At 52.0% G+C, this 121896-nt stretch overlaps 3 protein-coding genes across 3 annotated transcripts; 2 read left to right on the forward strand and 1 right to left on the reverse strand.

Annotated features, from left to right (window-relative positions):
• The first annotated feature begins 11442 nt into the window (after positions 1–11442).
• LTBP2 (latent transforming growth factor beta binding protein 2) lies at positions 11443–91366 on the forward strand. Its single transcript, XM_062577424.1, has 35 exons — positions 11443–12310; positions 22067–22137; positions 28423–28666; positions 47453–47634; positions 49162–49332; positions 50926–51126; positions 51847–52112; positions 53807–53909; positions 63575–63649; positions 69752–69874; positions 70386–70550; positions 71487–71717; positions 72287–72309; positions 72792–72831; positions 73276–73371; positions 74527–74652; positions 75098–75226; positions 75970–76089; positions 77013–77132; positions 77359–77481; positions 77699–77824; positions 79799–79921; positions 80222–80347; positions 80443–80565; positions 80810–80941; positions 82135–82260; positions 83151–83399; positions 83556–83747; positions 83882–83962; positions 84595–84723; positions 84958–85098; positions 85346–85513; positions 86085–86360; positions 86601–86750; positions 90401–91366. The coding sequence occupies exons 1-35, from the start codon at positions 11835–11837 to the stop codon at positions 90565–90567; spliced, it is 5394 nt and encodes a 1797-aa protein (XP_062433408.1). The 5' UTR covers positions 11443–11834; the 3' UTR covers positions 90568–91366.
• A 494-nt stretch (positions 91367–91860) lies between these two features.
• Positions 91861–94233, reverse strand: NPC2 (NPC intracellular cholesterol transporter 2). Its single transcript, XM_062577426.1, has 4 exons — positions 94107–94233; positions 93781–93888; positions 93315–93487; positions 91861–92670 (listed from the first exon to the last, which is right to left on the reverse strand). Exons 1-4 carry the CDS (start codon positions 94183–94185, stop codon positions 92584–92586), a joined length of 447 nt encoding a protein of 148 aa, XP_062433410.1. The 5' UTR covers positions 94186–94233; the 3' UTR covers positions 91861–92583.
• A 4367-nt stretch (positions 94234–98600) lies between these two features.
• On the forward strand, positions 98601–101362 carry ISCA2 (iron-sulfur cluster assembly 2). Its single transcript, XM_062576170.1, has 5 exons — positions 98601–98679; positions 99075–99192; positions 100046–100193; positions 100281–100396; positions 100481–101362. Exons 1-5 carry the CDS (start codon positions 98601–98603, stop codon positions 100653–100655), a joined length of 636 nt encoding a protein of 211 aa, XP_062432154.1. The 3' UTR covers positions 100656–101362.
• The last annotated feature ends 20534 nt before the right edge of the window (positions 101363–121896 follow it).

Raw genomic sequence — 121896 nt, forward strand, 5'->3', positions numbered from 1 at the left:
GCCCAGTGAGGGTATGGACAAACACAGCGCGGGTGTGTGGGGTGGTGGTTTTTTCCACTTTGTGCCTGAGGGCTGCAGCTGGATGGTTTATCTGAGATCACAGAAGCAGCCTGTCTCCGGACTGGGGTTGAACACTGGTCCCCAGTGTCTGCAGTGTGGGGCAGTGCCCCCAGCCCTGTTGTTGTGGACTGTTTAGAATTTGTCAGGGGTCTCCATGCCGATAGTTTCATGTGTTTCCCTCCATTGGGCTGTTCTTATTTCTCAGCTTCTTCGGAAGCTCTGTGCAGGCTGTTTGTGTATATGTAGATATGTAGGTAGTGGTCCCTGAGGAGTTTCTGGTGGAGAAGATGCTCATGGTTATTTTCATTACCTTCTCCTAGATCCATTGCTGTCTTTCTGTCAGCTGAGGTGCTGACAGTGGGTTTCCACACGGGGTTTCCACAAAGGAAAGATTGGCTTAGAGTTTTTCCCTCGTTTGTGGAGTAGGAAGACCTACATCAAGAGGTGACTCCTGCACAGGGCCCTGAAATCAGACCAGCTGGTCAGCACTGCTGCAGTGTCACTCATTCCTAGTTCCTCGGAGTGGTTCGTTGCTTCGTTCCACAGGTGCTGGGGCTCCTAGCACCAGGCTCTTAATGCAGATACATAGGGGTGGATAATTTGGACTGAGCACAAGGCATTATAGAAATGCATCTGCATCTCCATCGCTGCACATATAGTGTCTGACTGTTTGGTGTTACTGCTGAGCCCCACAAACCCATCCCTCTGCGGCTTCCTCCATTAAAGAAATATGAGCTTAGAACCACTTTGAATTAAGCCTGGAAAGTGATAGTTCAGGATTACTGGGAGCACGTGGGATAGAGGGGAAGAGATTTAGTCAGGTGGAGCTGATGAAAACAGCCAGGTCTGCCCAGGTGTCTGAAGGACTGTCAAAGAGAGGAGTTATAAATACATCCATAGCCAATGGTATTGCAGGAAAGTGAAGTGACATTTCCAGCTTGAAAAATGTGAAAAGTGCCTCCTTTTGTGCTATCTTTGACCGTTCTTGTTGATATTCATACAGTGCTTAGCCCCTGGGGAAGTGGAGTGCCCTTCTTGAGGGGTGATAGGAGTGTAGCATGGCAGTCAGTATTGCAGGATGGGAACATTACCTGCAGGTGGACTAGAAAAATGGAAGGAGATGAGAAGAGACCTCCAGTAGCCAGCCAGGCTGATCTGCAGACTGAAAGGAGGGGAGGAGCAGTTTGGGAGAGTGCATCTTTATCTACATCACTTTGCTTTACTATCAGGAGAAGGAACTGGTCCTCAGCCACTGTGCACTCACACCTTGGATGTCTGAAGATCTGGTGGAAAGTGGCAATCACTATGTTACCAGAGCTCTTCTGCATCCTGGGGGCAGAGCTACCTCCTCCTGTGTCAACTACGCTTTTTCTGCACTCCTGCACGTGTGTCAGTCATACCCCAAAGTACCAGCTGTGTTTCTGTTGGCAGAGGATGGCTGAGAAGAGACCAAATTAGAGTATTTTACTGAATATTTGCATGAGAGATTGTTTCTTAATTTGGATGTGAGTGCTGCACAGCCCCTTTCATTATATTAGCTTCTCATAAGTTCAGGTGAAACAACTCAGGGCAGCAGGCCTCGTTCCTTCTTTACATCTCTTCGGATGCTGACAAATCCAGTGACAGCTTAGGACTTTGCTAAGAGCAAAAGCTCTGGAGGCTGATGGAGACAGGAATAACCTGATGGACTGTTCTTACTCAGTGCATATGGTGCAGATTCATAACTGATTTTCTGAACACACGTTGTTTCTGGGAGTTGTTTGGCTACAGTCTAAGATCAGCACAGCTGAGTCAACTGGTTCTGGGGTGGGAAGGGCACTGGATTTCATTTCCCCATTTCCTTCTTGGAGCCTTGCTGACATGGCTTCCTGGACCAGTAATGTCAGGAAGAGGCAGTTTGGTTTCTGGGGAGCGTGCGTGTGCATGGCTCAGCCCAGCCTGCAAGGGGCGTGAGAAGGGCACTAAACCATCCTCCCAGCCCAGCTGCTTCCTCCACTAAAGCCCCGAGACAGAGTCTTTGCCATACTCAGACTGTTTGGAAACATGTTGATAAACTTCCAAATGTCTATTTTACAATCCAGATGTGCTAGCCTTGGCTGTAAACCCTCATGTGAAGAACAGGTGTGCTATAATGTTTCTAGCAGTGGCCCCAAAGCCAGCTGGAGGCTTGAGCTGAGCAGGGGCCAAGGGGCTGGTGCCATATAGGATATGGATACTGGGGCAGGGACAGGTGAGGCGGAGAGCTGTAGGTCAGCAGTAGTTCATAGCAACCCAGCGTCAGATTCTGAGGAAAGAAATAGGGTATGCCAGAATATCCTGTGGTCCCAGTCTCCACTCCACTGGACCAGAGCAGTCACAGGAGGTGGTTGCCCTGGTTGCATTGGACAACCTGGCTACATCCCTGGGGTGCACAGGCCCTTGGTGTTGGAATCTTCCTGGGGAGAAAGAACAAGGCTAGAGCTGGCTGCCAGCCTCTGTGGTATTTTCTGTGGTTTGCCTCAACCTCTTGAGAGGCTTTGTGGTTTGAGAGGTACCACAGATCACAGCAGTTCCCTGCTGCTTTTGCTGCAGAAACCAGAAAGAGGAGAAAGGCCTGAGGCTATCTCTTGCTGCTGGGCCTGATCCCATTCCCAAGAGCTCTGCTGTGCTGGGGAGAAGTGGGTCCTAGTGGGAGGGTGAGCTGCAGTGTGTGGGCTGGCAGGCAGGAGCACCAGGCCTCTGGTATGCGGAGGGACAGACTGCTTTCAGAACAGGCAGATGGGAAGCCGTGGGGATGTCAGGGAGGAGATAGACCACAACCCGCTGCGACCACAGAGCCTGAGCTGTGAGTGGTGACTGCAGGCTGGCAGGTGAGAGCCAGACTCTTGGTCTCTCTCTCTCTTCACCCCTCAAACCTGTTCTCATGTGGGATCTTAGCTCTAGTGGTATTGCTGGGTGATTTGTGCAGCATATGGCATTGTCCGTGATACTCAGACCCTCCACACATACCCCGGAGCCCTTACAGAGAGGACACACTTGCGGGGAGCCTGACTGAGAGCAGCAAGGTAGGTGGGCGGATGTGCCAGAGGGGCAGCCGGCTTTGCTGGAGGTGAGGAGCAGGCAGCGGTGACTCAGGCCGTGGGGAGCATGGAGGAAAGCGAAGGTCCATGTCAGTCCCATCCCCTCACAGAGGAAGAGGCCAAAGTAGCACTGAACTGGGCTGCACAAGAGCTGGGCTGCCCTCCTGCCTCTAGGGTAGTCCTGGCTGTGATCTGTGGGAGTCTCTGACATCCCGTTGTCCCTTTTGATTAGCGTAAGGCAAGCTGGAGCCGTTGCTTCATTTTCATCTGCTCTTGGGTCGCACTCGTGGCTTGTGCGAGCACCTTCCCTGCTCTCCAGCTGTGCGTGCCTGCTTTCCTCCGGCTCTTTAAGGCACAAACTCACTCAAATATGCAAGAGCTGGGATCAGCCTAGCCTGGGTAGCCTTGGAGCAGCCAGTCCTGGCTTTAGGCTGCTGCAAGGACGTTCCCAGGGGCGGTGGGAGCTTCCCCTCCTCCCTCGGCCCTGCCACCTGTGGACTCTCCCCGGTCCCTGGAGCTGGAGGGAGAACGTGCTCCCCTCGGCTCTGGGATGCACGGGGCTAGGCGGTTGGGGAGAGTCTCTCTCCCACCAACGTGGTGCGAGCTGCCCTCTCAGCTACTGCCCTGCTGTCTGGGCTTGTTGGCCTCGAGGGAACGCAGGTGGGCTACTTGTGCCGCGTCCGCACGTTGCGCTGCGCCAGGCTGCCTGCTCGGGGGGCTCAGGGAGGGGAAGGGGGAAGCAGAGAGAAAGCAGAGGGGTGGGCTGAAAGCCAGTGTTAGAGCTCAGCGTGGGAGCAGAGGTGGCAATCAGAAGAGGGGGCATTTTCATACTATATCTGCTTCTGCCTTGAGCTCCAAGCCCACTTCTGAGGAGAGACAAGCAGTCACGACTGCCATCCATATAACCCTGTTCTGAGCATTTCCTATTCTTCTGAGCCTGGATTCGCTCCTGTCTCGTTGGAAAATGGATACTTCCCCATGTGAAGCTCCTCACTCTCCTCAGGTGATGATAGGATGTGATGCAGCGTGAAAGGCAGCTTTGTTCTTCTCTGCATTTGCCCTACGTTTCCTTGTTTGACTCTCATTCCTAGATGCTCTTGTGTCCTGGGAGAGCCCAGGCGCTTTCGTCGGCTCTGCGAGGGTGCGCCCCACGTGTGCGTGCAGCGGGTGACGGCAGAATCCGCGCGGCAGCCGATGAGGGGGCTTCTAGGGCCGTGATGTCACGGCAGAGCTGGATTCCCAGCCTGTGAACTCATAGCGGGGAAGTTGAGCACTGAGCCTGAATCCCGGTAATTACCCAACGGGACTGTAATGTGTAAATGACCTAGTCTGCTGCCTGATGGCGGACTGCTTGAGCTCTACCGCGCGCCACCTAATAATTGCCGCTTCTTGCAGTTCCCTAAGATTCACTTATTAATAGTCCATTTAACGTTCACTTGAAATCACTGCATTGCAGTCAGCTGAGATCACTTCTCGCGCAGCCTCTGCAGCTCCCAAATCGGCAGGAGAACATCTGTAATTCTGTAGTGGGGAGCGGCCCAGCAGTTTACGGATGGCAGCGCACCCAACTAAACCACAGGTGTACTGTCAGCCCCGCTGTTCGTTTCCTTCTCGGATTCTGTGTGGCCCTCATCAGTTCTCCTCTGAAGCACAAAGCTGAAGAACTTCCAGTCTGAGTTCCCAGTGCCCCAGGGCTCAAAGAAGGAATAAAAATGTGAAGGAAAAAAGAACTTGAAAGAAACACAAGTGGTAATTGGCTTTTAAGAAACTTGCTTTGAAATTAGAAGCAGGAATGAAACAACTTTAAGCTAAAACCACAGAAGAATTCAGAGCTTGATTAGGGTTGGTTTTTTTTTTTCCTGACATTTTTGTTGTTGAATTCAATGCTTTTTAAGTTGAATACGGTAGGAATTGCTCAGGAAGAGATCCCTCAGCACAGTTTTTGGACCTTCTTTCTTCTGTCCCTGTTGTTGGGTCATCTTGCTTGGATCTCTATCACTTCTCCAGGTTCTGGACTCCTTGGGGAGTGCTGCCTATGAAGTGATACCAGAAATCAGGAATGGAGACCTTCTACTGAGGAGAGCACCCCTGGGTCTCTACATATCCTGAAGCTGTTTTTCCTGTTTCCATGTTCCCCTGCAGTCTGTAACAGAAGTTGATGTTCAACAGCTGCCTTAAGATTAGCCTCTCAGAGCTAACACCCTGGTGACAAGGGGAAGAGAGGGTTACAGAAGTTCCTAGTGTCGTGGTTCTTTCCACACTCCTCTCCGGTGTCCTGACTGTGGGTCAGAGCCCTTAAAGATGCCAAGATGCTCTGCTTCCTTCTCCTACTCAGCCTTGTTTTCTACTTTCCTTTCTTCTGTTGCTGGAAATAGCTGGTTAATGAGTCCTCTGCTTGAAGCCCTTTTGTCACATTGATGTCCTGAACAGGCTTGTTTGGGCAGGAAAAACATGATGGAATGGTTTTCCTGGTTAGGGCAGCCTCCTTAGTCAGCAGGGCTGCCATGCTCCTAGGAGACTGTCAGGGTTTCCTGGTTTCCAGGCCCCTCTCCCTGCCACATGCCAGTCCATCTGCAGGTATCGAAGCAGCAGAGAAGACAGACTAGCCTCCTGGGGAGAGTGGAGATTGCCGTCGGATCACTGCAGGCAGGACTTCATTAATTATAAACGGACAAGTTCCCCTGAGGTGCTGTAGCGCTTTGCATGAGTCGCATTCTAGCTCTGTTTTTTTAAGAGTTGCTGAAGGGTCTTGAAATAATGTGATGGTTAAACAAGGAACCAGCTGTGCTGTACAGCCAGCCTCACCAGAGCCTTTCTGCCGAAGTAGCCCACAGCTAACTCTTCTCTGCCTCACTGTTCACTCCTGTCCCCTGGGTTCTGCCATCTGTTCCTGCTCCCCAGATTAATTCTACTTTGCAGCAGCATGTTTTTATCTCATGTTTGTAACCTTCTTTCTAGCACGTGGTCTCAGCCATTGGTAATGCATGGACATATGTTTAGACCAAAGCAGGACCAAGGAATCCAGTCAAGGGACACCCACTTGGCTGGTCTGTACCACCTCCTCTGTCTCAGAGGCAGTCCTGGTTAAAGGAACGCAGAAGCTGTAATAAAACTAGAAAACCTTGGCTTTCAACTAGGAATTGCTGGACAGTTTCTCATGTTCTGCCTTCTGACAAACAAACTTCTCAGCTGCCTGCTGGCCTCCTCCTCATGGAGGAGGCTGGGACGTACCTGGGGCCCAGACACACACTGACAGTGGGTGGGTGGCTGGAGGGCCTGCTTGTGTCTGTCTGGAGTTGTTCCCAAAAGCTCTTGCAGATTATCTGTTCAGTGGGAATGTCTACTGTGTCCAGTAACTGTAAGTGTGCTGAGCTGTGTGTATCTTGTGGCAAGGGCAAGGGGATGGAATGGTATTTGTGAAGACTCAGCTGGCTGCCTCCTTAAATTCAGAAGCTGCTTTTCCAGCCTGTCTGATGCCCTTTGTTACAGAGGTCTCTTGTACTGCTGCCTGGAAGGTGTTTTTTCATCCAGCTCCCCAGGGTTGCAGTGGGATGGCTCTTCCCTCTGCGAGGAGGGAAGGGAGGTTGTGTTCTGTGAGTTGTGCCTCTAAAAGGCTGGTTCAACACCCTGATTTTTGAACCAGTGGGGCTGGCCAGCAAATGCAGGGAGGTATTCCTTCTTCCCTCTGGGAGCAGTCTTGAATCCCTGGAATGTGTCCCATCTGCAGCAGGTTAGGGATCTGCTCACAGTGGGGCAGTAAGCACATGTGGGTTGTGAATCCTTCTGAGGAGGAAGAAAAGGGGCTAATTAATCTAAGGGATACAGTGCCAGGAGCCACATCTGGGGGCCAACTGGCCATGGAAGCATGAGTCCCAGGTGCTACTACTCCAAGAGGGTATTGCAGATGCAGTACTGACACAAAGGGTAGGGAACTGGGTGTGCGAGGGGTCCAGACACAGCAGGACCACCTGAATATCAATGCAATCAACCCTGGCTTTTGTCCTCTGGAGGGCTACAGCAAGCTCATTCCTCCCTGTGTTGGCTCCAAGATGCATCTCATTCACCTCAGTGTACAACCTTAGCCTTGGAAAGTGTGGACTTTTGAGAGGTGCTGACTTGCTTCTGCTTCTGCAGTTGGCCTTTTCTTGGTGCTGTCTCTGTGCCACGTAGAAGCTTGCACAGTGAACTAAGTGAAGGAAGTGCAGGGCTGCTCTGCTTTGCCTCAAGGACTTTGAGCCGCCCCCACCCCGCCGCTGGCACAAGCCCTGCATTCCCCGTTGCTGCAGGCCAGGCTGCCCAGCCACCAGGAATGGGCTGTCAAGTCCTAGTTACTGGCTTGCTCCCTGGTCGTCGCTCTGCGGCTCATCTCTCTTCTTGGGCAAGGAGTTTGATCTCCTTGGTGAACAGCCTGGTTGTCCGCGTGCTGCAGTCTGTGTGAGTTCCTGAGAAATGAGGTATTTCGTGTTTGTCTGCTGAACCCCTGCTGAGCAGCACGCTGAAGCCCAACTTGCGTTACAATTCCCCATGGACCCCGTGCTTCCCAATTTCCAACAGAGTCGTTTTCAGGGAAGGCTGAATGTGAAATGAGTCACTGCGCTGGCAGGGAGCGAGCTGGTGCCAGAGTACCCCGCTCCTCATCCTCGCTGCAGACCTGTGCCAGGCATGGAAATTGCTCCCCTCCAGAGGCATGCAGGCCTTTCCAGGGGACGCTTGTGCCGTCTCCTCTTTTGCCAGGCTGCTGGGGCAGCCTTTGGGCTGGTGACCTCGGGGAGGAAGCCCCAGCCCGTAACCCAGCCCGCACCTGCCTGCTGCTCGCGCCAGCTCCCCGCGGCCAGCAGCCCTGGCGCAGCAGAGCCGGGGCACGGCTCTGCGCCCTCGGCAGGCCCCCGCTTCTCCGCAGAGGCTACGGAGGATCAAACAGCTCCGACGCATCCCTGAGAAAGCGAGCGAGTGCTTGCACGCGTGAGGCTGGAAAGGGTTCAGTGCCCAGCTCGTGGGGGTCACTGAACGTGGAGTGGAAACGATCTGCAGAGGGATGCCAGCTCCCCGGGCCTGGCTCCGCGAGCGCTGGAGGCAGCGGTGGCTGCGACCCGTGTAAGGTACTGCAGGACTGTCAGTGACTTCGTTTGGTTTACGGTGCTCGTTCCTCGGCTCCGGCAGGGAGGCTCTGGCACGCTCCCTGGGGAAGCCGCGAGGCTGCTAGTTCCAAAGGGCGACGCAGCGCCTCCGGGGAGGAGGCATTTGCTTGCACCCCGAGCAAGCCTGCCTCGGGGTTGCCTGCTCTAGTGCTCAGCAGTGCCTGGGCTTCTGGCTTCTTTGTTTATGGCTTTGTTTATGGTGTTGATAATTTTCTTGTGTCAGGTTTAGGCACCAAGCATTCTTTCCACTTCTGCATAAGAAAATAATTAGGTGAGGATGGAAAGGACGATCCTTTTCCTTAGAACAGAGAAACAGGCCGGGGCTTTTATCGGGTGCTGCTTGCTAGATTCAACACCTGCAGACTCACCACTGCAAACTCATGCCCAAGTGGTGGCTCTGCTGTGGCAGTGCAGGTGGGAGAGCTGATCGCACTCCAGGAAGTGCCAAAGCCACCCCTGGTATTTCCTCCAAAGCTGCTGCCCAATTGCAATCACCAAGGTCAAAACCTGAGCCCATGCAGCCCCCCTTGCTCCTATCATGCTTGCTCACATCTGAGTGGGAGCTGCCAATTACCTCTTCCCTCTGTCACTTTTCACGCTTGCCAGGAGAACGCTGCTGCGTGGGCTTCTGCTTGTGTTGCCGTGCTGCTGGTGAGAGCGCCTGCAGGGACACCAGTGCTGTGGGCCGTGGTCCCCGCTCTGCTCCAGAGCCAGCTACTCCCAGGGGAGTGCCTCTGCACCTCTGCTCCTCCTCTGCTGGCTCCTCCACACCCCAACATGCAGATGGCAATATTCCCAGCGCAGGGAGGGTACAGCTGTGCTCTGAGGGGACCTGAAAGGCCAGAGGCCAGAGCAGGGCCTTGTAAGTAGCTCTTGGAGATGCCATCTGACCCTGGTGTCTATACTACCACCTCCTCAACCCTGCAGTGACCAGGACCCTTCCTGGCTCTCTAGTTTTGAGCTGGGCTTTGGAGAGGAGCTGTGACTCCATGGCCTGGCAGGGTGTAGGAAGGCGGGTATCAGCCCAGGGTGGCAGTGCAGACAAGTAAAGGATTTTGCTCCCCTCTTTGCTGCCCCTATTTCCCAGCACCCCAACCATGGGGAGCAGCAGAGAAGGGGTGCTGAGCCTGGGAGTGGGCAGGGGAACAGGTGGCTTGGTTGTGATTTGGAGAGGACCTTGGAAAACCAGGAGCAGGGTTTTAGCAGTGGCTGGGAACAGGATGGGCAATGTGGCCTTAGGAGGGTCTGCTCAGGCCTCACTTCCCAGCCAGAGACAGCCATCTGGCTGCAGATGACTCTCGGGACGCTGAGTGTTTGCTGGAAAGGTGGACAGCGTGTGTCCAGTCTGGAGACTTTGGGGATGGGCCTGAGGACTTAACTCTGCTGGGAGAGAGGTGCTCCCAAGATGCTGGGGGGATCTCAGGCACCTGGCAGGGACTCTCCAGAGAAGCAGATTTCGCTGGTGTAGGAAGGCACAGATGTTTCATGGAATAGGACAGTTGGCAGCTTTGTCTGCTGGTGTGTAGCGCAGGAATGGAGATGGCTTGTTGATGGTGAGGCGAAGTGTGGGCATTCGTTCACCCTAGGCACTCCAAAGGCACCATGAGACTAAGCAGAGCAGGACTCCCTGGCAGGAAAGTGATGTGTGAGGGGACAGGGGAGCTAGAATGGTTGTACACAGGGGACTAGGACGCAGTCCCTTCCTACTTAAAACAGCAAAACCACCAGAGAGACCATCAGGTGCAAGATTAAAACAAGCAAAGTACGCAGTGCATATTCAAACACTGGAAGTTACTGGGGATGTTGTAGACCCCCCGCATATCAGTGAATTTAGAAAGGGATTAGATAAATTAATGGGTGAATATGACAATTTGCCTCTTAAACCCGATAGTCTAGCTGCTGCATCTGGCTCAGGAAGCCCTGCACCACTGACTGCTGGAAGACATAAGGGTGGACCAGAAGGATTGCTGTGTACCTACTCTGTTTCTCGTATTTTTCCATGAGCATCCACTAGCTGCTGTCAGAGGCAGGATGGCGAGTGAGATGCACCTTTCGCCTGACTGGTGCCCGGATGAGCCTGGTGTAGTGAGGCTGGGTTGGTGAGTATTACTGGCCAATGCCAGTAGCACCTGCTGCAGGGATGTGCACCAGCAGATATCTCCTCCTCTTGAGCACCTACTGTGCCCTCCTCTGCCCTCCTTGCACCTAGAAGTGTGATGAGAGTCCTCCAGTCACCTGCCAAGCTCACGGTCACCGCTGTGGGCAGAGCAAGCCCACTGCTAATACAGCCTGTTGTTAGGTTGGGGCTCAGCCTGCACTCCTCTGGGAGAATTTGCTCCCTGCCCAAGGTGGCCAAGGGGAGCAAGAGCAGCAGCGATGTGGCAGAGGACAAGGCCAAACTGATGTGTGTAGATGAAAGGGGGCTCTTGGTCCCCTGCTCCCTCCTCCCACTCTTCCCTCTGTCTTTCTCAAGGCATTTAAACAGTCTTTTCAAGTCATGCCTCCATCTCCAGGTGCCCATAAAGGTCAAGGGAGAGAGGGACATACACTCTTCTTTAAGCTGCTGGGACATGTATCCTGGAAGGCATCTCTTAGCTGAAGGACCAAGAACTTTGGATGGTCCCCTTTCTGCCTGGACCCCAGGTATGTAAGCATATAAAGCACTGAGCTGGGTTTCGGGGATCTGAGAGCTCCAAAGCCAGGGTGAGATAGCAAATAAGGCTCCTCCCTTCGCTTTGCTTCTGCACCCTCCTGGGGAACAGGGCCAAAAGCAGCAAGAGGGCTAGCGGTGCTGGTGCAGCTCCAGAAGGTCCCAAGTGCTGGGGGTGCTGGGTTTCCGTGGCATCCATGTCCCCTGCCGCCCGTGCCCCACACGTGTGCCTGATCCGCCTTCCCTGAGTGCTTCCAGCTGTGCTGAAGGGCGAATGCTTGCTGGGAGCGGAGCTGTCGGCTTGCCCCGCGAGGCTGCGCGCCAGCTGCCGGGCGGGCGCTGGAAGGGCCTCCTGGTCGCGCACGGGTTAACGCCTCTGTTGTAGTCTGTTTCCCTTTGCCAAAGTGGGTGTTGCTGGAATGTCTCCTCTCTTCAGGAGGGGGGCTGAGCGTGTCCTCCGGAGAGGGGAGATGTCAGCATCAAAAAGACACAAAAGGGGGAGGTTTCCAAAAATAAAACCCTCCATCCCCTCCAGACTCTGCCAGTGCCAGAGGCAGGCGAGAAGGTGCTTGGAGCTGTCTGCAGAGCACACGAGCTCCCTGACAGCCAGGCGAGAGGGGACGGAGAGGAGGGACTGGCCGTCCTCCTTCTGCAGGGCAGGAGGGACAGCTGCAGCCGCGCTCGGCAGCCCCGCCGGTGGGCTCGCCGGGCATCTTCACCCCGGGATCTTGTAGGCGGCGGGTACTGGCCGAGCCCCCGCGACATGGGGAAGTGACTCGCTGCTCCAGCAGGCTCGTCCGAGGAGATCGGCTGCTCCCGTCTCCCTGGGCGCCCGCCTCGGACGGGACGGCGGGCTGCAGGAGGATGGCAGCCCCGCGCTGAGCGCTGCGCCCTGCGCCCTCGCCACTCCGCCCGGGGGCAGACACCATGCGGTGCCCCGCCGCGAGCGTCCTGCCTCTCGCGTTCGTCATTTTCTGGGGACTCGGCGATTCGCAGCGGGACTTTGCTGCGAGGTTTGAACCGAGCGCCTCTTACCGAGCTGAAGCCGGGAGCAGGGAGGCGCCGCGTCCGAGGCTGCGGAGCCAGGGCGCTCCCGTGCGACCCGCGGGCACGGCGCTCGCCCCGTCCCAGGCGCGGAGCCCCCCCGCGGAGCCGGGGCCCCTCACCGTGGACCGCGGCTCCGCCGCCGCCGCGGGGAGCCCGAGCAGAGGGCACGGCCGGAGGCAGCGTCCCCATCGCGGACCGTCCGCCGCCCGGGGCCAAGCCAGCGACGGCGGGGGGGCTGCCGGCTCCCCCGGCCAGAGGCGGAGCGGGGACTCGTCCCGGCAGCGGCCCAGGAGCGCGCTCACGCCTCGAGTCGTGCCCCGGGCAAAGGAGCCGAGCGGCAGAGGGAGGCCGACGGGGTAAGTGTTGCGGCCAGAGGGACCGGGCGTGCAGCGCGGCGCCGGGTCGCGCCGCTCTCGGGGGAGGCTGCCGCGGAGGTGCCACCTCCTGCCGCCTCCGGAGCGCGTCTCCGAGCTGTCTCCGGAGGCGCGGGGCGGCGAGCCCCGGCTGGCGCGGGCCGGCAGCCGGCTCCGTTGCTCGCTCCCGTGCCGCCCGCCCGGCCGTCCGGCCGTCCCACGTGCACAGGGGGCGCTTGCAGCACCGTCGCGTCCAGGCGCGCTTGTGCGGGCGCCGTGGGCATCCGCAGCCTCGCGCCGGGGCCGGGCGGGCGCTTCCCGAGCGCGCCGGGCTCGACGCGCCAGGGCCGGGCGGGCGCTTCCCGAGCGCGCCGGGCTCGACGCGCCGGGGCCGGGCGGGCGCTTCCCGAGCGTGCCGGGCTCGACGCGCCGGGGCCGGGCAGGCGCTTCCCGAGCGCGCCGGGCTCGACGCGCCGGGGCCGGGCGGGCACTTCTCAGCGTGCCGGGCTCGACGTGCCGGGGCCGGGCGGGCGCTTCCCGAGCGTGCCGGGCTCGACGCGCCGGGGCCGGGCGGGCGCTTCTCAGCGTGCCGGGCTCGACGTGCCGGGGCCGGGCGGGCGCTTCCCGAGCGCGCCGGGCTCGACGTGCCGGGGCCGGGCGGGCGCTTCTCAGCGTGCCGGGCTCGACGTGCCGGGGCCGGGCGGGCCCTTCCCGAGCGCGCCGGGCTCGACGTGCCGGGGCCGGGCGGGCGCTTCCGAGCGCTCCGGGTTCGACGTGCCGGGGCCGGGCGGCTGGGCGGCGCAGCAGGAGCAGGTGCCTGGCCACTGTGGCGGCCCCGCAGCGGGGCAGCGAGCCCGGAGGGGCCCCCACGGCTCGGTGGGCGCAGTCAGGCCACCGCGGCTCTTGCTGCAGGTACTTGCTCTCTTGGCTCCTTCCTCCCGTAACGGGCCCCTTGCAAGCAGCGAGCGCCGCAGCTTCCCATGGCTTCAGCTGGCTCCGCCGGGGGAGGCTCCGAACGACTTGCCTGGCAGAGCTGTTCCAGCTCCAGGCCCTGGCTACCACCCCGCGGAGGTGGAGTGGAGATCATATGGCGAGGCCAGCTGCTGCGCTGCGGAGGGGAGCTCGCAGACGGGGCGGCTGCTGCGGCGCTGACGTACGCTTCAGCCCCCTCCGCAGTTCCCCTCTCTGCTCCCCCGCGGGCGATGCCCCCGCCACAAGCTTCGCTGCCGAAGCCGTCGCGCGTGGCTGCTGCCCGCGCGAGCCCTGCCGGGGGGCACGCAAGCGGGCCGAGGGCTCGCTGCCCGCCGCCGCCGCCGCGCTGGGGACCGCAGAGGGGTTCGCGCTGCCCCCAGGCAGGGAGCGCCGCTGGAATAGGAAGGGCGGTTTGACCCCTACGGTTTCTCTCTCTGCCTCCCTACAACGTGCAAAGGCGGAGGCGTCCCTTGCTCCGTTCCCTGCCGTTCTCTCCGGCAGCCCTACACAAGCAGCAACCGCAGCCGGCCTCTTCTTCCCGTTACGTTCGGTACGCAGAGTATTCATCGTTAACGGAAGTCAACAGCAGGCAGTCCTGAGCAGTTTCTGCCTTAGCTCCTCCATCAGCCTTGTTTTGTGGGCAGCCTGGAGGGAGTCCGTTGAAAGGATCCCTTGGGAAGCTCCGATCCTGCTTGGGCACCTTTGGGCACTCGGAAGCGAGCTCCAAAGGTTTTTGTCCTTTCCAGAGTCCAAGCACGGTCAGCGTTGCTTCAGGATCACGTGGCAGTTAACTGGATTTGAGTCACCTGAGATGTAGCCCGTTTCTGTTGCAATGACTGCCCCAATAGCCTGCACCAGGCTTGCAGGCCCCGCTGCTACCCGGAGCAGGTGGGCGGCTCGGAGGTTCAGGCTGTGCTCGGAAGAGTTGTGAACCTCTTTGAAAGTAACCTTCATCCTTTAATCAAAGGCATAAATGAGGACCAGCATTTCTGCTCTGGTCACCTGTTATTAGCTAAATTAGCCTTCCAGGGGTGTGTGAGACTGCTACTGCCTCCCGGCTTAGAGGGATGAAGGTCCTGAGTCTTCCAGCTGTTCTTCCCTAGCAATCTGCAGCGCTCGCTCTACCTCCTGTTTGCTCTGGAAGATGAGGGCTGGGAATAATGTGCTTACTGTGGTCCTCAAGAACTTGCACTCTGGAACATGCATATAATGGCTTGTCATCGATAGCTTTCCATCTCTTCTGGAGTCCAAATCAGCACTTCTTGAACTTCCCTGTGACTGACTCTCTTTGGAGTTTGTGAGAAAGTGTAGCTAAAATAATAGTCAGTGAGTAACCACATGGCACTACTCCTCATGGAAACCTAGTTGCTGCTGTTCTCCAAGCCATTCTGTAAAACTCCTGTGATTCCACCTCATCCATCTTCTTATATCCTTTGCTGCATTGGACATATTTCCATCCAGGAAACTCAGGGCCTCCAGAAAGCTTCATTTCATGATGTTTCATTTTTTTGCCAGGTGGGATATTTTCTGTTCTGCTGTTTACACTGTACTCCTGCTACTTTCTAGCATAACAACCTTAATTTTCCCTCATTTTCCCTCATTCAGGTAGCTTTGCCAGCTTTACTGAGTCCTAGTGCTATTTAGTTATTTTGACTTAAAATCTCAACTGCCAGGTTGACCTGTCCTGATTCCCAAGTCACAGTTCTCTGCTTGTACCTCTAGGAGCCTCACACAGGCCACCACTCCTACTGTGAGATTGTATTCTGTGGATGAAAATCCTGGTTGTTAGTACTGTATCCTTTCTGGATAATTATCTTCCTAATTTGTTTTACAAGAGCAGACTTAAGATTGAGTTTCTTGCTCAGGGACTGTTCTGATGTGTCTGCCACCCTGCTCATATCTGGCTTTGCTGCAGGTGGGGCCTGCTTATACCCTTCCTGGAGTGTGTCCAACTGAAAGTCTTGGAAGAGCTTAATTTTAGAATTTCTTCCTGTTGCCTCTCACCCTTTAAAAGTCTTGTTCTGTGAAAATAAATCCTCAAATGATATATACATCATCTTAGATGATCCACCTTAGAGGAAGGTGGGTAACTGGGGAGTAATCTGAGGAAGCCTCGACTTCTGTTACCTGCATGGTCAATTTGGTGGTGCGGGGAAGGTTTTGAAGCTTTTTGACAGATAATTGCTGAGTATTTGGCTGGGAACCCTGAATTCTCTCCTATGTTCTCCCTCTCATTTTCTTTTTGTGCATTTTGCTCTTGAATTCTTGTTTAATCCCTGCTGTAGACACCATGGTTATATAGTTCTGCTTTACTTAGGCTTTGTGGGTTATATGTTCTCTGCAGTGCGTGTACAGGACTGCTCAGGAGCTGAGGCAGTTAATGCTGATGTGGTCTTGGCAGAGCATTTTCAGTGCCTCATTGATGCCAGCAGCTTTTGCTAATGTTCTTCCTTGAGTCTGACTGCAAAGGTTTCATATGCAGTTGGATGAAGTTTGCTGTCCTGCAATATAAAGGCAGACCTGATGATCTAATGGTCCCCCTGGCCTTCAGCGTAGGATACTGTAAATGACCTGAATGCAGTCAATGTATCTGGCAGCACAAAGTGCTGCATAAAGTTGAAAGATGTTGCATAGATTGCTGTTAAATAAATAGTAAAAGAATAGTTCTGCCGAATGTTTCAGTAAGTGATCACCACTGAGGCTGTGCACATGCTTAAACTATGTGAATCCATGCTCTTGCTATTTCCTTGTTTCTTTCCCCTACTGTTTCTTATATTTGCTTGCCTCTGGTCTCAGATAACACTGCAAAATCTTGCAAGCTTTCACATCCTGGATGTTTGTCTACCGCCTTGCACGATGGGGACCTGACCCTGATGGTGGCTTCTGGTTGCTACAGCAATGCAGATCATGAAGGATTGCCTCGCTGCAGCTCCTTTGCCCAGGTTCCAGGTTATGCTTGTGTATTCAGTCAGGGCCATGAATGGTATTTCTTGGTGTAGAGGAGGCTTCGTGGCACTGGCCTAATGCTGCGTGAAGGCGTTTCTGGGAAGAATCTGTCACAGAAAAGAAGTAGGCCAGTGACAAATACTGCATACCTCCTGTGCTCTAAGCTACCTGCTCTAGGTGCATGTTATCTATAAGCCAGGGACAAGCTTGTCTTGCAATTTCTTACTGCTTTTTGCAGTGTTTAGAGTAGGGTGGGTGTAGGTGTACCTGGGACTTCAGGCAGGAGCTGAGCTGTGGTTTGTTCTCTAATCCCTCACCCTGCATTTTGTTGGAAATGCAAACCCGAAGGCCCCCATCTAGGGCATATTTTACTAGCAGAGAGCATCTTCTGGTACTGCTGTTATTCAGCAGTCTAAATTATCCAATTCCCTTTCTCTACGAAGGAAAAAGGAAAAAGAAGGAAAAAAAGAAGGAAATGGGCTACTGGGAGCACTCTCTGTCCTCTGCTCTGTTCTGAGCTGTGCTGGGAACTGTTTTGGAGGATGCTAAATGGCCAGTGCTACAGGCAATCAAGTCCCAGTGCCTGGGAATGTCCCCAGTGACATCTTGTTTCCTAGTAAAGGTGTATCCTAGCAGATCCAGCCCTTCAGAAGGTAAATGCCCAGGTGCTGATTAACCTTTTCCATTAGACAGGAAAGAGAGATGATTTGCCCGAGGCACCTTTTGGCATCAGTGGCAGAGCTGGGATTAGGGCACCCCTCGTTGCTCCCTGTGTAGTGTGACCAAGTGTGGGTGCTCAGTGGGACTTTGGCTGAGACACCTGCGTGAGGAAATCTTTTCTGTCTGCTATGATAAGGGGTTGTGCTGAGCTCCTTTTGACATGGGAGAGTTGCTGACCTCTCCATATGCCCTTCCACCCTCCTGTCCCTTCTGCACCCTGGGCTGCCCAGGGCAGAGGGCGAGAGACTGCTGCTGCCTGCTGCCTGCTCTCCTCTGCCTGCTGTCTTACTTCTTGCTTCAAGGGGTTGGTTAGCATCAGACAGTTTGGGTGCTCGACCTCATGTGGCAGCTGGGTGCCTCAGAGGTTATGAATCTGGTCTTGACTTATGCTATTCTTAGGTACGCCAGTGGCCTAGTGCATCTCAGAGCCCAGCAGGTCGCCCTCAGAGGTGGCCCTGCCAGCTGCCTTTGCCTCTGTTTGGAAGCCCCTGCCCCTTGTGTGATGATGGGTGATCAGGGACAGCTCAGCATGTACAGGACAGCCCCTGAGTCCCCCACAGCAGCCTCGGTTCCCCCCAGGGATTGTGATGCCAGACCTGGTGGGAACCAGTTACTTTGCTTTCATCACGGCAGTGCTGGAGAGGCCCAGGACTGGAAGTGCCAGCAGAGGTGGCTCACGTCTGAGCTGCGTGTTTGCTGCAAGTGTTGGTGACAAAGCATGCACAACAGGCCAAAGGCAGCTGAGGACACCGGGAGCCCACCTCTCTCGAGCACTGTCCCTTCCTGCTATAAACTACTGTCTGCACATTCTGGGCTGTCCTTTGGAGAACGTAACTCCAGTGATAGCATCTCCCTTCTCCTGAGGTTAGCAGCTGCTGTCTGCACTCAGCTGGAGAATGACTGAGACAGGATGGATCACTTTGAGAACAAACTCTGCTTCGCAGTCTGTATGTCTAGAGTCTGAAGGACCCTTCACACTGGCATTAGCTATTTGAGCTTCACCATGCACAACAGCGAGCCAGTGAGCTGTGAGACTTTGTCAGCTGTGTCACAAACTTGCAGAAGAATCCTTGGCAAAGTATTTCGCTCTCTGTCTCACGCTAAGTCTACTCAACACATGGTGAGTGGGTGGGAGCCCGGCTAAAAGGCAGTATGTATTAGCTTGGCACTAGGCTAACAGGTTTGTGGCTTTCAGATGGGAAGCAAGACCGCGTCCTGCAAGCTTGAAACACAGGCAAAACAGATGTGGATCTGCTGGTAACATCTTGAGTGGACATAACTCAGCCTCTTTCCATCCATAACTTGGAGATTATGACACTGACTTGTCTCCCTGGGGTTTGGAAGATGAGTGATTCAGTCTTGCCTGTGCCACAGGAATCATGAGGAGACTCCCACGGTTACAAAATTGTTTCCTCTTCAGTATGCTTTCTATCTGTTGCTGATTTCATGTGTGGAGCACTCAGCCTGGCAGGGCTGTGTTGTCTCTTGTGGTGTTTACTTTTCCCAAGTAACTGAGAGAGAGATGATTTTGGTCTTCCCTTCTGCAGCTTTCACCCTCTATTTTTCTGGCCCCTGCAGTAATTAGTCCTATCTGACAATGAGTCTCACACCCCTCTACTCTATTTGCTCTGTCTTTTGGGTGTTTCTTCTGCTTTCCTAGGGGTTCTCCGCAGTCCACTGAGACCAGGGTAGGACTCTCTTCTTCCTACCTCATCTCCCAGACTCAGTGCTGTGAGGCTAGGAAGGAGGCTCCAGGAGAGCTGCTGGGATGTTGGGGACTGATGTTGGTTCTTCATGGGAGAGTGAGCTCCCTTGCTGCCGTGCCCCAAGAAGGAGAGTGCAGTGGTCAACGGCTGATCCAAGAATTTGTCCCATCCTTCTTCTTCTCTCCTTCCCACCATGCTGGCTGTGTCGGACTGAGTTTGGTTTAGTGTCTGTTGTGTCATGGCAGATGATGAGGCTTGGTGGCCCTGAGGATGTCTGTGTGGGAGCAGAGGCCTGGAGGATTCACCATAGTGGTGCCAGTCTCTCTGCAATGACCTCAAACAGTGGAAAGGTGCTTGTAGAAGGATCACAGGGCTTCTTGGGGCAAGAGCAGGCAAGAGCATTGCACCCATGGGTATAGGCATGAGGATGCCGCTAGTGGGAGCCTAGCTAGCTAGAGGTGAGGATTGCCAGAAAGCACCTGATGAATGTGCCTGTCCTCTCATGCTGCCTACCATGTCCCTTTTGGAGATGTTCTGTTGCCAAACTCACCACACTTGGAGTCTCAGCCCTAACCTTTGCTTTGCTCTGTGCTTGTTCTTTGGGTTTCTGCTTTGCCAACACAGGCTGTGGCTGCTCCTTTGGACCTGCTGGCCTTTGCCTTCGAAGCCCATGCTGCAGGACACGTAAAGTGGGTGCAGCCTGCTAGCAGCCATAAGGGACCAAGCATGGTATGGAGATGGGGCTTACCTAGCAAGTGGAAGATCTCAGAGGGAGCTACTAGGCAGGCTGCAACAGAAAGTGCTTAGCTATGGCATAAGATGGTGCCCATCTGTGGCACGGAAGGCTTGCTCTTGCTTTTGCCACAATTTGCAAAATCTGGCAGCATCTCTCAGGGAGCCCAGGTGGATCCCAGAGCTCCTTGTGGTCAGAACGTGAAACATGTGAGAGCTTAGAGTATCCGGATTACTAAGGTAGGGGCATAACACTGGGATCCAACAAGGCAAGAACGTCTCAGATTAGTTCCCTTTGTAAAGACCCCTGGGAAAAGCCCTGCTAGGAGCCTGTGGTGCTGTCTTCATCCCCTCTGACAGGTACAGCGCTCTGCCTGGGTCTGTTGTTTCAGGCTATTCTAATCCAATCCCATTCTGTTTATGGGGACATGATTTAACTCTCCTATTGACACACTTGTGCCTGATCCTACAGGGTTTTGATGCCTTCAAAGAATGATCCTATCTGCTAGGGTTTGCATCCCTATCTGTCTGGTCTCAAACGTTTTTTTCTATAAACTCTCAATTGCTGTTGGCATTGAGAGCTGTTATCAGTATGCTTCCTCTAGAGCACGTGTGAGAGAGATGTAGATAGACTTTGAACTTTAATTTCATGGAGACCTGATAGTGTGCTTCAAGGCCAAACAGCTTCTCTGAAAAAGGTACTTACTTGCCTACAAGAAGCTTCCTCTGATTACGTCAGTAAATTAAAGTGAGAATGGGAAAGGGCTTTGCTCTTTGCCAGATCTGCTGAATATGTTTTGCAAAGTGTGTTTCAGCTCTGCTGATGGAAGGAGGGGAGCTGTGACAGTCTAAGCCAAGTGGGCCTTGCTGATGCTTAGAGTGGAGTTCTTCAGCAGCCCTTAATTATCTAAAGACATGCTCCAGCTAAGTCATTTTCAACCTTTACTGATTTGCACATCTTTAAAATGTGCAAGGCCTCTTGTGGGCTCTTATATAGTAAGTAATTCGAAGTTTGCTGACAACAGATTTGCTTTCCTTGGATCCTTTCTACAGTTGTCTTAAAGAAGAGCCCCATAGATAGCCTAGGTGTCCCTAGGGACTGGAAAAACAGTACTCTAGCCAAATCAGAACAGAAGTGTATTGATGCAATAATTATTTCTTTGGCTTGTGCTGTTGCAGGAAGTCACACCACAGGAATGTACGTTTTTTCTCCCTGTAAAGTCCGCCTAGGTTAATAAAAGGTTGATCCTGAGGGGTTGGATAGTGCTTTGCAAATTATGGGGCGCCTCAGACCACTTCCCCTTCCCATGTGCAGTAATCGCATATATACAAGCAACTTCCTTCCTGAACACCAGACCATCCCTTGACGTGCCTGTTACCCACTGTCTTTGGCACTCTTAAAATGCGAGTCCCACAGTTTGAGCTCCAGCACCTCTGCAGTTTCCATCGCATGCCAGGTGGATGCAGGAATCACTAGGATGCCAGTGCTGAGCTACAGCATCCTCTGACCTTGCTGTATTCTTGTGAAAGTTGTTCCAGAAAATAAATGTATATGTTTCTGGGATTCTTGTAAATTCTGTCAGCTGTTCTAACTGCCTTGTCTGGAGTTAGAGATAAACCATACTCCCAACTTGATTTCCAGAGCTTTCAGGCTGCCTACTTCTAATTCTACATCTTCTGATGACTGTATTCTCCCACCTACCCGGACATGCAAAGATTACATATTCCCCCAAATCTCCCTCCATGGTGGGTAAATAGTTTCAGGAAACAACCAGCCACTTGTTATTCCTTCTCTTAGTAGCCATGTAAGTGTGAGGGGTCACCAGAGCAAGCAGAATTAGCTGCCTGCTTAGGCTCTGCAGAGCACCTGTTGGATGCACAACGGCCTGTTGCGAGTGATCACTGCAGAAGATAGCCTGAAAAGACGTAACGAAGGCTAGGTGGGAAGGATGTTGTTCATGGAAAGGCAGTCCAAAACTCCTTGCAGCAATGTGCTGGACTTAACAACCATGGAAAAGATGTGAGCATCCTGGAATTGTATAATGCCGTGCATGTCAAGCAGGCACAGAATGTGGTGCCCGGGGCAGTGGCTGGGCGAGGAATGTGGGTCTCGCAAAGAGGAGAAGCCGGGGAGCGGCCGGCAGAGCTGCCGGCGTGCAGGTCCTCTCCGGGTGGGGCTGGAGCACGGCACAGCAGCAGACAGCAGCAGCCTGGAGCAGGAGACGGAGCAAAGTGTTGTCTTCAGCTGAAACGCCTTGGGGCATTTATGGAGGCAAAAATGCAACGGCCAAGGTTGGAATTAGGCCCAATTTATACCCCAATACTGTGAACAAAATACAGAGTGCTGTGAGACCTTTAATGATCACAGGTCATTGGTCTCCAATTACTCTCGTGAGGAAAATGATTGCTCTCAGCGCTGTGCCAGGAACAACAGTTCGGAAGGGAGACACTCCCCACGGAATCGCTCATGCTGCAGCGTTCACAGAGTCCTTGGGGGTTTCGTTTCCAAGCACTTAAACAACTCAGCCCTTGTCCGGTTGGTTTTGATCTCAGCCGCTGGTCCATCTGGAAGGAAATATCAGATGCTGCAGGAAATAATTTTATGGGTGACTCAGAGGTGCTGGCTGCAGAGAGACCTCCGCTTCCCCTTTTCCTAATCCTGCCGTTTTGTCCTTTTGCTTAGGCCGAATGTCTGCGGGAAACAGTGTTGCTCGGGGTGGACCACGGCTCCAGGCACAAACCGGTGCATCAAACGTGAGTATGAACGTCTCGGCCGGCACGAGTCCCAAAACGCGTTCAGGCGCTGCTGTGACCCCGTCCGCGTGTGCTCCCTGGCCTGGGCGCGCTCCCCAGGGCTGCGGCAGAGAACAGCCTCGGCCGCGTTGCGCCGCAGCACGGCGGCCTTCCCCCGCGCGCGCTCGCCCCACGTCAGCTTTCTGCACCTGCTCGCAAATTCTGCTCAGACCGAACAATTGTGTCTTTATTTTATTATCGTCGTTCGTTTCAGGCGAGAGCGGGATCCTGCTGGGGCAGGGCATTGCAGCGGCACGTTTAAAGGCCAGTTTCTAGCCCTGCGACCTTACTGTCCTCTCTGGAGTAAGACTCGAGTCTGTGAAAAACACAGCAGATGGGAACTGGCAGAGCACGGTCGTGCTTACACAGGCAAACGTTACTTACGCTGAGGGGAAAATCAGGGCTTCAAATGATCTGAATGTTATTAAAAGTAAAGCAGTTAATAAAATTGGCACCATGGCTGGGCTGGGTGGGGCTGGGGCGCGAGGCAACGCGTGGCATGGCGGCGCTGAAGTTCCTGCAGCACTGAACTGCCCAGCACGGGGCGGCGGCGGCCGGGAGGCCGAGTCCCTTCGCGCCCTCCCCGAGGGGCAGTTGCTGGGGCTGGGGTGGTGCGAAGAGCCGCGTCCTTGTCCCCTGCCGGCGGGCGTGTGGCCCCACGCTGTCCTCCGCGTGAGGAACTCCAGAGCCCGAAAATGCTGGGGCCCCTCCCGGGGGGCGGTTTAGCTCCGGCGCGTTCGTGGGACGGGAGCAGCGCGGAGTGGTTGACACGGAAGTCATCCGGCGCAAGGGACGTCGTCAGCCGCGCGCGCTGGGAGTTCCCGAGCCCGTCAGTCCCGCTCCTCCTGCTAGCGCCCGGGGGTTGTCACCTCCTCCGGAGTGGGACTCCCTGAGGTGGCGGCTGAGGGGTGGCTGGCAGGGCTAAGGGTGGCGGGACGGGGCGTTAATTAGTTGTACGGGACAGGAGAGTCGCCCGAAGCCTTCTGAGTGTCGGCGCGCTGGGACAGGAGCCCAGGGAGGTCGTGGAGCCTCCTCCTCCGGGGGCACCCAAAACCCGCCGGGCTGGCCCCGCTCCTCCGGCCGGCCCCGTGCCCCTCCCTGCTGCGGGCGCAGGAAAGCCGGGGCTGGGGGTGTCCGGGGCCGCCTCCTCCCTCGCGCGGGTGCCACCACCTCGCTGAGGCGGCGCCGGCCGAGCTGAGCCTCCCGAGCGGCCTCCAGCCCGGCGGCGGCCTCCGCCCGGCACGGACGCGCGCGAGTTTCTCTCGTTAGCATCAAAACGCGGGAGTGCGGGTGCTCCTCCGGCCGTGGCCCGCGTTCGGGGGGGGGGGGGGGGGAGGCTCCGCTCTGCCCGCTGCGGGACCCCGCTGCGGCGGGCCGGGGGCTCGTCCCCCGCCCGCTCCCGCTGGAGGCAGGCGGCGGGGCGCAAACCGAGCGCCGGGCCGGCCGCGCCGCGGCCGCCTCTTTCTCTCGTCAGGGGCTCCCGCAGGAGCGGCACGGAGCCGGGCCCGCAGCCATGAGGGCCGTCTAGCGGCTGCGCGGGCGCTGGGCCGTTGTTCCCGAGCGTTAATTAAAAGGACACGGTCGACGCGGGCAGGCCCGACAGGGACGGGAAGCCCCGGGCCGCCCTTCGATGAAGGCCGGCGGTGGAAGCGCTGGTCAGGTCCCAGCTGCGTCGCTCACAGGGCTTTTCAGCCTGCTGGGGATGCCTGGCGGCTTGGGGAGCCGGACGCCCCATCCTACCGAATTTCTGCACGGTAATCTCGTCTACTTTTGGATCCTGCGGTCTTTGCTGTGGGGCACATCAGGAAAGACAGCGGGGTAGAAGCACAGCCGGAGGGAACGTCTTAGCGTGAGGAAGCCAGGAAGACGTTGGCACTCTGCTCTCATGGTTTTCATGGGTCTGAGCCTGGATGCAGGAGACAGGACAGGCCTAACTTGTCTTAGTCCAGTCCCTGTCACCCAACAGGTGCAGGGATTTCTTCCTTCTCCACCAACACTCTTCCAGGGTTTTTCCTCTTGCAACGTCTTTTAATGACTGAACTCAAGCCCTGGGCAGACTTCCCCAGCCTTTCGGTATGATCCAGCTTCCAGGACTACAGTGCAGCGAGCACCTGGGAGTTCCCTGAGTCAATGACTGGGAAGATAAAAAACAGAAACACTAGATTTTCGGATGTTTTCTGCTGAAGTGAAAGTGAGTTAAGAAGGGAATTGAGGAAGAAATTCTCACCTACTTAGAACGGGCTTGGTTTCTGCCCGAACATTGTCAGATCTACACACTGAACTACAGACAGGGCATCCTGTGGGACATTGGAGATCTTCCCTCGGGAAGGGTAATTAAAGGAAAGAAGCTACATCTGGACTTGGTACCTAGGAGGGCATCCAGGCTCTTGCCCTGTTCTTCATCCAGGGACGAGACTTGGTGTATACCAGCTCTTCCCTCTCTCCCTTTACGTGCTGGTGTCGGTGAAGAAGAAACTTATACACACAGGCTGGCCAGAAACCTTCTTGTGCTGCCCGGATTTCGGGGGAAGCTGCAGTCCACACTTGTGGATAATTTAGCTGCTGCCTGTATTTCTTCATAGCTGGCTGTTTACTTCCCACTCAAACTGACTCTGTCCCTTCTGCTTAACCATCAGAGCAAGGAAATCCTCTTGCTGAGCCTCCCTGTGCCACACACCCAACACTAGTTTCAACTAACTCTGCTTTTATCAACATGATTTACCATGGTTCTCTGCTGATGCCTAAGGTACCAGCCCTGGCTGGCCTGGTAATACAGGATAAGTTTTTTTTATGATAGGGATATTTTAAAATTAAACCTTTTTAATTAGCATGTTGGGAAAAATTCAATAAACTCGTGCACTTTCTGATCTTGTACAGGTGGACTTATGGTTAGGATATTTGATGAAGGTGCTGCGATCCCAGGGTCTGTCTCTAGCTCTGTTTTGGTCTCCTACTGTGTCTTCAGACAGTCATATTAGCACCTGGGCTTTTCCATGTCTGCTCTCTCCTTTTGCCTGTCCTCTGTACAGTGACTGTGGGCTCTTTGAGCACAGACTCTCCACGGAAGTTGTTCTCTCTCTTATTCATGCATTGCTATGATCTCCCTGCCTGTCAAGCCTGCACAGATCTCTCTGTCACGTTAAACTGTCCTTCCCTTCTGGGTTTGCTAATGTAGTCAGAAGTATAAGTTAGAGCCCAGGTTATGTATCGGTGAACATCAATAAGCACCTCACTCTTCCATGAGAACATGGATTAAATTACCACAGTGGTGAGAGTCCTCCACTATCTTCCTACAGTTTTCTGAGGATACCTAGGTGAATGGACAGATTTTTCCATATTTAAATGGGACTGAGCAGGAGGAAAGCTCAGGGAGCTTACAGTGAAGAGCTACAGCACTGTCCTAGACCTGGCATGCATTTAGACCAGCAACGCAGTAATTGAATGTCACCTTGCAGTGTCATGGCTCAAATCTGGGCCAGGTTAGCATAAGGGATTCCATAGCACGGCGTCTGCAAAATGACAGAGCTGGACTCAGCAGCCTTCCCCTCTTACAGCCCTGCTTAGGTTAGAGCCACACGCAGGGTTGCTCTGCGCTGAGAATGCATTTCCTGCACCGAAGACCAGACAACGCAAGACTTGATCTGTGAGGCTATTGCTAGAGGCTCTTAAACGAAATAGGATTGTTACTGAATAATACTTGAGCAGTGCTCCAAATCTCATGCTTTTATTCAGAGTTTTAGAGAACCTGTCGCTGCTTTTCGTAAAGCCCCAGCTCCTGGAGTAGGTGATTACACGAGACTGTAATGAGAAGAAATGAGCAGAGTTCACCTTAACAGAATCTTTTTATAACCCTTGTCACTGGAGAGAAACATCTCAGACTAACCCCTGGGCTCAGAAACCAAAAAGCAAAGAGAAGGATTCCAAATATATTTTAACCTTCTTATCTAACAATTTTACAGTTTGGGGGGCCTGACTCATTACTTTTGCACACGTGGAATTGGCAGTACTTCTGCTGAATGGTCTATTCTCCCTGCATTGCATACCTAGACTCAGACAAAACCTGTGACTTTTAAAAGCTCTTTCAAGATTTTTTCTGAGTCTGCAAAGGAAACAGAGAAGGGATTAATCCTAGAACTGGAATATTTCAGCTAGGGCAGCTCCCCACCCATCCTGCATATAGGAACAAGAAGACTAATCCCATTCCCTTCTTCTTTTCTTTATATCGGCTGCCTTAGGGACTTTTTAGAGAGCCTGGTTGCTTATCACTGTTTTCTTGCTGAAGGGCATAGTCTACATCTAACTTTAACATTAACATTATTTGTGGGAGACATTGTGAGAAATGTTGTGCTTTCAGGTCCTGGGGCCTCTGTTACTGCAGTTCCCTGTTCTGCAGTGTTTCAGCCTGTGAAGTGGTTGTTTGGAATGGCAGGCGTCCTGGTATGATGGCGTTTACTAAATCAGGCATTTACTGGGAGATAATGGTATGGTCTGGGTGCCTATTTAAATCACAGTTGAATTATTGTAAATGACATCAAATCTTGAAGTGCCGGACTTCCCAGAGACAGTTAATTCCTGCCTGACTAGGGCCCTGTCTCTGTTCCAGAGCCTGCAGTGGTGTCTGATTTATTTTACTGAGGGTTTTAATCAAAAGCTCTGGTTTTAACCTATACAACGCTATGCAATCTGGGTTCTCCCTTTTCCTGAGATCTGCCTCCTTCCTGAGCATTAACACAGTAATAAAGGTCAAATGAAGTGTTCTAGCCAACATATTCCTGTTCTAGTTAGGTGATGATAGACCAGTTTTGGGGTGAGGGAAGGGTTGTTGAGGGCGTCTCCCTACACTGCTGTGAGAGGGGCTCAGATCCAGCATGAGACTTCCCTTGCTTGGCAAGAGCAGGATGGTGCATGGAGGGTCTGATGTATGAATGGCTCATGGAGTTAGAACTCTAAATGTGCTTGCTGTCCAGAAGCAGCCTATCTTGCAGAAGTGCCTGGCTTCATGAGATCATGGTGATGGATGTCGTGGGAGAGCATAGTCAGAAAATGAATGATGGGTTCATGAAAATCAAGTAGCTGTTTGTGAAGGTGGTTGGGATGTCAGACTGCTCCTGCTACCTCCCTGGGAGAGTTCTGGTTAATAAGCTCTGAGCAGAAGTGGTCGTTGCACATTTCAAGCCTTCCACAATGTTTCCACGTGGCTGAACCTCAGGTGAAGATTAATGTTTATCTCACATTGGCCAGTGGGGTTTCACTGCTCTTTGGCTAGCTGGCTCTTTCCTTGTTTGAAAGAAGACAGAGTCTTTCAGTGCCCCTTTAATTATGCTTGCTGAGAACAGCTAGCCTGGTACTACCTGGGCAAGCTGTGATTTCCTGGCTTTTGCTGGCTGGATTATAAACCAAATTTGGCACCTGTTAACTTGGGAAGTGTTAGGGTCCAGCGTATAATTAACAGCACTTTCCTCCTGGGGTGCAAACTGAAGCTTATGTGCTGTAATTAGGAACACACACAGGCTTTGGGCATGAAGTTAATGAACTGTAAGTCCTTGTAGCTGCAGAGGAATTTGAGCGTGGTGGCTCCAAAATTAGCTGGTACAGGGAGAGCCAGAATGTTCCTGAGGGGACGTGGCAGGGGCACTGTTCAAATAAATGCAGAAGCATAATAAAACAGTACCATAACTTGTGAATGGCTCCCAAGAGGCTGCATTAGTGCGTTGTTATCTGCCTCATCCATGTCTCCTTGCTTCTCCTTAAACAGTTGCTGCCTCCAGTTTGGATTTGAGTCCCTCTTCCTGCCCTCAGCTCCACAGGGCACACCAGAGACCATATGCTTTCTCGGGCAAACCTTGGTGCCTATTTTTGGTCTTTCTTAACCAAATAGAGCTTGAGAAATGCTTTGCTGAGATCAGTGGGGGAGAAGCAGGAACAGAAAAAAGGCCTCGGTTTTTGTCTTTGATGGCAGCGACCCTGCATTAGGGATTCATGGTAGTAGTAATACGAAGCCTTTTGCTCCTGCGGCCTGGTTCCAGGCCAGGACGGGAAGGAGCATGTGTGCGATGTACAGTCTAATCCTCCTCAGGAGGAGGAGAGATCTACCTGCCTGCAGGAGCAGAAGGCAGAGAGGAGATGGGATCTCCCTGGTTGTGCTACCCCAGGCTGTGTACCACCGTGGCGTAAGAGAGGGCGTGCTGGTTAGTGCTGAGCCCATCTCCCATGGGTCCTGCTGACTGCCTTTCTGTGTCTCCTCAGCTGTCTGCGACCCTCCGTGCCAGAACAAGGGCTCCTGCAATCGGCCCCAAGTCTGTATCTGCCGCTCGGGCTTCCAGGGCTCCAGGTGTGAAGAAGTTGTTCCTGAGCAAGAATACCATCCTCCTGCTGCTGCTGCTGCCTTCCAGCCCCCTGCAAGCTCCTTCTGGAGGAGAACCAGCACTGCGGAGAGGGAAGCTTCCCCAAGAGCGGCTCAGGCACCTGTCCCACAGCGCTCACTGGCTGTGTAAGTTGACACCAGTTCCAATAGGAAGCTCGTACAAATAGACGTGCAGCTAATGATGTGCTCTGTCGGGCAAGCTCAAGCTCCAGGCTTCCATGCCCTTAGTCTCACCACTGCCCAGAGAACACTGCTCTGCTTTGTGAGGCAGGATACCTTGATTCCAGGTGGTGGCTTTTCTCCAGGGCTGACATAATGGTGTCAAGCTCTGCTGTCCTTCCAAGGAACTAGGTTTATCTGCAGCACGTCTCGTGGTGCCCAGGCACAAAATGGAAGGGAACAGGATAATGACAGACCCACAACGAATGAGCACTGTGTAGCTCAGCAGTTTACCCTTGTCCAGTCTTTGAGCAGCCTTGGAGGTAGTAGCAGGGTGGGCTGAGGAGTGGGATTTACTTTCTTTTAGAAGAGGATGTGTTTAGAAAAGCATGTCCAGGTAATACCCATGGGAAGGAACATAGGTCTGGGGTGTGCCAGTATGGGTGAAAGCGATGATACATATACCGTGTCTGAGGTGAGTATCCTCAGAAACCCTAACAATCATTGAGCTAGTTGTTTTGTAACCTTGGGTCACCCTACCGTTGTGTGGGTCATTTTGGTACTCTGTGAGGTGACTGCATATTTGGAACTGAAGCAAAGATGCAGCTGTTGGAGTTCAGGGTGGTCTATAAAGGAAACGCTCTTCTAGAGGACATATTAAGCTTAAGGTGACAACTGTGGCATTGCCTTTGTTTCTTGTATGTCAAAAAGAGCTTGGACTCATTTTGGCTACCTCAAGTCAGCTCTGAGGCGTTCTTATACCTGAGCTCCTTCACGCTTTGTGTTGTCTTGCTAGAACTGTGTTTTTTGTTTAAGGAGGGGGTAACTATGAAAGATGCCCTTCCCAGATTAGTACTTCTGTTCTTCTGGCAGCTGGGAAGGGATGGAGAGGTCAGGAGTGCTGCCTCCTGGAACAGAACAACCTGCACATTTTTCAGAAAACCCCCCACCTCTGCTTTTCCTTAAGAGGCCATGGACATGGGAGCAAAATGTTAGACCCTGCAACACCCACAACCGCCTGTGTATTTCTTGCTGCTACTACAGAAAGATTCATTTTGTTGGGGGCCGCCACACAAGAGAAGTTACACGTGGCTTCCAGTGGAAGCCAGTGCCAATCAGAGCTGCTTGCGGAATGGGCAATTTAGCCTTTGTTCTTCTGTTTATCTACAGGTTACTTTTAAAGTGTCTGTAGCTGCTGCATTTCAGTCTCTTCTGAAGCAGAGGCAATGTATGGTCTGGAGACATCTCTAGACACTTACTCTCAGGCATCTACAGTTTTGGAGGGGCTCAGATGACTGAAAAGGAATTGACTGACATGATTTGGTTCACTGAAGCCAGCCTGTCTTGGTGCCCAATGAAAGACTATCTGGTGGAAACCAAATTCAGGAAAAACAAAGGTGTTTGCCAAGCCCACATCAATGCTGCCCTAAGAGAGGCTTGGCTTACAAGTAGCACAAGCCTTAGCACACACCTGCAATCCTGGTCGTTACTCGCAAGTTTCCCCACAGTAATGACCTCCTCCTACCCCTCCAAACCACTACTCTGTGTGCAAAGACTGGAGAGGAGAGAGAGCAATGCCCTTGGAGATATGCCACCTGTTTAAGGCTTTCCTAGTAAGGAACATGACCTCAGGCTCTGCACAGAGGGCACAGGACTGTGCAGGCATTGACAGAGTATTACTGTCCAGACAGTCAGACACAGCGTCTAGGGGTTGCTGAGCTTGGATTGCTGAATGCCCAGCTGCCTTCTATACCTTAAATCCTTTGGCACTGTCCCAAAGAAATAGGACTCCATTGAGGACCATGTCATGCCTTTCCTTGTTCATACCCCATGGAAGCTATAGGATATTGCCTTATCCCACACTTCAGCGAGAGCACTTGACATTTGTCTCTGGCAGTCACTGCAGGTAGGATCCAAGGCCACAGCCAATACTGACTGCCTTCTACTGCATTCCTCAGGGCTTTGTGTAGGTCATTGCAAACATCTTCAAGAGGGAGCTCTTACTGCTTCTCTGGTAGGCTCTGATGTGTTTCCTTCTCAGGTGATACCAGGGGACCTGTGTAGTGGTGTTCTGCAGGTGGGGAGCTGCCACCATCCAGGCCCCTGTCTGCACTTTGAAAGGCCTCACTTCAGACAGTGCAGATTTCCCTACACAATTCAGCTACCAGGATTTGATCTGTGAACTTGGCACAGACTGGCATGGCTTAGAAGTTTCGCTGCTTTTAGATGAGTTGGTTCCCAAATATTTTGAATCTCTCCTTCAGCCAGCCAACTTCTGGCCTAGCCTACCAGAGAAGCAGTAAGAGCTCCCTCTTGGAGATGTTTGCAAGCTGCAAACCCTGGGTGAGTTGATTCAATTGACTAAATCAGCAAAAAGCAAACAGAAGAAAAAAAGAAGAAAAAGAAATGGATAGCTTTCTGTCACTTAGTGGGCTAAAATGGCGTATTGAAAGGTATCACATGAGGACCAGAGGGACTGGGCAGAATTGCAAGGCTCTGAGCGAGGGAAAGAAAAGGGGTGAACTCTGCTTTTGGGGGCAGCTAGTTATTAGATTGGTCATTCCTCTCATTATACCTTACTCTCAGACTTGTCTGAATTAGGAGCTTGGTTCCTGTAGTCAGAACATCACAAGCACTACACCTGTGTGCTATCACTGAAGTATTTTCTGTGCTTCTGCATCAGACTTTCTCCGTTCTGGAACTGAGCTGCAGCAACACAAGCAGCATACTGGCCTTCCCAGAACTAGGTGGATCTTAACGCAGAATCACAGGTACAAAGATCAGTTCTTAGGCTGTGCATACCTGCGGTCAACTTCACTGGCTTTCTGAGCACGCTAAAGTCTGAGAGGAAAAGCTTAGATGGATTTTCCAGTCCTTGGTCTCCTCCTGAATAAGTTGTGCTTTTGGGACACTGACTCTTTCCAGTAAGCCTGCCCTGAACCTGCAGCAGCTGGCTTGCTTGTCTGATTTGTTGAGAAGGAAATTGTAGAAGAAGCTCTTGGATGGGTCAGGAGAGGGAGGCCACCAGTTGTTCCAGGTCAGAGCTGTTGTGAGATGACTTTGTGATCGAAAACACATGATCAGTCCCCAACCTCCTGTACATTTTCATTGGTAGCAAGGAGGAATTGCGCAAGTATTGGAGCTTGTAGACTTCTAAGCCACATCTTGCTGTGCCAAGAAAGGAAACCAATCCTTACATGAGTGAGATTTGCATTCTCTTTTTATTTATTTGTGTATATATTGGCTTTATTTGTGTTTATTTGTACTGAGGTAGCAATTAGAAGTTCTGAAGTCATGGACTAGAGCAGTGCTGAATTAGATGCCGTACAAACATGCAACAAAAAATATGTATCCTCTCCAGAGACCTGCTCTCTAAGCAGGGATGGGGCTAATTTTAGTTTCAATGTGTTTTGAAGCAAGTATTCAGACAGAGGTAGAAGAGCAGCCTCCTGGTTATTCAGAAACTGTCTGGACCAAAATATTGCCCATTCCTTAAAAGGCGGGGCTGGTTTAAAATGATTTCTTGGCCTTAGCTAGCTGGACTGCTGGTGATTTACCTTTCAGACTGCTACGGAGATGCTTAGAAAAACTGATGAAACTGCCTGCCTAGCAGAGTCTGTGGGGTTCAGTGTGGTGCCTCTTCCTCTCATCTTGTGAGCCCTTAATTTACTGTCCCAGGCACTGGAGCTGGGAGTGCCCAGCTCTGTCCCTGCACTGTGTCTCAGCCAGGGAAGCGTGACTGTAACAGCAGAAAGTAAGTTACTGTCTTCTGTGCTCTACCTCAGTGAGAAATAGCAGCTCTCTGATCATTGGACTTGGACTGGTTATATGTGTCTCACAGTGGGTTTGTATTTGCAACTGGCAGACGAGAGGGTCAGCGAATGGATCTGTGGGTCTTCTCCGTCGTACGTCTGTCTGCAAGCGCACCGGCAGGCCTGCGAAGATGCTGAGCACAGGTGTTAGGGCTGCGGTGTTACACGTAACCAGCTGCATCTCTGGCTGGAGAGCTGCCAGGGAAGAATCACTGTTTCCTTGGCTTCTCCATCCTGTGCGTATTATCTCTTCTTCCTGGGACTGAAGAAGAACACATGCCCAGCCTTCTCCGGCCTCTGCGCTTGCACAGGAGGAGACAAGGCTAGAAGAAGGATAGCTCTGGAATTACTTTGCTGACTGTGGAGCTGGTGATGCTCAGACTTTCATTGCTGAAAAACAGACTGAGAAATAATACCATTTCCCAAGTGCCTTTATTTAGCAGGTCATAGCTCAATGGAGATTTAGAGCTGGCGGTTTGAGGGCGTCTGCGGGGGCGTGTTAGCTGCTGCAGAAGCTGGGAGGCCATGGTGCTGCGCTGCTTGGAACAGGGAGTGCTCTGGAGAGTGAAATCCTAGGGGTGTTAGAGGCCCTCCTAGCACGGACTAGCTGCAAATCCTCCCTGTTCTTGATCTCAGCCTGAATCTCCGCCCAGAGAAGCAAAACCCCGATGGATCACTGTGCGGGTGGAGCTGCACCTCAGCCCAGAAGCCAAGCTAAATGAAAACAGCTTTGTTTTCCTAAGGCTGGAGTATCAGAAGAATTCCTGTTTATTTAGCAGGGGAGTGGGAAGGAGTTGTGCCCCTGCTCCTCGCGGGCAGCGCGGCTGCTCGCTGCTCGGCAGCCACCTGCCTCTGTGCGAGGAGGTCCCTGCTGCTGCCACTGAGAAAGTCACGGCTGTGCAAGCACCGGGCGTTCGTCTGTAACCAGCATCTGCTCGGGCGACTCCAGCTGCCCGGATGGGCGGTGTGCGCTGGACTAGGGCTCTCTGGATTACAAGACACCCTTCCTCCCACAGAGAAGAAGAAAAGATGACCGGGACCAGCAAATCATTTTCCCAGCAACCTGGGCATGGGAAAAGGAAATAGCTGTGGTTTAAGGTGCTGAGACACTGCACAGACAGCTTAATATAACTAAGCTCTGGAGAGCAGGGAGCTTCCTTTGTGAGGGCTCTGTTTAGCCAGGGCAGTTGCTAGGAGGTGCTTGGCGTTTTCAGGATGGAAAAGAAAGAAGACTGAGTTGCGACATGCCCGATCTACTGACTCCTGGTCTCAGAGCCTCCTCTCCAGCACCCAGGAGGAGACACCTCCTCCCTCCTGCCTTCGCAAGTGTTGAGGAGTTGTGGCAAGTACTCCTGGCCTGGAGACACTGGGAACCTTATGCCAGCATGGAGGCTTTGCCAAGATCTCTGTTCTCTCTCCTGGAAGCTGATGATGAGAACAGCAGGGAGCAAACAGAAGGGAGGATCTTGGGTATGCAGTGGAGGTTGCTGAATGGAGAAAATACATTCTCTCCTTTTGAAAATTGGCTGTAATGACTCTAATATCATGACTAGAAATCAGCTCCCATTCTGGTGGCAGTCAAATGTCTAGCATGTTTGTTTGCAGAGGAGACAGGAGCCCGTGGCAGCCACTGTAGTTGCCAAGGATGGATGTAAAGCTGTTCAGAATGTGAAACCGAGGGGTCTGGCTTGGCAAAACCAGCTTGATCAGCTTGTTGTTATGGAGGGCTAGCAGATAAATTGAAAAGTCACTGTGAGATCACCCATGTTTGGAAGATGCTGCTCTGAAGAGAAATAAGATTGTCTTAATTTTCACAGCAGTGTCTGAAGCCTCCTGTGCTGCCAGCCTTTACATGCTTATGAAGGAAAGGGGAGCTTTCTTACAGCTTTACTGGGGACTGTTTGTCTACCTCAACAGTACATACAGTACAAGTCCTGCACTACTACTATATGCACCTACTGAACATGCCTCCCTCTTCTGCTCACTTAGGACTGTCATTCACTTTACATTAATGAGGATTATGATTTATTAATACCCAAATAGCTTCTAAAAATAAAAGCTGACTTTGGTTGAGAAACCTCTCTGTGTAACTGCATTCCCACTGCACGTGCCGTGGATGGTTTCCTGCTTTGCATAGGATGGAACCAGCTCAGGAGGTCCGTCGCAGGTGACTTTGAATTCCTGGGGTAAACCCTGGTGCCACCCTTGACTTCCGCCGCTGCAGCGTGTTTGTGCTCCTTGCTTGAATGTCATGTTTTCCTAATGCAGAGAAGCCCTAATGGCAGCTTTCCTGGGTACTTCTGTTCAGCACTATAGTTTTGACAAGGTGGCCAAGCATTTATATTCCTTGATTCAGAGCCAGCTTTGAGTGGATATCTGAGACCTTGTTAAAAAATTGAAACAAAAAAGCCAGTACCAGTCCATGTGGGAATATATGAAAAAGCAATTCTACTCATGGCAATGAGATCTCCATAAGTTTCAGACCTCAGCCCCTCTCCTGTTTTGATACAGCTGAAAGCCCTGGCAAGCTGGCTGGGAAGGCGAAAGGAAAAACTTGAGCTACCCAAGAGGAAAGTAAATGTCATTTTTCTTATATAAAAATATTTCTATTTTTAAATTACATGATATACCTTCCCTAGCCTGGCACTAGATACTTTCTGCTGTTTTAAAGCTGTCAGCACCATTCTGTTATATGTGTTTTATGTATTTACTTTCTAGGGGGTTACGTGCACTTCAGAGCAGGAAGAGGATAGCTGGCTTTTCAGGCTTCCTTTGAACTCCAGATATGGTCCTCACACTAGGCCTGTTTTTTCTGCACCTCCTTGGGAGTCATTCCTATAGCTTAATTCAGCCTCCAAGCTTTGTGAGAAAACGTTCAAATGCACTCTTCCTTCCTTCTAACAGAAAAATGATGCTCCTGTCAACTTCGTCTGAGACTGCATGCGGAGAGCAGCGTGCAGGCCCGTGGGGGACGCCAAGTCATGCAGGAAATCCAGTTTATAGCCTTGCTGTGGGCAAAACCAGTCTTGACTTGGGGAATTTCAATTAATTTGATTTACTGCCTATTAGTAAACTTTTAATTATTGATTCAGGAATTAAAACCAAAGGCGTAAAGGAACAAACGCTTAGAGAAATGCTTCTCCTCTCCCCTTCCGAGTCTCCACTCCCCTTGATTTTGCCCCGTGTGACACTCGGCTCCTTCAGAGGGACGAGGTTTGCCCTGACGCCCGAATTAGGATTGCCCTCCAGCTTGCTTTCAGCTCTCTTGTGCGTACAGGCTAACACTGAGGTTTCTCATACCTGATCGTATGCTGCCTTTTTTGGACTAGGCTGACACTTAATCAAAGTCAAAGCACTTCTCTTTGGTGTTGAGAGTTTCCATATGTCGTGGGACACGAGGTCTGCATTGCAGCTGGTTCGATGCAAGGTGTGGTGGAGATGGAGATGGAGGAGGCTCCCTATGAAAGGTGCCTTTCGCCAGAAGCCCCCTGGAGAGCGCTGCCCTGAGGGGCTGGTGCTGCGAGGGGCTGGCCCGGAGCTCCCTGCGACAGCCCATTTCTGGCTCGGGGTGCAGGCTTGCGTGCAGAGTCTCTTCATGGAGAGACTGAGCACCCAGGCAGAAAATAAGAAGATATTTGAGCTGAAAAAGTATTGTCCGTTACAGCTGAAGGGAAAAAAAAAGCCTCTGTGGGAGGAAGAAATGTGGGAAGGAGAAGAGGCAGGGATTTTTCAGAGTAGCAGTGAACAGCAAACTGGGCAGAGCAGAGGAGTGCGACGAGACTGCCGTGAAAGGCCACTTAGGACTTCGGAGGCAAAAGGCCGGAGTCGCATGGGTTTTTCCCCTGGGTGCCCTGGGGTCCTGCCCTGAGTCAAGGTACCTTTTATTGCCAGAAGAGATCCTGACAAATTGGAAGGAACTCTGAGAACTAGAAAATGCTGGGCAGGGAGGGAGGTAGGGAGCTGAGGGCATGTTAACAGACCCACATCTGCAAAGCTGGGCCGAACGCTGGCTTTGGAGTATGGGGAGCGTATTCAGGGCCTGAGGATATTGGGAGGCGGCAGACAGCATGCGTTAGATTGCCTGTAGCCTCGGCAGTGGGGCCGTGCTAATTTTTCAGCTACAAGGCTTCCTACAACAGCAGTGTCAAACTTTTCCATGGATGTAATGACAAGCTGATAGCAACCCTGGACCTCTGCCTTCCCTGTCACTTCTGCGCCTGCACAGCTGAGGAATTGGAGCCCAGGTTTTGCCATGCAGACACAGTCTTTCTGCCTGCTCCTGATCCCTTCACACTCGTGACACCACAAAACCTGTTACTGGTGATCATCAGTGGGAATACTGAAGGCCACATAGCAGAGAAGTGAGAGCAGATTCATGGGGGAAGAGCCATTCCCCTAGAAACATTTACCCTGCCATCAGGTATCAGGTAACATGCATATGTGTCCAGATATGTTCTCGGCCTCCAGCTGAGCTCTAATCTTTTGGCTATTGAGCAACTGGAGGGATGGAGCCAATGCTGATAACAGAATAAAATCATTGGGATGCCTGTTCCCTGATTACCGGCAGCTCTGAGACTCAGCAGAGCTCAGAGTGGGCAGCAAAGTGTGATTCCCCAGCACAGCTCTCATGGCTTGAGCACTGTAGATGCTTGTGCATCTGTCCTATGTGTGACAGATGATGGAGAGACATGAGGCAACCCAGCTAAATCAAACTAACAGATCGAAGGGTAGGGATGGTGCTGCTAAGCTGCATACAAACCGTCATTTTAAATTAAAGCACATCTTAGAGCCACAGTTTTCCCAGGATGAGCGGGTGACTTGCAGCACCTGCTGCTGTAGCAAGCTGCTTCTCCAGGTGAGAGGATTAGACCCAGCCCGACGCTCCTGTGCCCTGCGTGCGTGAATAGAGGCAGCTCTTCACCCGAGTTGCCACACGATACAGTGCAGACCTTACTGGACTGTGCTTCCAGAGGAGTGGTTGCCCTCTGCCTCCCTCTCTCACCAGGTCCCTGTTTCAGTCTATGGAGCATGCAAGTTTTGACCCAAACATGGCATTCGTAATGGAGCAGCCTGGCCTGGTTCCTCTGCTGGCTCCATTTGAAGCTGAGAGCAATTACAGGCTGTATTTTGATTTTTGTGGGATTCACTGGCCTGTGCTTCAGCTATGGAAACAGGCAGATTTCAAACAGCTCCGTCATGCTTGGTATTTTGAAATCACCTGGACATTTTATGGATCAATGCTAATAGATCCAAGCAGGAGCACGGGCTGATCTTCTGTTGTGACAGCCTGGTGCCATCTCCTTGTGTAGGGTGTGTTTCTGCACTACCTTTGGGCCAGGCAGGTGATACTATGCTTGGAGAGCTGGATTTCTTCCAGGGCATCAGCTGCTTACTCCCTAATACACGAAACCAGAGCAAAGAAGAGCACTGACAGAGTGGCAGGTGGCATGTGTGGCAAGAGAAGGACATTTAATGTCAGCAGAGAGCTGCACAGAGAAGTATGAACAGCCACTTTGGCTAAGGAGCAAATTAGACCTGCAGAGACTGCTTAAAAGGAACCTGTTAGCTGTGTGTCTGTGTGTTTGTAGGAATTCATTTATGCAGTGTCTGACAGCTCCTGAGCAGTTAAAAATAGAATTCACAGTCCATCACCTTCTCCCTCTATTTTTTCTCCACGTGAAGAAACAGTTGGATTAGTTTCTAGCATTTTTATTTGATTGCTTTTTGTAGTTTTGTGCAAGCAAGTGTATTGCTTGCAGAGAAACTTCTGATGGAGAACTCAGTGAGGAAAAAAGGACAGATGCCTCCAGCCATCTAGATGCATTTCACTGTTGCTGCAGTGAGGTCTGTGCTCCATCTTGTCTCATGTAATGACAAATTCCATGGTATGGGTTCTGCTTCTGAGAGGGCTCTGTCCTCTGCACCTATTAGCTCTGTAAAGTGCTTTTTTTCTCCTTGTTATTTCCACAGAGGTGCTGATTTGGGACAGGCGTGGGCAGATGTGTGAAGCTCTGCTGCAGAGATGTGAACTCCTGTTGTGGAAGTGTAACAGGAAGCCAACTGGCTCTGGCTCTGCAGGCTGGACTGATATGGGGGACAGCATGAGGGAGTGCAACAGAGAGGTGATCCAAAGTTTTGCACTGGTGTTCTGAGTCTACGCTTAGTAAAGAAGAGGGAGGAATGAGTGGAAGGAGGAGAAGAGCACCGCAGCACAGGAAAGGAGCTGCTACACTACATGACAGGTTGAGAGGAAGCTCAAGTGGTCCTAAGCACTGCAGTGCTTTGGAGACCAAAGGGAAGAAGACACCATGTCAGTGGTGGAGGGAATTAACTTGGTGGTGTAGGGCAGATGTATGGTGCCTTTATTGTCCCATGGACTTTCATGTTTGTTACTGTGGTTTCTAGTGAGAGATCCATGAACAGCCAATATCCAGCAGAGGAATCCAGGCCAGCTGCAGGCATATGCCAGATGGAGCATGAAGCTGGACTTACTGCTGCGAGGTGGCACAGGAGAGGTCCTGGAACTGGAGTGCTGCGGGCTCCGTGACGGTCGGCTGATTGCTGTGGTGACTGATGGCAGTGGAGTCTGGGTGCTGCTCTGCTGTGGCTTCTGGGCAGATACCAGCAGCAGTGAGTGTGAGTGTGACTGTGAGTGTGAGGCAGGTAGTCTAACACCCACTTCTGCCAACAGTAACGCTATTTTGGCAGTGTTCTGGGACCTAAGCTAAAGGGTGTTGTCAGTGGCATCTGCCTACAGGAGCCCTCAAAGATGGCAGGGGCTTCAGGTGGGAAGAGGATTTGAATGACTTCCCTCCGGCTTGCCAGAGGACGTGAGCATTTGAGCTCTGACGGTGGGATGCTGGAAACATCTAGGCAGCTTGATGGTGTGGCTGAGATCTGTTACAGTTGGCAGTAGGGTTGTCACTTGCCTGGATATGGCTGTGACAGTCTAGGTGTCTCCATCTGGAGTCCCATTTGGCATGAGATCTGCCTGAAAGTGACTGGGAATTGGGTGTGAAGGCAGTTTGCTGGTCATTCCTGAGGCCTTCAGGGTATGCAAGTCCTGCTCAGTTTGGTCTTTCCCCAGCCAGGAAGGTCTCCTGCCTGGCTGAGGCTGGTGGCAGAGGCACTGCCTGCCTTTCCAGGCCAGAGGATCTTCATCTCACTTTCCCGCCCTCCAGCTTCCCAAGAGGTCAGGGGGCTTTGGGCTTTGGTGTCTCTCTTACTTGCACAAAGCACCTGAAGGTAGCTGCGGGAGGGACAGTTTGAAGCCTGAAGTGGGCAGGTTTCAGAGCTTTCTCGCTGCTCATAGGGATAATAAACTGAGCCAAGATTTATGGGCATAACGTGGGTGGGCTTGAAGTCAGGTGCCTTGTATGGTGTATTCCCCCCTGCTCCCTGAGTCTTAACAGAGCTGTCTTCCCTGTCAGCATGTTTGTGAGCTAATTGATAGTAAACCTCAGTGCTCTCAACGCAGTGCCTCTGTGCTCCCGGGCTCAGACGCTGAGCCATGAATCCCGTCTGCCTGCTTAGGAACCTGTTTAGAGTCCAAGAAAGGGGAAGTCTCTGGTCTGTGGTCAATTTGCTGCTCTCCAAGCCTGGCTGCTTCTCTCCCTCCCTGTAGACACAGACACTGGTGTTGAGGCTGCCCATTCTTCTGCGATGCTTTAGTGGAAAATCAGCAACTGCAGAGCATTACAAAGGGGGAAGTGAATCACTGATTTTGGTCCCTGTGGCCCCAAGCGGAGAGGGCGTCTAGCCAAAGGGACAGGCGGACGGACAAGACAGATACGGAGTATATTGTTCGGTGCTTGAAAAACAGGGGAGAACCCGCCTGTTGTTCTGGCAGGTTATCAGGAGCTGAGCATGACTCAGCCCCCGTCCTGGCTGAGAGCGCTTGTCTTGGAGCAGCTTGCCCAGACTATGGGCTAAGAAGCTGGGGTGGAATCACCAGTGCTGTAGTGGTTCCTGTCTGTGGGGATCCTTGCTCTGCAGCTCTTTGGGGGAATACTTTGCCTCTCTGTGGGTGCTCTGGAGCCAGTGGTTCCTGCTGCACTGGCCAGGCCAAGAAGGCAGCCCTGCTCTTCCCTGCTCCGTGGCGTGGTTCCCCAAACAAGAAGCAGCAGCCACCCAGGGAGGAGCTGGCCAGCAGAAACCAGGCAGCTGTAGGCAGCAGTTACTTCCTAGAGGAAGAGGCAGCAGGCTGACTGTAGTAGGACTGATGGAGGTTGTTGCGCTGGGGCCCTGAGATGGGGGTTTCTGTGCTCTTGGGTGATGGTTCCTTCTCTGAGGGCCTCTTGAATTTTCGGTTGTGTTTCAGCCAGTCCCATCCCACTCTCTACTATTGCCCTCTTTGGAAATGGCCATTGGCTCCTCAGCAACCTGTGGTCTCGTGTGAGCTCGCTGATGCTCAGTAGGGTGCAGATCTGTTTCCAGCTGAAAGAGTGACTCTTCAATCCTTAAATGGCCAGCACTTGCCTTATCTGGCATTAACACCTCCTTCCTGCTGACCGGGCTGTCTAGGATTTACTTTCTCCACAGTTCCTCAGGCTATCCACCCTATTATGGTTGGTTAGACTCTGGGTAGCTGCTAGAGAGGGTGAGGCAGGCTGGATAATAAAAACAGTAATATTCCTGCGGCACTTGGCTCTGCATGTCCCTTACACAAGATGCAAAAAACACCGTTTCCCAGCTTGCTAATAATCTGGCCAAAATCAACAATTGGATGAAGAGCAGCTGATAGAAGCTAAATCCAGGAAAAACTGAGGTGTTGCTGGTGGGGAGAGGGAAGTGCTTTGAAGAGTTTGCCACCTTTGTCTTGAGCTCCAAAGAGGACAGCTGCCCTTAGGTCAGTATGAGAAGCCACAGCTGTATATCCACCCCGATCCCCCATGCCCATCAGAAGTAACCTGAGTTCTGAAAAACGCTTTCTATCTTCAGTGAGTTAGAAAGACCGTATTGTGTCCTGGATCCTGTTGTCTTGCTAATTTAAACTTGGTTGTTGTGTTTCTTTGTACTTCAGCTTGGAATTGCAGGCTTTTGGAGAAGCTGCACTTGATTGAGAGCCCAGCAATCTCCCTGTTTGCCAGTGTGTTTATCAGAAGCCTGCTGGGCTCAGGGGTGACTCCACTCACCTCCTCAGGGCAGGGAACCGTAGTCTTGCAAGTTCATCTGGGACTGGTCGGGAGAGCCGCTATATCCAGGGAATACAGCATTTCTGCATCTTCTATAGCAGTCTGCACAGTGTAGCCAGTAACAAAACCTATCCAAAATAAAGCACTTTTGCCCAGTTATTGTTTTCCTCCCAGGGAGAAAAGGAGACACAGAAGAAAGATGCATGGGGTATGTGTGCAGTTCCCTTGCTGAATGTCATACAGGTGTCACTGGGATCTTGCAGGCAGGAGCATAGCGTGAGACTGTAAGGAAGCAGGTCTGCCTGCTTCTGGCTAACGGCATCAGTCCTGGGGGATTTAAGGGGACTCCAGCTGTCCTGGACCTGCAGCTCAGAAGGGGGCTGTTATAACTGCTTGTTGAGTAGTTTTGAACTGCTGCAGATACGGATCAGTCTGTCTGCACAGCTGCCCGCTGCCTTGCGTCTCTTTTATGTTTGATCAGCAGTTAATAGCTATAGGAGTGGAACGATCTGCGTGCTGGTGACAGGTTTCTCGGTCAGTGACCTTTCAGCCTTCTTCCTGGGAGACACCGGCAGGAATACAGGCATTCATGCTCTCTGACCAAGAATACCACCCCTGCCCCTCCAACCCTTGCCCATTACCCCTGTTTCCCTCAGGACCATGCTGATGTTAGCTGGACACCACGGAAATGGGTGCCCGGCTCAGCACAGAGGAGAGGTGTCCTAGCAGTCTGCATGCTGTTTCTGTCACACAGGCTGTGCCTGACATGGAGAAAGCTGTCAGCAGTTCTGACGGATGAAAAGCAGGGAAACCAGCTGCTTGGCAGGCGGTTGCCTGTAAAGGAAGAGACCACTGCCTCTCTGCAGAGGCTTCGTGCTGCAGGGACCTGTGCTGGCCATGTGCCTGGCTGGAAGTGTGGAAGTGAGTAATGCAGCACTGAGGGAGGCTCTAAGACTGAATGAACGTGAAGCCCTGGGGCTTTAACTATCCCAGGACATATAGTCCTTGAGGTCTCCATCTCCTGAGCCTGAATGCTTCTTCTCTGAGCAGGCACAGCCATGGAGAGCAGTAGCACAAGCTCCTCATTCTCCTGGGAACCCCTACCATGATCTGGAGCCACCCCATTTGTTCTCCATCTTCACTCTTACTTCTAGGACAGCCACACAATGGAGAAAACTTGCAGCAACGTGGATCACTGGGAACTAGCCAGAGACTGCAAACTCTGGTCAGGTATTAAGAGACGCCAAATGGTTAAGGGGTGCGCATGCTTTCTGGCCAGGACTGTGCTGACATGGGTAGTGCAGGCTTTTCCCCAGGACCCTTCAAGTAAGCCATTCCCATTTGTTCAGTGTGCACTGTGTCTGGAGCTTTATATTCCCTGATCTTGGGCCAGCTTCTTGGCATGACTTGGGGATGGACTGGAACTAAGAAACTGAGATGGAAAGACACCCCTTGCCATTGATTTCTGTAGCCCGGGGTGGGAGGGTATTACTCAGCTCAGTGTACAAATGCCAGAGCTCATCTGCCTAGAATAGGACCAGATAAACACGTTAATTCAAAGCAAATCTGCCTCTTTCCCATTGCAACACACACTGAAGTGCTTTGCCAACATGATCCCAGTAAGATGGCTTTTCCTCGGGCATTGCCAGGCACGGAGCAATGTTCCACCTCCATTTTGCCTTTGTGAGGTTGGCACTGCCCCCCTGCAGTGAGCACACATAATCCAATTTTCTTCATAACCAAGAAGCTAATGATTATTTTTTTAAGCCCATTCATGTGCTATTGTTTTCTCTACAAAATCTGATGAGACAGCGAATCACAGGAGTTGTCCATAAAGCCAAGGAGGTGGAATTACTTTATACAGAGAATGGGCAGAGCCTAGCCAAGCCCAGCTGATTGAATGTGGCGTTCTGTCTTCTTCAAGGATAGAGCTGGTGTGAGTATTTTGAAGCACAAGAGCTGCTGTTATTTCCCTGTCTCATGCTATTGGTCTCCCACATTTAGTGACCCTTCAAAACCCAGGGCTGAAGTTACTCTGCACTGATCAATGCCAAGACAGTGAGTGTTGCTGGGCTGGGGAACTCTCCTTTGAGGCCTTCCATCAATACAATAAAAGTTCCTGGAAGACTGGATAATCAGTGTGCCTGAGCTTCCAGGGCTTGGTAGCTCTCATCTAGCCTCCCTAGAGCTCCATATGACTTTTACTTTGTCCCAAACAAAACCAGAGGTAGCAGAGCAGGTAACCAGAAGTTTTCTTGGTGGCAGCAGGGTTGCATTACTTGCTTGGAAGTTTGTGGATAGGTCATACCATGGCCCACTGGAAGTTGGGGTAGATGGTACTTCACAAAATCTCAGGAGAGCTTCTGAAAGACGCTGCTGGGAATGATGAAGTATTGAAATAAAGTTCACTTTTCTACAGTTTTTCTGGTTGTGTCAGAATAAGGGTATCCCTACTCTAGGCTATTAAAAATAAGCAGTTTGCTGTCTTCATCTCAGTTAGGCTTTGTTTTAACAAGTCAATGAATACTATTGTCAGAAGGAAATATTCCTAATGAATCTTGTTGTCCATCTGTGCAAAAGGTACCATTTGCTCTGCCTCCGTACCTGAATGAGCTTTTGCAACGCTCCACTCCAGTGCATAAACCTGCAGTCTGCAAAGCTGGGTGTCTGCCCAGCCGTGTGGCTTACGTGCGCTGCTCTTGTGAGGACTGCTGTTCATGCCTCCTTACAGCAGCTCAGCTGCTTCAGTTTCAAGCTTTTCTTATAGTAGAACTGACTGGGCTATGAGTATCCAGACTAGGGACTTCTGTCCCTGGAATAAATGTTTGCTCCTAGATTCCTGTAGTGCAAGGCCAGAAATGATCAACAGAACAATTGATAATCTAAAATAACCTCTGGGATAGTATAGATTATTAATCTCCACTTATATTTGCACTGTTCTGTGATATCTCGTCTCTCAGAAGCACACTTTCCTCTCCTGAACTGACAGTATCAGAAGTTGGGGAATCCGCTACATCTGATGTTTTTTACAGTAGTAAAACAGCTATACTATGTGTGTGTGATTTCTAATAATTTGGCTTCAGATGGCAGACGTCATTTTATGTTTTGCCTTCCTTTGCTAGATTGCAAAGCTCTTCATGCCTGGTATTCTGTTCCTGGGGAGATATCTGTGCCCTGTAATCAGATCACCTCTTCATCTTCTTTTTGCTAAACTGAAGAAATTGAATACTTTAGGTCTTTCACAGAAAGGCATTTTTGCCATCCCTCAAATTTTTTTTGCCATGTTTTTTTCCTGTATTCTCTCCAATTTTTCAACATCCCTTAGAAAAATCAGAATTAGATGTTCTATTTTTCTATATATGCTCTCTACTGTGATGTAGAGAGGTAAAAATACCTCCCTTTTCCTGGAGAGTTTCACTGCCCTGATGTCAGGGTATTGCATTGACAGTTCATATTTAATTGCTTGTCATTAGCTCTGAAATCTTTTCAGAATTTCTGGTTTCCAGGATATTCTCCCTCAATCTGCAGCTGCTGCCTGCATTCCTTCTTCCTAGAAGTGTAATTTTGCATTTGGCTGTATTAAAATCTCATGTTGCTTGGATGGATTTGCCCTACAAAGTGATCCAAACTGCTCTGTAAGATTGCTTGTTCTCATCACAATACACCACATGGCAAATTTTTGTGTCAGCAGCACACGTTATCAATGTCAATCGTATGTTTATTTCGAAATAAAAATATTTGCTTCCAGATGAAATTGCTGAATCGTGCCAGGCCTCATACTGATCACTCTGGAACCCATCTAATGTGCTCCTCAGGGACAACTACTTCTAGTGTTCTGTCCTAAAGCCAGTTTGTTATTCATTTCACATGTGCCTGATTGACGTTGTACTGCCATGTTTATTTTTTTATCAGAATAGCATGGGCTACAAGCCTGTCATGTGTGTGTATGTAATTCTATCAAATGATGCAAATGGATTCATTTGACAAGAACAGTTCTCCACAGACTTTGTTGACTTGACCTCATTTATATACTCCTTTCCTTTAGGTCCCAATTAATTGACCTGTGCATCAACTTTTCCATTATTTTGTTCAGGGCTGATTTCTGGATCATTGGCAGACAATTACCTTGTGTATCAAGCCTGACCTGTTTGAATATCAGCGCTGCGTTAGCTCCCTTTCCATCTCCCCTGATCTTACCATTATTCCAAGATATCCAAGCCAGGAATGTCAGTGAGCCAGAGCTGCCATCAGCCAACTCTTGTTGGACTATCCAGTCCTAATGATTTTAGAAATCTATGTTCTCAGTAGACACTGTAACACCTCCTTTGTGCGGACTGTGACAGGAAAATAGTAAGAGACATAGAATGGAATGGACCTCTCTGGACACTTCAATGGGAAAGAGATGACTTTCTTGCCCCAGCCGTTGGGTCAGAGGTAGAGGTGTTGGTTTGGAAAGGGTAAGCAGAGGACCAGCTGGTGTTTAAGTTCAATTGCAGTGAAATCCTAGGTTGGGACTTTCAAAGAAACTGAAGAGGTATGTTGGCAGCTAACCTGCTTTGGACCTTTGTGCACTAAAGCCTTTTTCCTTGTGGTGGTACAGACGAGAATGAGGGAGACATTTGCTGATAAGGGCCGAACACCCTGAGAGATTGAATGCTGCCAGCCAGCAAAAGGGAATGGGAGTGAGTGCAGTAGAGCAAAATGTGCTGTTGTGTTGGTTTAATGTGAAGACCTCTGCCTAGGGATCTACTTGCCCTTATCACAGAGTGTAAAAAGTGTGATCTTGTGAGCTGGATGGCTTCTACATGTTTAGTCCCTGGAAAACACCACAAGCCACGACTGCAGTTACTGCAGAAAGTTATAACTGCACTTGCAGGAGTGAGTTCTTGGTCATTTTTCTCTTGTTGGTGACTCTTCTGCTAGAGCAGTGAAGATGTGTGTGAAAGACTAGGAGTAGTTGTCTCCTTTTGAGTGTTTCCAGACTGCCTTTCTTGTTGCATGGCATTGAAGTGAGCAGAAGAGGTCAAACCATCATTATTGCAGGCATTTGGGAGGGTTGTGTAAATGTATTAGGCAGGAAAGTGAGCAGCTCTTGAGCATGATAGCATGATTGGTAGAGGTTCTGAGTGGCAGTGAAGGGTGTCCCCATGCTATGGCAGCCTGATGTGGCCATGGAGGGTTTTTTTGGTGTGCACTATATCCTGCCAAGCTCAGGCACTCCACAGTCTCAGTTCTGTGCCAGAGTAGACAACAGCCTCTGCTGTGCTGCTGCAGACAGCTCATCACGTGGGGCTGTGCTCTCCCCACACAGCTGGCATGCCTGACAGGGCATGCCCCCGATGCCAAAGGCTATACAGGGGAAGAAAGAAGCTGCTGTCAGCTCTGCTGCTCAGGCTGAGCTGGTGTGTTTGCTGAGATTTTACCAAGGGGAGACAAGTTTAGCCAGTGCATTAGTGTGGAGAAGTCCTTTTGGCGACAGGTCTGTCAACTGTGCACTGCCTTGGGAAGTTGATGAGCTGATGCTGTCTTGAAGAGGGCAGAGAGTGAGGCAAGGCAGGTCTTCTTGGAACTTTACCCTGATGGGACAAGGAGGAAGAGGGAGAGAGTCACAGTCCCTAAAGTGAGATGCTGTCATGGTGGTGATTGGAAATGAAGTGGACTTTGCTCATGTAGATGGAGCTTTGTATCAAGACGGTGGCCCAGACAGGCTGGCAGTGACGGTTGCCACATGGCATCCCATTGGGCAGGCTCTGTGAGTCAGCATAGTTACCTGTGAAGAATATCGATTCATTTTTTCTCTTTCACAGGACTCAGAGCAGAATTGGCTCTCCTGTCTCCCCCCAGCACACAGGGCCTTCACGGACTGTCCGGCGCTACCCAGACAGCAACGGTCACCTCACTTCTAACGCACTCCCCAGTGGGAATGGATATGAACAGAGCAGCTCTGGACCTCACGCAGTTTCCCAGGAGCACATGTTGTCTCCAAGGGGTAAGACCTCCAGGGTTGTCAGTCTTTTAGGGGCTTCATGTTGGGGTCTCCTGGGGAAGGGCAGTGATGTGAGTGGGGAGACCACAGTTAAAGGGTGTCAAGCAAACTCCCAAAAGGCTCTGTTCACTTCTGTAGCACCTTGGGGGTGGAGAGAGAAGAAGAGAGCCCAGCCTCAAGGGGGAGAAGGGAGCTCCATGGAGAAGAATTAAGGACTAAGGAAAGAGCAGTAGTTGTGATCTTGCTGAGATGGCTTACTACAACTTGTTGTGAACTGCAGAGTCAGGACAACAAAAGGCAACTGGATTTCCAGAGAGCGAAGCAGGGCAGGGAGGAAAGGGAAGGTCAGCCCACACATTGCTGAGCTTGAGGAAGGAAAAGACCCCACTGAAGGAAGACACAGCAGGGGAGCAAAATGGTGATGGCGGGGAAGAGACGGCATGGGGAAGTGACAGATGCCTCCCAGAAGTGTGGAGCATCACCTCAGCACATTGCTCTGAAGGGGAATTTTCTCCGTCTGTAGAAATAGTGTCTCCCAGCTTCACCCTCTCTGAAATGCCCTCGAGGTCAGATTGTGTAACTAGCATCTATTTTTTCCCTTTGGCTGCCCTCTTTGTGCCTTCTGACATGAGCAGGAATCAAGCCAGGCTGCCGGAACGTGTGGTTTCTGAGACAGAGTCTCGGAAGCTCCCCAGCTAGAACAGATGAAAACTGTCTTCTGCAGCTTGGCTGCTCCCGAAGCTGTGGTTCCCAAAGGAGGCACCACGGCCTTATGTGGCATCCCAGCCCTTACGAGTAGGGCAGTGAGCCTGATTTAAGTTGTAAGCTGAAAGTAAGGGATGAAATGGGTTGTACGTGAGTGTGGTGGGGATGTGAGCATAGCAAGGGGGGCACCCACAGACACTGCTGTCTTGCAGGACAGGGATAGAAGGCCAGTCGTGGGGGTGTTGAGCCAGCTAGTTCATGCTTACACAACAGGAACTGTCCATTTTCCTCAAGCCTCCAAATTCTCTGAGTGTGATTTTCTCCTTTATCTAATACGAAGACAGTGAGGGAATTGGGGGGGGAGGTGACTTACTTAAGAGGTCAGGGGATGTTTGCAGACATATATATTTTCTCAAGGCCAGATGCTCTCTTTAGTGGATACCAGTGTGGCTATCTGTGTGGGAAGTCTCTCCATGCTGTAAGGACATCCAGGCTCTGGGCTACTTAGCTGGATTGAGAAGGAGTATTGCCTAAAACAGAAAAACACCTTTTTATACTGGAATTAGTGTGTGTGTCTCTTCATAGGGAGTTATGCCAGCCTAACTGAGCAGGCAGAGTATGTTGGTCATTCTCCACATGTTAACAAACTCTTAATGATGCTGAAGCAGAGGATCAGGCAGGAATGGGCAAGGGGCAAGAAGAGACATTGCCCAGGGCTGTGGACACAGATTCCTTTATGCTCTGGGAATGCTTTGGAGCCAGAGATGCAGATTACCCACCCCTGGAAAAGCTGCTTCCACTCAACACTGCCCTTTTCCTTCACAGGGGCCAATCTGACGGAGAAGATTAGGAAAATAAAGATTGTCTTCACACCCACCATCTGCAAACAGACATGCCGGAGTGGGCGCTGCTACAACAGCTGCGAGAAGGGAGACACCACCACTCTTTACAGCCAAGGAGGTCACAACCATGATCCCAAGTCTGGCTTCCGCATCTGTACGCATCCAAAGGCCCCCAGCCCATCTCCTTGCCTGGTCTCCCACTCTTCTCCTTCTGCCTTTTGTGTCTTTACAGATGGAAGGCTTGGGCTGGTATGGGGATGGGAGGAGATAGCCTTTCTCTGAGCGTAGAAAGATATCTCCTTTGGGGCCTTTGGGGCTCACTCCGTCTCTGTCTCTGAGGGAGCAAGACAGACCTTGCCTCATTACTCTCTTTCCTGGGCAGGCAATTTTAGTTTCCATCCCACCCCAGGTAGGGGGAACATGTGTGTTTTAGTCAGGCCTGCAGCCAGGCCTTGCCTCCCACTCCTTCTCAGAGCCAGCTCACTGCTTTCATTGGCATCCAGTCTTGGGGCTGACTTTCATCACCTAATTTCCTCCTGTTCTCTCTTTTCACTCACGTGGCAGCCAGGAGAGCTGGCTGCAGGTTGCAAGCTGTTCCTACAACCAGGGCTGCTGGAACCTCTCTTCACCATGTAGAGCAGTGGGGATTGCCTTTTAGGTCACTGTGATACCCACTGGATTGGGCACATCCTTTTGAGCCAGTCGGTAGGCAGCCCACAGAACCCTAGTAAGACTCATCCTCTGAAAGCCTCTGTAACTCTCAGGTGCTTTAAACACTGAGAGAGTGCAAAAAAAAAGTCTGGCTGTGGTTAGAGTGATATGGGGTTCTAGGAATTTCTGCCTACATCCCAGTCCAGTGATGTGTCTGCTCTTCCCCCCAGCCTGATTACTGGGCTTGAGCAAACGAGCTCTGAGCAGGGTGGGAGTTCATCCCCTGGGCTGACCCTGTAAAGCCATCCTGGGATGTGCAGCAGCAGTGTCTCATCTCAGGCTGAAATGAGTCAGGATGGCCTGTCAGGAAACCCTGTGCCTTGCCTGAGTGTCACTCCAAGCATCTCATGAGACCAGAGAAGACATAACTTCAGTTTCATTTGTGGATACTTTTTCCGAGCCTGTGCATGCGAATTGCTCTCAGTTCTTTTGTCCCACTCCATGCTTCACACACTTCACTGCTGAGGGAGAGGCTCTGAGTATACGGTGCTCTGCCTGTTCTTGTTCTGCCTCTCCCACCCCACTGAGCTCCCTTCTGGGCTGGAAGTAAGAAGCCTGCCAAGTGAGGAAGGGGCATAAAACCCCTTGATGCCAAGAAAACATGTTCTGTTGACTCAGCCACGTGCTGCTGCCATAGCTCCTGCCCCATTCCAAGGGATCCTGTTGGTGCCTGCATTATCACCTTGGCTATGTGGGGCTGCGCTGCAGGGCATGGGTGCCTCATACTGGCCGTGGTCCCAGAGACCAAGTGAGAACTCATCGTCTTCAACCCATGATTCCAGGTCCATGTTACAGCTCAGGGAGAACCCTGGCTTCTCCACTTGCTGCCTGTTGGTTAATGATACACAGCACAGATCCCAGGCTTGCCTCCAGGCTGCTTACTGCAAATGCAGGGCCTGGCTCAGTCAGGAGTCTGCTCATTGGGTATTAAGAGTTAGTGCCAGGCCGGTTCCAGCTGTCTAGCCTCCCATAGCCACTCATTAGCTGAGGCAATAGTTCAGTTTCTTTGCTACGCAGGTCTCTTTTTGCCTTGCAGATTTCTGCCAGATCCCCTGCCTGAATGGAGGACGTTGTGTAGGCCGGGATGAATGCTGGTGTCCCTCTAATTCCACGGGAAAGTTTTGCCACCTGCCGGCTTCCACTCTGGAAAAGAAGCAAGCGGGGAGAGTGCCAAAAACCGTGGCCAGTGGCTCTTTGAAGCACTCCACATACACACTGCCCCTGTCCAACCAGCTGGGTGAGTGTACCCTGGTTGTCCAAACTCTGGTTTCTCAGCTTGTAGAGGCACCTGTCATAGGAATCCTGCAACCGATGTCTTGTGCTTACAAAGCCATGGTCTGACCCTCATTGCCTGGGGACTGGAAGGTTACTGAGGCAGTGAGTATGGGAATCAGGGTGTTCAAGAGGAAAGCTGTGGGGATGAAAGATGAGCAAGGGATAGGGCTAGCTCTGGCACAGGTGACAGAAGGTGACGCTGAGTCAGAAAATCCTTTTGAACTCCTAAATTCTGCACTGGAGTTAGATTAAAATATCATCCCTACCACTATTTCCTATGCCAATGGCTCCCTGTTGATGCCAGCTTCCTCTGCTAGAAGATCAGGCTTCCTTATTCTTCTGAATTCTCCTACTCTGGCTACTCCTAAGAACTTCAGGGGAGCTATCAACAGGCCCAAGGAGGTCAGTAGTTCCCTTTGTTTGCCTTTTCTGGCCAGGTTATTAGAAAGTAGCTTGCTTAGTTTCTGAAGAGCTCAGGTTGCTGAAGAAAGCTTTTGGTAAGTTTCTCCTGCTAGCAAACCAGGTCAGATAGGTGTTTTGTCTTAAACATAGTCTTCCTCTAGATTTCCTAGTGGTGTCAGTCTACCTCTCCTCCCTCATGACTTTGCTAACAGACAAGATGCTCTTCAGGTGCCAGATTGTTGCTAGAGTGTCAAAACATTGGTATAAACTCATCTTCCAGCCTCCTTAAACCCTTCCCTGGTGAATGTCCACATCAACCACCCTCCAGAAGCTACTGTGCAGATTCACCAGGTGGCCAGGGTGAGGGGTGACGCAGAGCTGTCAGAGGAGAACAGTGTGGAGGCAGCGGCGGTGCCTCAACTGGCTGCGGTGCCGTGGTACACCTACACCAATGGGAATGGCAACAACATTGGCACAGAAAGCAGACAGCAGCAGAGACCTCCAGATTTGATGGGAAGGTGCTTTCGGGAGGCTCTCCATGGACAGGTAAGGGATCACTTGTCAAGTTTTGAGATCTGCATGCAGATACATTTGTTGTTCTTGGGCACAGGGTGCATTTACATGTGGGGCAGTGAGTGTGGCCTTTCACTGCACAGAGCTGTTCAGCGTGTCTGAGTGATGTGGGCAGCACCCAAGTGCCGTGGGCATGGGCAGCAATGTGCCATGAGGGTGTTGGAAGGAAAACCCTTCCTAGGGCCCTACGGAGAGATCACAATGTCTTGCCCTAAGCAGGCTGTGCCTTGGGCAGTGTAGCCCAGACTTGATAGCTTTCACACATGGTCTCATTTGAAGAGGGTGCCCTATTTATAGAAACATTTACAGCCACGCTCTGTGATTATTGTAGGAAACGTATAAAACATAGGAAAATTCTTTTCCCTCTCACACAATAAATGAAAGTCTGATTTCCATGGAATGTTGCCTTCCTGGGCAGCTTGGTCAGTATTTGGGAAGCAAATGCACGTGAGGGGCTTTTTCACCCCTGTCTCGCAGTCATCGTAATTTCTTATTTTGTCTTTCCCCATATGTTTCTATTGCATCACTGGAAAAGTATCGGAGGTTTCTGGCACCCACAAGAACACCTGTGAATTCCCTCAGAGCAGCTGGCTCTCCGTGAGACCCCCAGTTGGGCAGGTTGAGACTCTGCCTCCTCTGCATTGCTCAGTGAACTGAGTCCTTTTTCAGGGCTGCTCCTGGTTCCTTTCCCATCATTTAGTCATTTCCATCCAGGACATTTCTAGCCGGATAAATTCTCAGCATTACTAGGAAAAAAATAAACAAGATCTGGCCCTAAACATCTCACAAAGGGGCTGGAAAAGCCCTGTCCCTCTGAGGAGACAACAGCTCTCTGACCCTTGGAGCAGGTTTGCCTTCCAAGCAGCCAGCTTAAAGATGCCCTTAGAAGCATTTTAATTTTCTCCAGCAGTTCCAGAGGGCCGTGGTCAAGCTCTGGAAAGGGGCAAAGGGGAGGAAGGGATGCCCTTGCTGCACTCACACCTATCTTAGCTGTCGCTGGGTCTGTGGCCGAGGAGACTGGGTGACGGCGAGGAGCCCGGGCGCGAAGTGTTTGTCTCTTCCCTCTGAGGCTGGAGCCAAGCTGATCGGAATGTGAGCGCTGGGCACGCGGCCATTTCTCGTCTGGACGAGGGCCAGGTTTGGCCTGCGGACTGCGACAGCTCAGCTCTAATGGGGAAGCCTGTAATCCAGAGGGCCTTGCCGGGGGGAAGAGAGACACATTAAGCAAGAGAAAGTGCCTGACCGCAAGCTGCCCGCAGCCTGCAGTGGGGCACCCGTTTTGCGGCTACTCAGCGTGTGGCTACGAGCAGGCGCTAGGCTGATCCTAGGGCTTTGCTGGGTGATATCATCTCTGATTCGTGCTCTGCGCTGCTTGATGTCTCCTCTTCTCCAAAGGGGTGCAGTCAAGGGAGTTTCATGCTTTTCTGTCTGTGAAGCTGTTTACTGTCTTAAACTGTATCCTTGGTCCTGCTGCGTCCCTGCGGGGAGCGGTGATGTGTTAGCATCTAACCTCAGGACATAGTCTCCTGTGCTGACTCTGCCCCCACCTTGTAAGCAAGCCAAAGCTGTCTTCCTCCTTCTGCAGTACCTGCAAAGGGCAGGTGGGCAGGTGCATGGTCCTCTTTCTATCACAGAGAAACCTGAATCCTCTGCTCCTCTCTCTGCAGTGCGCTAACCCTCTGCCGGGGCTGACCAAGCTGGAGGACTGTTGTGGCAGCGTGGGGCTCTTCTGGGGAGTGGACAGGTGCCTAGCCTGCCCCCCTCGACCAGGTAAGTGCTGCTGCAGGGAACTGCCTGCAACCTCTGCAAGGAAAAGAGATCCCGTCACGGCCGACAGGCTGCTTCAAACACCTGAGGAGACACAAAGCAGGGCTGCACATCCCAGCTGCCCTTGAATGTAGGTGTCCTTTGCCAAAGGCCCTCAGAGAAGGACAATGTGTCTAACATGGTATGCAGGGTGATGTCTGCTCTGCTCCGGCCTCAGCCCACACACCAGGGAGGAATGGTCTGGTTTGGGTGCTGGCTCCAAGCTCAGCGCTTTCTCCACAAACCGCCTCTGTAAAACCCCAGTGCAGCCAGTGGTTTGATCCATGCCAGATCCATTAGGAGGGAGAAACAGGAAAACAACGGCCGTGGTTTTAGGAGGTGCAGTCCTAGATTAGTTGAGGAGGCTGCAGACTCGGCCCTATAGAATTACGGGCCTGTTCTAGGCCCAACACGGGCTTGGCAGAGGCTTTGGAAATAACACTACATCAAACAATTGGCAGGAGCGCACCCAGAGTCCATTCCAGGGGCACAGGAATCCAGCTCTATTTCTTCTGCTCTCAGGAGCTGGACAGACTGATCCAGCCCAGAGACGGGGAATTCCTCAGCTGTTTTGCTGGGGTGTCAGGCCGTCTCCACGGTGTGCATGCCTTGGGATGCTCCAAGATCAAGACCCCACCTTGAGAGGGGAGAGGGACCCGGTGATTCCAGTGCTGTCTGGGGCATCTGCTCCACAGCTCTCCTCCTGGGCAGGCACAGCCATGCGGTGTTTCCCAGGTTCAAAGCCTGGAGAGATTGGCTGGGAGGTGGAGGTTCCAGAAAGACCACTGTGACAGGATGTGCCCCAGACCAGGAGAAGGTGGTGAGATACCATACTGGGAAGCAGAGTGACATAGTCTAGCTTGTCCCTCCTTCAGTCTTCCTCAACAGGAATGTGGAATTGGCAGCTCCAGATAAGCTAGCAGGCAAGCAACGTGGGCTGGGAGGGCTTCACTCAGGCTGTTGGCGGGATGGGGGACACAGCCCGTCAAACCTCAGCTCCTCCCATGTAGTGCAGAGGCACAGTAGGGAGCCTGTGTTGAAGGATTCCTCGCTGGGAGGAAGGCCCTGTTTAAACCCTCACAAGAGGCATCCTATTTATCCTGTGTGCACATCTTCCCTCGGCAGGAATTACTTTCTGCCCTCGTACCCCAGGCCTCAGAGCCGTGGCTGGCCTAGAGATGGAGCGTGGAGGAGGGGAGGTGGTGAGCCAGCGTCCAAGCAACTGCAAGAGCACTGTGGCCCCTGCAGTCAGAGGAGTTGGTCCAGTTTGGCCAAGGTGCTGTCCTGTGCCAGCTGCGATCCTGGGTGTTACAGGGAGATTGTGGCTCAGCTTAGGCAGACAGGGATCTTCTAACCTATTTCCTGTCTAGCTGCCCCGTTTCATCACTGTCTGGTTGCTTGATCTCCTGCCTTCACTATACAGAAAGACTAAAATGAACAGAGCCTGTGGCCCAGGATGCTTTGACCTCTGAGGATACCAGAGACTTTCAAGGCAGCAGGTTTGGCAGAAATGTGATGTTGGTGCCTTCTAGCTGTGCCCCAGAAGTTGTTCTTCGTACTCACATGTACACTTTCAAGAGCTGTTTGCAGCTCTTTTTCAAGAGCTGTGCTGCCTTAGTGCAGTTCCTCGTCAGTCAGGAACAGAGCTGGCTGGAGCCAAATTCCTTGCAATCACAGACTAGATTGTCAGCATCCTGGAACCCAGTGCAAATCTGAGGAGCTCTGATTACTGTGATTTTTCTGCTCTGTAAGACTTTGCTGTGGCCTTGAGCCATGTTGTTGCTTGTCTGTGCTCATTCATGTGCCAGCCCTGAGGGAGACTTAAGCATATGCAGTATGCGGGTGACCATATGGTTGCTTGGTTCAATACAAACAAGGAAATGCCCCATACAGGCCTCAGCTCCCTCCCCGTCTTCTCATGACATTCCGGCATTTCATTCCTAATGCGTGCCTGACATTCATGTCCCTGATCACTGCTTTTCCCTACCTATCTCACAACAGTCTCCCACCCACACTATTTCTCTGTGATCCCTCTGTCAGGAAGCACAGGGTCAGTTTAACATGTTTGCTAGGCTGCAGATGGCCATAAAATGTCTGTATCTCCTGCCTCTCTGTGCCAGCATGCTAGGTACCACTAGCATGGCCAGAGCAGCACCTGCACTGGACTTAGATTTTTGGGCTTCAAAATGCTTCTGTAATCACAGACTTCCAAGACATTAAAAACAGGCATGAAATAGCCACATGTGCTTCTTGGAGTCAGCCTGTAAAGTGAACGGATTTGAGAATTGCCTGCTGCCAGCAGGTGCCACTTGTGCCTGCTGCCAGCAGCTCAGCACCTGCACTGTGTCCTGGCAGCAGCCAGAATGCAGGAGGGGAATCTTGCTGCCGGTCTTTATTGAGTGGACAGATGCTTTTCTGACTTTTTTCAGACTAATTCCATAGGGATATGAAAAATGGATCCCTGTGGGTCTTCCATCTTCCTGTGCTGCAAGAAAATCCTGTCCCCCATCCCCCTGTCTTTGGGCTATGCAGTTTCCCCTTGGAGACCAAATGGCTCTTGTTGATACTGGCAGGAATTCAGACTAGTTGAAGGGGCCATTTTCATCCTCTTTAACTGTGTGCAAGTTTCTTCTGCCTTTGCCTACCTCTGATTCACTGCTCTGTAACCAGCCCCACATGCAGGAGACCACCTTGTGCAAGTGAAGGCAGCCATAAAGCAGACATTTGGCAAAGCTAGCTTAATAGAGCCATGCTGCTGTGAAGAATGCCAGACTGCTGGCATGCTTTTTTCTGGAGTATTGTCTCAACATGTGAGCGATCTCACCCCAGAATGGAGCCAGGGAAACAACGCTTTCTCCATGATCTTATTGCTCTACTGGAGCCACCGACTACTACAACTTCTTATAGCCCTGTGCCTCTTTCTGCCAGGGTTCTCAGTTCTGTCTTTCCAGTATGAAGGCATCACTCTGCATCATTTCTACCAGTAAACTATATCCCTCAGTCATCTCCCTTCTATCTCCTGGTCCTGCTGGCTTGTATTTTGTTCACCCAAAGTCACTGAAACTGTGTAGTTCAGAGACCTAGTGTTGGATGTACAGAGGTAACATGTCTGATTGATGTTTTCAACTTTCTTCTTGGCACTGTGGTCTTTAGAGAAAACTCCCTTCTGCACTGATGTGTCCCAGGGAGGTGTACTCCAGAACCAGACTTGACAGCTCTGGGAATTTCAAGCATTCCAGCAACCAGAGACAGAAATGGCAGAAGCGAGTTCAGTGTAAACACTTACAAATGTACAGAAGTGCAGCCAGGCAAGAGCTAGACAAATGGAGAACTTGTTTGGATTGACTGTCTGCCCGAGACACTGATTGTTAGTAGAGTCTGGATATGTCCGGATGTCTCTGTCGACTGCAGCTTTCATGTTTGGTACGTGTTTGTGTGCGGAAAGACATCAGAGAAGAGGAAGAAACAAAGGCAGGCATCTGTCCGAGCAAACCTGCCATGACCAATTCTTGCTGTTTTTCATATTTTACCCAATATCAGAAAAAGCTACGGGACTTGAATCCTAAAGAGAACATATCTAGAAGCTGGGTTCCAAATGAAGGTAGAGATGGGGTGTGACCAGACCAGGACATTCTGCAACAAGTCCTACACTGGCCTCAGAGGTTCTTAGGCTTTCTTTGGGCTTTCAGGTGTCTGGTTTGCTCCTGGAAAGGCTGCATATTGTTAGGCTTCTTCAGAGAAGTGCACACAGAGAAGGGGCTTTAAGCAATCTGTAGCAGAGGGCGCTGGGAATTTTCTGTTGCTCATGTAAATGACTGCTGAAGATGGGATCTCCCAGATAAAGAAGATCAGAGACAGACTTGGGGGGGGGGAGAGAGCAGAGAGGTTCCTCTCTGAGTTGTTGGGTAAAGGTGGTCACTGAAAATGTGAGAGAAAGATGAGGTAGAGAGTGGGCTTGGGGCAAGACAGGACACCTACATGCAGCAGTGCAACTGTAGAGCTTGAGCTGAGAATGGAGATTGCTGGATGAAGTGTGTACAGGTCTGTGTACACTGTAATACAAAGTAAATCAGACTAAAATGTCTAATAACCCTCCAGGTCTTTAATACTCAGAAGAGGCCTTTAGGCACTCACTAAAAGACTGGAACAGAGAGCTAGGAGGAATATGGAAGACTATGAAGATAAAACACAAGGGAGATTGACAGTGGTAAAAGGGAATCGGAGACTGAGGAAGCTGTGAAAGCAGAAATATTTGGATGTGGCTGGGAGGAAGCCCAAACACAGGCAAGATACTTGAGCTGTGCGAGTGAGGAAGTTGTGCTACAGCAATGTACTGTCCTGTGGTGACTTTAGGATGCCAGGGCTAGTACCAGGCACATTGCTATGTGGAGTTACTCCTGCTTATTTACCAGACAAGGCATATACTGTTTTGGGATATACAGTGATATGTGAAGAATAGCATGCTGAAACCAGGATGAGAAATGATCTATGCAAACTAAAACTAGCAAAGCCCCAGAGACCATTTAGGTATAGGCAGACATCGAACCCAGGCAGGGTAATCCCAGGGCAAATTTGGATACTTTTTTCCCTGAAGCATTGGCCCTCCTCTGGCATCTGGGAATAGAGGCTAGAAATGGAGAGATTTTCTCTGAAGGCAAGGTGTTTACTATGATGTAAGACATCAAGTTTTTTCCCATCTCAGAATTGCTTTTTCCGTTTTTAGAATCATAACTCTAAGACTTATCAGAGAGGCTGATTTCTGAGAGATGTGGCCAAAAAGGCTCTGGAATGTCCCAGAGTTTCTCCAGTAGAGGAGACTCCTCTGTTTGTGCCTGCTGAGATGGACCCTTGCACAGCTTCCTCCACCCCCCCTTCCCCAGGTGCTCACTCAGAAGGACGCACAGAGCAAGGCACTCAGCCAGAGACGGTCGCAGCCCTCATCTTCCACCTCCTTCTTGTCTCCAGGGACCATGCAGTTCTGCAATGGGGAGTGCTCCTGTATGGATGCTGCTGCGTCCATACTGATGACATATAGCCTTTCCTGCGCTGAGCAGGAGCTGCAAGGCTAACCCTCCTGTGTGGGTTTTGGGGAGTTTCTGGCTGCAGCAGTAAACCAGCCTATTCCAGGTTCTGTTTTTTCACTGCCCACTCTCCCTTACTTTATGCTGCAGTGTAGCTCGGCAATCTGCCTAACCATGGGCTTGGTAACACACTGGCCAGGCATATGCACTGCAGATCTTCATGTGCTGCTTTCTCTCCTCCTGCCGATGAGTTTTAACTTTATTAAGAGTCAAGCCTTTGAAGGCCATTGTTTTGTTTTTATTCCCACTCCCCATGTTTTTTCAAGTTTTTTGTCCTAGAGAAATGTCTGAATTTCACTGGAAAATTGGATCTTGCAATGTCTGGCTTGGCGTCTGCAGCGCTCCCCAAATGGACCTCCCACTGTGAGAGGGGTGGCAGCTCACCCATGGAGCTGCCGTCGTCAGAAACACCGAGTGGCTCCGAGGCACCGAAACAGCAGCTGGCGTCCCCTTGAAATCACCCCCCTGGTCTGCTCTTACTGCAATCGGATCAGGGAGGATACAGAGGAGAAGAAAGGAAACAGAGGATGAAGGCTGTGGAGGATCACCGGAGCTTGCTCTTCTCCAGCCAGAGGCAGAACACTGACCTGAGGCCCAGGCAGCAGCTGGACTCCAGCACCCTGCTACGCTGGATGCCATGAGCCCATGCACCTGGCTCTTTCCCTTTTCTTCACGTTGGGGAGCACAGGGCAAGTGGAAGTACCGCAGCCACCCTCCTGACTGCATGCGCTGTGCCCAGTGCTTGCACAGAGCCTTGTCTAGTCTGGGTTGAGGTTCTTCTGTGTGGCCAGTCCAGCACCTCCAGAAATGGCTGCATGTCCTAAAAGTGGCAAAGGAATTCAGCAAGACCAGGTTTCTCGGAGAGATAATGTCTTTAGTTTGATAAATGGAAAGAGTTGAAAGGAACTGGCAAGCTTTTAGCATCCAAGCATTTCCTGACTTCTCTTCTGATCTAACCACAGGCTTGCCTTTACCCCTTTCAGCTGAGTGATATTGGCTGCCTAATACAATGTATTATATCACCCTGTGAGCCTTGCCTCACTCAGGCTCTTGTGGCTAAACTGCTAGGAGCAGTTTACTTCCAATTCACCATTAGTCTGAGCTTCATCCTGTCTTCAGGCAGCATTTCCCTGTTGCCATTCGTTCGGACTGTGTCTGTGCCACTTCTGTCCACCATCAGCGACAGACTTGGCCTCTGGACAAGAACCTGGGGAAGCATGGGTTTGTAGTGACCGAGAAGCCAGGTCCTGGAGTAAAGTCTTTTTTTCCTGAGATGGCAAGACTGGAGTGGGAGGTGACAGAATACTTCTGAATTGTGTCTGGCTGCTTAAAAAACATCCTACTGAACTGAAAAAAAACTCTTTGCCAGCTTTCCGTGCGTCTCTTCTCCTTCTCATTTTGATGTGCTCAAATACTTTGCTAGCTGAGGAGAAAGGCACTAGTGTGAGTCCAGGCTGTGCCTGTTTTTTTCTGCAACTATGAGCTAATCTTATGTGGCCTCCCACTGGAATCACTTGGGATGCACAGACCCCCTTTGCGAGCTCAGCCCCACTGGGGACACGTGGTGTCTGCAAAGCTCCCCGAGAGCAGCTCTGCACGGTGACACGAAGCAAAGCTGGACCAGCCAGTGGGCAGGGGGCTGCTGCAGAGACCCAGGGCAGTGCTGGTGTGCAGCCACCTGGAAAGTTCATCCCTCCAGAAGTGCTCAGGGTGCAAGGCTCTGAGATCACGCGCTTGAGTCAGGAGCCGGAGCTCCCGGCCCTCCAACAAACCTGAAATCCCTCTGCCTGGGAGATGCGGCTCAGCCGCTCTGTCTCCAGGCTAAGCCCCGTTCTCCCTCCTTGCAGAGAGCGTAGGCAGTCAGATGCAGGAGCCCAGGACGTGCCGGCGGGATTCTGGCTGTGGATGCTGACAGGTTGCTTGCTCTCTCTGATCGTCAGATCTGCTTTCTCCTGTTCATTCCCCGTTAGGTTCCAGAGGAATAGCTTCCAAACGCAGTCTCCGCTCCGCTAGTGCAGCGGCGTGGCAGAGGGATGGATGTTGATCCCCTTTGCTGGAGGCAAAGGTGTTCTAGACTGTTTTTTCAGGGGGTTGTAGTCTCTGCTGTGGTTCGGCAGCTTCAGAGCGTGTGGAAGGAAACGATCCTCTGCTTGAGTAACCAAGTACAAAGCTGAGAGTTAATAGTTTACATCCTCCTGCAGCGCATGCTGTCTTCCCTTGTGGCTATATCCTGGCAGAAGGAGAGCAGCCTCCATCCAGTACTTCAGAAACTGTCTTGGTTCCCCTTGGTACAGAAAGATCTGCTCACATTACATTGCAGTTATTCTTTCCAGGGAATGTGGGTTTCTTTACAAAATTACGCCATTCATCCACAGCCTCACGACTGATTTGCTGCATTAATGAGCTGCAGCTTTTTGAGCCCTGTGGAGGCTGAGGTGGCACAAGACCTGCACACTCACCCCTCCCTGGGATTTTCCACCCTCTGCCTTGCCTTCTCCCCAGCAGCATCTGGCAAAAGGATGCTGCACAGGGTCTTTTTCTCTGCAAAGGCTTTTTGGAGATGGCGCGGGGCTCTGACACATGTCATCACTGTTTGATCTCCAGCTTGCTTGGCTCCCTGTTGGAGGGGCTCACATATAACGATGCTGCTTCATTTGAGCATCTGTTATCACATTGTGCTGAGGCTGACAGATGCTTCCAAGCACAGTTAATGCCTGTCTGCAGCCCCTAGCCCACAGACCACGGTGTGGGAGGACCTGGAATCTTGCTGGGGCCCCAGAACTGTAGCTCATGAGCTAGAGGTTGTTTTTCCCTTTCCAGAATGTTGGAAATTTAGCCAGTGCCCCTGCTCTTGACCTCTGGGGTTCTGGTAAGTGATTCCCAGTATCGTATCACCAGCTGCACCCCCTTTCCTCTAACTTCCAGATATTTTTAAACTGCTCCTTCTTCATGACTGAACTGGTGAGGGGGTGAGTAGATTTTTCTTCTTAGTCTTTCACCCAGCCAGTGAGTCTCTCTCTTTGCACTTAAAGAACCTTGTAGCTTAATTTAATATACCTGAGGAAACTAGGCTTCCTGTCCTCCATCCTGACACAGGATGGTGAACAGCTTCTTGTTGTCATGTCTGTTATTTCCCAAACACCTTTTTGTAGGAAGCTGGTTCCTAGTTTTTAGCCTCCAAGAAGTGACCTAAAATAGCTTTAACCTGTGCCAATGTGCTCGATGTTACGGACTCTCCTGCTTTCTGCCGCCAGCTCTGTATTTGTTTTCTTACCTTTGTAGGCTCTTTTTGACCAACTCCTGTCTCAAGGATGTTACCCCTGGTTCTTGAAAGCTGCAACGTATTAGGAGTCTAACAGGTCCTAGAGGCAGATACACTTTGTGCCATGAAAGGCTTCCCATTTAATGACCCTGGAGTGTGAGCTACTGATGACAGGCAGGAGGAATTTGACTGGTGGGAATATGGCTGAATAGCTACTTAGCTGTTACACTCACATCTTGTTTCCAAACATATGGTCCATCATTGAAAAGAAGTCCCACCCTGGGAAAATCTCATCCTTAGGCTTCCATCCTTTCTACTCCACCCCATGCTTACTCACTCACTCCCGTCCTTCACCTCCCAAACTCCCTTTCTGTTGCTTCAATATACAGTGCCTAAATTTGATGATCTTGGGATTTATTGGCCATGTTTTACTTTCCTATAAAAATTTGGCAGAGATTTAATTGTGCAGGTTACAGGTCATTTTGAAACCCACAAAACTATTTTAAGCAGCAATTTGAAATTGTCTTTAGTGAGAGTGATTGGGGCAGGAAATCATGTGGAGTCAGAGCCAAGAGATCCTTGTAAAATAGGGGGAAAGGTAATAAATGGGCCCTGGGCTGTTACTTCAGCATGTCCTCAAGGACCTCTGTCATTTCTTCCACTCTGATCTCCCTTGTCATATGCAGCTTGGCTACCCAAGCTGGCTTGGGGGAAGCTGAGGTGACGCAGTAACATACAATTAAACACAGGCGGCACCTCTGGGTCGCTGGTCTGGCACCTGCCAAGTAGCAGAAGCCACTGTTTGGGAAATGTGTCAGTGTGTCTTCATGGTTGGGTCTATCATCCAGGCCTTTCCTTCGTGGCTGCTCCTGCCTTTCCCTCTGCCCCGGGAGTCTCCACAGGCTTGTTGAAGGCCAGCCTAGGTATCCCTCTGCCCAAGTGGTATCAGTGTGGGTAGGAGCTGCCTATTGGCTGTGCTGTGTGGGTACTCGACCTGCTGATCTTGTGTTCAGGTTGAGCAAAGGAGGAAGCAACGTGTTCCATTATGGAGGAGAAAGGATCTCTGTGAGGGGCTTTTTTGGTGGTGGTCTTGTGCCTGTAGCAGAGGAGTTGAGCAGAAGAATAGAGGGGGAGATCATGACTAGCAAAAGATTTTTTATTATCTATAATGAAGAGGCACACGTGCAATAGCATGGAGATGGGGATCGTGTCTTACTGGCAGAGGAGATAGGGCCCTAGTGGCTGGCTCTGCTGCCTATTTCCTACACTGTTTGCTCTCTTCCCAGCACACCCGGTGATTGAGAATGGGCAGGTGGAGTGTCCCCAAGGATATAAAAGGCTGAATGGGAGCCACTGTCAAGGTAAGGATGCTGCTTTTACTCCTCTCTCTCCTTCCCACATCCTCAGAAAGAATAATAAATATCTATACAAGTAAAATAGTTATCCAACGTCCCCAATACAGATCTGCAAAAATAAAAATCCCTATGCTTCCATCAAGTGTGAAAAAACCCAAGTAACACTGGGCTGCATGACTCAGCTCAAACAGTCAGCTCACAACTAGGCCAACACAAGGAAACTCACCTGATAAATACTACTGACAGTCTTAATTTTGATTTCAGTTGCCTGCTGTACGTACACGGTAAGGATCTACATTTGCTGCCGCGTTAAGCGTGTGTGTAAAAGCACTTCTCTGCAGTCTGAAGCAACGCAAGTTCTGTTGCCTCAAAAGTTTTGGAAGATTGTTTGTTCATTTATCTCTTTTGTAAGTGGGACAGTGCCATAAAAGTGAATCCTTCTCTTCTGAGTATGTCACTTGTATACACTGCCAGGCTCTGCTTGCCTGCCCCACACTGCTGGGGTCCATGCATTCTCACTCCCACAGTCCCTCAGCTCCATATGTGGAGGGTACCATGATGTACTTCTCCCCTGCTCATGATTATTTAGCGTTTGTGTTTTCTGTGTTCTAACTGAAGTGGAATTTTATGGTTCCATTCTTGTGATTCATGATAAGCTGAGAGGTGTCATGTAGAAGATGCAGCAGGGAGCTTGAGCCCTTGCTGTGCAAACTGAGGGCTTGCAATCTAATGACTCATCTTTTAGCTAGGACTTTCCACTATGCTTGCTGAATTAATGAGTCAGCCTCCCCCCACTATCCTGGGGGAGAATTTTCAGTAATGCTTTGGTGCTCAGGTCTCATCCCTTCTGCAGGCGTTGGCCACAAACAGTGCTACAGATAGGAGGAGCTACTCAAAGATGCTAAATAGGAATCTGAGGAACAGAGCAGCATGAGTGATTGGTGTCAGTGAATAGAGACATATAGCATCTGCTTTGGTTGGCATCCCCTCTGGAGCAGGGTGAGGCTGAGAAGCAGAGGGAGATGGCAATATGGAGTTGGCTAGAAAAATATTTTCACACAGGAAAAATCATGAAGCAGAGTTAGGCGCTTCTGCTGGTTCCTTTGTAAGCCAGGCCAGAGAGGTACTTCTCTGCAGATAGCCTGCTGCCTTAAGGTGCTTTTCTGATCTTTGTTGTGGCTGTCAGGAAGCCTAGCACCTCACTTGAAGGTCTAGAGTGAGCAATTTGACTGATAGACTGTGGGAGAGGCTGCAGATGTCTCTCTCTCTCCTGCTCAGGTAGGAGGAGAGCCAAGGGGCTAATGAGAACTGAAGGTTCCTGAGGCCTTTGGCTGTAGCAGAAGAGCTGAGCTGAGAAGCAGTCGAATGACTGCTTCACTGAGCTCTGGCTTTTCAGGCTCTTGTTAAAGTGCTCAGTACTGGGTCCCATCCTGTTCAACTTATTCATCAATGACCTGGATGAGGGGACAGAGCGCCTCCTCAGCAAGTTTGCTGCTGCTACCAAGCTGCGAGGAGTGGCTGACACACCTGAGGGCTGTGCTGCCATTCAGAGAGACCTGGACAGGCTGGAGAGCTGGGTGGAGAGGAACCTCATGAGGTTCAACACGGGTAAGTAGAGGGTCCTGCACCTAGGGAGAAATAACCCTAGGCACCAGCACAGGCTGGGGGCTGACCTGCTGGAGAGCAGCTCTGCAGAGAAGGACCTGGGAGGCTGGTGGATGACAGGTTGACCATGAGCCAGCAATGTGCCCTTGTGGCCAAGAAGGCCAATGGTCTCCTGGGGTGCATTGGGAAGAGTGTTGCCAGCAGGTCGAGGGAGGTGATCCTGCCCCTCTCCTCAGCCCTGGAGAGGCCGCATCTCGAGTACTGTGTCCAGTTCTGGGCTCCCCAGTACAAGAGAGACATGGAGCTACTGGAGAGAGTCCAGCATAGGGCTACGAAGATGATCAGAGGGCTGGAGCATCTGCCCTCTGAGGAACGACTGCGAGAGCTGGGCCTCTTCAGCCTGGGGAAGAGAAGACTGAGGGGGGATCTGATCAATGTGTACAAGTACCTGAAGGGAGGGTGTCAAGGGGACGAGGACAAACTCTTTTCAGTTGTCCCGTGTGACAGGACAAGAGGCAATGGGCAGAAATTGAAGCACAGGAAGTTCTGCCTGACCATGAGGGGGAATTTCTTCCCTGTGAGAGTGACGGAGCCGTGGAGCAGGTTGCCCCGAGGGGTTGTGGAGGCTCCTTCTCTGGAGATCTTCAAGGCCCACCTGGATGCAACCCTGTCTACCATGCTCTAGGTGATCCTGCTGAGCAGGGAGGTTGGACTAGATGATCTCCAGAGGTCCCTTCCAACCTTACTGATTCTATGATTGTATGATTCTGTGATTCTAAAGCACTGATGAGTGACTAGAGGAGGGCCGTGGCAAGAGCCCACCTCACTCTGTTCCATATGAACTGCAAGGGTTGTCTCTGGTGCATCCCAGCAGAGGAATAAATATCTCCTTCTACAGGAACTCCTTTCCTTATCTTACTGCAGCCCATCGAGCAGGAACAAGCCTGTAATGAGTCTGAGCTGAGAATGTGTGGAATACCCAGCACTGGGTGGCTTCAGTTCCCACAATCCACCCAGATTCCAGGAGACATTCTCCGGACTCATTCCCCTAGAAAGGAGGAAGGGAGTTTGGCCACACAACACAGATTCTCCTGCATCAGCAGCTGGGGACTGAGAGCCATAGCATTTTCGGTGACTGCTGATTGCCTCTGATTAACAACAGCCTGGAGGCTTCAGCTCTATGGCTGTTAAAGATAACAGCACAGGCTGTCCTCACACTAGCCAGGGAACCTCCCAGTGCTGCCTACACCAGCAAAGAGGATGTCACTGGAAGGAACAGCGTGGTTGCAATGCATGAGGCAGCTTATGGATGTCAGTTTACGGGCCCCTTAGCCTCTTTGTATGGGTCCAGCTATGTCTCTGGCATGCTCAGCGGGTAGGAGTGTGTGGCGTAGAGCTTGCTGTCTGCTGCTGTTCCCCTTGAGGGTTCTCACTGTGGATGAGTCTTCTGCTGTCAGTGGAAAAGAGGGGGTTGGAGTAGGGCCAGGATGTGGCCCTGTTTTAAATTAAGCGCACAAGCCGTCGGTGCTTGTTTGTCTTGCACTCTCATTACTCTAATCCCTTCAATCCCTTTGCTTATACATAGGCCAAACACCTCATCCATTTGGTGTGTCAGAATGACAGGGCATTCAAGTGGAGCCAGGGAGTGACAGAGAGGAGCCCTGAGGCCATTCCGGAGAGCCCAAGCTTCTCTGAGTGGGGTTCCCAGCACATTTGGTGGCTGATTCTGCTTCTCATGAACTCTGTCCTGTACTTGGCACAGGACAGGAGACCAGTACCTGTCACAGTGCTGGCACAGCCACCCCTTCTTCCCATCTTCCCAGAGCCGCAAGAGAGGGATAGGCAAGTATCACTGCTATGCACAGGTTTTCTGTATCATGCAAGATAGAAAGTCTTTATTGATTGCTCCTGTCTGTGTTGAGCTTTGCTATCTCTCAGCTCTGAGGCCACCAGTTCTGTTGTGTGGAGGAGGACATTCTGTCTGGGACTCACTCACACCTGCCTATCTAGAGAGAGCTTGGGAGCTGTCCTTCCTCAGGGTCTGGGATGATCAAGAGGCATGCAAAGGACTGACTGTGCCACCCTGGTAAGAGGACCTTGGGATTAAATTGCTCTCCATCATATGCTGAAACAGTTGCAGCATAAACTGGGGGAAGACCTTCACTAGGTCAGCACAGCCAAATCCTATTACTCTGTAGACTGCTGCACATCCCTGTAGCATTAATACTTCCAACTGATTGATCATGGCCTGATCCTGACAGCCCCAGTGTGTCTCAACCATGTATGGGGCAGCTGGTGGGATGAAAGAAGGAGTTCAAGAGTGCAGGACTGCAGGGGACCTTCCAAGTCCTTAAGTCAAAACACTGGCTGTTGTGGCTGGCTGTATGATAGCCCCACTTTCACCAAAAAGTGCTGCTCCAGCTCCAAGGAATAAGGTAGTGCTAGGAAAACAGTAACTGAGCCCAGCTGTTCTGAGCTAAGCCTTTCTCATGTCTCCATTCCTCACAGTGTCCCAGCAGTCCTCCTTACACCTACTCCACCTTGAGTCAGTCTCTAGAGCACCACCGGTGCTCTGAGGACACTTGATGTCCCACCGTATCATTATACTTGCATTGGGACTACTCTGTGTCTTTGGAAGGCGTTTGTCAGGGTGCTGCCTAGCATCACATTTGCCTTTTTCACAGCAGTGTGATGTGGGCAGCTTACAGATGTCCTATGAGCACTCAGGTCCCTCTCACTGGCTGCTCCCACTTGATGTTCTTTTAGCTTGTGATAAATGCTTTTGCGGTTTGTCCCCACGTGCTACTGAGGTTCACCCCATTCTTACCACTCCATCGTACAGTCCAGCTCTTCCTCCACTGCTTGTGCCTCATGACACAGCACATTTCATCAAGACATCTTTCTGGGCCAAGGTCTTCAGTGAAGATAAAAAAACAAATCAAGCCATGAGGAATGCTTCCTCCTTGTCCTTCACCCTGAAATCTGCCCTCAGCTTCCCCTTTACACGCTTTTTGCCGATCTCCATCTTCTCCTGCTTAGCTAATACATTCCTATCTGGTGCTGTAGGAAAGGCTTTACTGCAGCCTAAATGGATGGGACCTGTGGTGTTTCCCTTCTGGAAAACCAGTTCCCTTCCCAAAGACTGTGTCTTATGCTGAGTCTGTGGCAAAGGGAGTGCTTGAACTTGGCAACTTTTTGCTCACATAACCTGTTTGCAGAAAGAGACACTACAGTGACAAACTGGAGAATGGCACCCTATAACCGTGCTTGGCACTGAGGCACTGTGTGAGGATCATCCACTGCCCTCTCTGTGGGATGGCACTGTGCTTCGCAACAAGGATCCTCTGTGGTGGACTGCTCCAGACTAGCAGGACCAGCGGTTGAGTTAGAGGACAAGACTTGCTTGCCAATCAAGGCTCACAAACATGACCTTGAGGGCTGTAAGAGTGATCTTAACAGGGTGGCTCATCAGAGGCACCGCATCTGTTTTCCATGAGGATTCCAGAGCGGAACAGTCATTTGAGAGCCATCCCTGCAGCTGCAGCAAGCAAGCTCTGTGCAGCAGATGTGGGATTGCTATCACTACAGAGGCTCCCACCAAGCTGCTAAGTTCAGAGGCTGTCTGGGACACCTGTGTGGCTGAGACCTGGGCTCTGACCCATGGCACCTGATGGGAGGCTCTGGGCTGAGGGGACCTGAACGCAGGAAGAATGACAGAATAGCATCAACAGCACAGGGCCAAGGGTGGACAACAAGGATGATGATACCTTCGCATTAGTCAAGGGCAATTGTATTGCAGCAAGCCTGAGAAACTGAAGAGCGACTGGAACTTGAGGCGGTGACAGAGAGGACCATATGCCTGCAGCCAGATAGATTACACAGAGCTCATCCAAGAGACCTGAGAAACAAGGCTTTGTGGCAAGAGGCAGCCAAGGCCTGTGATGCGAAGGGAAGGCTGAAATGTCCTGGCTGATCAGAGCATCATCCCAGCTCCCAGATTCCCTATGTCTCCAGTCCTCCAAGAGCTGTGGCTAAGCTAGAGCCTGTGCCAGTGCCTGCTCTGGACACTTACCTCTGTGCCCTTCCTGGAAGCTCTCGATGAGCCCTGGCTCAGCTGTCCCTAATACCATGGCAAAGAAGGTGCCTAACCTCTATGTGTGGAAGCACCTTGGCACATGACCCCATGGTCTGTTGCTCCTTTTGCCACCTTGGTCTGATTCTGCTGAGACTAGCTCATCTGGGAGGGGAAGGATAGCATCAACCTTTTGCTCCTGCTTGGGATCACTCTTAGCCTGTGGGAAAGGTGGCTAGAAGGCCTCAGAGAACGATGTGTTGATTTTTTAATCAATTTGCAGGCTCTGGAGGCTGGCTTGACTAAAAAGCAGTAGGGGGAGAGCTCCACTCTACCTCGCTGTCTTTCCCATGCCCAGCAAGGGCTTCCAGGCCCTAACTGTGCAGCAGGGTCAAGTTACTTGGCTGAGCCAGTCTTTCTCTTCCACACAGATATCAATGAATGCCTGATGCAGGGCCTGTGCAAAGATGCTGAGTGTGTGAACACCCGTGGTAGCTTCCGCTGCACCTGCAAACCTGGTACCATGCTGGACCCATCCCGCAGCCACTGTATCTGTAAGTGCTCTAGAGAACCACCCAAGCTGGGAAGGGGCAGTTGCCCAAGGCCCTCCAGGTATGTGCAGGACCCCACAGGTCATGAGCTGAGTGGGAGCTGCAGTATGCTTCATACCTCTTGCAAGGGTGTATGAGTGCAGGAGGAGACACTGCATGCCTGTAGACTGTCCTGTGTTTGTGTGCATGAGTACCTGGGTTCCTCTTCAGACAGAGCTCTTCTCCATGGACCTCTTATGGTCTTCTGCTGCTGTTCACTTCAGAGCCCCAAAACTCTCAGCCTCCCTGTTTGACAGAGCTCCCACAGGAGCTGAATAAGCTTGGGACTGACACAGGTGGGGGTAATGGCCTGACTGATGGCCCAGAGGGTTTTCTGGGATGAGGATGGGGCAGTTCTTAGGATAGGGAGGGAAGCACAGGCAAAGAGAGGCTTGAGGTGGAGAGGCTGAACATCCTTTCTCTCTTTGGTCAGTGTAGAGCTTGACACCAGGCTGACTCTGCCATTGTGTTTCAGCGGACAAGGCAGTGTCCATGGAGCAGGGGCTGTGTTATCGCTCAGTAGCCGGAGGTGTGTGCTCCTTCCCCCTCTCCCATCGAATCACCCAGCAGATCTGCTGCTGCAGCCGTGTTGGCAAGGGCTGGGGGAAGAACTGTGAGGAGTGCCCCATGCCTGGTTCAGGTGAGATGTGCCCACTAGGCTGGGGCTTGGGCTTGCTTGAACTTATGTTCTCTTCTAGCTCCTTGCCTACAGTCAGCCCACAGTGAGACAGGGGTTATGCAGTCCAGGGACCAGTGCACAGGCTTGATCTCAGGGGTCTGTGGGACACAGCACTAGACCATGTACATGGCTGCAAGACCTGGAGCAGAGTGACGTAGAGGCAGACCTGTGATACAGATACAGCAGTCCAGGGAGCAGACCTGGGTAATACTAGGCAGATACAGAAGTCCCTGATAGGAAAACACTGTGCACCAACGGGAGCACGCAGCCATGTCTGTGCATAGCTTTGCTTGACAGCTCTTTCCATCTCACTCGACCTCCCTTGAAATGAATGTTTCATCTACTGCTGGAGTGACAGGTAAAGAGGATGAGTTTAGCATTTGTTAGCATGTAGCAGGAAGGAGACAAAAGTGCAGAATTCCTTGCAGATGGGAAAGATCTGGGGGTGGTTTGTGTAGAGCGTCTTGAGTGATGTGCAAAGCCCCTAGCACCAGGGTACCAGGAGTTTTATCTGCTCTGTTGCTCAGCTTCAATCTTCATGTGGCATGATCCCGCCCGAACAGTACTGTTATAGGGGATACATGTAGTTTTTGGTGTCAGGGAACACTGGAACCTGTTAGAAACCTACCCTGCACTGTGGGCCAATTCCTTCCACTTGAAGCAACCACTTCAGATGTGTTTCTGCCATGATTTAACCCTTAGAAATCTCCAGAAGATGATAGGATGGGAGAAACTGTCACCTACATTCACATACACACACTGTAGACCTATTTTCACTCCTTCCTTTACTGTCCCACCTTCAAATGCTATCAGCCAGGTTTTAGATTTGTGGTCTCTGCATCAGCCTTTCCTTTCACCCCCTGCCCTCTAAAGCTTTGGCTTGATTTTCCCTCACAGAAGCCTTCAAGGAGATTTGCCCAGCAGGACATGGCTACACCTACTCTAGCTCTGATATCCGCCTGTCCATGAGAAAGGCAGAGGCAGAAGAGCTACCACTCAGCTTGGAAGAGCGAGGGGAAAGCAGCAACTGGACATTAGACTGGGCAGGAAGAAGACAGCAACTGCAGGACGGCTTGCGTGGGAGCATCCTGGAGGCATTCCCCCATCCTGGCACCTCAGCAGGAAAGGGTAGTGCGGGATCTAATGCTCAAAGCTGCTCCATCTGGGCCTGTAGCAAGGAAGGGCAAATTCCCAGGCCCTGTCTTGTCCCCATGGCTGGATTTCTAGCTGATAGGGGCTCTCTGCATATATGGGATATGCAAGGTGTCTTTCAGTCCAACCAGTATCCCCAGGTCACTAGACACAACCTCATCAGGTCTTTGGAGAGGAGGTTGAGTGTTCCAGGCTCCTGTGATCACATCTTTGCAGCTGGTGTTGGGTGGCCAGGCTGCCTCTGCTTGGACCTCAGGTCTGTGTGGGAGCCTTGGCACTGCAGTCGTTAGGGCTTTATCTGGTACAGCCAGAGAAAAGTGTGACTGATGGCTTGTGCCAGCATCTGCTGGAGTGGAAGCTCCTGGGGTCTATGAAGAGCTGAGGGAGGAGTCCTGGTGTGTTGGCTTTGGGAACAAGCTCTTACTGAGGAGAATGAGGGACTCAGAGGCAGTGTCTGGGAGGTGTGTGATGTTAGAGCAGCCAGGACTCAGGATGGATGGCAGACCCTCCTGTCTCTACTCACCATGCACTGTTTCACTTTCCAGGTGAAGTTTCTCCTGCTGGGCAGGTGAGTAAGGCTTGTCTCACTAAGCCTGTGTGTATCTGTGGTGGCATGAAGGGCGGGAAGAGTGATGTGTGTCATACAAACAGGTGTGAAATGTGATCAGAGGTAGGACTTGAGCATATAGCTGCTGGCTAAGAGAACAGAGGTGAACTACAGGCTCTTCCTCCCCCAGCTGAGCTGCTGTGGCTGAAGTCACTGCACCACCAGGTGCCCTACCCTGTGCAGACCCCTGCCCTGGAGTGTTTGACTGAGAAGTCAGAATGTGAAGTGGGATGCCAAGGTCCAGAGGAGCAGTGTTTTGTTCAGGACATTGTGCTCAGAGCACTGCAGCCCTGCCATGTGCACCCAGTCACAGCAGCAATTCCTCCCATGGCAGAGTCTCAGAGCGCAGGAGGAGCTGGGAAGTGGACGGGGAAGTGTCTCTGGGAAATTGCTTCTCAGTTACATTCTTGTGGGAGAGACACTCTTATGTTTCTGTCCCGTAGGGCCCTGCTGATGCCACCCCAGAGCCTGCCACACACACCGGTAAGTGCCCAGCTGGCACGTGGTCAAGGTGGTAGCAGAGAAGAGGTTTTGAGCTGCCGCCTGTGCATGGCACCAGCCAGAGCTGGGCAAGATGGGCTCCTGGCTGTTCTGGCTAAGGGTCAGTGCAGAGGGAGCCCTTGTTGCACGGTGGGTGGCTGATTGGAGATCTGTGGCTCTGGAGCAGCCGATGTGGGGCTGTAGGGATGTGAGGACATGGTGCCTCTCCAGCAGGCCATGTTGACTCTGTAAGGAGTGACAGAGATAAGTTGTTTTTTTTTTTTTAACAAGACTGTAAAGTTTCTGCACATGGGCCTGACACCACCCCTGCCTTTTCAGGACTGGTGGTGATGGGATGCCCAGTATGGGCAGGTCCTGCACACACACTTGCACCTGGGATCCCAGGCTGCAACTCATGTCTCTCTTATTCTTCCTCAATCATCTCAGCAGAGAAAGAAGAGCCCCCGCACGCTCCCCCCACGCCTGGCACCACTCCCCACCATGCTGATGCAGCTCCAACGCAGATGTCAGCACGAGGCTCAGGTGTGTGTCCATAGCTCTTGGGGACTTCCTTTCTCTGTGTGCCCGGAACCACAGGGAAACTGTGCCCTCAGCTCTCTGCCGGGGCTTTCTCCTTTCCCAAACCTCTTGTCTTCCCACGTGCTCCACTTGACTTCCCAGAAAAAACATTGCTGGCATAGCACCCTGGAGTGTTGTCACTGCCGCACCCACCCTGTCCCAGCCTGACCATGACTGCTCCCAGCCTGGGAAACACAGCCAGATGTGGGGAGATAAGAGAGCAATCCTGCAAGGGGAGCAAAGAGTTTGGCTGGCTGTGCCCTTCCCTGCTGCAGTTCGTTCGTCCGACACAGCATGGCAGTGACTCCCAGAGAAGGGGAATCACGCGCTAGCTCCCTTGGCTTTGGCACCATTCCCTCTGCAGCAGAATGTTGAGTCATTGGGAAGTCAGAGTGGAAGGGGAAGCATGTGGCTCCCGGGGCGGGTTGTTTACTGCAGGGATAACAACAACTCTGTTGTTACAGGGTTGCCTAAGTGTCTGGGAGTGTGGCCTCTGCTCCTCTGCAGGGAGTTGGAGCACCTCTGGGAGAAGGCCTGGCGGAGGCACCTTGCTATGGAATGTGCCTCCTTCAATAGCCTTTTGTTTGAGGTTGGTCTGGCCGTGGGCCTGGCTGAGCACTGAGGGGTGTGCAGTGTCACTGCTGGCCGCCCTCTGCACCCCCTTGCTTCCCCACCACTGTCCCCTGCTCAGTGGGGCAATGGGAAGGCAGGTGAGTGTCCCACACTGCTCTGGTCCAAGAAGGAGCCCTTTTGAATGTGCCACGCTCTGCTACCAGCTGACCTCTGAGGCCTCTTGCCCGTATGGGGCTGGTTGGTTTCATAACAGCAGCTTGTGGGGTTGGGGCTCAGTTATGCAGGGAATTGGGGCATCCAGCTCAACTCATGGCCAGAGGAGGTGGCAGGGTCTGCACTTGAGAATGCCATGTCCTCCCTACAGCCCCATGGACATAGGCTGCCTCCAGATTAGAGGAACAAGCTGAGCCTGCTCCATTACTGTCCAAGAAGGAAACATGGAGATAGCAGTCTTCCAGGAGATTGTTAGTGGGGACACAAGACACAGACTTGGACTTCCTGCACCCTTTTGGTGCTGCCCCCAACCTCATGCTTTCTCCATCCCAGGGACCAGCAGCTGTGCCTCTTCACCCCTCTCCTGTGGAGCAGGCTCTTGTGTGCTCACCCTGGATGGGTACAGCTGCTTGTGTCACCCAGGCTATCAGTTGCACCCAAACCACCTCAGCTGCATTGGTACGTTGACACCTTTTTCGTCTCGAGAGGTGAGCAGGGAGGTGTGGGGCATCACAGCCCTGCAGCAGAGTGTGGCAGGCAGGCTGGCATGTGAGGCAGTAGTTCGGAGCAGTGTTCACCTTTGGCTGTCTCCAGTAGAGACTTCCCAGTAGGGGAGAGGAGGCAGCCACCTGTCTCACGTAAGCAGTCCTGGGGCCAGAAGATACCTGCTTTGACCAGCTTCCCCAGCCTCTGTGCGCAGGGGAGGTTCAAAGAGCAGGTCCTCAGCGTTCTCAGGGTGCTTTCTAGGGTGCAACAGACATTTTGGTCATGCAGACTCCCCGAGGGAAGGTTTTCTGGCATCTCTACTGGGCCTCTGCCCACCCTGTGCCCCACAGAGTTCAGACCTGGAGGGGGGGTCAGCAGGGAGCTGCTAATGGTGACTGCCTTTCTTGCCTGAGCCCAGATGAAGATGAATGCCTGAAGGATCCTTGTGCTGGAAAAGGTCACTGTATCAATAGTGTGGGCTCCTATGTGTGCCTCTGCTACTCTGGGTACACCTTGATCATCTCGGAGAACAAGCAGACCTGTCAGGGTAAGTGATATGCCAACTAGTCCAGGGCTGCAGCCACTACCAGGGTGAGGGAGTAGCTTTTTCTGAAAGGCCCCATCAGTTGGGCCTTTCCAGACTCATCCTTCATTTGATTCTCCTTCCCTTGGTCTCTCCCATCTGCACACATATATACACACATGCACATGCTCCTTTCTTGCAGGTCTCGCAGGCCCTGGGAGAGCCTGATCCACAGGGATCACTCTCTCCTGCCAACTCAGGGACAGGACCCTGCCTGGCAATCAGCAGAGACCTCCCTTAGAAGTCCCAGTGAGCTCTGTTCTGCCCTAGGCAGGACTCCCCACCTCACATGTAGACATCCTCCATTGACCTTTGCTGAGGGTTTGTAGGGGGTGAGGGGGAGGTCAGCAGAGTGTAGCTGCTTGCTGGGGTGAAGGAAAGGTCTTTGCTTTGTTACTGCTCTGCAGTTGGCATCAGCTGGAATTTAGGCTGAGCAAGACGGAAAGCCTTGCTCCATCTGGCCGAGGCACGTGGAAGCCAGGCCCATGGTGATAATGGGCAGAAGCCTGCTATGCCAGCCCTGATCACTGGTATAATGGTGTAGAGGAGGGGATATGGGGATGGATTGAGATGGAGATGGAGGAGAGTCCCGGCATGGTGCATCCCTGGGCAGAGCCTGCTGCAAGTGGAGCAGCTTCTTGCCTGCACATAGCCTTCCCCACTCTGGAAGGGGAAGACTTCAGGACTGTCTCCCTGTGTGTTGCCAGATCAGGATGAATGTGACCAGCCCTCTGCATGCCCCGGACAGCAATGCGTCAACACCCCTGGCTCATACCGCTGCGAGTGCAAGGAAGGCTTTGTCATGAACCCCAGAGGACAATGTGAAGGTGAGACTTGCTGCTCCCTCTCCTCCTGCTCCTCCAACCCAGCTCTGTGCAGAGTTGAATACCTCCTTCCCTCACTGCTTAACTGCTCCTCCTGGAAAGGAGGATGGATCTATCCATTCTTGCCTGCCTTGTGCCTGCTGTGACAACCACCTGTCCCCTCCCTGCCGTCAGGAGCGACGGGCTTTCCTGAGCTGGGAGAGGAGAGCTCTGTTTAGATCCTCTCCCCTTTCTCCACAAAGAGTTCTGCAGCCTGTGCTGGCTTCCCGGTGTGCAAAGAGATGGCTGTGCATTTTAATGCCAGGTTAACTCTGTCACCATACCTCTGTGCTGCCCAGTCCATTGAAGGGAGAGCAGAGACTCATGCCACCTGTCTACACTACATCACTTGAGATGACCTGGGCCTTTCAGAGCATTTGGCCTTGTGAACGTATGATCTGCCTGATCAAAGAGCCCTCTTTCTCAGTAGCTTTTCTCCAACAGAGGGTGGGAGCATATTTAAGGGTACAGTATAAAAATTAGAGTGTGCACAGAATGCTTCCATCCCCCACACAGCCTCCAGATAGTACTGGCTTTAAGGACTTCATGAGCAGGAGACTGCATCCTAATCATAGTTATGAAAGTCCCTAGTGAAACAACCCTGCATAGTTGTTGTCTCTGCACCTGTAAGCATTTCCGATCTTGATGATATCCTGTGGCAGTGACTTGCACTACTGGATTATGTCAGCCCTCAGGGGTAGGTGCAGGTTCCCAAATGATAACTGGGACTCTAACAAATGTCACCCAAGCCCTAACAAATTCAGCACCCTTGTCCTTGGGAATCACTGTCTGGAAGGGGAACTCTGAGATTCCGGCTATAGGGGACATTCTGGAGACATCTGCACTGTATGTCTTTTGGAGCCTGAAAGGAGTGTGTTTTTTAACAGATATCAATGAATGTACGGACCCCAGCCCTTGCCCCGATGGGAAGTGTATCAATACCCTAGGATCCTACAAGTGTGTTGGCTGTCCAGATGGTTATCGGCCCAGGAATGGGAGATGCCTTGGTGAGGAACTTGGGTACTCTGAGCAAAGCACCCTCTCCCCTCGTGGCAGTGCTATGTACAAGCTTCAAACAGATGTGTGTGGGTGGCAGGTGCGGCATATTTCTCTAGGGGACATACAGTGTTTGTGGCCAGAGCACAGCACCCTTGTTGTTTGGGCAGTGGGGATGGCCCAGGGATTCTCTGAACACTCTTGCCATGCTGTATTGCCCTTTGCTGTGTCATGCAGATGTGGATGAGTGCCTTGTGGAGGGGAACTGTGCTCATGGACAGTGTGTCAACCTGGATGGCTCGTTCCGTTGTTCTTGCAACAAGGGCTACGAGGTCGCACTTGATGGGAAGAGTTGCCAAGGTACTGGTGAGCGCTTGGTTTAGATACATCACCCTCAGAGGTGTCACGCACCCAGTCCAGAGCTTTTGTTGGGCTCTTCTTGAGAGCCAATAATTAGTCCTGAGCGCCCAGCCCCAATGTTGGTCTGTTCCCTCAGCGCAGCTGCTCCTGGTCCCCCTGGTCATGGTTTCTCGCTGTCCTTCCCACCCATCCTGCTCCCACTTGTGTGTTTATGCAGACATTGACGAGTGTACAACTGAAGCTGCCTGTCCCTCGGGACTCTGCCTCAACACTGAGGGCTCCTATTCCTGTGTGGCTTGTGATTCTGGCTATGCCGTCTCCAGAGATGGCAGCATATGTGAAGGTATTCCTTTGCTAGGGACAGAGGAATGGGTGCTGGGGGCATGAGTTCCCAGGAGGTGGGGGGACATAGCCATAGCTGGGTTATTGGTGGGGCTTTGATGGGAGGGTTTCTATAGGCTCACGATCCTTCTCCAGCTCTTTACTGTTGTTCAAGGGCTCTGCTGTGCCAGATACATATGGTAGAAAGTTAGTGCAAGTATAGATCTGTGATGTTTGCACTGCTCAGACATGAAAGAGACCCAGTTGAGAGAGCCCAGTGTTCCAGCCCTGCAGCTCAACTGCCCAGCACAAACAGGAAAAACTCCCTCTCTCACGGGCTGCTGGCCCCCAAGGGCCATCATTAGGAATCATTAGGTCTTGGGCTATCATTAGAGTTAGCTCAAGGCAGATTCCTTATTTGGGGCAAGGGAAGGAAGAGGGCAGAGCTGGCAAAGCTATTTGGTTAAAGATTGTCTCGTGAACTGAGAATTTCTCTTTAGAGAGCCACAGGACTCTGCAGCCTGCACAGAGGTGGCAGATAGCCTCCTGGAGGAGTTTGCCTTTGATGTGAATCTCTGAAGTCTCCCTTGCATGGCGGCCTCCAATAGAATAAGAGAGGATGGGTTTCCCCCTCTCTTTTCCTCTGTATTGGTGTCTGAGATATCCAGTGTGAAATGATGTCACTTTCCGTCTGATTTTGGATGAGATGGAAGAACCATCTGGTTTCACAGAATCACAGAGGGCATTTGGGATTTCAGGGGACCTCTAGAGTTCATCTCATCCAACCCCCCTGCTCAAGCAGGGTCAGCTAGAGCAGGTTGTCCAGGACCTTATCCAGATGGGTTTTGAATATCCCTGAGGATGGAGACTCCACAACCTCTCTGGGCAACCAGTTGCAGTGTTCAACCACCTTCACAGTGAAGAAGTGTTTTCTTGTATTCAAGTGGAATTTCCTGTGTTTCAAGCCCAGATTTGGTCCCTTCTGTCTGCCCTCCCCCTTTTCCAAGACTGTGCATGACCCTCTTCTCAGACACCTTGTCCTGGCTGTGTCACGAGGGCTCTTTATCAGGGTTTGGTGCTGTTTGGGTCACAATGACCCGATGGCAGGATGGCATGTTCTTCCCTGCCTTAGCTGGTGGCCTTGTCTCTGGATCTGGGTTTTATATTTGAAGAATGATAAGGGTTTCATGATAGTTTTGTGATAAATAAACTAGGTTATAGTTCATCTCCAAAAGGATGCAAGAGCATCCTGCTGCTTGCACTCCTTCAGAACTGAAGAGTTGGGCACTACTCTGCCCTGAGGTGATAGGGAGCAATGATCATTTATGCCTAGAGCATGCTCAGTGCTCTGCAGAGAGAAAGAGGAGGTCCCTGCCGTGAGCGCCAGTGTCAGCGCTTTAGCTCCTTGCAGGAGAGAATGATAGAGCAGGACCTTCTCCACCAGCATGTTTTCTGCTGTCTGAACACCAGCCCTTACAGGAGAGTACCTCCTTCCTTCTGCCTTGCACATTGTTTCGGGAAAGAAGGGCAAAGCCCTTTCAGGTAGCTGTCCTGCAGAAGATGGGAGTGAGAAACATTGCTGCTTTGAGGCTGAGTATGGAGACTTGCCTTCTGCCCTTGCCCCCTGCCCACATGCGATGGGTCTGTGCAGGACACTACAATCTGCTGGCATTGCGCAGCCCTCCGTTAGAGGGAAGGCATCAGCTCTGTCCTCAGTTGTGAGCAAAACCTTCAGAGTATCAGCAGTCTCTGGCTAAGGCCTGGGGGGGAGCTGGGGTGAGAGTGTGCACGTGTGTGTAAAAGGCCTGGGCTGTCTCCTCGCACCTCGGTAACAAGGAGTCTCTGCCCTCCTCTCACTGTGATGGGGAGATTGTGAGGGCAACCTGAGCCTGCCTTGCAGGCTATCAGCTGGGTGATGTCTCTGCTGGGGGGGATCTTTGCCTGTCGTGGCTGCAGCTGGGGCCTCACTCTGTGCTGTGACTTTCTGTTTGGGTAGATGTGAACGAGTGTGAAGATCCTGCTATTCAGTGTGTGAGGGGAGAGTGCAGGAACACTCCAGGCTCCTATCAGTGCCACTGCCAGGCTGGCTTCGAGCTCATCAACGGCACCGTGTGTGAAGGTACCAGTCGCGTCTCTGTAACACTCTGAGTTCCCAACATTCAGCATCCCCCTTTTCTTTTGGCAGGGAAGATGCCAGTACCAAAGTAGGTGATGTCACCATACTGGGCACACCCCTAGAGTGGCCAAACACAAGGTCACCATGGATGGAGAAGAGCCTCTTTTCTCAATGCAGGAAAACCAAGGGGATCAGCAGCACTGGAGAGCTGCCTCTAAGGGACCAGAGGGGAAGATCCATGTGGCTTGGGTAGGGGGTGTTCCCAGAGCTGAGTGCATGGCTTTGAGTCTTCTCCCTCTGCAGATGTGAATGAGTGCCTGAACAGTGAGATCTGCAGCCCCAATGGTGAGTGTCTCAACAGTCATGGATCCTACTTCTGCATTTGTGCTTCTGGCTTCTCAAATGCGGCTGGTGGAGTCAGCTGCCAAGGTGAGCTGGCAAATGGCACGGACATACCTCAGGTCCTGCCCTTCACCTCCTTCCCTACTGCAAAAGCCAAGCTGACATTTTTTCTGCCCTTGCAGATGTAGATGAATGTGCAGACAAGTCCCGGTGCTTGCAAGGCCAGTGCCTGAACACAGAAGGCTCCTACAGGTGTCTGTGTGAGAATGGGTTTAAGCATTCCCAGGAGACTGATGACTGCGTAGGTGAGAGCTCATTCTGGGGGAGATCAGACCCCTGGGACACAGGGGGAAGGATGTAACTCTGGCCATTGCAGGTTCCCAGTGCCCAAAGTTGCTGATGGCTTCTAAGGAGGGGATAGCTCAGTAGCTTAGGGTCTCTGGCAAACTGAATCTGGATAAGGCTCTGCAGTGGGCTAGCACGGTCCTTATTTGACTGTCCTTGTCCCTTTGCACTCCTCTTTCTGAACTTCTTGGTGTTGGCCTGCAGACGTGGATGAGTGTAAAGAATATGGGGATGCCATCTGTGGCGCATGGAGGTGCCAGAACAGCCTGGGCTCCTACCACTGTATCATGGGCTGCCAGCCCGGTTTCCACTGGACCCCCCTGGGTGACTGCATTGGTGAGTACAACCCCAAGTGTCCCTGTTCTTCCTCCTGGCAGGGACAAGGTGGCTGCGGGACATCTCTGCCAGGGGTGTGGGGGGAGGAGACAGAGGAGGAAGCATGTGGCCAGTAGGGAGACAGATAATGCTGAGAGCTGTTTTCCTGGCTGAGCTGCCTGCTTATGTCTAGACTTCTCTCTTCCTGGCATCTGGAACAGACACTGCATTGTGTTGCTCTCCCTCCCGGGGAGAGTCCTGGGCAGGTTACAGCCTTTCCAGGGCTGGCGCTGGACTGCAGCCCCCAGTAAGCTGTGCTTGCTGGATCTACGCCTGTGCCAGTCACTTGGCAGGGGTGAGCGAGAGGAAATGCTGCTGGTACCACAGTGTGTTAGGCTGGAGAGGTCGGGGTTTGGAGTCCAGGCTCCAGCCCCTAGCAAAAGGGGAAGAGCAAAGGGGGTTCTGCAGTTTTTAAGGCTCCCTGTGGCTCGGGAAAGGCTGTGAGAAGGAGCTGCTGCCACCACTGGGCTCAAGGCTGTGCCAGCACCCAGAGCTGCTCCTGGCTTTGGGAGCAGCGGCTATGGGCAGGTGGCTGTCCTGGCTGCTTCAGGGAGACCTCCCTGATATAGTGGCAGGAGGAGAGCGAGGTGCAGCCAGAGGACTGTAGGCAGAAGACTCAGTCATAACTGTCCAACCCCTCTGTGCTGAGGAGATCCCTCCTTGGCTTTGTGGCATATGGAGAAGGACCCAGGTCAGCATGGTCAGGGGAAGGATGGCATCATCCTAGATCTATCTGCTTATGCCCACTCCTCTGCAATTGCCCTGCACACTTCAGATCTACCCTTGTATCTCCTGCTGATGTGAGCCTGTAGGAACCAGGCTCCATGTCCCTTTACACCTCTTCAGGGACCTCTGCTACTCTCAGCTGCCACTGCCAGCCACCTCCTGCATTTCTCTTCTATCTCCTCTTCCCACCCTGCTCTTGTCTCACTACCCATTTGGCATCTTTGCAGCTGTGGGTGTTGCTGGAAGCTGCTCTAACACTCAAACTTACAGTAAGTGAGTGAGCAGGGCAGCTAGGCCCAGTCCCTCTCACCAAGCTAATGCCTGCCCTGTTCTCCGTGCCTTGTGGTCAGAGCAGAAGTGGATGGGCTGGAGGAGTCCCTTAGAAGAGGTGGTTTTCAAGGTGATTCCTGCTCTCCCTTCTCCTGCAGACATAGATGAATGTGCCAATGAGACGCTGTGTGGGAACCATGGCTTCTGTGAGAACTCGGATGGCTCCTTCCGCTGCCTCTGTGACCGTGGCTACGAGAGCTCACCCTCCGGGCACTACTGCATCGGTGAGAGCCACTTGCTCGGGGCCGTGTTCCCCATGATGGATCAGGGAGGACAAGCCATTGGTGGATGCTTGGCCAGTGTGGGTCAGCTCCACAGCCCACATAGAACAGTCCCAGTGTGTGACTGCTCCCAGGACGTGGACAGAGACTGTGTCCAGCCATGGGGAAACCCAGATAGAGACAAGGCAGTCCCTGGGGAAAGAAGCTGTCCCATTCTGTTCCCATAACATGCCAGACCCTTAGGACTGCAGAGAAATGGGGGTCTGTAAAAGAGCAAGTGGCCTTCCTGTGAATATGGAGCCCTTTTCTGTGCAAGTTCCTTTTCTGGAAGCTGCTTGGGGACTAGAGATTCCAAAGGTGCTGGAGAGGTCTTTCAATGGATGCCTAGGGAGAACGGACAGAACTGAATATAAGGAATAACTTTTTCACCATGAAGACAGTCAAGCAGTGAAACAGATGTCCAGAGAGATCATGCAGAGAAAAACCCATCCTTTGAGTTTTTCAAGACCTGAGTAAAGCCCTGACTAACTTGGTTTGACCTCATAGCTGACCCTGCTTTGAGCAGGATGTTGAACTAGAGACTTACAGGGATCCGTTCCAACCTGAATGATCCTATGATCCTATGACTTGGAGCAGCTGGAGTTCAGGCTCCTGGCATACCCTAGGAAAAGAGCAAGGTGTACTTGCCAGTCTTATGTCTAGGCACAGTGTTCACAGAGCTCCCAGCTCTTCCACAGTGGGGTCCATCTCTTTATTGGTGGGTGACCTGATGCTGCAGACCATGCAGAGACTGTCCACACTGAGACAGGGTTCCCCTGCATGTGCATGGAGCAGCCATGCTCTCCCACTCTTGTTCCATGAGCAGACACCCGTCACTGTCCCTTGTTTTGCAGATGTGAATGAGTGTGAGCTGATGGTTGCTGTGTGCGGGACTGCACTCTGCGAGAACGTGGAGGGATCATTCCTCTGCCTGTGCCCCAGTGACCATGAGGAATACAACACAGAGGCTGGGGAGTGCCAGCCACGAGCAGCCATGGGTGAAATGCAGCTAGGGCAGGAGCATGGCAGCCCTAGCTGGAGTGAAATACAGCTGGAGAGGTCACAGGGAGCTGCCAGGGCTGCACAAGGCCACTCAGGCATGGGTGAGCTTTCTTCTGGGAAGAGCTGAGAAGCCAAGGAGGTGGGGATCTGGGAAGGCCACATTGCCAGTGATGGGTCTGCTCTGAGACCTCCTGAATGTGGGATGCTGCAGTGGGGTACTGAGGACCCCATCCCATCCCTGCTCTGCTGTGTCCTAGAGGGCCCCGAGAGACGCACAGCCCATCTCCCTGGCAGCATGGAACGCAAGCAGTGTTACTACCACATCAGTGATGTTAGCCTGTGTGATAGTGTCCTGGCCAAGAACATCACCAAAGAAGAGTGCTGCTGCACTGTGGGGGCAGCCTGGGGTGACAACTGTGAGACCTACCCCTGCCCCATCTTGGGCACAGGTAGGACTGTGGCCTCACACTTCCTTTCCAAGCCCAGGCAGGGCCAGTGCTCTGCCCACCAGTTCCCAGTTTGGTTGCACTAATGAGCTGTTTGCTTTTTTCCCATCTCCCCTTGGCATCTGCCTCCTGGCCAGTGGAGTATGAAGAGATCTGCCCTCTTGGGAAGGGTTATGTTCCCCAGGAAGACTTGCTCTTAGGAGAAGTCTCTTTCACAGGTACAGCACTATTTTCTCCTCTTTCTTCCAGGGGAGAAAGTGATGGGAGTGGGGAAAGCCCTGCAAGGAGATGAATTCACAGAACTATCATCTCCTCAGGGTGGTGGTTGGGAATGCTGACGTCCTGCTCAAAGAAATGTCTGCTTTCCTCCATCCAGAGAAATCACAGATTGTCAGTATCGCTGTGAATCTAGTGCCCCTTCTGCCAGTTCTGCCTCACTGCTGGCAGTGATTTTTCTTGGTAGAACTCTCCCATGCACATTTCAAATAAGGGATGGGGTCTGGTAAGGCATACAGCCCTTACAGTTGCTGATCTGAATCCTCCAGTGGGTGGCTGGCTCCGAGACACTTTACCTCCAGGAGTTTCTGTTCTTGACCTTCCAGAAATACGTTTGCATTTCATGTTTGTGGTATTATCTTGCCCAAAGAGATCCCCTGTCATCTGTCTTCATGCTCTGCCTGTGGGTGCTTCCTCATCTACTTGCAGGCATAAGGCAGGTGGAAGAGGAGGAGGGCTCACCGGTGGTCCAGGCTAAGAGGGTGTGCTGGCCTTCTGCAGGCAGAGTCCAACATACCCTGCTTCCATGGCTCTGGTCCTTGAGACTCTCTCTCTCCCTCCCTCTCCTTGTCAGATATGGATGAGTGTGAGACATTCGGCTCTGAATTCTGCCGCAATGGACGGTGTTTGAACACGGTGCCGGGCTACAAGTGCTTCTGCCATACAGGCTACATCTATGACTCTAGCAGGCTCGAATGTGTTGGTAAGACGGCCCCAAAGAGCAGAAGGGGCCCACGCTGTGGGAGGAGGGTCAGCAGCGCTGCTGCATTCTGTTGTCCCTGCTGTCTGTGTTATAGGGCCAGGTCTGGCCAACAGCTTCCTGGGACCTTCCTAGGGGAATGGGGGAAGAAGTGGCAGAGACCCCCAGGGCAGGGCTAAGCCCCTTTTGCCCATGCTTGCCAGCCTGAAAAGTTGCTCTGTCCTTGTGCATCGGCAGATCAGGACGAGTGTCAGAATGAAGTGTACTGCATCAACGGTGAGTGTCTGAACACAGCCGGCTCCTACCACTGCTTCTGCAGCCTCCCCCTTGTGCTGGATGCAACCGGCAATCGCTGCGTGAACCTCTCCAGCAGGGCAGGTGAGACCGAGCCCCTGGTATCAATCTACCCTTACCCCAAACCTCTTGCCTCGCAGCTGAGCACCTGCAGAGACGTGCCCAACGCTATGGTCTGCCGAGGAGGGAGCAGGGGTCAGGCTGAAGGGTGTGAGCACCAGGCCCGCTCTGGAGCCCAGGACAGGATTTGGGGCACATGTCCGTCTCTCCCCAAAGGTGGGAGATTGCGTCTTCCTTGTACCTTCCAGCATCCTTTGCTTGTGTCACCCAGATGCCCCGGATGAGTATGAAATCCACTTGGATGTCTGCTGGCAGACTGTCTCCGACTACATCTGCCAAGACCTGCTGCACGGGGAGCAGACAACGTACACAGAGTGCTGCTGTCGGCTCGGAGAAGCCTGGGGTCAGAACTGTGCGCTCTGCCCGCACAGGTCCTCCGGTGAGCACGTGCAGGCATGGGGCAATCAGCCCCACGGCAGAGGTGGAGACAGGCTAGGCTGCGGCTGGTTGTGCCACCCATGGCTGGCCATGTATGGCCGCAGCTATGGCTCCTCTCGTTTCCCTCGTCGCCGAAGCCGTCCCAGGGACTGAGCGAGCTCCCCTGCCTCTGCGTGGGCTGAGGTGCAGCAGTGGGGTGGGATATAGCTGAGAACAGTTCTGAAATGAGGTCAGGGTGTTTGAGAGGGGACTGGCTCTGTGCTCCATACTGCTCCGCTCCAGGCCTCACAAAGCCCAGTCCTGCTCAGCTTAGAAGTGCGGCAGCGCCTGGGAGGTGAGCACGATGAGGGTATGGGTTCACCGTTCAAGGATTCCTTGGCCCCAGACAGGAGCTGGTCTCCTCAGAGATGGAGTCCCCATCAACAAGCTACAGAGATGCAGCTTTGGAGCCATTTCCTACTGAACGTAGGCCTGGCTTCGCTGGCCCGGTGTAGACGTGCCCTTGCCAGCTGTAGGAGACCTGCCTCTCCTGAGCTAGGCTATGCTGACCTTTTTTCTCTCATGTTTTGTAGCTGATTTTTCTTTCTTGTGTAACGGGGCCAGCGAAGACGGTGAGAGAGAGGCTGATCTCCGAGAAAGGCCTAGGTATGAGTATGGACCGAGCTTGGAAGATTCCCACTATGGCCTTACCAGTCCAGATGTGGGACCCTATTACAATTACCTGGAGTCTGAGTATGGAAACCCCGATGCTGGTTCCCCTCGGAGAGAACCCAGCAACGAGTTTCATGGCAGCCCTCTTCACCATGGCCCAGTGCAGCCCCTGCCCCGCTACCTGCCCAGCCAAACTGGTGAGTACTGGGAGACACAGACAGGTGCCTTCCAACCTAATGCATGTCTGTGGAATTGCCTGGCAGGTCCCACCCCAGCCAGGTGCTTCAGGTTTGGAGCAAGCTCTCTCTCCCTGCTGCACTTCCAGCTGCTCTGAGTTTGCTCTAGCCTCACCAGCACCATCCCACCACCTGCCTGACATCCCCTCTGTGGGCTGGAGGAAGGTTACCCTGCTCTGACACCACCTTGATACCTTACAGGCCGCTATGAGGGCTTCGAGGGGCTGCAGGCTGAAGAGTGTGGGATTCTCAATGGCTGCGAGAATGGACGCTGCGTGCGCGTCAGGGAGGGCTACACCTGTGACTGCTTTGATGGCTTCCAACTGGACATGACCCGCATGGCCTGCGTGGGTGAGTGGCTGCAGGAGCAGAGAGCGTATCAGCCCCCGAGGGGGTGCAGGGCCTTCCGGGCTCCCTTGTCCCTTGAGCTGGGGCTCTGCAAAGCCTTGGCATCCCTTAGCTGCTGCCGCTCTCTGCTGGTGTTAGCTGGGATAGTTGTCAGAGGATCCAGAAAAAGTATTCCCCACTTTTGCTGGTGCTTCCTTCCCTTAGAGCTGGAAGGAACCTCCTAGAATTTCAGCCTATCTCTTTCTTGCTGACAACTAAATCAGTGCGTCTTAGTGCATTAGAGAGCATAGGGAGCAGCTGATCATGCCCTTCTTCATGTAATTTTCTCGTACGTGATCAGCCACTGTTACTATATCCCTGCTTACTCTTCTCTATATTCACCAGTACTTTGCACCCTGCCCCGTGAGCCATGGTCTCTGGAGTTTCCTTATTCATCTCCTCTACATCCCTGCATTGTGTCTCCAACCTTCTCACGGTGCAGCTCCTCTGGCCAGCCAAGGCCCTGGGCGCTCAGCAGAGCGGACAAAGACCCTCTGAGTCCTTAGTCGTGGCACTCGCCGCGGCTCCCAACCTACCTCTGTTGTGTGGGCCGGTCCTGCAAGTTATTCATGCAAATCCTGTGGCCTCTACTTCCCCAAATGCTGCTGGGCACAGCAGCAGCCTAATTATTCCCCATTCTGCGTGTGCACTCTTGTTTCCCTTTCTGCAGCGCTTTGCACTTGTCTGTAGTGAATTTTGTCTGGTTGATTTTTTTTTGGGGGGGGGAGGGGGACTGTTTCTGTGCTTTGTCAAAGTAAGTCTGAACTCCAGGCCTCCTCTCCAGAGTATTTACAATTTGAGACCATGCACACATTTTATAAGCATGCAGACTCTTCCTTTGGCCATGTTAATGGCAATATTGAATGGAATAGGGGTCAGGACAGACCCCTGCAGACTTTACTTTAAATGACCTTTATTTCATATATATGTTCATATATATGAATAGCCAACTCCTGCTATTTATCTTTTGAGTGCAGCTTTGCAAGCCTTTATGCAATTGCAGTAATTTCATCTAGACCATATTTTCTTAGTCTGCTTGAGAGCGTCATGTGAGAGTGTGTTGAAATCCTTGATATGGCCAAGAAATATCACACCCACTTTTTCTCCCTTATCTGAGAGGCCAGATACCAGGTCAGTGAAGGGAGCCAGATTGGTTTAACATAATCAGGCCTTAACAGATCCACACTGGCTGCTTAATGACCCCAATATCCTTTGGAGGGAGGGGAGTTATGACCTAATCACTTAGTGATTAGGTGTTGAAGTGAGTAAGGGTGAGTGGTCTGTAGTTCTGGATTCTTCCTTCTCTGTCTTTGAAGACAGATATCCTGGTTACCTTTCCTCAGGTCTCTGGGACCTCCTCTATCCTCCATCTCACAGGGAACCACTAACTTTTCAGGGACGGTTGGAGCATCAAGTGTTTGAAGATGAGTTTCAGCAGGCCTTTGATGATATAAATGCAAATATTTTACCTAATTAGTTCTTGAACCTGCCCATCACAATGTTGCCTTTCCCTCCCACAGTCTGGCCTGTGCTCCTGTACCCTCCTTGAAACGTGGTCCACACTGTGTCTGGTCACAGTGAGCATTTTATGGCTGGAATAACATTTTGGCTGGAACAAAGCCTGTGTTAGCTCTGCTAGCTGGCTCAGCGTCGTCTGGCTTTTGTTTCCGCCTCCGATAAGGAGCAGACCTACATTTTTCCATTGTTGCCTGCTAATGTATTTATAGAGCCCCTTTTTTTGTTGCCTTTTGTGTCCTCTCCTAACTAGCAGTGGTCTTGCACTGAAGCTATTCTCAGTCTTTTCCCTTCAGTTCCTCTGCAGTGGTGCTTAATCACACCCAGCTGTGTTTTTACCTTGCTGACTTCCGGACTTTGAAGTATTCCTGATGCTGCTGTGTCTCTCCTCCTTGCCCTTGTCCCTTGGTACGGGCTGGCTGCTCCCGACCCCGCTGTCCCCATGCACAGCTCTGAAAGCCACTGCCCTGTCGGAGCGAGCAGGCTCACTAGCTTGGTGCTGAACACTGCTAACAGCTCTACTGCTTCTGGCTTTCAGATGCTTTTGCTCCAGAATAGCCTTGTTCTATTCCTCCTCCTGATACGGTGGTCCATCGCTTACCCAGCCATGACATCTTGCCTGCTCTTTCCCCTTCTTATACCTTTCCTGAAGACACCAGCAAGGCTGCCTCCTACCACTTCCCAGCCTGCAGAGGCCCTCTGGACAGCACTTCCTAGACAGCCCTGCTGTGCTGAGGACCACTCTCCAATTTGCTCCCTAGCGTCTTTTCCTGCTTGGGCTTCTAAGCAAGCCTGTCCCATCTGTGCTGGATTCTAGTCCTGAGGTTTATCCCAAGTCTCCAGTGCCAGTTCAGCCGTTGCTTTGGTTGCATACTAAGACTGCCTTGTTCCCCAGTCTTGATATCTCACATTTCCCCTTTTTTTAATTCTTGTCCCTCCTGTGGCTACTGTAATTCCTCATACCACATCTCCCAGTTAGGTTTCAAACCTTTCTCCCTCGTCCTGTGCTTCCCTTTCTTTGGCAGGTGGCCCCATCTGTGCAGAGCCCCAGCCAACGCTAAGGTAACCTAAGGCCTCGTGGGTATGCAGAGCTGATGTCCGTCTCTGCTCGATCTTTTGCTCTCATTTGGGTGGACTGATCCATCAGCTCTTCCTTCACGCTCCCTCTCTGGATCTTGGAGTCACTGCCAGTCTGTTCTGGATGAGGCTAAAGTTTGCGGTCAGAGGGCTCAGCCCTGCCTCGCCAGATGAGACTTTGGGGTCTGAGCAGGCATTTGAAGGTCCTAGTTGCAAACAAGGGCCCTGAGACAGACAGGGATGATCTGCCCAGCTGGTGGCCTTTCCACAAGTTGAGGTCGTTCAGGCAGTGTGTCCTGGAAAGCTGCCTTTAGCAGAGCTAATCTTCTGCAGCCGGTGTGGCTGCACGTGGGGCTCCCCTCCGTGAACAGCTGGCCCGCAGCAGACCGGCTGGATGAGCACTTTGGCACAGTTTGCAGGTTAATAAAACAACCCCTTGTTTGCACAGCGCAAGGTTCCTTTGTGTTCTGGTCCTGGAGGTGATAATCAGCCTCTCAGGGTCACCATCATCTGCCTCCTCTGGCCTTGTCAGATCAGAAAAGGGCATTTTCCAAGGCTGAAGTTGGCCTTTCTCCCAGATCTTATGCTGTAGCACAACTTGTTAGCAGAGCAGAGGGAGCTGCTGTGTTCCTCTGGGTGGTCTCACCAGCTACGTCATGCTGGGGGGCACCTTATCTGGTGTGGACTGCTGGGGGTGGAGGGAGGCTCTGTCTTATGTTGGGGGTGCCAAATGCCAGGGATGTCACACTTGGCAGAGTCTGTGGGAATGCCAAACAGAGAAATGGGCAAGTGTGGGGAGTGGGAGAGGCTGCAGTCCAGGGTGCGGGAGGCTGGGGGTGGCATCATGGCAGCCTTGGGGGTGCTGGGAGAGCATGGGGAAGCTGGGGGGGAAACTCGGGGGGGGGGAGGGCTATGGGACTGGCAGGAGCACAAGGAAATGCTGGATCTGGGGCTGGGACTCTCGCGGCGGGGGGTGACCGGGGCATCCTTGTGCAACCAGCTCCCATCCCCTCTCCTTGCAGACATTAACGAGTGCGAGGAGGTGAGCGGCCCTGAGCCCCTGTGCCGGGGTGGCACGTGCGAGAACACGGAGGGCTCCTACCGCTGCCGCTGCTTGCCAGGCTACATGGCCCTGGCCCAGCCCCACCACTGTGTGCCCCAGACAGCCCAGAGCCCGGCGGCAGCATAGCTCTAGGAGAGCTGCAGGTGAGGGTGCTCCCTTCCGGCACTCTGCTCTCGTACCTGGGACCCGGCAGCACGGAGAAGGGCCCCTGGGGCTCTGGTTGCTGCCAGGCCCGTCACTCTTGCCCCTCCAAAGCACACAGCTTCCCCGACACCTCTCTCCCGGTGGTGCCTGCGTGCGTACAGGCCAGGGCTGAGCTCCAGGCCCCTGCAGCCCCCGTCCTTCCTGGCCTGCTCACCGCCAGCTCCCGCTTCTGCCGCAGCGGAGCCCTCCCCAAGCTTGGGCCGCGGTCTCTGAGCACCCCTCGCGCTGCATCCCGCCACAGTGGGTTGCAGAGCGCCTGCCCCTGCCACGCAGACCCTCGTCTCCTTCCCTCACTGCGCGGAGAAACGGTTCACCCCCCTCCCCAAGTGAGCACCACTGCTGCACTGACCCAGCACAAGCCTCACCCCACCGCCAGTGCTCACCCCCTCGCTCCCCATGAAGCACCCTGCCCCAGGCCAGAGCATGGTGGGGGTCAACCCCCAGCTTTCTGAAGCTGCTGCTTGAGACATGGTCTGGAGGCCTGCCGGTCCCCCACAGCCCCCTCTCCCTGCAGCCATCCCAGGCACAGCCTTACCCCTGCACTTTGCCTTTGTGCCTTGTGCTGTCTGAGCGGGTGGGAAGGAGGGCAGCTCCAGTTTAGTTTCTGTAAAGTTGTTGGTGACTTTTTTTTTTAAGCAAGTCTGCTGAGAACTTCTGTCATGTTGTTAAATAAAACATTTATTTTGGGCCCTGTGGCTCAAGACACTGGGGCTGGTCAGAACCATGTTTGCCCTCTTTCTGCCAAGGGGAAATGCCTTAGCCGTGGTACAAGAACCATGTCCTCTCAGGAGGGCCAGTCTGGCAGGGCTCGTTCATCACTCTAAGCTGATTCCTACCCCTCTCATGCTGACATCTCCTCTTGCTTCTGGATGAGAGGAGAGTGCCTTGCCAGGCTAAATACTTGATTATCTCCTCCAGGCCAGTGCCAGCTGCAGGAGCCAACTCCAGCCCATGCAGGCCTACAGCACATGTGCCTGCCCCCTCCCCCCCCCACACCCTGTCTCATTCACATACAAGGATGCTGTAGTTTAAGCATGAGGGTCTCCCCGTTCCCCCAGTTGGCAGGACCAGAGGTACACAGGTCACCCACACCAAGGCCAAGATGCTCCAGGGAAAGCTCTGTGCCTTGCCCTGAGACATAAGAGCAGCCTGACCCCCAACTTGAAGACATATGGTCTCCTCTTCCCCTCCATTCACAGAAGACAACTCAGGCAGTTTTTGTTTAGCCTTTATTAAAAGGAAAGCTATAAAAATAGGTTATGGAGCCCCCAGCAGCTCCAAGTTAGCAGGTAGTGCAAACCATTTGTTAGAGAAAGAATCATCCCTGCAGAGACAGTGAATGCCATTTGGCTTTACATCCACCAAAAGAAAGTTTTCCCAGCTGCAGATCTGCTGGCTCCAGCAGGGCCCAGAACAGACTACATTGCCAGCTCAGGGAAAGCCTCCTCTTCTTCCCTCTCCTTTAGCCATATGGATGACAGATGAGTGTCCCAAAAGCACCCTGGTCACAACAGAGCAGGAGAAATGGAGGAGGATGGATGCAGCCAGCATTCTACAAGAGGCACTGAAGGATTACCAGGTAGCAGCTCAGATACTAGGCAGTTTCATTGCAGAGAGAAATTCCTTTTCTGAAGGGAGAGCGAGCTCTGTTTCAAGCAAATAAAGCACCTCCACAGAGCACTTGGAGGCAATGCCCTAATGTTCTGTCACACCTGCCAACAGCAGCAGATGGCTCCCCCTGCGTTGTCAGAATACCCCAGAGGGCTCTAACAGGGTTAAGAGCCCTCTGCCCACTGCTGACCTTGCAGGAACACAGTAGGGGCTGCTCAGAGGCTGTAGATCTCTCAAGGATGCAGTAAGAAATGCTTATTACATAAAAGAATTTGGTCTGTGTCGTCTTCTCTGTTTCTCCCCAAGCCCTGCTAACCACAGGGTTCCTCAGCTGGTGATCTGCACTGGTATCTTCCAACAGAACAACATCTGGTCCTGGTCATCTACTAGCTCCCACTTCACAATCAGCTTAATCTGGAACAGAGAGAAAAGAGAACAGGGAAGTGAATGTGTTCAGAAAGGAAAGGGCACAGGGTGAGTTCACTTAGTTTATGGAACAAGAAAGAGGCCCTAGGAGCTCTGTGTGGAAAGGACAGAGCAGAACCAGGCCTTGCCCCAGATGCAGTAGGCGGGTCATGCTCAGGCAGCAGTTCCTGGAGTATCTTACACAAATGGAGGGTTCTGCATGCAACACAGGAGACTTGCATGCTCTGCACTGGGATCCTCACTCTCTAGATAAGTGGGGAGGGGAAGAAACCTGCAGCCTGCCAGCCGAACTGCATCCTGAAGCTGCACACCCCCAAAGCTGAGTGTTTAGTTAGAAGTAACAGGCTCTGCAGAGAGGCAGCACACAAGCAGCGTACAGAAGGACAGATGCCTGGGCAGCTGGAGCAAATTCACAGCAGCTGGACCAGGCTGCTTCTGCTGGGTCTGTCCCAAAACAGGAACTAGAGATGGGGAGCTATACTCAAGCAGAAGTGACTCCAGAAAGTCTGGGGGTTCTTCTAGCCTCCTCCCCACTGCCACAGGATAAGGGCTCCTTCCTTAGAGGCAGGCTGTGGGACTGCCCCAGGAAGGGTGGTAGCTCAGAGGAATTGATCAGCCTGCTGCTTACTTACACTAGGGTACTCGCTCTTCACAGGGAGTTTATTCAGGTAGCTGTAGGAATGGCCCTTCTGAATGGGGCACTGGATCCCAGACTTGCATCCATCAGGCTCAGGAATGGGAAAGGGTATGTCCACATGCAGCATCTCCCCATACACCTTTGCTTTGCTGCCCTGGCTCTCAATCTCTGCAGAATATGGAGAAGCATGAGTAACACCAGAGCAGGGAACCCATTTCTAGTTATCATACCCCAAGATATTCCCCCCCACCCCCCCCCCGGCTTGCCTGGGGATTGCACGGAACACAAGCAACGCTCTTCCTCCTTCAGCTACGTCTTCCCACCCAAAGCCCCTTCCCCGATCCTCCCCAAACGCTTAGACTCAGGCACAAAAGGCACCACCGCCTCTCTGCCGGCCCCGGCCCGCCTCAGAGCGCGGCACGAGCAGTTCCACCCCGAGCGCCGAGGCGGGAGGCTCGTACTGCTGGAGAAGGTGACGTTGATGCTGTAGGCCGTGCCCTTGTGGAGCTGGCAGGGCTGCGTGGGGCACGGGCTCACGTTCACTTCTTGGATGCTGCCGTCCTTGGAACCTGCGCGGAAGAGCAAAGACCCCTCGCGTCAAGGGGGCGGCAGCCGCCGGCCCAGCGGGGCCCCCCCGGCCCCACAGGCCCCTCTCGGAGGGGAGGCAGCCGCCGACCTGCCTCTGCCTCTGCCCCTGCCCCAGCAGGCCGCACGCCCCCCCCCCCCCGCCCGAGGCGGGCCGGCGGCGGCCAGGGCCGAGCCCCCAGCGCCGCGCCGCGGCCCTCACCGCAGTCCAGGAAGCGGAGGGGCTCGGCCAGGGCGGCGGCGGCGAGCGCCAGGAGCAGCGCGAGCGCCGGCGGCACCATGGCGGCGGCGACGGTCACTGGCGGCGGCAGCGGCGGCGGCTCCGCGGCGTCACATGAGCGCGCGGCCGCGCCCGCCCCGCCCGGGGGCGGGGCCGAGCCGGGGGCGGGGCCTGGCCGGCCCGGGTGGCAGAGCTAGGGGGCGGGGCCCGGTGGGACGGGGGCGGGGCCGATCTGGGGGCGGAGCCTGGCGGGCTCGGATGCCGAGCTAAGGGGCGGGGCCTGGCGGGCCGGGGGCGGGGCCGACCTGGGGGGCGGGGCCTGGCGGGCCCGGGGGCGGGGCTCCGCCGGTAGGGGCCGCCCGGCTGCGGCGCCCCTCACCGCCGCTCCAGCCCCGCCCGGCCGGGGAAAGGCGGCGCGGCAGGAGCCCGCGTGCTGGCGCCGCGGGAGGGTTGCGCACCGCCGGTCGTTGGCGGTTCCAGGCGCTTAGGTTGCAAACAGCAGTTCGGCGCGGGGTAACGTGCTTCAGACAGAATTCCTGCTGGCGGGAGCAGCGATGGGCTGCGGAAATCGAGACGTGGGAGCGCTTGTGCAGGGGACGGGACAGCTCCCGAAGGCAGGTCGGACCCGCGGACCCCAGAGCTCTGCGGCTCTAGAGGACTGCATTTTGGGGATCCACTGCCAACAGCAGCGTGGATCTGGATACATCCTGCTCTCCATCGCGTGGGGTGGGAGGATCAGGCCATGAAGCCAGGCAGGGGAAGAGCCCTTTCTCCATCCCATAAAACCCCCCATGGAAGGCGCAGCCAGCATAGCAAGTGGGCGCACAGCATGGGAAAGGGAGGCACCTGGCAAGCACCAGAGGCAGGGCAGGCGGAGGCAGGAGCAAGGCTGCGCTCCGGGAAAGGGGAAGGCAGGCCAGCCGATCTCCTGCGGCCTGCCTTGCCGTTGCCAAAGGAATTGCTGCGGTGTAAGGTCTGCACTGAAAGTACAGTGCCTGTACAAAAAAGCTCTATTAGAGAGTTACTACTGAAAATCTTTGCTCCTGGGTTATCCTGAAGAACTCAGTACTAGAAGGGAGGGAAGCAGCAGATGGAGAACATATTCACAGACAGCAAATGCCATGGACTGGGAAGAGCTCTTGAAGTTCCTCCAGCAAGGAGGGGAAACCAAAGAGAAACTAGCTTAGTAAGCTGGCCTGTAGCCTCATTTATCAGCTATTCTGTATCTGATATTCTGCATGTTGAAAGCTGTCTCTAACCTGAGTGCCAAGAATTACTTCTGCTAAGCAATTGTTGCGGTTGTTGCATTTCATGGACTGCATACAAGTTAGTCCCATTTCTCCAAGTTGTGACGGAGACTCACAGCTTTGTGCTATCGACACTGAAACAAAACAGAGAACATTCAGGACACTTAGGAAAATGTTTGATCCAAGCTAAAGTTTAAAGCTCTTCACCAGTTTCATGTACTAGCAAGCATTGGCTTGACAGGGTCATGTCAGGAACATAGCAGAGATAAAGGCACGTGAGCGCTGATGTGGTAGGAATGTGGCATGAACCAGCGCTGACGCAGCCTTCCCCTTTTCAGACCTCTGTCCCACTAAGGTGTCTGCCTACTCAGCTCCATCTACACAGCCAAGTGACTCAGAGGTAAAGCCCCCCACGCTTTGCACAGTTTTCCCATAAAATGTAGCAGATCAGAAATGCCCAAAGCTTCAGTGAAACAGAGACTCATTCTAGAAGATATTTCCATGGAGCAGTTAGCCCTTCAGGAGAAGGGCAGCCCCTCCTTCACAAAGCAGAGTAGGACTTTACATATATCTATATATATAATGTTAATAGACATTCAGCTTACAGAGGACTCCTCCAAGCAGACCAGAACACCTACAGCAGCCCTATCCAAAACACCAAAGGGCCCCACTGGAGCTAATCTGCATATTAAACCCACAGAGTATACTTCATATACTTCAAACATCTCTTCTTCATGCATGAGAACTGACATCCTTTGAAAGGCCTTCCTTCAGTCCTTACAGACGGTCAGGAAAGCTGCTTATTTGGCTGTTGGGAGCAAAGTCCAGTCAGTTCAGACATGTTTGTGTCCCCCCAGAACTGGATTAATAAAAAGCCCAATAAGCACAAATTAATACAAATACAGACAAAGCCTTTATGCAAGAAAGAAGTAGCCTCTGCCCAAGATTTTTAGCCTGTATCACATGTTAGCACCATCCCAGTTTTGTGGTACGGCACTAAAGCTTAAATTCCCCAGGGCAGCATAAGCATCATATGTCTAACAGATCTGCCGTCAGGAGTATTGCCCTTTAAACCTTGATACAAGGGCTTCCAGGTCACCTCAGATCTTCTCACTACAACATACTTCAGAAAGATTCAATTCACCATTAGGCTGGTATCATTTTGTAGACAGACAGGCAGGCAGAACTCCTCCTACATTACCGACATCACGGGGAGCTTATGATAAGGTGCAGAAATATCAGAAGCAGCAGTTAAGAAAGCTACCGGATAAATTCACTCCAGCAAGAAGACTGATACTGAAGTTCTTCATTTCCATAATCCAGCCAACTCTATTACATGAGGCAAAAGTCTAAGGTTCCACTTTATGAGCTAGTTAAACCCAGCGAATCTAAATCCCGCTAAGAGCCTTGTGTTTGCAGCTCAGTAAACAGATAAATCTGCAGGCACTCCAGCAGCACTGAATACAGAAGTCGTGTTCTCACTAAAACCCACATCCAGGGACTAATCGGTTTCTACTGCTATTTCAGCCAGAACACTACTCCTTTTGCTGCAGGCCATCAGAATTCACATCTAAACAGGTCACAAACCACCCTTTACCCTCAACTCTGTGCCAGGGATTATCACCTGTTTCTGTATCACTGAAGTAAGCTCAGTTTTTCACTGCTACGGGTACAAGATGCTTTAAACATGCACAAAGCAAGAAGAGATCAAAGTATCTTCCGAATTTTCAACACAGAGACAAATTTCTTCAATATGGTGAGCTGAAACAGAGCTAAAGAAACTCCCCAAGCATAAAGCCCACAGACCAAACCCAGAAGTCAAATTACATGACGCTATCAGGAACCACAAGACCACAAAGTCACAGTTTGGGAAGGAAGAAAACAGACTAACTCCAGCGAGAGAAAAGCGCCACCACACTACAGGGCCAGCAGAAGGAAAAAACGGCCATTAATAACAGAGGAACAAAGAAATAGCTTTTCTCCTTAGCTACACCCACCTCTACCAGCCACTCCGAAAATTTCCCCCCAGCACCTGAGTGACTCATCAGAGTGGTGAATTATTAATTACACTAAATTAGTTCTAAGTGAGGCTAGCTGTCCTCTTTCTCATTCTCAGTCTGCAGTAACTATCTGAGCAACATCCGGGAATGCCTCAAAGGCACTTCATCACATTTCTGGTACATAACCCTATTAAAACTGAAAGTAATTAGAAAGTCTTTATTCGGGGGGCTATATCAACCCCCCAACACTTGTTTCCAGTAAATGCAGTCACCACACAGGAGCTGCAGCACTGGTGATGACTCTAACGTGCTCTGGAGGAGAGAGAATGAAGGTCTGTGATACGGAAGGTGGGCACGATTCTTCCCCCTCTTCTCCCAGGATTCTTGATTCACTCCTCCAAAGGTATTTGCTTTTGGCACACCACTTAGATAATAACTTAAGAATCCCCCCAGACATGTTCTTAATATATCAAGTATTCCAACGTGCCTGGTTTGAGGATTCATCGAGTGTTGCAGGTAAGTGGATTAACAGCAGCTCCTCTGGGACCCTGCCTGTGATACTTTAATAGTTTCACTATAACGCTGTTATAACCCACAAACAAGAGCAAGTAAACTGCCAAGGGCAGTCTGTATTTACCTCTTCAAGGTGGCATAAATAAAGCAAACACACACGGCTGTATTTCTTCTACTGCCTCCTTCTCCGCCTGGCAGCCATGTTCACCACTGAACTGTGGCAATGAGCCTTTTAGGAGTTATATATGTAAGATGAAACTATGTGCTTACTACTGTGGTCACTTAACCGTGTGCTTAATATCTATGCACGTGCCAAAAGAAATACTTACGGGAGACTAGAGGTCTCTGCATCAAAGTGCCACTCTGCGGTTAATGGCAACAGTTTTGTAAAGTAGCTCTCATCTTGGATTTAAGCACCTACTTTGTTTTGCTGGGCTGAGGGGAGGTCAGCCTGGTCTAGATAGGGCTTTGCTCAGACGGATGTGTATGAGAAAGCCAGGAGTCAGAGTCCCTAGGTCTGCTGACTTTAAATGACTCCCTCACGCTGGGATGACTGTTTTTCCTCAGTCATGCTACCGTGTGACTCCACCAACCTGAGTAAAAGGTGGGGGGCAGGATTGCTGCCTGGAATTCCTCCAGCAGAAAGCATGAGCAAGTAAGAGATAAAGACTCTTTTAAATGTGAGCACTTTGAGGAACAGGCCAGACCACTGTCACATGCAAGTCAGGCTTAAGAGAGCGAAAGCCAGTATAGCTGCCAGCTTAAGGCTGCCAGCCAAGTTCCGGACTCAGCCAGGTAAGAGAAGATTCATCCACCGTAAATCTCTAGTTGCAAGTTTTTCAGGACGAAAAATATCTTTAACAAAACACATAACCTTTTATTAAGCTTGAGTTCCCTGCTTACTTTCTATTTTGACCCTGAAGAGTTAATGAAAAGCCATCAAACACCTACAGAATTTAGAATATGAGGGAGAGGATATGAGCAGCTGGGGGCTTGAGAGGTTTGAGGCACTGATGTGTGCAGACTCTGTACCCAGAAAAAAAGGTGAAACCACGTGGATCATGTCTGAGAAATGAGCCTTAGACCCCCCCCCAGAGCCGAGATGAGGAATCCAGATCTGCCCTACCCTGTTCTCAGAGAAGCAAGAGGCGGGGGCAAGGTGGGGTTGCGGCGGCAGGCATAAAACGAAGCACGTGCACGTCTGCGTTTGCCGTATCAGAGTCGCAAATACTCATCTAAAGGAAAACTGACCTCTGCGGGGATTTCTGGGCTTAGACCCTGCCTGATAAGAGAAAACAAAACAGAAAGGTCAGTATCAGGAAAAATCCTGAAAAATCCTTCAGACCAGGCCCTGTGTTTGTTCTTCTGTTTGTGTAATTCCCCCTGTAAGAGGATCTTGATCTATATCAGGGTTGATGGGTGCTGCTCAGTATAAATAATCGTAACAGCTAATTCCAGTGCAAACACACTGTTGAAAACCTCTGTATTATTTACTAAGCTATTTTTCTTTCATGAGCGTTGCTAGTTTTGAAAGCAAACGCTTTCAAGGACGAACGGGAATTTTGTGTTGTGCCGTGGCCTCTTCCCCAAGCACCCTGAGCACGCTGGCACGGCGATGTCAAAATCAGGCTGGGTTTGAGCTGCTCGTTGCCTGGGACGGGTAAAGGCGGGAGGGGGCTGCCCTAAAGCACAGCAGAGGATGAAGGCGGAAGGCACGAGCTGAGCCCACGCAACAGCCCGCGCTGCGCGCGAACGTGGGCAAAGCAGCAGCGGTTCGGGGCTGGATTTCAGCGCTCTCGCTGGGTTTTCAGCACCGGCCCGGCCTCCCCTCGCGCGGGCCTCCAGGCCTCCCGCCCGCCGCGCGTTGCCTAGCGACGGCCGCCCGTGCCGCGCTTCCGCCTCGCTAGCTGTCATGGCGGCGGCGCCGGAAGAGGCCGTGGCGGCGCGCAGCCAATAGCCGTGCGGGGGCGGGCACAGCGGCGGCGCGCAGCCAATAGCCGTGCGGGGGCGGGCGCAGCGGCGGCGCGATGGCGGCGGCGCGGTTATGGCGGCTGTGGCGGGGCCGGGCGAGGTAGCGCGGCGCGGGGAGGGGGGTGAACGGGGCGGGAGGGCGGCGGCGGCGCCTACTAAGGCTCGGCCTTGCCCTCCTCTCCCGAGGCAGCTGCTGCCCGGCTCCGCCGCGCCGAGGGACAGCGCTGCCCGGCAGCCCCGGCCGGGCCTCCGCCGCCTCCTCGGCCTCCCCGTCACGGCCGGGGCAGCGGGCCGAGCCCGACGAGGGACGCGTCTACCTCAGCGCCAGCTGCGTGAAGGTAGCGGCGGGGGCGAGCGGGGCCCTGCTGGGCCCTGCTGGGCCCTGCTGGGGCGCGGCGCCGCCACCCGCCTCTCCCGCCTTGTAGAGGCTGCTGGAGGTCGCCGAGGGCCCCGAGTTCCTGCGGCTGCAGGTGGAAGGAGGCGGCTGCTCCGGCTTCCAGTACAAGTTTTCCCTGGACACGGTTATCCATCCCGACGACAGGCAAGGAGGAGCGGGCGGCGGGAAGGGGCGCGTGCGGCGGGAAGGCGGCGCCGTGGGCGGTTTGAACGTGCTGCTTCTCCGCAGGGTGTTTGAGCAAGGTGGTGCCCGCGTGGTCGTGGACGTGGACAGCCTGGCCTTCGTGAAAGGCTCCATGGTGGACTTCAGCCAGGAGCTGATTCGCAGCTCCTTCCAGGTGGTGAGCAACCCCCAGGCCGACAAGGGTTGCTCCTGTGGGACTTCTTTCTCTGTCAAATTCTGACCGGACTTGCTGTGGATGGACGCTCTCTGCAGACCCTCCCTGGCAGCCCCTGGAGGGGTTTTGCTTGTTCTTTTCCTAGCTGCTCCTCATCCCCCTCACCATGTAAGACAGGCTGCTGCAGATAACTCCAGCTGTGTGCATCTGCCCTGAGCTTATCTCAAAGACCTCGTGGCCTCCCGTTCAGAAACATGAAGTAGCTGTGAGCATGCACACAGGAGCATCTTCTGTGCCTTGTGAACCACCTGCCAGGTGGTGCCAACTCTCCTACCCTGTCCTGAGTGTGGAATCACCTGTCTCTGCAAGAGCTGCCTGTATATATGTGTGTTTATTGAAAGCTCTTGGAGGAAAGAAAAAAAAAAAGTCTTAAAAGTCTTCAAACATGTTTGGTATTGTTCATGCATTTCTACACAGGGTTAGAATTCATGAATTCATGTTCTTCTGGGGTTTGCAACTTAGCTTTTTTTTTTTTTTTTTTTTTTTTTTTTTTTTTTGAACTGACGGGCCGCTGAGTATCTGTCCCTTAGACCTCCCAGTGTTGCTGGCTTTCCACTTTTCAACTTGCTGTGGGTTTGCTGGCTATTTCACTGAATCTCTTAACACACAGCAGGTTTGTCTGGCTCCCAGGAGTATGCAGAGGTTTTGCTGTTCTTTCGGTCCCTAGGATGAATGCTTTTATTTGTTATAAATAAACAAAATTAGAAGACTGAGGTAGGAAGAATAGTGCTTTTTTTAACCCCTCAAAAAGTGCATGTGTAACACAATTCCTTCATTCCCCTCCCACCCCCATTGCTATTTTAGGCTGTTCCTAAGCCTGACTTGGAATTTCAAAAGTCATACAAATTCTCAGGTTTCATAGTGTCTGCTGTCTTCTCTTGCCAGGAGGAAGGCGAGTGTAGGTGGAGCATGCAGGGGAGGATCTGAGGTACTACTTGAAGCTCCTCAAGGCCTGTTTTGCACTGTCATTTTGAGTTAGCTGTCTGAGAATCACTTTCAAACTTTGCTTCATCATTTAATCTATTCTCTGCCCCAAAGCCCCACCCTGTGTCTAGTTTTATGAAAAAGTGAACCTCCTTTCTTTTCTCCTTTCTGAACCTCCCATAGAATGGGAAGCCTAGATGTTTCAAAATAACATCCTTTTCAATTTCTTGTTTTCTGTAGTTTATCTGCCACTAGATGTCTTTTAAATCAAAATGATTCCTCTGTTTGTGGGTAAAAGGAGAGATAGGAAAATTATTTGTATTCCCTCTTCTGTGTTTTATCTGAGCACAACCAAACTGTCTAAGATTTGAACCTGGGAGTGCTACATGACTTTGGTCTCAAGGAAACTCTTTATGGCAAACCATGAGCTTTTGAGCTTGTTGTCGTAAGTAGATTTTTTGCTTTTAAGCTTATCAACTGCCTTTCTAATCACACTGCATACATAGAGCACACGTCTGCCTAATGTTTTCTAGGGGTCTGACAGTTTACAGCCTGCCGGCATTAGTTTCATCCATAGGTGGGAGTTCATAGGTAGTCTGCCACAACTTTGTTACGTGCGGAACATGGGTGGGATCTGAGGCAGCAGCTAACCATCTCCATTTGTTCCTGCAGTCAACAAGCTTTATGTAGTTAAGTTTAGAAATAGGAATAATTAGGACATGATTAGGATACTTGTTGGAACCTCTACTGTAGAGGTAGCTGTGTCTTGGCCCTGTCCTTATCCCAGATCTCAGATGTGATGCCAGCAAGAAGTGTCTCTGAAAAGTGCAAGACCTAAAGGTAGGAGACATCAGATACACTCCATTTCTTTCAGATGTGATGACTGAACAGTGAAATATGGCAGGAGGAATTACTTTCTGAACCGGGAAAATACGGATTTTAGTTTCTGATCTAGTTCATACAGTTTGAACTTGATTAAGTTGTCTTTGGCATCTTTTATGGAGATGAAAGTGCAGCAGTAACAGGGAGGTAGCAAACCAGCAACATCCAAGATTTTTTCCCCTAAATGAAACTTGCCTTCAGCAGGTTTTAAGCATGCAACCTTTGTGTTGGGTTAGTCTTTACTAAATGTGCTGTTTGTTTAACCTGAACAGGTGCTGCCTGCACTTCACTGATGAAATATGTCAAACAAGTGCTGTCCTCATGGAAGTGCTGCCTCCTCCAGAGAAATTCCCTCTTCCCTCCCAGGGAATATATAGAGGTTGAGGCTTTGTATGCCGTTGTGCTTACGGAGGAAGCTCACGTGTGGCTTGCTCTGCCTGCAGCTCTGGCAGTACTGCTCTAACTGCGCTAGGTGGACCCCTTACTCCTCAGGAGCTATTGCTGGGAATGTAAAGACATTTAGACTGGAGTGAGGTGGGATGTGCTCCTTGCAAGACCAAGGGAAGAGCAAAAGTTGCCTTGCAGTTGTCTAGGAAGTAGGCTGGAGCTGAATTCACCTGGCATCACAGCACTGTGGTTCTCTTTAGATCGGAGAAGCTCCTGCTGTACAGTGTCCTATTTGCCTACCAGTCCTGCCACTTGTGAGCAGGGTGTTATAATGTACTGGCCAAAACTATGAATCTTACAGTTCCCATTAGAGAACAGAGGCAAATGACTGCCTGTTGGCTTTCAGAACTGTTCTGGCACTTTTTAGAACAATTCCTCAAGAGACTGGAAAATTCAGTCCATGTTTAGGAAGCCAGGAAAGAGAGGCTTGCTTTAGCAGAGTGAAGTGAAGGTGATCTTGGTGAATTTTCATGTAGATGAAGGGCTAGATTTTGACTTTTACAGAAGGGGAAAAAAATCACATCAAGGTTTGTACACTGACTAGCCTTAGCAGGCAAAGATGGCACCAAGTTGTAGACTGTGGAACAAGACCAGTGGTGTGAAAAAAAATATGTAGAGGATTATACTGGGGGTTCAGTTCCGTCTGGGCTGTAAGGGACTGCATAGGCACATCTATGAAATGTTTGGAGCATGGGGACAGGTCAGAGCCCTCATACTGAGAATGTGGCAGGAGTACAGAGCAATACAAAGCCTTTGCTTCATTGCAGCTGAGAAACTGCAGTGGAAAATCTTCCTTTCCTCCCACTTGAAGAAGGAGGATTCTCTCAGTTCACCCACCTGATAAGGAATAAATGATCAAGAAAGGTATTTATGGAAGCCTATGTTAAGATAAAACTTCAAGAGAAAAGGGCACAATAATCAATGTCACTAGCAGGTGGGTAGAGGAGGATGAAATAGAAATCCTTACTCTGGTCAGAGCTTGCTAGAGCTATGCAGTGGCTTGTTGGTAGATGGCTGGCATATCTCAACCTGTGGCTGTTCTTGAAAACAGGTTTCTACTGTCCTCTCTCTATGGTGGTTACCCTTTCCCTCTTCAAGGCTTCAAGCCAGGCAGTGTTAGAAAAATGGCAGATTTTTTTTGTCATGTCTCTCTTTCTCATGGTTTAGGGATATGCCTTAGAAGACCATCTTCACCTCAGTGGACTTTTGTGTAGCATTGCTTGCTACAAAGAGCTCATGATAGGGGCAAGCCTGGGTGGCTGTTATGGGGGCAACTGGCCCTCTGGCCCCCAAATTCCCATCTGCAAAGTCTCACTAAGTTCAGTCTTCTTCCTTGTGATATATTCAACATCTGTACAGACCTGTTGAGTGAGTTAGGGAGACAGCTGGGGGTAAGGAGCCAACACCTTGCAGATAACAGCCAGCTGGGCTTCTCCTTTCCCCATGTAGTGGTATGATTTCCTACTTAGGGCTTACCTGAATTTGGCACTTGGAATCATTGAATGGTGGAAGAAGTGATAACAGAAAAGCAGAAGTGTGTAAAAGGTTTCTCTTGTCCATGTCCTGCCCCATAAAAGCAACTGCTTTCACATCAAGACTGTCTTTAACCTTGGAGCACTTTGAACATCCACTGGCAGCTAGAAGTACAAAATGGTATGGTATAAAACCCACTAAACTATTCACACCCTTAGCTGGGACTAACCAAGGGAATTTATTGAATTTGGATGTGCTGAGCCAAGCATACTATGCTTCTAGAATGAGTTACTACAGCGTTCACTTGAGGATGGAATTGCATGCTCCAAGCTGCAAATGCGACAGTCTCTAGCAAATGCGGCAGTCACGTTCCTCAGCAGAAGGTGTGGTTGGAGATGCAGGATTTTAATGCTCCATTCTCTGCTTGTTCTTTCATGCATACCAGCAGATGCTCTCACTCACTGTTCACCATCTCCTCTGGAAAAGACTGTAGCTGCCTGAGAGATTGGCAGCAGAGAGAGGTATAACTTTGCATGATGCTTTGTGTGATATGGTTGTCAGCTGCTGTGGAGAGAACCATGATTCAAGGAGACAGAGCATTGGCAAGAGCAAACTGCAGTCACTTGTATTAGATCTAACTATTCCATTTGTTTTTTGTTTTTTGTTTTTTGTTTTTTGTTTATTTTTTGGAAGACTCATTAGTCTGAACACCACAGATGTGAGATTAATGGTCCAGTTTGTCTATTCTGGATTCTGGGGAAAATGTTTGTGCTGTGTGGTTACCAGGTTTAGACAACAACTGGCTTTGGTCTGTGTAGGCATCTGCCCAGGAAGCAGCTCAGGGCAGATCACGAACTTGAGGTGGGTTTGGCATACAGCCATGGACAGAAATGCCACAGTAAGGCAGCTGAAGCCAGGGATGGCAGTGAGATGGGTCACCACTCCTTCCTTTATGGAGAGCAGTACGTGTGTAGTGCTTTCTGCCTCTGGCCTTTAGACCACTTGTATGACTCTTAATATTTCCTGCTTGAGCAATAAGAGTTTATGGCCCTAGTCTTTGTGGCTGATTAGAGCCCAAGTTTGTACCCCTGTTTTAATCGGTGCTCATTTACCTTTGGCATCCTTCAGAGGAACAGAATGGTATGTCTTTCAGTTACCATGGAAACAGCGAGACTAAATGCACATTTCCATGGCAACCTGCCATTATCTTCAGCTCTATCTGTGGGTCTCATTTTCTGACCATGGGGGTGGGGTGGTGAAAATGGAGCTTCATTTCATTTTTTTTCTAAAAAAGCACCACTACCACCACCCCAAGCCCCTTTGCTGTTCTACCTGAGGCTTGGGCCTGAGACACACATCTGCTAAGACAGGCCTGTTACTACTGCCACCATCCCATGCAGAGGGGCTCTGAGGTATAGTTTTCAGCTCCCTTCTATCCTTCACCCTTCTAAAAATAGAGACATTCAGAACAATCTGATGACAATGTTCCAACACTTCTCAGAGCTCTTTGTTTCCTCAACTAATGCTCCCAGGAAAAGCCCTTGAAGTTAATTGAACTTCGCAATGGGTTGCAAAGGAGGTCAATATGTTCCAGGTCCTTTTGGTCCAAAGGGCCAAGGGTTAATTACTGGGTCTAAGGCTCTCAGGAGAAGCTGTTGTCCATAAGGACCAGAATGGCCAGAGTGCAACACATTAACCTTGGAAGCAAGGGACCTTCATGTGAGGGGGCTGCATGGACTGTTGCGGGAGGTTGTAGCCATCAGAGGGTTAGGGATTAAAAGCAATGCATATCAGTTTATGTGCAATTCAGAGAATGCAGGGCAGAGAAACCAGGTGTTTGCCTTGTGATGGATCTTGCAGCCCCTTATTAAGAAGTGCTCTTGGCCATTGCTAACATCTCTGCCTTCCCCAGCCACTAAGAGTCAGGAAAAAAAAAAAAAAGACAGGATTTTATGTACTTTGAGCAATTGCACACAGCTGTTCCTTAAGCCTGTGTTCATTATTCTTGTTCTAGTTGGCTTGACCTTTTAGCTAATTCCTCTTATTCACGGTCTAATCTTGGTTATTCAGGAAAAAAGCTCATGCCTTGCACTGTTCCAGTCTGATCCAATGGAGTCATCCATAGGAGGGAGGTAGAGCTCTCCTTCCACATGTGCCCCGCTGATCTCTCACAGATGCTGATGCAGGATGAGAAACTGACTGCTCGGGAGTTAGCATGGGCGCAGAGGCAGTTTTTAGAATAGGTCAGCCAGAGGAGGCAGATGTCGCTTAAGCCCAGCTCTGTTCCTTCCTACAGTCTGCCACAGCACTGGTGGCATGTGGCAAAGACCTGTCGCAGTCAGCCTGGATTCCTGGCATCTCCTCAAGGGGAAAAACAAAGACCAGATTGTCCAGTACACTGCCAAACTAACAGGATTTCCCCTGGGAAGAATTATTGCCTGGACACGCTCCTGGGGTTTGGTGTTATGAGTTACTGCTTGGGATACATGGACAAGTGTCCCTGAGGTGGGGGTTCTCCCTGCCTGAGTGCATGGGAGAAGCATGGCTGAGGTGCTGAGTGTTGCCTTTGCTGCACTTTGCAACTCCCAAATGGAAAAAGATGCTGTGTGGTCTGTAGGGGGAGAAGTTACCTGGAGCATGTGCTCCCAGTGCCACGCAGCACTGGCTTAGCTCAATGAGATGCTGTGGCTGAGGTTACAGAGGAAGGTTTGCTGTGTGCGCTCCCGTGTGACGCAGAGACTGCCCTTCTGCTGCTGTGCACCGCTGACCTGCTGCATGGAGGCCTTAGAGCAAGGACAGCTTTTGTTCCTCCTGCTGGGGACTGCTGTGGGCTGGCTGCCTTGCGCCACGGGCTAGAACTGCGATAAGGTTGCCTCCGGGCTAGAACTGCAATAAGGTTGCCTCCAGGCTAAGTCATAACCCTGGTCTTGTGGCTCTTACAGCCCATTACAGTGAGGCAGAGTTGTACAGTAAAAATAGCCTTAGACTTTTCCCCACCCTCCTTCAGCAGCTGAGGAGGCTTTGTCTAAGGGAAAAAGACAGCTCTTTCTTGGGTCCTCACTCAGTTGGCCTCTCCTTGGCACGCAGGGTTAATTCTCCTCGCCAGCGCCCCGTGCTCTGTCCAGGCGAGAGCAGCCGTGCCCCAGTTAGTGCTGCCCGGAAGGCTGTGCTGCAGCCTTCCCTTGGTCTCTGTGTATATCTGCGCACGCTTGCTAGAAACTTCAGACCTGGTAGATTCATGTTAAATATAGAAACTTTTCATTGAAAGGCAAGGAAGAGCTAATAGCATTTGGAAGAGAGAATTCAGTAGCTGTCTCTGGTGACAAAGGCAGAAATAACAGGGAGATTCTATTGTTAGCAGAGCTCTTTCTACCAGCACCTGCAGAAGCTTAGTGGGGAGCAACGGGCCTGCTTGGCAGATCCCTCAGCCTGTTAAAACACTTCCCTCTGATGCCACTGACCTATCTTCTCCGATAGCAGGCCCAGGCCAGAAATAGGACTGCCATGGTGAAAGAAGTTACTTAATCCTCTTTGAGCTAAGCAAAAATGTATCTGTGAAAAAGCTAATTCACAGGGACCAGCTGAATTACACAAGATAAAATTGTGTCTGAAAAATCAAATAGAGATCCAATACTGTAAGAGAGTGAAGAGAAAGCAAGCCTGGTATGGGAGAAGGGTGAATAGTCCAGAGGAATGTGCAGGGAGACCTGATAAGTCAGGTCTCAGAGTGAGACCGTGGGGGCAACAGGGGCAAGAGAACAAAAGCTGACGACAGCTGTGATAAACCACATCAGCTTTCTAGCCCTATAGGGAGTCTGGAATAGTCTAGAGAGGGACAGTGGGAAAGAAGATGGTGAACGATAACGACTGTCTAGCCGAAAGCATGGGCTGGCACTCGGGAGTGCAACGCTCTGCCTGGCCTTCCTACCCAAAGTCAGTGAAGACTGGGTAGCCAGACTAAAGCAGGTACAGGAGGCAAGCAGAGTACAAGCAAATGGCTGTGCCCACTGGACTAACGTCCTGTAGAGATACAGCTGGGAGAGTGTCCAAGAAGAGCCATGAAGCCACCAGCCTGCTCAGGATGAACTCCAGATAGTAACAGCCTGCAGAGATTGACTCTCAGTATATAAAAAGTGCCAAAGGTCTAGAGGTGAAAACAGACTGCCAAAGGACTGGAAAATTCCCTGCTCTTCAAGGACTGGGCTCCACTGGCTTGGAGAAGAGGCAGCGAATCTGAAAAGCAAGCATTGAGAGACAGCCTTGGCCAATATACTATCCATTTAGGGGCACGAGATAGTGCCTGAAACATGTAAAGGTGTAAGGAGTTGTGGAACGTACACCCACTACTCGAGGATGCTCTCTTCTCCAACATGTGGGGCATTATGGGATAGTCTGTGGAGAATTAATGTCTTCACTGCTTGCACATGACATGAACCTCTGTGCACAGGGGGAGTGATGTGACTGCACGGTTACAAAAGAGCTGCTGTTTTTCTTGGCTCCATGGGAAGTTGAGACATGTGGCAAGATGAGGACTCGGCAAAGCAATGCTTGCTTTGGATGCACAAGGTTAGTCTCCTCTGCTGGGAGTGATCTGTGCTAGACATGATAATTTTATAGGGCAGATGAGACCATTAGGAGTGTCAGGCTGGGAAGGCTTCCTAAAGATTGTGGATTTATGGGGAAAGGGGGCATCCTAGGTCCTCAGGGGCTATTTCAAACACAAAGTAGTTCAGCAGAAGCACAGTTTGTCAAGGGAGTTATTTATGTTAAGACAAGATGAGGGCACAGCTTGCATAGCTCTGGGCTACACAGAGGTCTCACTGTGCTGCCAGAGCTCCTCACCTAAGGTCAGGTGTGAAGCATTCACTACCTGGGACCCCATGAGCATCTTCCTGCCCAGGGGAACCTGCTTCCACCCTCCTGGGAACATTAATCCATGTCATTTCCTTTTGAGTCTGCTCTCCCTCTGCACCCTCCCCTCCTGCTTGGGTTTTCCTAATGCATTTGATTTATCCATGCTTATTCCTTTCCTCACAGGAAAGAATTTTGGTGTGTGTCAGCTGTGTGAAAAAAATTGATAGAGCAGGCTGCAGAGCAAAGCAGCTGGAATCGTTCGTAGTAGAGCCGCAGTTGTTAATTATAGGAATTGAACTAAACCCTAGCTTGGGCAAGAAGCATTTTCTGGCTCTCTGTTGGCCCTGACCAAGCTGTCACACCACAGCCAGGTTTTTGGGAAGAGTCAAAATGGCACCTGCCTTTTTTTTTTTTTTATACCAAAGAAAAACAGGATCCTGAGCTTCAGTAAGCAGCAGCGTTTCCAACTCCCTCGTCTCCTAAGCTGGCACAAACAGCCCTGTGCCTCTCCGCTTGCAAGGACTGCAGGCAGCCCTTGCTTTTCGCTCAGCCTCGCTCCTGTTTGAGCCCTGCCTGAGATGGCGTGGCGAGGCAGCTCTGTGCTCCCGAGGCTCTTCAGCTTCCGTGTGAGCACAAGTCGTCCCTCCTCCTCACACTCGGGCTGGTCTCTGCAGGTGGGTCAGGACCTGGAGGTGACAGATGCACCAGTGGTCATTTTACTCATAGAGTCACCTCAGAACCAGATTTTTTAGTTACAAGCAGTCTAGCACGTTCATCAGGGAGAGAAGTGATAGCACCAGAGTCTTTTCATGAATTTACCCCAGAGGAAAAAGGAGGAAAGGAGGAAACAACTCCGACGCTCCTTAAAAGCTTGATACTCTCCTGTGCGTGTGCCTCTCCCGTGTGTTTATGTCTGACAGTGCCGGCATACACTGCGCTCTTCCCCTGTTTTGGAGGCTGCCTACGCAGATAACCCGTCTCTTAACATCTCCGGCTTGCTCGCAGCCTTTGCTCATGTCGCTTCATGACCTGGAATACAGAGATAAGAGCACCTCCCTCGGCAGGAGCCTGCCTGCGGAGATGCACGTTAACAACTGAGACATACTCAAGAGGGCTATGAACATACCAAGGGTAGATTAAAAAATGAATTGGTTTCTCTGCAGAAGAAAGTTGGATATGTTTTCCTCAAACTTGCATGAAGCTGCCAGGAGATGCATGTCCTAGCTGAGGGACGAGCTGTCACCAGAAGCTGGTTTCACTGCCCTGGGGAGACCCTCCTGGCCTTTTGCTGAGGCCTGGGCAAGAAGAAGAGGCAAGAGGGCACCAGCTCTCTAATTAAGGGACTACCTCTCTTCAAGTGGGAGGCAGAGCCTGTGCTGATGAGAGCTTCTTGCCTCTGCTGGGACCCCTCTTAAAACCTGTTAAATGTTCAAAAAAAAAAAAAAAAATCTGCAAGTGCTTTGATAGGTCCCACAAGAAAGTGAAGCGAAGAGTCTTTGATCTGCCCATCGTGGAAGAAAGAAAGGCTGGAGGAGCCCAAATCCAGCAACAGCCCTTGGCTGGTGAGGGAGATGCTTGTCTTCCTGGAGTCCTTGTTGTGACTGAGTCAAAGAGAGGAGATAGGATGATGTGTAAGCAGGAAATGGCACCTTGCTTCTCAGCATGCCCCATTCCTCACAAACGCCTTCGTTTCTGCTCAGGGGTGTGCAGATGGGGCTGGTGAGCTGGCGCTGGTCCTCCTAGGGCCAGGCAAAACCAGCCTCACTGCATTGCCTCCTGCCAGGCACGCAATCCGACGGAGCCGGCAGCGGAGGGACGCAGGGATGGCCAGAGCCTCCGTGGGGCCAGCGCCTGAGGGACAGAGGGGTGGCTGGAGCCTTTGGTAGGGCTGCAAGCAGGCCCATGCTTATGGAGCAGGTTCTGGAGGGATGGAGCACTCCAGAACGGCTCCCTTGACACCTGGCTCTGCATGGCCGGGGCCCCCAGTGGGCGAGGGACCTGTTGAGGTGACGGAGCTGGGGCTGAACGGATGCTGCCCTTGGTCCTCTCCTCCCGCAGTCTGCATCCCTTTTCCTAACAGCCTGCTCCGTTTTTCCCCTCCTTGTTGCATTTTCCATCAATGAATTCAGAAATTACTCTTGGGCTTAAGCAGAAAGCATGGAGTAGGGGCAAGGGCAGCGCACACAGCCTTGAGGACGGTATTTTTATTCTTGGAATAGGGGGCTGGGGCACTGGAGCAAAATCTTAGGGAGGGAGAGAGAGGGCCCAGGTGATCAAGGGAAGGAGAGGTATTGGAGCCAGTGACAGGGAGTCCCAGGGTCATTCCCTGCACCCGCAGCACCATGGGGGAAGTGGAGGGGCAAGAGAGGGACTTTCTCATTTGAACCAAATGGAAAATTTGGAAGGGGATTTTCATAAAATGAAAAGTCAATCTAAACCCCAAATGTGAAGTGTAGGAAGTGTGCACTCTTTAGCATTTTTAAGAAGTTGGAAAAATAGGTCATCTTTGAAATAGAAATGTAATTTTGAAACAAAGCCAAGATCATTTATTTAGAAAATGTCCAAAAAAAATGTTTTGTCATTTTCAGGAAAAAATTACCCGGTACTTTTTCAGACAAAAGTTGTTAACAAATATGACTGACTGAGGAGTTTGGGGTCCTAAAAACTGCATTTTGGGTCAAGCTTGCCATGTGCCAAAAATAGCTCGTATAGCTCTAGGTACAGCTGAAGTTCTGAAGCATGAAGGTGCTGAGCAGGGTCTTGCCCTGGTAACTGCACTCCCCAAGGTTGCTTGTCATGGAGCGGGACAGGTCCCTGCAATGCTGAGGGCCACGTCCATGGGGCTGCCTTATCATTGCACCCTGACCAGACTCCAGCCAGCATCTCGCTGTGCCCAGCTGATGGGAGACAGGAGTCCAGACATGGCTGGCTCCCTGTTCTTCTGCCTTGGAAGCTGCAAGAGACATTTAAGTCTTCTCCAGAGTGCCCAGAGTATCACGCAGCATGGAGATGTTGTGGCAGCTCCTGGTGGAAGCACTAGTAGTGGTTATAGGGACTGAGTGTCAGCAGGGCTGGCAGGGCACAAAGCAACTGTGCAGGGCCTTGGTCGACCCCATAGCTGTCTGCTCCCTGGACTGCCGGTGTCCGTGAGCCACCCCATGGCAGCCCAAGGGACCTGGAGAAGCTGCTGGCTGGGCCCTTCCAGAGCAGAAGGAAGCGAAAGAGGTAGAAAGAGCTGCTGTGGGGCCCAGGAGATCCATGCTGGCAGAGGGGGTCTGCTGGTGGCGGCATTCCAGAGGCACCTGGGATCTGCTCGCCAGGAGGACCTAGCCCCAGGCAGCAGGAAAGTCACCACCGCTGAGTGAGCAGCACGTCAACGCGCCAGCTCCTTCCTTTGGTTCGAGACGCAGCTATGCTGCAAGAGAAAAAATGAGGCTATGATCATTTCCAGTGTGTAATGGTGGGGAAAAGAACTATAAATAAGGATGGAGCAGTCCTTAAACGGCACGTACAGTGTGTGGAGGAGACACAGAGATTTCTGGTATAATCAGGTTCCTGAGAGGGGCTCTTCTGGAGACCGAGAGCGTTATTTCCCGAGAGCAGAGCGACGAGCAGGCGCGGACACGGAGTGCTGTAGCGCTCCAGTTTATTGACAAGTGTGCACGCTTTTCAGCAGCAAGATTAGCTGTCAGGAGGAAATTGCCATTTCTAAGTGCAGTGTGTGACAGCTCTCGCTCGGCGCCGCCGCGCCGGGCTGCAGCCGCGGCACAGCTCTGGGCCACCGGCATCTCTGCCACCAATTCCCAACCGCCGGCTCGGAGCGTGGCAAAACTGCTTGGGCTAAAGGCATGCGCGCGAGTGCATTTCACCAGCTCTACATTGGTCCTAATTGCCCATGCGAGTCGGGGCTGCCCTGTCTGGGGTTATTCTGAGCTCGATAAAAGGGACCTTTACACGATAACGCCCTTGAGGTCGCCAAAGCCCGCGCCAGGCGGGAGCCTTTGTATCACGGCGTTGCTTAAATAGCGTAACGCCCGTCTCAGTACCCTCTCCTGGCACACCGGGGGACCTGAGTGTCTCCCGCTCTCTTCAGCGGGGGGTTTCGCAGCTCTGACCTATTTCCATGAATTCAGCACTTTCCCACTTTTGCTCCCTGCAGCCTGGAGCAGGGGAGGAGAGGGGCCTGGCAGAGGAAGTGTGAGGAAAATGTATCCGTGCTGGTAAAAGATAAAAAAAGCAGCCAGCAGAGGTGAGATCCGCTGTCCGCAGAGGCCCCAGGGGAGCCGGGAGTGCTGAAAGCACTGTCTCTGGAGCAGCTGAGCCCTGGGAAAGCATCGCCTCGGTGCAGCAGGCTTGACACAAGCGCTCCGGAGTCGGTTGCTGAGGGAAGGCAAAGGGGCTCGTTCGTGGAGGACGTTAGGGTCAGACCTGACGCGTGCCAGAGTCAAAGCGTAGCAGGCTACTGACTTCAAAGCTAATGTCCTTCCACTTGTGGGGCGCTGAGATGCCCCCCGCGGCCCAGAGGCTGCTCCAAGCTAAGCGATAAAGCCCCCCCGACCCCGGGCACGGGTCTTCTCCCCGTAGCCATTCCAGGTTTAATAGCAAATGGCCAAAGAAATGACGCTTGCTGGGAGCGTGGGCTGGCCCCGGCCAAGGAGCAGGTGGCAAGGGCCGGGACGAGGCTGCCTGCGGCGGCGAGCGGCTGCTCTGCGGGCGCTGCCGGCTGCCAGGGCAGCTCGTAACGCGCGGCGGAGAGCTGGAGGCAGAGCAGCTGCAACCCCTGCCTGCTTGGCTCCCAGCACTGCTGCCTGCGAAGCCTTTCAGGAGAAAATGCTGTTTGTTCTGACATTTAGAATAGATTAGAAATCGTTACGGGCCCTTCTGGAACATTTTAGAAGGTGAAGCTATTGATTTAGAAACTCAACATCAGTTTTGCAAGAGAAGTGAAATTTCCCCGGCTTCGTCTCGCGAACACGAGCGCTGGGTCCCTGCTGACAGGCAGGAGGACGTTTGTGCTTCTCCCCATCTCCCGTTCATCTCGGCCCCACGCGTTGTGCAGGTTGTACCAGGGGGCACCTAACCCCCTCCCCCAGCTTCCTGCTGCGTGGAGGAGCTGCAGCCTCTTTCAGTCTGTGGCTCCTTCAGGGACTGGAGGCGTTTTTAGGCGTTTCTCACCGCCAGGCTGCTGTGCAGCACGCGAGCCCGTAGCTGCTGGGCCCCACGGAGAGGCGCCAGATGCCACGTGCTTCCGAACGCAGCCGTGAGGGCTGGCCGCACGGTCTGCCCTGCCGTCGGGGAGCCAGGGCCCCGCGCGTCTCCTTCTCCCCCTGTCTTTTTCCATGCTGAAGAGCCTGGGTTCAAGGAGCACCTCCACACCCTTCACCACTTACACCTCTTTGTGAATTTGCCACCTCTGCCTCAAATGCCAGATCCCCTGGAGCAGCAGCCTATCCGGCTGAGGTTCATCGTGGTCACGGTGGTTAGTAACTGCACTATTCTCTGGTTCCAGTCCAAGCACAGTGAAAAGTCTGTCCTTCCTTTTCCTGCCCGTTTCCCCAGCAGCCTGCTCATCTGCTCCAGCTTTGGCTGCAGAGCTGGCGAGCTGCCCGAATTCCCTCGTTAGGAAGGAGCTCTGCCCCGTCGGCTGCTGGGCCCTCTCCTTTACTCGCCCGCGGGCGCAGGCGGCGGGGGGCTCGGGAGCCTCCTGCCCCACGAGACGCGGAGCCCGAGCAGCCCTGTGCCCCCCGGGCCGCTGCCGGCGGGGGTGCCGGCCAGCTGCGTGCGCTGACGCTGCCCTGCTCGGAGGCTGGCCGGGCCAGCGCTCCCCGCGGTCTGCTCCCTGGGAACGCGTGGTCTCCCGGGCAAGCTCCTCGGAGCTCCCGGTGCAGGAGGCAGGTCCCTACCAGGGGCAGGATATTAATGCAGTCCTGGAGCAAAGCTCAACTTCTTCCCCTATCAGCAGAAGTGAAATGAAATTGCCTCTGCTACCGGCTATGGAGAGAGCTCGTAGCTCTCGGCCTCTAATCATGGCAGATATGAAATTTCTTATCTGTTAAGCTGCACTTCAATCCATCCAATTATTCTTTCCAATAAGCGTAAGCGAGGGGGCTGACGGAGCAGGCTGAGGGAACCTCAGAGACTCAGCAATGCGCCGGCGGTGCCGGGCTCTGCCCCACGCCACCCTCACCCCACAGGGGCCCGGCCGGGCGGGCAGCCCAAACCACGCCAAGGCACGCATCCTCCCGGCTGCCGCGACCCGGAGTGAGCCGGGTGAGCCGGGCATCCGGGCTGCGGAGCTGGCGAGGTCGGGCTGGGGCACAGCTCCAGCACTGGCTGCGGGCACACAGCTCTGCGCTCGCAAAACGGAGATGGCAGGTTTCCTGTCAAACGCCTGCCAGCAAAGGTATCCCCAGAGGAGACCCACCTACCTCCACGAGAGGTTTTGTGCTTGGCCCTGGACCGCTGCCCTGTGCCGTGAAAGCACGTTCCTGGGAGAAAGCGCAGCAGGATTCGGCTCGCTTCTCTGCCTCCTCGCGTCCCTCGCTCCTTGTATAACTCTGGCAACAGTGAATCGTCCAGCAGTGGGGACAGCGAGATGCCTCCGCATGGTGCTGGCAGCCCCCCGCCAGCCAGGGCTCCCCTCACCGAGGTCCTAGAGGCTCGGCCAAAGGCTTTGCTAAAGCTGCTCCTCAGCCTGGGTGCTCAAGTTGTCCAGGCCCTATAGGGTCAAGGTGACAGGTCACCTTGCAGGCCCTCAGCTCCCTGGGGCAGCACCTGTGAGTTGTGCGGTGCCTTGGGCATTGTAGGCACCAGGCAAAGGGGGACAGTCCTTCCTGGAGACTCCTCACCCTGCCAGCACCTCATGAGACCCAAATGGTTCAAATGGCAACCAAAGCTTGGCCGTCCCTTTCCTTCTGGGGTGGAGAGCAAGCAACAGCTATAGCTTTCTGCGTTAAGCTCATTGCTCCCAAGTACTTGGGGGAGGAAGCTGAGCAGAGGGCTGGAAACGAGGAGCTCCTGAGCGGTGGCTGCTCCTCCGACCCCACCTCCTACAGCAAACACATTCACATTCCAGCAGAGCAGGTGAAGCAACCTCTCAGTAGCGCTGCAGTCATCCCCGAGCCATCAGATTTGGCAGCCGAGCTGCCCATCACCACAGTGTCTGAGCGGTCTCCAGAGAAAGCGAACAGCCAAAGCCCCGGGAACGGAGAAGCTGAGCCTTGGCTTCACCGGAGGACGGCTATTTCTCAACCTGGTTTTTGTCAACCCTTGAATAATGCCAATAAAACATGTAAAATAATTCAGTGAAATTTAGCAGTTTGCATGCATGCAGTCACCCCTTAATTGGGAAACAGTTTTCAGGGAGGAATTTGCAAGCTTCTAAGTTGACAGTGGGAAAAAGAAAAGCCTGTTAATTTTGGTCATAAAAATGTTGATGTCTATCTAATTGATAGAAACAGCGATACACAACTTCTTCTCCAATGTTCTAAATGTCTGACTAAAAAATAGTCTATTTTCCTTCCGATTAAGATTGTTTAATGGCTTGATGGGGAGAGCGCAGTGTCTTTGCTCTCCAAAATACGGTCTGAGCCGGGAGCTCTGCTCTGCACTGGTGGCTTCGGCAGGAGCCCGGCGCTGCCCCCGGGGAGACCAAGGCAGAGAGCCCCAGCAGAGGACCTGGCCAAGGGGGCTTTCTTTCTGGAAAATGCAAAGATGAACAAATACGGACTTTCTTTGGGGTGATACTGATTTCCACTGTTTTCTAAAACATTTTCGTGGCGTGAATGTTAGACAGCTGTGCAGAGTGGATTTGCTTTAGAACCCTCTCACTGAACAACAGGGAAATTAATACAGGAAAAGTGTAGCTACCTAGAGCAATTCTCTGGTGACCTCTCAGCCTTTCTCTTATGATATAGCTTTGAGTCTGAACGGGATTAATTGGGTTTGTTTCCCCACTAAAGAGGCAGACTTCTGCTCACCCCCCAGCCTGCCCACGGCAGCGGTCAGAGAGCTCAGCTTGTGCTGTTATCATTGCTGACACTGCCTGGATGGAAACAAGAGGCTGGAGAAAATCTAATTTTTGCGAATAGAAGGCTCCTGATTTTCTGTGATGAAATTCCAGCCGGGGGGAGCAGATTCAGACCAAGGGTCAGGTATCATCTCTTGTCCTTTAATACCTCTGGACACATCACCCAAGCACCTCACAGGGATGAAGGGTTTTCTGGGAGGAGGGAATAAAGTACTAAACCTGCATTTAATATTTCACCATGGCTATTTGAGTCAAAAGATGGACTTAAAGATTTTTTCTTCATTTTTTTTCATTACTTCGTGACACATTATTAGAGCAAAAACGCCTGTGGACGAAGCAGAGCAATTGAACACCTTGGAACTTTAGGCCAGTTCTTCCGGTGGAAAAATGCTTTAGATGCTGAGGGAAAACACCCAGGCACTGCCTTCATTTCCCACGGAAACCCCACATACATTATCAAAAGTAAACAGCGGTGAACTGGCCTGGCCCGCCGCAAACGCACTCAGCGGGAAGGAGGCTGCCCGTTACGCAGAGTGATTAGCCCCTAGGAAGGGATAAAACACAGCCGTGTTTCCAGGACGTCTGTTCTCACGCGCAGCGCTGGCTTGTAGAGGTCCTCGCTGCGTGACGTTTCAAACGCGGCCGGCTCCGGCGCGCGCGAGGCTCCAAGCAATGCACGGAGGCTGCTGCGCAGAGCGGCCGCAGGTGACCTCCGGCTTGGCGGCGGCGCGGTTTGATGGCCGGTCAGCTGCGGCAAACAAGAACATCCTCATCTTAAATGACTGTGGCCGCGATATAAGTGTCCATACGTCTGGGGAAAGCAGCATGCCAAGAACTGTGGTGCTAAATTTTAAAAAGGAGGTTTGGTGAGAAAGGAGAAATAGAAAACACTCAAAGAGCTGCCTGAGTTAGAAGTGGGAATGTTAAAATCTCTCCACACTGCATGAGGATTTCTCACTCATTCAGAACCGAGTCGCAAGTCTGGGCTGTTTCTCTTGGAGAGGAACAGAGACAAGTGAGAGGAGCTGTGTCAGGAGCATATGGAATAACAACCATTACAGTGGAGACAGGTAGCTCCCAGGATTTTTCTCTCCCGTTCTGATCAGGCACGAACAAGGGGAAGGGCCAGAGGAAGGCAGGGCAGCAAGTGTGAAATGACACAGTGACCATCTTCTCCAACAGGTGACTAACCCGTGCTCCCGCTGGCCCTGTGGCATTAGTCGGGCCAAGAACAGAGAAGACTTTTTTGACTTTTGGATTTGTATGAGTGACAGAGCTGTAGCGTCCAAAAAAAAGAGAAAGGATGTGACCTGTACAGCGTTTGAGATAACTTCCAGTGACTGGGGAATGGCAGGGAAACTCCTGGGGCCTGTTCATGCCATCACGGCTGAACATGGGTAACTGCTCAGTCTCCTGCAGTGTCTGCCAGCAGATGCTCTTAGCCTCCACCCCGACCAGGCACACCAAGGGCCTAATGCCTTACAGCAGTTCCTCTCCTGCCATGGTTAGAAGTTATTCAAGCCTAATAAAACTTCTTTTGAACACAAGATCCAGATCTGGTGAAGAACTCAGGCTTTGCCGCACCACATGGACCATTTTTACCTCTCACCTGCTGGAGAAGTCTTTGGAGAGGAGGCCAGGGCTTCCTCCCACCTCTGAACGCTGCTCGTTCTCTAAGCAGCGATGCTGCGTGGCTGCGACTAGGGTTCCTCTCTCCGAGGGGGGAGGAAAATTCCCTGCAGGCCCTGGAGAGCTCGTTTTCACGAGCAGGAGCTGCACTTCTCTTGCTATTTATGGACAAACAGGGGTTTGGGGAAATGCTAACCGCTGGCTTGTCAGTTTAACAGCAATGTTTTTTTGATGGCCTGTCAACCGCTGATAACAGCAACATCCTCACGCTTAGGAGCGCAAGTCCCAGCATAATAAATCCCATGCTGTTGTCTAAGGTTGAGTGGTGAAGAGAGATGAAAATGGGTCGTCGCTGCTGCAGATTTGCCAACAAAGTTGGGGACGCATTCAGCAGAAAACTAGTGGCTTGTGAAGTCTCTAATCCCACTGCTTTGAAGGGACTTGCAAACAGATCATGGCATTTATGTGTTGCCAGGCTTGGGCAGTGAGGTGTGCGAAACTCTCACCGAAGAAAGTGGAGAGGAAACAACAAACTGAAATGTCCTCTAGTAGGAGCAGGGACTATTTCTTGAGGTACCGAGGTGGCTGATTAAGACACTCTGTATTGGTGTAACGCTCTGGTGTACAAAATGTGGTAGAAAGTAGAGCCAGGTAATGCTTCTGCATGTCCAAGAAAGTGGTTTCAGGAAAGGACAACTTCTATATCTGGGATAGATCAATAAGCCCCCCTGTGCCTCCTGCACCACAGAGCCCAAGAGAAACGAGTGCAATAAAGAGCAACCCGGTCTCACGCATTTTCACAGCGTCGGAGTTTACTGGCGAGACTTCCTTTCCTGGTGAGAGGTGATGTTCCGTTCCTGCTGGACTAGGTGCAGCCTGAACGTGCCTGGAAGCAGGATCCACAAACAACAAATGCACCTAAAATGAAAGCTCTAGTTAAGTGAAAAACCTGAGCATGTCCGTGGAGTTGGCCCCTGGGTGGCAACCCACTGGAGTGCTCCAGGCTGAAGGTGCTTTTTCAGGGCCAAGAGACAAGTTGGTCCAAGTAGCCCTGGAGCTCCAACCTGACCCCGATCAAGTCATCTATGGCTGCTGCAGAATTCAGATGTGAAAACCTGTGGACAGGTCTGCCCCACTTTAACCTGGCCCCAGCTTTAGACATCCCTCTTTCTACTACGCTGGTCCACTCCAGACTGCCAAGGGTTAAATAAATCAGATTTATATGACAGACAGGTCTTTGTCTGCTTGCCCAGGCATGATTCAGAGGAAATCCAGAGACTATACAGTCTCTGATAGTCTATAAGGGCTTTGAATCTTACAGGCTCTGATCTTATAATAAGTGCTCTGAATCAGAGAGCCGTTCCTGCTGTGTAGGTAGGCTATTTCTGCTCCTTATAATTGTTTTCTGTGCCCCATGGTGTCCATCACAGAGCTCACATCCGAATTTGTTTTGATAGTCAGACAACTAGTAATAAATACAGCATCCCAGGAAGAGAAGTGGGGTTGGACTAGAGCTTTGGGTATGCCATCCTTGAAGGAGAAGAACGAGGTAGGTTATAGCTTCATGCAGTGAATGAACAGTGCCCATTGGGTGTGTTTGTACAGAAGAAAGAGAGATGGTGTCAAAGCTGTGGAGACTTTGGAGCGACTGTAAATCCGGGAGAATAACCTCTTTGATACATTGGTTCTCTCTACTTCTCTGCAAGGGGCCAGAATTTCAGCTGTGCAGAGCAATGCTGAGCGTAGGAACAGGAGACCAGGGAGCACATACGGTGTTGGTGTCATCCTTGGAGTATAATATTTTGAGCAAGAAACCTTACAGGAGTAACACATTAACTAGCTGCTAGAGCCTGCCCATTATAAAATGACGGTCCTGAGAATCTGGGCGCAACCAGACCTGATGCGAAAAGCTGTAGTCTTCGGATTTACAAGGACAAACATCAATTTTTAAACATTTTTATAGAGCATTTGGTCCATATGGGTGAAGACACTGAGCCTCCAAACTGCAGTGTCTGCTTTCATTCCAAAACTGCAAGTCATTTTGGAATATTCTTTTTTTCTCACAGGGATTCCTGAAATACAAGGCAGTCTTGGATGCTTTCCAATATTATATTTCTCCCAGAAAAGATCATGACAAAGCTGTCCAAAACTGTACCGTGTGGCAGAGCCAGCACGGATCTGATTTTTTGCCTTGGCCCTCTCCAGAAGCCCCTAAACCACTCACTCCTTACTGGCGATGGCTGGGGCTGTCAGTGCTGGTGTCCCTCCACGATGAGGTCTCCACAGCCTCCTTCACTGCCAGGAACATGAGTTGCTTGTGCCTTTTGCTTGTGCAGAGCTGCGCGTGCCGTGCTATACAGGGTATGTGTGGGACGTGTTTGCTGTGCTAAAAGCGTCCTGACAGCCCTGTCCGGCCTGATGACGGGGTTGTTGATAACCCTGGGACAGAGGTGCCGGGCTTAGTGCGTTCGTACCTACAGCAATGCCCTGAAAATCTAGGGCAGGATTTCTGTGCATATCCTGCTGTTTCTCTGAAAATAAACACACAACTGGCAAGCACCGCCTTACTTAGACTGGCCACTTTGTTGTGGGAGAGGGATCGTTATCATTGACTTAATGTTTTATCATGCTCCAGAGAAGTGAGAAATTAGAAGCTGGAGTTGCAGCCCCAAGTTTTCCAGTTTAATATTAGGCAAGATCCACCAAAGGTGTGGAAGAGGGCAGCAGCAGAAGAGGAAAGAAGCTGGGGGATGGTGTGTGTTCTGCACAGAGCTAACGTGACGTGGTCCTTGGCTTTGTCCACTTCGTGGGTGACGGGGAGGCTCTCAGAGGTCTTGCAGAAGAGTCATTGGGAGGCGCTGAATTGAGAAGCAGGTAGCAGCCGTACGGAGCAGCTCAAGAAATTTCCTCCTCCTGCAGTGAATGCGCTTTCTGGGAGATGCCCGACACACCGAGCTGTCATGTTCTGCCAGAACAGCTCGTAGGTGACAGCGGACCTCAGTTTGCTTT

This window comes from Rhea pennata, chromosome 5, assembly GCF_028389875.1.
Source record: "Rhea pennata isolate bPtePen1 chromosome 5, bPtePen1.pri, whole genome shotgun sequence".
NCBI lineage: Eukaryota > Metazoa > Chordata > Aves > Rheiformes > Rheidae > Rhea > Rhea pennata.

Bases quoted from the DNA above. Each gene is read 5' to 3' on its own strand.
- NPC2 (XM_062577426.1), bottom strand. From the start codon at position 94,185: ATGGTGCCGCCGGCGCTCGCGCTGCTCCTGGCGCTCGCCGCCGCCGCC. The intron at 93,889-94,106 runs GTGAGGGCCGCG...TCTTCCGCGCAG, and splicing joins CCTCCGCTTCCTGGACTGCG to GTTCCAAGGACGGCAGCATC. The intron at 93,488-93,780 runs GTACGAGCCTCC...CATATTCTGCAG, and splicing joins CAACGTCACCTTCTCCAGCA to AGATTGAGAGCCAGGGCAGC.
- ISCA2 (XM_062576170.1), top strand. From the start codon at position 98,601: ATGCAAGTCAGGCTTAAGAGAGCGAAAGCCAGTATAGCTGCCAGCTTA. The intron at 98,680-99,074 runs GTAAGAGAAGAT...CATAAAACGAAG, and splicing joins CAAGTTCCGGACTCAGCCAG to CACGTGCACGTCTGCGTTTG. The intron at 100,397-100,480 runs GCAAGGAGGAGC...GCTTCTCCGCAG, and splicing joins GTTATCCATCCCGACGACAG to GGTGTTTGAGCAAGGTGGTG.
- LTBP2 (XM_062577424.1), top strand. From the start codon at position 11,835: ATGCGGTGCCCCGCCGCGAGCGTCCTGCCTCTCGCGTTCGTCATTTTC. The intron at 49,333-50,925 runs GTACGCATCCAA...TTTGCCTTGCAG, and splicing joins CAAGTCTGGCTTCCGCATCT to ATTTCTGCCAGATCCCCTGC. The intron at 76,090-77,012 runs GTGAGACTTGCT...GTTTTTTAACAG, and splicing joins CCCCAGAGGACAATGTGAAG to ATATCAATGAATGTACGGAC.